We start from the raw sequence: 144,179 nt of genomic DNA, 5'->3' as shown, positions 1-144,179 counted from the left end.
TGCTGTATACAGTATGTAAGAACAGTTTCATACACCTGATAGAGAATTTCAGACTTACATTGCTTCAAATATGGTGGATTTGTGAAAGATCTGAAAGGGAAAAAGAATTGTGCGCTGAGAAGCATAATGTGATAAATCTCATTATAATATGTGTGCCATGTAACTCCTCCCCAACTGCTTCTCCTCACACTCTAGAAAGTTAAAAGATCGGGCAGATGGGGAAATTTAGAACAAAATATTTTGATACATAGGTGTAGGATGAAATACAGTAGCTGCAGTTCTATGCCAAAATTGCCATAGGAATCAACAAATAAAACAAGGCTAGAGAGAAGGTACAGTACAGTAATAGCTTTAAAGCTATGTCCAGAAAACAAACATGTTTGAGCTACACTTTTAATACACTATCACCTTCCTGTCAAAAAAACAAATATAACTTTGGGCTCATTTTTTAGTGTGAAGATACTGTCGCGGCCCCTTTTAACCTTTTAAGTGCCCGCAGGCGCCCAAAACTGCCGAAAACGGCCCGCATCTGCCCTCGATTTGCCCGCATCTGCCCGCGATTTAAAAAATCGCGGGGAAAAGGCCGCAGGAGGCTAAAGGCGGCCGCCACTGTACAGTTTAGGTGGTTACTGTCCTTATTGTTTCTTACATTTATGGATAGTTATTTTTTAACTTGTTCATTTTATACACCCATTTTCCCACAAACTTTATTAAATCGAGGTGTGTGGAATATTTACAACAAGTTTTTTTTTTTCATGTGAATCTTTTTTCTATGGTACTCACATTTTTTCTATACTACTGCTGATACCTATTAATATTTCTAATGATTTTCTATTGCATTTAAAATTCCCTATATTAAAGCACTGGTCTCATTGTTTCACATCTACTTCTATTTGTTTTTATAGTCCTCCACTGAATGTGTATGTGTGTGTATAAATGTACACACATATGTACACACATTATATATATATATAAATATATATATAATGTTATTCTAATTTTGAAAACACATCCTTCTAAAAATGGTATCAATTACTAATACTATACATACAGTATCTTTGGAACCACATTATAATGTCCTACAGACTATTTACTAATACTGTACAGCATGAACGACAGGGAAAAAAAAGAGAGCAGTAACATGTGTTGTTTAAATTAGCCTCATGTTAAAGAGCCTATCTGCCAATGTCTAACTCGGTGGAAGAAAGTGTTATACAGTAGGTCATTATTTTATGTGTTCTAAATAGTTTCTATATAAATGATTATTGATTCAAATAACAAACTAAGTAATAAAACAACCTAGAAAGGAAAAGGAAAGTCTAAATGAAAAAATTATTCCAGTGTATATATTTTAGGTAGAGCATGAAAGACATAATTCATCATATACTCAGCTCTGGCTCACACATATTAGGTAATATGAATAAAAGTTACAGTTCTGGTCCATTTCCCTAAGCCGGTCTGTTCTTGAAATAGATGAAAACATGACATTTTGTAATAAATACAGTTTATTGTTTAATAATGTTTGGGGGGTAAAACTCAGTAGTGTTCAAGTAGAGTAGTTTCAGTGTGCTCGCTTGTCATGATGAAATTGTTTTAATCCTTGTTTTGCAGATTCGGAAGGTTTTTCCAACATTAACACCTTAATTCGTGTAGAAAACACATCAAGCAACACATAATATCACTACTGGCTAATTAAGGTAACAACTGAAATGTTGGCATAATTCAATCAAACACACACAGTATGCGTTCCATCCAGAAGGTGTAGAGTGACCATGCAAAGTAATTGACTGGAACACATACTGTATGCAATCCATTCAATTGGCATGTACCTATACAGTACCAAGTATGTAAATAAATTAAATGGGATGCATATGCGTTCCATACAGTATACATAGAGCGCGCCTGCACAGCGGGTTCTGACAAAGCAGCATAGTGTTTCATTAATGCATCTATCTTACAGGTGATACTGTAAAAAAGACAGCCAGGCCATGTTGGTGGAAGAAGATTATATTCTTTTTTACAAGTCTTTGTTATTTATGTTATTGTATAAAACAATACATATTTTCATAAAACATACACTGATGTATGTTGTACATGTTTGTCTAATTTACTTTAAAAAAATGTCAAAATTGTATAAAGACTGACTGTGTCGGTTATCTGAAGTTTCCTAGCATTGACAGAGTGTATGGGAATAAGGGGTGGGTTACATTACACAGAACAGTGCATTCTGTAGCAATAGCCTCAGAATACTGTGCATAGAATTTAACCTAAAGAAGACACACTAGCACCACCTATCATTACTGCAAAGTATTACGGCAGCCGCAAAACACAATTTGGCAGACGGAGCTGCGACATACAAACAAATACGGGGGAATTGCACTTGTTTTTGCGCCGTCCCGGAAACAGTTTGCTACATACTGTATGTAGTTCCCAGCTAGAGAGACAATACTGACTTTTTGAGTGTAACAAAAGGTCCAATGTAAAAAAAACAGTTTCCAAACAGGGTCCCAAAAAAATGTGCAATGTGTCAAAACACCCTTTTCTGGGCCAAAACGGCCTTAGAATATAGCACCATACAGGTCTATGTATCAATGCAAGTGTAGCAATTCTAGGGCACACAATCTGCACAAGATGTGTCAAAGAAATAAATCATATTGATTTCTATGATCTTTTTGCTTTGATACATAAAGTATGCCGCAGATATTTTGCCTTTAAAACCTTAGCATTGAAGTGCTTCTTTAGGTTCTATTTTCACAGCCCAAAGGGGATGCAGTAATCCCCATTGGCAAAGCACAAATGAAAATTGTAATAATTACATAGTTACATAGTAGCTGTGGTTGAAAAAAGACCTACGTCCATCAAGTTCAACCTAATAATGTTCTGGCTTTTACTATCTACTGCAGTATACTACATACTGTGTAGAAATTGAAAAATAGAATAGAAACCATTGTGTATTTACTGTGGATAGTTTAGTGCATATCATGATGATCCTTTTGCTGCATAGAAGAATAGTGTTTGCATTCACTGATATGTAACTAGGACATCTCATTTGCCTCCAGATATTTGCATGGCACTTGCCAGATGCCAAAAGTACAGTTGTCATATTTTGGGAGAGTGCTTTTGAACAGATGGCACTTTAACCCTTTTGGTGCCCCCAAGACATAGTCACTACATCAAGAAGTCTAGCATTACAGGATGCCATGATGTAGTGGCTACATCATGCCCAACGAGTGCTTTTATCCCCATGGTGCGCAGGAGGCAATCTGAAGTGAAGGGAAGTGGAGGAATCCTTCTCTTCCTTTGTGGGTTAAGGGTTGCCGCGGTCATGTAACTACACTGCACCGGAGGGGCCATGGCATTCTGGTGATGCACGCTTACCGGCACAAAGGTTAAAGATAATATATTTATTCACCATAGTATGTTCATTTTAAGGTGTAATCCCTGTTAATTTGAAAAAAATAAAAAAAAACTTAATGTGATGTCTCTTAAACAATTGTAGCCAGGTCACCTGATAGCTACTATTCTGCCCTTGGGCTGGCAGTAAACCCTGGTATAATCAGGTTGCCAGTAGTTGACATGTGGTTTTCCCCCTCCGAGGAGCTGCACTTGAGTGACAGCGTTATGGCGGTGACATCAGGCCTAGGCATGACCAATCATGGGCCAGACCTGGTGCCTCCTCCTGGCAGTACTTAAAGGCAGTACCGCCCTAAATTCGAGTAGTGTCCTTTCCCCTCTGAGGCAGGCAGGTCGCACAGGGGATAGGCTAAGATTGGGCCTTCTCCAGTCCTCTTCCCTCCGGGGGAGAGTGTGTGGACCATACCTCTGCCTCTGCTAGGGAGGTGGGGAAGAGCTGGGACGATGGCTGCGAGTGCACTTGGCCTGTAGTGACGGTCCAGGGACCATCACCCAGTGAATAACTGAGATTACTGCATCGGGCAGAACCTGCCTTTATCTTGTAACTGTACCGAAGAGTAATAAACTCGTTCCTGTTTGCATATACCTACTGCCTGGTGCGTGACCTTACTGGGGGAGAGGCAATAAGTTCTACCGTGGGAGATCACCTTCAGTTTCTGGAGCCTACAGCAGATGGAGGCGCTGCACCTCTAAAGAGATATTTGGGGTATGAACCCAGAAGCCTAGTCCTATGTCCCCAGTACCACCGACGGACGATGCAGCCCTCCTGTTACCAGCAGGTATCATGCACCACACGACCAGTAATGGTAGAATCTCCCAGGGGGTGGGGGAAACACTGTTACATTTGGAGGCGCTGCTGAGATCTGTAACAGGACAGGCTTTCAGCAAAACAAAGCTGGAAGTAACGAGGTCCAGGGCAGCCCTACATCTGATCCCATTAAAGTTTGGGGGGGTGGATGTTGGCGGGTGTTAAATAGGGTAGAGTTTGGTCTAGCTGCACAGCTGATATGGTTGGCATGTGAGGGGTTGGGTGGGTTGTGTTCTGTTGAAAATAATGACTCAGCTGTCCAGACCTTATTACCTCCTTCAAGGGTGACATTTTAAAATAATGTTGATCACGTTATAGGTATAACTATATGCAAAAGCACAAAAATACAAAAAAGAAGGGGGAGCACAGGTTGTGGCAATAATTTGAGTTGCAGGGCTCACGATTACACTACGGGCGCTGATTTGGGAGTTTTTTTTATATGTGAATGTTTTGTTTATCTACACTATTAAATGTGTTGATCTGATTTTAAATACTTTCTTCATCATCTTTGCACTACACCACACGGGAGTCAATGAGAAGCATGGCGCAGTGAAGATTCCATTTGAGAGTAGATTTTCTGCCAGCAACCACCACATCTTGCTGCTCAGATTGCTACTGGAGGGCTGGATTACTACAGATACCTCTTGTTCTGTATGTACTTGCACTTGGCCGTGTGAGTATAGTGGATTGTATTATACACTTCCATTTCCTCCCCCCCCCCCCCCTGCTGTTCCCAGCCTCCTTTACTTAGGAGGGTTGGATGTGCTAGAATTTTAATTTATACCTTTAGACTGTTTTATTAACCCCTCGCTCCCCCTTGTTCTCATTTTATTTCCATGCAGACTACAAAGGATCTTATCAGAAAAAAATGTTTTATCTTAATCTTCTCAGATAAGGTTATTTGATGTCTACAAATATCACTAACTGAGACGAGCTAAGCAGACATATTAATGTACTTTTTGGGCTTATTTTTTAGGAATAAAATACACAGTTTAATAAGTCAGTGAGAAACAATAATAAATCAGGGGAAAAACAAATACCTTAACGCATAGTCAATAAATCTTTAAAAAAATAAACCGGCAAAGGGATCTGCCCCTTTAATAGACACTTTGAGTTTGTATATTGCACTGTACCCGAGTGTACAAGTACTATTGGAGAAGGCAGGTGGCGGTAGTGGCAGCATTATACGTATAAGGAAATGCAGACTAACATCTAACACCAGACAGGCAAAAACACATCATAAAGTCATAAAGTATGTCAGATAAATGATGTATAGATTCCAAGATCAAAGGTGACTGTCTTTTGGTTCTATTTTCTGCTGACTTGTAAAAGTGTGTATGCCCCCTAGGGTACTGCTGACAATGTCCTTGGGGTGGCCGTACTGTATTTATAGGTTTGGCGCCTGGTACTCTGAGCAGTAATTTTCAGGCTCATCTTAAACTCATGGCCAACTTTCCTTTAGAGACTCCTTACATCCCAGCCCTAATTTCTCGCTATACACCATCCCAGCTCATGTGTTCTGCTCAAGGCTGCATTTTCTCTACCCCTTCTCACTCATTGGCCCACACTTAAGGAATGCTCTTCTCCTCAACATCTGACTAGCAGCCTCTCTATCCACCTTTAAGACCTACAGTATCTTAAAACCCACCTCCGGTGTAGGTAGCTCCGTGGCTGATAAGTTATACAACGACCTACTGTCTCTGTATGTTCTTCCTACTTACCAATTAGATTGTAAGCTCTTTGGGGCAAGAACTCCTTTTCCTATTGTTACCTTTTTTTTCTGAAGTGCTTATTCCCATTATGTGTTTTTTTATTATTATTTGTTATGTATATTATTATGTCACGTGTATTACTGTTGTGAAGCGCTACTGTATGTACATTAATGGCGCTATATAAATAAAGATATACAGACTGTAAATGTCACAATCCAGGTTAGAGATAACACTGTACCTTTCTTTTTTTGCCGCTAATTTATTTAGTCTTTCCACCTATGCCTCTGTCTGTAACTTTCAACATATGTGTAGAAGAGCTCACACTATATTGAACACAGGCTGCTGATCAAATTTCTGCCATACACAATATTATTATTTTCTGATTGACGATTCTTGTAATAGGGACTTGTGTCCTGTGGAGCTCTGAACTGTTTTTTCTCTAGCTCTTCTGCTTTGTGACTTTTTTCTTCATCTGATAGGAACTCTCTTGGTGATTCTTACGGCTTGTTTTCATAAGACTGACTTTTTTTTGTAGCCATTTTATGTGGAATTTTCTGATGTACAGTACAGTACACACAATCCCAGCTAGCTCAAAACCCCAAACCCACCGCCTCATATATATTAGTGTCAAAAAAAGCGCTCCTGAGCATGGCCAAATGTATACAAGATCAGACGATCTGATCTAAACACATGATGTAAATACACTTTTCCTTGTTTCACAATTTTTCATTCGTTTGCATGTTTGGGAGTGCTGGGAATCCTCTCTTTTGACTGCTATTCCAGGACTTCTAGGGAAAGTCCATTGTTCTTGTGCACCTAACCACTTCATGTATCATCTATTCTACATACCAGTGTACTGTTGTCTGCCCCTTTGTTCCTTTATATTGACCAAGGTGCTATAGACCGGGGAGATGAGGCGATGAAACCAATGTTCCACATCTGGAACAGTGGCATAAGATCAGAGAGCAGAAGTGCTATTCTATTGTGATACTGTATGGGACTGTGAAATTAGAGCACTACAAGATGCAATACTACGGCATGTAGACAGCTAAAAAACTACTTTAATAATCTTATTATCTTCCTTAAACTAATATAACCATACCAAATATTTGGCATATTTGGTTTCTCTGGAAATTAATTACAATTGGCATTTGATTAGAGGCCTAAATAGGGGAATGTTGGTCAATCACATGTTGACCTTTATCCCTAGTCCACCCTGTCCTAATCAGAGGGCCAATAAAGATAATGGGAAGGAGAGAGGGGGCTCTGTCTGTGCAAATTCTTGTTTATTTACATGGTGACATCAGGCAAAAGGCAGCAGACAGAGCTAATCAAACCCCTCTAAAGCCTAACCAAGTTTTCTAAACAAACTTTAATAATGATTTCAAATGGTGTGCATGCGCGACCTTGATGAGTGATGAGTGATTAAGTACCTCAGTTCCAGAATGCAGCAGCAGAGGAGATATGAGCCCTCCACCAAGAGTTGGAAGAACTCAAGTCACATCATGAGCATGCCGATAACCAAGAGTGTCGAAATAACCTCAGGGTGCACAACTTCCCAGAGAGCTTGAAACGTAGATTGAGGCCTACCTGAAGAGACTGTTCATTCATCTATTTATTAATTACTGTATCCATTTCTTCTAAATCAAAGAACAGATCACAGTAGCGGCCAGCGATGGTTATTTGAGAAAGTAGAGCTGCAGATCTATTATGATCTGGACCACTTGACAATAGCTAAGCGAAGGGAACTGAAGCAGATTATCAAGATGCTGAGCGACAATGATATAACCTATAAATGAGGATACCCAATTAAACACCTGAAAAACTGGAGGGCCATGCCAATAAAATCCAAGGAGCAAGAATCACAGTTCCTAACCAGACTGGGATTAGCGGAATTTTCTGAGGAATCGAAGAGATCGAACACTCCAGCCAAAAATCTGGAGGCTCCACAGAGGATGTGAAACACGTCGAGAAAGAGCTCGGCAAAATCATGAGGACTATAGACCAACACACCAACGTCCGTGCTCACAGGCATAATTCCGGTCAGTAATCGGTCTGGGCCTATAGGTATGCTGACAGGATGTGGTCCTATGTAGGCAGGATCAGTTCCCATGACATACCTGCAGTCATATTATTTTTATAGTTCCTAGCAAAAGGTTTCCCTTGTTGTGTTGTGAATATCATAATGTTGGGTATAATTAGTATAACCTCCATGTATCCAATATACAAAGACAATATGTGCACAGGGGTGTCTGGGGATGTTAATAACTGCACCCAGGCCCAGTTCTACTGCTGCAAATAGCAGGAGAGTGGGGGGGGGGGGGGGAATTGGGCCGCACAGGTAAAATCATCATCATCATCATCATCATCATCTCTCTTCCAGCACCTCTCATCATCATCCTGCACCTCTCATCCCTCTCCCACCTGCACCTCCCATTCCTCTCCCCCTTTGCACTTCCCATCACTCTCCCCCCTGCACCTCACATACTTCTCCCCCCTGCACCTCACATCCTTCTCCCCCCCTGCACCTCACATCACTCACCCCCCCCACGCCTGCACCTCACATCAGTCTGCAGCTCCCATCACTCCCCCCCCTTCACCTCACATCCTTCTCCCCCCCTGCACCTCACATCCTTCTTCCCCCCTGCACCTCACATCACTCACCCCCCCCACGCCTGCACCTCACATCAGTCTGCACCTCCCATCCCTCTCCCCCCCTGCACCTCACATCCCTCTCCCCCCTGCACTTCCCATCCCTCTCCCCCCTGCACTTCCCATCACTCTCCCCCCTTGCACTTCCCATCACTCTTCCCCCCCCTGCACCTCCCATCCTTCTCCCCCTTTGCACTTCCCATCCCTCTCCCCCCCTGCACCTCCCATCACTCACCCCCCCCCACGCCTGCACCTCACATCAGTCTGCACCTCCCATCACTCTCTCCCCTTGCACTTCCCATCCCTCTCCCCCCCTGCACCTCCCATCACTCACCCCCCCCCCACGCTTGCACCTCCCATCACTCTCCCCCACTGCACCTCCCATCACTCTCCCCCCCCCACGCCTGCACCTCCCATCACTCTCCCCCATGCACCTCACATCAGTCTCCCCCTCTGCACCTCCCATCACTCTCCCCCTTAGCACTTCCCATCCCTCTCCCCCTTGCACTTCCCATCCCTCTCCCCCTTGCACTTCCCATCACTCTCCCCCCCGCCTGCACCTCACATCAGTCTGCACCTCACATCACTCACCCCCCCACCTGCACCTCCCATCCCTCTCCCCCCCTGCACCTCACCTCCCTCTCCCCCCTTGCACTTCCCATCCCTCTCCCCCTTGCACTTCCCATCCCTCTCCCCCCACCTGCACCTCCCATCCCACTCCCCCTTTGCACTTCCCATCACTCTCCCCCCTGCACCTCACATACTTCTCCCCCCTGCACCTCACATCCTTCTCCCCCCCTGCACCTCACATCACTCACCCCCCCCACGCCGGCACCTCACATCAGCCTGCACCTCACATCACTCACCCCCCCACCTGCACCTCCCATCCCTCTCCCCCCCTGCACCTCACCTCCCTCTCCCCCCTTGCACTTCCCATCCCTCTCCCCCTTGCACTTCCCATCCCTCTCCCCCCACCTGCACCTCCCATCCCACTCCCCCTTTGCACTTCCCATCACTCTCCCCCCTGCACCTCACATACTTCTCCCCCCTGCACCTCACATCCTTCTCCCCCCCTGCACCTCACATCACTCACCCCCCCCACGCCGGCACCTCACATCAGCCTGCACCTCACATCACTCACCCCCCCACCTGCACCTCCCATCCCTCTCCCCCCCTGCACCTCACCTCCCTCTCCCCCCTTGCACTTCCCATCCCTCTCCCCCTTGCACTTCCCATCCCTCTCCCCCCACCTGCACCTCCCATCCCACTCCCCCTTTGCACTTCCCATCACTCTCCCCCCCTGCACCTCACATCCTTCTTCCCCCCTGCACCTCACATCACTCACCCCCCCCACGCCTGCACCTCACATCAGTCTGCACCTCCCATCACTCCCCCCCCTGCACTTCCCATCCCTCTCCCCCCTGCACCTCATATCCCTCTCCCCCCTGCACTTCCCATCCCTCTCCCCCCCTGCACTTCCCATCACTCTCCCCCCCTTGCACTTCCCATCCCTCTCCCCCCCTGCACCTTCTATCACTCACCCCCCCCACGCCTGCACCTCCCATCACTCTCCCCCACTGCACCTACCATCACTCTCCCCCCCCACGCCTGCACCTCCCATCACTCTCCCCCCTGCACCTTACATCAGTCTCCCCCTCTGCACTTCCCATCCCTCTCCCCCCTTGCACTTCCCATTCCTCTCCCCCCTTGCACTTCCCATCACTCTCCCCCCATGCACCTCACTCCTTCTCCCCCCTGCACCCCACATCACTCTCCCCCTCTGCACCTCACATCACTCACCCCCCCAGCTTGCACCTCACATCAGTCTGCACCTCCCATCACTCTCCCCCGTATACCTCACAAGGAAAACAGAGTCGGCCGCACTGGTAAAACAGCATTTATTATTCAAAATAACACATTTATTTGCGATGTTTACTTGAAACAAAATTACATTTTAAATACTTTCATTCAATTTAAATTAATTTGCCCATATCAGCAACCCCCCACAGCTCATATCAGCAGCCCCCCACAGCCCATATCAGCAGCCCCCCACAGCCCATATCAGCAGCCCCCCACAGCCCATGTCAGCATCCCTCCACAGCCCATATCAGCATCCCCCCTCACCCTCCCATGTCAGCATCCTCCCTCCCCCTCCCATGTCAGCATGCCCCCCACCCCCTCCCAAGTCAGCATCCCCCCACCCAAGTCAGCAGCCCCCCTCCCATGTCAGCAGCCCCCCTCCCATGTCAGCAGCCCACCTTCCATGTCAGCAGCCCCGCTCCCATGTCAGCATCCCCCTCACCCTCCCATTTCAGCATCCTCCCTCCCCCTCCCAAGTCAGCATCCCCCACCCAAGTCAGCAGCCCCCTCCCATGTCAGCAGCCCCCCTCCCATGTCAGCAGCCCCTCTCCCCCTTCCCATGTCAGCAGCCCCCTTCCATGTCAGCAGCCCCCCTCCCATGTCAATAGCCCCCCTCCCATGTCAGTATCCCCCCTTGCATGTCAGCATCCCCCCTCACCCTCCCATTTCAGCATCCTCCCTCCCCCTCCCAAGTCAGCATCCCCCCCACCCAAGTCAGCAGCCCCCCTCCCATGTCAGCAGCCCCCCTCCCATGTCAGCCCCCCTCCCCCCTCCCATGTCAGCAGCCCCCCTCCCATGTCAGCAGCCCCCCTCCCATGTCAGCAGCCCCCCTCCCATGTCAGAAGCCCCCCTCCCCCCTCCCATGTCAGCAGCCCCCCTTCCATGTCAGCAGCCCCCCTTCCATGTCAGCAGCCCCCCTTCCATGTCAGCAGCCCCCCTCCCATGTCAGCATCCCCCCTCCCATGTCAGCATCCCCCCTCACCGTCCCATGTCAGCATCCTCCCCTCACCCTCCCATGTCAGCATCCTCCCTCCCCCTCTCATGTCAGCAGCCCCCCTCCCATGTCTGCAGCCCCCCTCCCATGTCTGCAGCCCCCCTCCCATGTCTGCAGCCCCCCTCCAATGTCAGCAGCCCCCCTCCCCCTCGCATGTCAGTAGCCCCCCTCCCCCCTCGCATGTCTGCAGCCCCCCTTCCATGTCTGCAGCCCCCCTCCCATGTCTGCAGCCCCCCTCCCATGTCTGCAGCCCCCCACCCCCATGCTTACCTAGTGATGGTGATGGCGACGGCAGGGAAGCGCGAGGGATGCGCGCTCTAGCAGGCACAGCCACTGCTGTAGCAGGAGCGCGTCCTTTTTTCCCAACCAGGGAAGATGGGTGATGAAGAGGGGGGTGAAGAAGGGGGGGTTGAAGGGGGTCCGTCGCATGCGGCCCGCGGGCCGTATGTTGTGCAGCCCTGTTATATATTATATAAAATGCGAGCGCGGCGAGTGCAGACAAACGAATTTTAGTGTTCTGGCTATTAAAAACATGAAATTGACATAGTAGCACAGTAGCACAGTACTGTACACATTACAATTCATCCATTTTATTGCAAACGAAGAAACAGAATCCATGAAATTCAAACAAAACATCTGCGATAAGCGCGGGTTCCTGGGGCGATTGGCCGCATTCATGCTGCGTGGGGAACAGCAGAGAACTCAAAATCGGCACCGAGATGTGTTCGAATAACGGCCGCTACATCAGTATAAGTCCCCCTGACCCTCTCCCCCACAAAACAAATTGCAGTCCCACTTTCCAACCAGATACATGAATCTGATGTTGCACGTTGGTCCACTTTGTGTATTGTGCGTGATTGTTTTAATAGGTTGGCCATTGACTGCTATAGTGACTTATGATGCCCATATTATATGGAAATAAAAAAAAACTGCGCAAAAATTATAAAATTAACTTAGGTGAATGTAACAGTGCTTATATATAATACCTTACTGTATATAAACCTCATATAGACATATAGACACAACATATATATAAGCATATGTGTCACAGAGGAGTGCTACTGAGCATGGCAATATACATTTGAGCTCTGTCTGTGTTTCATGTTCGTCTCTGGTTTTAAATGTATATTGCGATGCTCAGTAGCACTCCTCTGTGACACTTATACGCTTATATATATGTTGTGGCTATTTTGGGGGTTCAATATGAGCTTATGGGGTCAGCTCCCCTGACGAAGTGACAACGGGTCACGAAACGCGTAGGGAGGAGGAGCTTAGTGATTTGGAACGTCTGAGCACCCGTAGTTCCTGACGCGAGGAGAGTTCCGGTTTCCAGTTTCCGGTTTGCGGCATTGCTGACGTCACTCGAGGTTCCGGTATCGAGTGTAGCGTGCGGCGATTCTCTCCTCGGCAGTCTATAGGAGCAGTGCAGGTTGCGGACGGCAGTTTGTGCGGTATTTGATACCCTGTATTTATGTAAGTGTGATTTTAACGTTTTTTCTTGAGCTATTAAATCCTGTACGATATCACACTAGTATTGTTTAATTTCCACCCCCTCCCCCCCCCCTCCCACTCCTGAACCTGTGGGAGTGTTGGAGTGAAAAATCGACACTGAGTGAGGGAGATTCCAGCAGACCAGACCACGTGGGATCCGTGAGATGATCTGAAGGAAAGGGACGGATGTCACAGATTCTCTCAACTGAATGTTGCTAGCCCATATCCTGTAAGTAGGATTCTAGGATTTTAGATAGGGAGACAATTGAAGAAACACACTACGCAATTGGTGTGCCCTGTTGTCTTTTCTGTTATTTCAGAAACAGCTGAACATCATTCATAAGGACTACAACTCCCCTGTCTGAAATATCACTATCAAGACCATCAACCTGCCTAAGGAAGCCTATACTAGAGACTGCCTTGTTGGTTCACGGTATTTTTGGACTTTATTCACAGCGCCAGGAACGATTAATTTGTGTATTAGTATGAGCTTATGGGTGTTCTATATGTCTTACAATTCTTGTTCAGCTGGTCTTAGCTGATTGGAGGGTGGCAACCTCCTACCTAATTTAAGCTCCCACTTTTAAATGGTTAAAAGCTCACTCCATAGCATCTCCCACTCTCAGGGGAACTTGCTTGCTTGCAGTGTGATTGTGACAAATCTAATACAGAGTGCTTTTCCTGGTAATGTACAGGTTAATAAAAGCTTCAATCAGACTTAGAACTTTGCAACTAATTTTGACAGATTTATTATAAATCATTCTTCCTGGCAATGCACAGGTTATTAAGAATTTATATTAGTGTAGGGACCCTTGAGATTTGATCTGCCGTGCAGTGGCTCAGGGGTTTACAACAATTTGGCCAAAATGTTAAACTAAAAGACCATTTTATTTTATAGATATCAATACATGTATATTTAGGCACTGTACCGTGTATAAAGTTTCGCTGGATGTGCATTGAGCTCTGTCTGTGTTTCATGTTCGTCTCTGGTTTTAAATGTATATAAACCTCAGTGGTTAAATCATATATGTGCACCAACGGAGGAGCTGGAGTATTCTAATTAGGACGCCCTTCATGATGGCAGGGGTAAGTAGAAAGTTTTATTTACTATATTTTAGCTGGCTGACTAGTGTTTGATTTTGAATGGGCAAATTACCATATCTGGATAATAGTAATGTTGCCCATTACTGTACTGTATGTGTTGTTGGGGGTGGAGGAGGTGGGTAGTAGGGTTGTTGTGTTTTTGAATGTTTATTGTGGGTAGCGAGGATGGGTGAAGTTGGCATTTGGCCCTTGGTGGGTGTTTATACCTCCGGGTGGGTAGCGGGAGGGGTTAACCCTTCATTACCTTAGCGGTATTAACCGCTAAGGCAATGAAGGGGTTAACTCCACCCGCAACCCCCCTGCAAGGCCTAAACACCCAACAATAGCCAAAGACCGCCTTCACTCACCCCCACTACCAACAATAAACATTGCATCGGTAGTTAACCCCGTCATTGCCTTAGCGGGTACAGAAAATTGACATTCTATGTTCATCCAAGCAATATACCTATATGCCAACAGTTGCACTATATTTACCTGCTACTGTATGCGTATTAATATGACCTCTCCCTTCCTTATGCCCCTCCCCCAACCCGGCCTTTTCTTTCTGTACAACCCACACTTCCTCTCTTAAATTTTGTTATGTAAATGTAACTGTAAAAAAAAAACATTATTTCAAATATGTATAGATATTAGATTTTTGTCAAAACAAAAAAAATCACCCAGATCTAATCCCTTAAACATATAACTGCCATTAAAACACGTTGGTCATAGGAGGGCTTTTCCTTTCTATTTTTTTAATAAGGGAGCACAGTAGGGCTGAGATTCTTTTTGTATACTTTTAATAACTGAAAGGTGTAATAGTGTGATCGATACAATAAACTAACAATAATACTACAGTTGTTTTTTTAATTTAAATGCATTATCAAAGGTACAAAACGAAAGAACACCGTCCCTTGAGTGAAAGTGGGTAAGGATGGTTTGTTGTTCACTTACTATTTGGCTTCTGTTTCCTGTGTTTTACTGCCAACACCCACAGAATATTTACTTTACCTCAGGGGATCTTTTTATTTCCCACTATTACATGTTCCAGTCGGCTTGTTTAATAAGAACTTCCCTGTGCTGATTGGTGAATTCTTGATACATGCAGATGTAGGAAGACTTACTGTTCTTGTGATTGGGTAAAAAAGTGAAATGCCTCTGCACTTAATTGCATACCGCAACCCCGTTACTGCGGCTATGCTGTGGCTGCACAGTGGTGTCTTGCAGCTTCCGATTGTTCCAGGGCAACAGCTATCACTTGCAAAAGCACCACTTAGGCGTGAAACGCGTGGGAGTATTTCTATGGAGATTACCGTCTTCTGTATGTCCCATTAAAGCCATTTTTCATTTGCAAGGATCTGGGTGCTGTTCAATTTAAAAACTGCCGCTTTCCATTGCTGCTCTGGATTTTTTCTTCCTTTGTTGCTTCGTTCCACATTGAGGTGCAGAAGGCACACAATAGAGGGGGAACAGGAGTCCTCACCGCCGACAGAAGCGAGATGCCGCACATACTGCACCGACACACTTTATTCGAGCAAATACCCGGTATGTACCTGGCAGATACCTGGAATGCGCCGCTCCTAACCTCTGACAAGCCCCGTTGCATTTGCCTTCCCAGCCTGGGTTCATGCCTGGCTGATGGGCGGCTGATCTGTTAAATGATAATGATTAGGATTTAATAGGCTGCAATGCTTCGCGTGTCTACCAGATGGCATAAATTCATGAATTGTAATGCAGTTTATATATATATATACTGTGCAGTATTGCAGCCAGCGGGAATAAAATGCTTCAATCCCTGCTTGGAAAATAACTCAATGCACTCGGGCAGAAAACAGTCACAAACCTCAATACACCCGGGTATACCCGAATTCGTGGGACTAGCCAAGCTCGAATAAAGTGTGTCGCCAGTGTACTGCTGCTACGGCCATCAACTGCACTGCTGATCTGGAGGTTCTCATGAGGAGGTAAGATGAATATACCTTACCTCCAGGACCCTACCTAAGTGCTAGGCCAAGGACTCCTGACTACATATCCCCTCACGTAAAGTTAACATAGAAGATAAGACTCTGTGCAAGTATACCCCAGAGTGCACAACAGTATACATTTGCACAACAGCTATCACATCCTTAAACTGTTCTCAAGTCTCAATCCATGCACGTGCTTGTTCTACTTGTAACTTTGTTAACATCTCTTATAACATTTTAAAGGGAAAGGATAGGATTTCAAGGATATTACTGTTGAATCCAGTCACATTAACAATCATATACACAGCAAGTATATACTGTACTGTAGAGTTGTATTATTAGCACCCAATATTCAAAAATATGTCTCACCTTATTCTCTTATTCTCTAAATCCACGAGAAAGTGAAATTCAAAAGAAGGAGTGGCCTTTCAGGCAAATCTGTAGCCTATCTTGTTACCTAAGATTACAAACATACAGGAGTGTATTTTATTGATTAGATGTTGATTAAAACTGCAGAACGTTAACCACAGAGGACTTCACTAACTAATGCCCATGAAAAGAAACAAACCTAAGTAAAAAACTCAATGATCCACCTGTTTTCCGAGCAACGATATCCACAATGATTCCTAAAAATTCTGGTATGATAACCATGGTATATTTGTTCCATTTCAATTTCCATCAACTCAGGTTGGGGAATTTCCACCAGAGCTTTCTGGTAATAACCATCTGGATTATACTCTAGAAATAAAATTGACAGGGCCATCTTCACCCAGTGTGAAAAACACAACACAAAAGGATACTCAAAGAAAGCCTTTAAAGCTACTATATGACCAAACTCAATAAGTGATTGCCTTTAAAGCATGAATAAACCTACACCGCTTCGATTTTTAGTTAAAACTTGGTTTTGGTCTTTTTTTTTTAGAAATGGAAAAAAAGATGCAGAAGAGACTCGAAGTACAGTACGCAGTGTACACACAACACACAGATTATAATTTACCATGAAGAGTTCTGCATCTCATACAGTATTCTCCCCGGTCTCATCTTTTTACATAGCATGGTTAGATAGAAAAGGATAGACATGATGCCTACAGTATACTGTATCTTGACTAAAATTCTCTGCATGATGACTGGATTTCCATTCAGATTTACTCACCTTTCATGCATCAAAATACACCTTCCTGATATCTTGACTCCATCTCTGCAATGTTTATTGATGTGCACATCTTATATAGTCTTTTATGGAAGGTTCCAGAGTGCAAAGGGACTGGGGCCATATAATGTGACTTTTACAATGTTGCAATAAGAATGTAACTATGTGATAAGATCCCCTATTCTGATTGGCTAGTAGACTTAGGATCCGTTCTCTGATTGGTTGCTAGTCTTCTTTCCATGTAAAACATAGAACAGCGAGGTCTATGTAAGGAGACTGGTCGATCAGGGAACCAGACGATCTTGAGGCTTGGGTCGATGAAACGCTGGTGGGCTTTTCAAAGTTGCTCTGTTGCGAATAGCAAAGCAACCGGGTTCACTTTTAGCCGCAGAAGCCAGCGTAGCCGAGACCAAGTTTTAAAGAAGCAGCCAAGTTCTGAGCAGAGAACGAAGCTCTCTGTGGTAATGGAGGAATACGGGGGACACCTAGCCAGGTCCGTTGCTAGGGTAGGTGCTGCCCTTAGGCATGCACTATTAAAGCCCCCCCAAAAGAAATTCCCTAGGTAAGAAGCTGGGGGTCTTCATATCTGAACCACCTTTATTTCGGCTCAGGGGACCCCTTGATTGCTGATATTGCATACCTCCATAGGGGGTGCAGGTATGTCATGCTCAGGTACCAATCACGTGGGCCTATAGGAAGCTGCAATGCAAGGAATGATGTACTGCCTTCCTATTGGCCCATTTAAACCTCTTAAATATGCATAAAATATATTATTTGATAACATTCTCTCTCTCACCCCCTCCTCATCCTCTCACCCCCCTCCTCATCCTCTCACCCCCCTCCTCATCCTCTCACCCCCCTCCTCATCCTCTCACGCCCTCCTCATCCTCTCATGCTCGCTCCCACTCTCCTCGTCCACTCACTCTCACCCCCACCCTATTCATCCTCTCTCAATCACCTTCACCCTCCTTATCCTCTCTCACCATCACCCTCCTCGTCCTCTCTCACCATCACCCTCCTCATTCTCTCTTTCTCCCCCACCCTCTTCCTCCTCTCACCTCCACTTCCCTCATCTTCTCTCTCACCCCCTCCTCATCCTCTCCCACCCACCCTCCTCATGCTCTCTCCCACTCTTCTCGTCCACTCACTCTCATCCCCACCCTCCTCATCCTCTCTCAATCACCCCCACCCTCCTCGTCCTCTCACCATCACCCTCCTCATTCTCTCTTTCTCCCCCACCCTCTTCATCCTCTCACCTCCACTCCCCTCATCCTCTCTTTCTCCCCCACCCTCTTCATCCTCTCACCTCCACTTCCCTCATCCTCTCTCTCACCCCCTCCTCATCCTCTATCTGACCCCCCTCCTCATACTCTCTTTCTCGCCCTCCCTCATCCTCTCTCTCCCTCCTCCCCTCTCTCACTCCTCATCATCTCTCACCCCTCTCCTCCCCTCAGCCCTTAACAATGTGGCTGCGCCGCTGTCTACCCAGCTTTGGTGGAGAAGGACTGTGCCCAGGAGTGGAAGAGGAGGGCAGCAGGAGAAGAGGATGGAGGACTGCCAGTTCGGTTAGCAGAGCAGGGTGGCAGAGGAATTGGACGGCGCAAGAGATGCAGTGGGTGGGATCATGCTCCTTGTCCCAATACGGGAACAGAAAGTCTGGCTACATCTGTACATATTGTATTAGACTACATCTTTTTAACAAAGGGGGAAAAAATCCCTGACGGTACTCTATATCAGTTTTTATACATTACACATGAGAAATAATTTTGATAGAGATCAAAACTCCTTTGTATTTTACTATAGATGAAGCGAGCAGATTTATTTTACACTACAACATTGTAAAACAGCAATGCTACTTACTTTACTGGCTTTGAAGTGGGTGAAAAAAACTACAATCCCAGAAGCGCAGACCGCATATATAAAAAAAGAGAAATATTTTCGGTGTGAATCTAACAGTGATGCACTACCATTCATTTGAGTGGAGGACTTAGATCATAAATCACTAACACTTATTATTGGTGCCATATCATTTAGATTATCTCCAATCTGTAGAGCAGTGATTTTCAACCAGGGTTCAACCAGCACCCTTCATAAGATCCACTCCCGCCAGTGGGGGAGAGCTGGGACAACTTAGAACGCCACGTAGAGGTGACCTGGTGGTTTCCGAGCTCAGCAACATCAGTTGCCTGGTGTGCGTGAGTGTGTGTAAGGGAGAGCGTGTGAGGGGGAGAGGGAGTGTGAAAGGAGAGAAATGGGGACGAGAAACAGGGTATCGAGTGATTTTTGTATGCATTTGAGGGTGGGAAGTTTTTTGTATTGGGTGGGTTTTTTTGGTATATATTTTGTGGGAGGAGGGAATGAGAGTGAGGAGGGGATTGAATGAGAGTGGGGTAATTGACGGAGGGGGGAGAGTGAGAGGAGAGGGGGTGAGTGAGGAAAAGAAGAAGTAAGAGTGAGATGCAGGGTAGAGAAATACATGTGAGCAGGGATTGAGTGAGAGTGAGGTAATTGATGAAGGGGGAGAGTAAGGGGTGAGACGGAGGGGAGAGAAATACATGGGAAGAGGGAGGAAAGTAGAGGGGGCTCACGTGGTAGGAAATAGGGGGCTCACAAGGTATGAAATGAGGGGCTTGCAACACTGCTGACGGAGGGCGGAGGGGAGTGGTCAGAACTCTAGCCCTGGGAAATCTGTCTGCGGCCCTGCTTGGGATGAATAGTTCTTTTGAAAGTTCCTCATTCTTGACCCCGAATATTTTTGTTAAATAGTCATCATGTGCCCTCTAGATGCTTATTTTCTAAAGTAAACAAATCGATTTGATTGCAGCTTTATTAATTGGGTGTTTGTTCTCTGTACTTTGTCTAGTTTCATAATGTACCTAAAGCTGCAATCCATATTTAAGGTGTGGTCATAAGGATTTATACAGTGGCAAATGTATTCTTTTTTGCCTTCCATCCACACCCTGTTTTATGCAAGATGATATCTTATAGGCCTTTGCAACTGCTGCCTGTCTTTGAGCACTATTGCTAAGCCTGCTGCTTATAAGTACTTTTAAATCCTTTTCCATCAATGATTGATCTACTTTTGTCCAATTTTATTAGTAAGTAGACTGTTTATTTTTGCTTTCCAAATGCATAACCTTACATATATCTGTATTAAACCTCATTTACCATTCACCTCTCTTCATATACAGCTCTCTGTGAATCTATCCTGCAGTGGCCGGGGCGACAGGGTCCAGAATGCTCACTATGTATATTGAGCAGACAAGTACTGATACAGATAGAGGTGTTGGATAACGAGCTGGTAAGGGAGCAGGTTGGATCCCTTGGGAGTGCTCTATGAAGTAATCAAACACAATGATTTGGAGTATTTGCATCTACAAGATGTTCTCTTTATAGAAGGGTTCAGCAGCCACCATAACCATATCTCTAATATATACACACAATATAGAGCAGGAGTGCGCAAGTTAAATGCCGGGTGATGGCGTGAGGCCTCTGTAACTCACTTACCGGGATTCAGATGCGGGGTGTGATGCATCACCATGGCAACGGGGTGTCATTTGACACCACGGGACCATGTGACATCATATGACCCATCACAATGGCAACGCAGCGTCAAATGATGCTGCGGGGTCACGGCGTGACATCACATGACCCCACGGCATCATTTGACGCTGGAAAACGAAGTAAGGGTGATGCGAGAACAGGGGGAGCAAGAAGTAGTTCGCGCACCATTGATATAGAGCATCAGCCCTATGTTATCAGCCCAAATGCATATTGGTTATCACCTGTAGCAATCAAAGGTATTCCTGGACCAGGGATACAGGCCAGACAGTGTATGAAAATTATCAACATGCCATAAAACAGTGACAATTAGCATTTAACCCTTTAGGCCACATGCTCAAGAGCATAAAAATCCAGAAACACACCCTGCATAATAATGTTATGAGAGATCACCCCTCGGACAGGCCTGTTAACCTTTTCCATACGCATGCATCTGAAATCAGAAACAGGGTGTCCAGTGGATAAGAATTGTTTGGTCATTGATTACCCAGATACTCGGTCCCAGTGAGCTGTGCAGGTACTGGAACTGTGACTCACTATACAGGCATACCCCGCTTTAAGGACACTCACTTTAAGTACACTCGCGAGTAAGTACATGTCGCCCAATAGGCAAACGGCAGCTCACGCATGCGCCTGTCAGCACGTCCTGAACAGCAATACCGGCTCCCTACCTGTACCGAAGCTGTGCGCAAGCGGGGAGACTATAGAACATGTTACAAATGTTTTATTTACATCAGTTATGCACTTATATGATGATTGCAGTACAGTACAAGTGGAAAAAAAGGTACTGCTTCACTTTAAGTACATTTTCGCTTTGCATACATGCTCCGGTCCCATTGCGTATGTTAATGCGGGGTATGCCTGTATATTATTTTAAGGGATCTATCATTTTCTCATAGGTCGAAGCACATGCACACCGCTGGTATGTGCTGGAGGGGGGTACTTATCTGCCGGTGCGCTGTATCCAGGGATGTCCAGACATCCCAGAGGTACTCGAGCAAAGGAATGGAAGCAGGCACACGGTCTTTCTAAAGGTGCAGTTTATTGTGCCACAATAAACTGCAAATTTAGAAAGACCGTGTGCCTGCTTCCATTCCTTTGATCTATCATTTTCTCCACATAATATGTATAATGCAAATGCAGATGGCACTGGTAAGCCCCTGTTTAATCTGATGTCTTTCCAGAGTGAGGATGTATAAAAGTCCTGGCAGTGGTGAGGCTGTTATAGGTGACACACCCATGACACCTGTTGCTCTAAGGTTTTGGCCAATGTGGAAATGTATAGGAACAGAGTACAGTATTTATCAACATTTAAATAAGGAAGTCCTTCAAAGGACTCTTTTATATCCTAAAAGTGGTTTTGGCACTGAAGAGATGTTTAAGCTGCTTGCCAAAGAGAAGGCAGTGTAGGAAGGAAGAGCTACAACACTTTAACAGTCAGGATCTCAAAATACACATTAAACCACAGTGATAAAACAATAAAACCACAATAATAAAAGAACCTAAAAGATAAATAAAAATGTCAAATGTGCAGTCCTGCTGCCAACACACAAAGCTTTTGATACGCAAGAGAGAGAGAAAAATTCCCAAAATTAAAAACAGTATGAGTAGGCGTATATTCACCACAGAATCATGTATGTAGCTCCTGGATAACGTAGTACTTGAGATGGATAAGCAAATGGCCCCGCGAATCCAAAGTCTGGACCTGTAGGTTGGCCTTTATTCAACGTGATGTTACTTTGCAATATCAAGACAGCAACTCATGGACATTATGCTTTCCACATAACTGGACTTTTTTTTTAGGTGGTTTCTGCTCTTTTCATTAATTAGGTTTAGTTTAGTTCTGTTCCACCCAGTACTTCTCCAAATGTCATCTTATTAGATATGTTTTTTTGACTGGCCAGTCAAGACTCTCAGTGGGAACTATTCACAGTAGATCCCCACTGGCTGTCTAGGTAATATGGGGGGGGGGGGGTTCTTTACTGTTTGTATGTTATTTATCATTCTATTTCAGTTAGACTTTTTGTACCCTTAGTTGTTTATTCCAGTACCAGTAGGCGTTTACTTTGATTATTTGTTAGGCTTTTTTCTTTGTCCCAGTTTTATTTTAATCTATCTTTTTATCTATTTCTGTGTTTAAATTGGTTTAATAAATATTTTTTGATAGTCTTTAAATTGATAAGAGTGCTTGTTGTGGGTTTTTCTTTCTTTTTGTGTTTTGAGGCATGCGATCTTTTTTGTGACAGTGTGTGTACTGTGCAGGCGTGTTTGTATTTCCTGGTACGTAAGTTTATTCATTTTTTTTTTGTTATAATATAGTACTATATTCTACAAAGTAATTATAGATATATAGTAAAAACAAATAAAAGATTTTGTCAAGTTTAAAGTGGCAAAAACTCTCCACCGTACAGTGTACAGTAAATAAACATATAATTTATGAGCATCTCACATCTCATTCATTCACATCTCAGACAGTTCTGCAACCCTGCGTTTCCCCATTATTTCTTAGCATACAGTGCTTCCTCTGCAGCTAGGGATTCTGGGGAATTACATGCACATGAGCACACAGTATCACCTTTTTCTGCAAATCCATTTTAACATGGACACCTATGAGCTTCTATCTGCCATATTACACAGCTTTTCAGCACAGCCTGGGATAAAGAAGTGCATAGCCAGTAAACCTACTCACAGACAGCTTTTTAAACCTTTTGTGCCTCATCAGCGTGACTGATTTTGCAATTTGAAGCTGTGACAGGTTTCAACCACATATTAAATACGTTATGGTGGGTAAGAAAAGTGAAAAAAATCCTCCACTGTACAGTGTACAGTGAATAAACATATCACTTGTAAGCACATTCACATGTCTCAGACAGGTCTGCAATCCTGCTTTTCACCATTATCTATTAGTATAGGGGTGCACAAACTGTGGGGCACGAGATTTTCCAGAGGGGGCTCGGCGGTTACAGATGCCCCGCGCTCTTCCCCAAGGCATTTAAATTAAATGCAGAGGGACTGCGCAAGGCCTCTGTAACTTACTTACCTTGGCTTCCAGCGACCCGTCGTCATAGCAACGCAGCGTCAAATGACGACGTGGGAGTCACGTTAAGTCACATAACCATGGCAGCCAAAGTAAGGGGTGGGGGACGCGAGCAGGGGGAAGCAGCATGCAGGGGGGCACAGGAGGGAATGTTTCACTGCAGCCAGGGAAATCTTGGAAATACTTAATATAATAATTAGCAATGCTTTAATGTCATTAGAACAAAGATTTTACATTTATAAAAAAAACACTCAAAAAAATGGCTTTTTATATGACATTAAAAAAATGAAAAAGTCTCAATCAATTTAATTAAAACAAAGATTTCAAATGTATAAAAAAAACACTAAAATAAATAGGCTTTTTATATGTGTCTCTAGTGGCATCTTCTATAAGCTCCGAAAGTGCCGATCCGCTCCGTCTGCACGAAAAATCCCAATTGAATTGAATGGTGATTTCTGTGCAGGTTGCACGGATCGGCGTTTTTTGAGCTTATAGAATAAGCCCCATCCCCGATGTGTGTTATTAGTACGGCATATACATATATACAAGAAAGAATGAACCGTTGGATTGGACTTGAACTGGTATCAAGAGACCCAAGAAGAAAAACACGATGTTAGGAAATCAAGCGAAATGTATTAAGAGCAACACAGAGAACATAGGCTGATAACTGAAGCAATTGAACAATCAGTGGGGAGTTGGGACGTATAAAACATTTGCAGATTTCAGACATTCGTTCCTGTGAAAAAAGCTGTAAAAGTAAACGTTGCTAAAAAAAAAGCACCCAAAGCAAATATCTTGGAGGGCAACTTAAAACTAAACAATTTTTACAAATGTGCCTATAAAAAAAATAAACCAAGTACCACCGAAAAATAGAATTCCAGCTATTTCATCGCAGTTTTGAAAATGCTTTAAGAATTCAAAGGAACAATGTATTGTATATCACTCTTGTAGCAAAGGGTTATTTATGCTTTTTCGGTGATAACTGCATTTTAATATTGCCTATTAACTAGTAGTGTAAGTAAAAATGTTGGGTCCCCTGCAAATCTTCTTAATGGCCGCCTTCTGTTACTCTTTTCCCCTGTTTCTAACTTTCTCCTCTTCTCTCTACTCTCCCCCCTTCTCTCTAACTCTCCCCTCTTCTCTCTAACTCTCCAGCTCATTCTCCCACTACTTTAACTCTCAATCTACCCCCTCCTCTTTAACTCTAACACTTAATTGCCCCTTCCTCTCACACTAAACCCCCCTCTCTTGCACTCAATCTCCTCCTTACCTTGCCTTCTGAGCAATGTGGGAAAGGGGAGAGGCCTCGGGTCCTGTGTCAGTGGGAAGCTGGGGCCATGCGAGCGTATGCAGAAGTTGGGCCCAATTTCTTGGCAGGCCCAACTTCTGGGGCCAACTGGGGACATGGGTATACTGGCAGGTGGGGGGTGGGGGGGCTAGGCGTGAGGGACTCGTAGCAGACAAAGAACCAAGGAACCCAAACAGAGGTTGACCCAACCTATGGCCATTCACAACTCCAGTTCCGGACAGCCAGGGGCCCTGCTCTCGGGCCCTCTTGCAGTGCAGAGTTTTGCAGTAGTGTAGTTACACCCCTGCTGTTAACAGGAATGTCAGTCAGTTAGATTTGGACCATAACATTTGGACCATAACATCTGTGGAAAGTACAGATTTAATTTTTTAACAGTGGGACTCCATAAAGTCTATGGGACACATTTATCAAGTGCTGGCATGGGTTATCGCACCCATTCCATTGTTAACTTATACAGTATAATAGGCTGTTGATATCTGAATGTTTTGTAACCCATTCACAAAGTCCAGGTACTGTACCTATAATAAACTGTTTAAATGCTATCACTTCAACTTGGTTTGTGAAATCATGTGCTATCTGTTAGCACCAAGGACGGGTCGGTATATGTGTGTGTCTGTGTGTGTGTGTGTGTGTGTGTGTGTGTGTGTGTGTGTGTGTGTGTGTGTGTGTGTGTGTGTGTGTGTGTGTGTGTGTGTGTGTGTGTGACCTAGGTGCAAAAAAAACAGGGAGAGAAATAAAAAAAGAGAAAAAGAACCATCATAGGGTAATACGTCAGATTATCAGAGTAACAAATTGGTGAGATATGCACTTACAGCAATTTAGATTTATATCAGCTGTTTATCCACTCTGGGATCAGAAACTCAGCTTGGTGATCTTTTAGGTCTCTGCTGGGAACTCTCCGTTTTTCAAAGTCACTGCTTTCACAGTTCTTCACACCAGTCGCGGTGCACCTGTGTACAGGGATTACGTTTTACAGACGGATCTCGTACAAGGATTAGGTAGGGAAAAGAAAAGGAAAAACAATATAGTGTAAAACCTTTTATTTTAAAACTAGTAAAGAAACTAAATAAGTATCCAACTCACACTTTGTGAGTCATAAAAAAGCATTTGAGAGTTTCACACGAGTCTCTCACACTCAGTGGTGGATCGGCGCCGGCTCCCAGTCCAGCTAACTCATGCAGTCACTTCCGTGTCACGTGACCTCTGCCCTCGTGAGATCTCCTCTCTGTTGCTGAAAATTCACTGCTCCGGCTCCGTGGTGGAAAATCAGCTTGTCAGCTCATCTCTCTCTGCTCATAGAACGCTCGCCCTACACGTTTCTCCAATGTGGTTTCGTCAGGAGCTGCTATCTCTTACCTATCCCTACCTGGGGTTTATATACATACCTCTCGCAATTGATTGGCTAGTAAATTATGTATGTATGTATGTATGTATGTACAGTTAGGTCCGTAAATAACTGGACACTGACACAATTTTCATAATTTTGGCTCTGTATGCCACCACAATGGATTTTAAATTAAACAACTGAGATCCAATAGAAGTGCAGACTTTCAGCTTTATTTCAAGGGGTTGAACAAAAATATCGTATGAAACGTTTAGGAATTGCAACCATTTTCATACACAGTCCCCTTATTTCAGGGGCTCAAATGTAATTGGACAAATTAACACAATCATAAATAAAATGTTCATTTTTAATACTTTGTCGAGAATCCTTTGCAGGCAATGACTGCGTGAAGTCTGGAAATCATGGACATCACCAAACGCTGGGTTTCCTCCTTTGTGATGCTTTGCCAGGCCTTTACAGCAGCTGTCTTCAGTTGTTGTTTGTTCGTGGGTCTTTCTGCCTTAAGTTTTGTCTTCAGCAAGTGAAATGCATGCTCGATCGGGTTGAGATCAGGTGATTGACTCGGCCATTGCAGAATATTCCACTTCTTTGCCTTAAAAAACTCCTGGATTGCTTTCGCAGTATGTTTTGGGTCATTGTCCACCTGTAAAGTGAAGCGCCGTCCAATCAACTTAGCTGATTTTGGCTGAATCTGAGCAGACAATATATCCCTATACACTTCAGAATTCAACCGGCTGCTTCTGTCTTCTGTCACATCATCAATAAACACTAGTGAACAAGTGGCATTGTAAGCCATGCAGGCCCATGCCATCACACTGCGTCCCCTGTTTTACAGATGATGTGGTATGCTTCAGATCATGAGCCATTCCAAGCCTTCTCAATACTTTTTTCTTCCCATCATTCTCGTACAGGTTGATCTTAGTTTCATCTGTCCAAAGAATGCTGATCCAGAATTGGGCTGGCTTTTTTAGATATTGTTTGGCAAAGTCTAATCTGGCCTTTCTATTCTTGAGGCTTATGAATGGTTTGCACCTTGTGGTGAACCCTTTGTATTTTCTCTCGTGAAGTCTTCTCTTTATGGTAGACTTGGATAATGATATGCCTACCTCCTGGAGAGTATTCTTCACTTGGCTGGATGTTGTGAAGGGGTTTTTCTTTACCATGGAAATGATCCTACAATCATCCACCACTGTTGTCTTCCGTGGACGTCCAGGCTTTTTTGTGTTGCAGATCTCACCAGTGTGTTCTTTTTTTTCTCAGAATGTACCAAACCTTTGATTTGGCCACTGCTATTGTTCCTGCTATCTCTCTAATGGATTTTCTATATTTTTGTATCCTAAGGATACCCTGTTTCACTTGCATTGAGAGCTCCTATGACCGCATGTTGTGGGTTCACAGCAACAGCTTCCAAATGCGAAAGCCACACCTGGAATAAACTCCAAACCTTTTACCTGCTTAATTGATGATGACATAACAAAGGAATAGCCCACACCTGTCCATGAAACAGCTTTTGAGTCAATTGTTCAATTACTTTTGGTCCATTGAAAAAGAGGGGTCTACAGGTTAAAGAGATGTAATTCCTAAACCCTTCCTCCAATTTGGAAGTGAATACCCTCAAATTAAAGCTGATAGACTACACTTTAAGCCCATATTCATTATTTAACTGTAACTTGAATTTATTTTGGAACACAGCCGAAATAACAAAACTAGTAATAGTGTCCAATTATTTCCGGACCTAACTGTATGTATGTCTGGCATGCGTGCATGTATCTGATTTGTGCAGTTCTATATATGGTGTGCGCAACTGTGTATATATATATATATATATATATATATATATATATATATATATAGCCTGGTTTCCCCTCTGGGTATTCCTCCGGCTTCCCCCTTACCTCCGCTTCAGCTAGGGAGAGTGTAGCTGTGCAGGGAGGTTGCACCAGACAAGCGGGTAGCTGCAGGGGCGCGCGCATGCCAGAGGTGGAGCGTGTGCTTCCGGAGGATGCCGGGTAGTTGGGGTGGAGCTAGAGCGGCGATTCGGTTGCCAGAGACTCCCCTTGCAGGGCACCACAATAGTTAGAGTTTGCGCGCATGCACAGTGTGATCGCGCATGCGCTGTGAGTTCCAATAGCCGGTGGCCATGTTGGTGCAGCTTGCGCAGTAGCAGTAGCAGGCGCAGGCGGCGACAAGTACTCCTAGATGCCTTGAGGGGACTACAAGCCCCACAATGCTCAGAGGCAGCTAGTCAGGTGCCGGGACACAGCCAATAGGGCTCCAGCATTCACTACAATTTATACATTTGGCGCGTCTAGGACCACGCCAGTTGGAGCTGGGACAAGGAAGGGGTAGGTTATGTGTGCAGGTGTCTGTGGCACCTGCACTAGGCCAGATACCCCCCTATTAGGCCCCAGCTAGGCCCCGACTCCCCTCAGCTTGTGGTTGCTGCAGGGACAGGCCCATAGATAGGGACAGTAGTACAAGTGTGAGGGACACATACAGGACATGGCTGTATCCTGTCCTCAGGTGGTCTGGGACCAGACAACTGCTACCACAGAAACTCTTAAAGATGGTACAATCCATGCTGGATCCACCCAACGTAGAGGCGGAGGCTTCGCGGTTATCTCCTCTAGATCCGTGGATCCCATGTGGCAACATCAGTGTTCCCGGGTGTGGGACCACCCGGGAGGTACCATCCTCAACAAAGTGCACCAACTCACCTCTTCAATTTAGTGGGGCAGCGCGGTCTCAAACACTTTGGCGGGTGACTTATTGTGGACGACAGGGTGGATGGGTGCCCAGGGGCACCTGAGTACATTGGGGTAAACCCTACAGGGGTTTGGACACAGTGTTGGGAAGGCACGGTGAGGGGTTGTGGCCCTGCGAGGCCTAGTGTTGCGGTAGGGGTATTATTGTTTATGATTGTTTCTATGCATACAGTAAATTGCTATTGTTTTACTATATCAGTGTGTATTGTTCATGTATGGTCCTGCACGGGGCTATCCCACATAGCGCCTCCACCTGCGTGGGATCCTAACTATCAACCATCGGATCAGGTACACCCCAGGCTTCCAGCAGCAGAGGTTCAGGCCTCCTGTGAGTCACAGGTAACGCACCACACACACCGTAGCTGCCATATCTCCCTGGGGGTGGGGGAAAGTGCGCTTCATATATATGTGTGTGGACCACCTAATTTCTGGGTTAGTTGGCTGGGCTTACACCCCGGACAAACATTTGCCAGCCACAGATTAGCTCTAAAATTATATGGTGCGAGGCTGAGGAGTAATGTAAGAATGTATTTCTTCCCTGAAATGGCAGTGGATGCATAAAGCAGCTGTAAAATAAAACAATGTAAATGTTTGATTTCGTTTACACAGGAGTACCCAAAATTGTGAAAAACACCCAGGAATCACATAGGGTATAAAAAGTTAAAGCAGTTTGGGAAAATATGAAGAATAGATTTCCTTTTTTTATTAGCAGCCAATTTCTATGTTTATTTGTATTTTTCCAACAGATTAATAATTTGCATAATGCAACATTTATTGTGCAACGAAGTCAATTTTTGAACTATTGAAATTCTTTTTTTTGCCAAATGTTCATACAGGTACAGTAGTTTGGTTATATTACAGTCTAAGGTATCCCTCTTGTGGTATAGCTGTTAATTACACCCACTATATTTTGCTCATCAGACAAAATAGAAATCTCAGTGCTTTAATGAGAATTTTATTTTTTATATTTTATTTAAAAAAATCATAGAGATGCATCAGTATCTCTTTTCTTTTGTAATTTCAATATTTTGTAACTTATGTAACTAATGTCCACAATTAGGTTATTCATGGAATTGTTATGGTTTAATTTAAGGATGTCATAAATTATGTTAATAATTAGTTCTAATTACACATTTCTAGATTGATGATTATCAAAGTCTTATAAGGTGTTTATTTTTCAATGTATTAATAAGATGAGAAATAATTTTCTTTTTCTGTATTTTTTCTAATCAACATATCTTTCTTATGTACTTATATTAGTATTTATTTACATTGTCATGTTATGTTCTGAATCTAGTGGTTCTAGTTTAGATTTATTTTTCATGTTGGTTGATCAATTTATTTACATATATATATATATATCTTTGTTTCATATATATATATATATATTTTGATTTTGATGTATATATATATATATACACACAGAATAGATGCCGCAGTCAAATCAGCTCAAACAAGTCAAATAATTCACAAAGCCAGGCATCAGGGTGAATAATACTCTCTGGCGGTGCTGCCGACCCACTCCGGGAAGAAGGCCCCCTTGGCTGAAATGCGTCGAGTGTCCACTCTAGGCAGCTATTCATTATTTTGCTGGCGTGACACTTGGTGCTTATCCTGTGGACTGTATGACTTATTTCCACACATCCTGGAGTTTAACTCTGTGGGACTGACTCCATCATCACTATATGCAGCTGAGTATCATTTTCTCTGCTACCTGGAGTCATTATCTCCTATGGAACCCTTACTCTAGGTCAGCGTTTCCCAAATGGTGGGTCGCGACCCGGCACCGGGTCACGGAACCAAAATTGCCGGGTCGCAGCGAGGCTGGCCACGCGGCGTCCCCTCCTCCCTCCTTGCGGCGTCCCTCCCTCCCTCCTTGCGGCGTCCCCCCCTCCCTCCTTGCGGTGTCCCCCCCTCCCTCCTTGCAGCGTCCACCCTTTCCCCCTTGCGGCGTCCACCCCTCCCTCCTTGCGGCGGCCCGAGGTGAGGTGCGGGACAGTGCTGAAGTGGTGCAGGCTGCTATCGCTGGGGTGTCAACGGTGATTCGCTGACTCAGGCTGCTACTGCAGCCCCACATCATGATGTTGCCGCCCATGACATGCTCCGCCCCCCCACAGGACACGATGCCCGGCATGAAAGGAGGTAGGAAGTGGTGCGGGGGCGCACCTGTGCCTCAGTCCCCTTGGTGCGGGAGATAGGGGCAGGGGGTGGGCAGTGGTGGCTGCGCGGTTGCTGGCGGGCAGAGGGAGGCGTGGAGCCACCTGCTCGGATCGCGGGCCTTTCCTCTCTCCCCCGCCCCCCCCCCCCCTCCAGTCACTCACATCCGTCGCTGCCTCTGTAATAAATTGTGTGTGTGTATGTAGGGGAGTGTGTGTGTGTGTGTGTATCAGTGGCTGTGTGTGTGTGTATCAGTGGCTGGGTGTGTGTGTGTGTGTGTGTGTGTGTGTGTGTGTGTGTGTGTGTGTGTGTGTGTGTGTGTGTGTGTGTGTGTGTGTGTGTGTGTGTGTATCAGTGGGTTCGTGCATCAGTGGGTGCGTGCATGTGTATATATAGGGGAGAGAGAGAGAGTGTGTGTGTGTGTATAGGTGAGTGTATCAGTGGGTGTGTGTGTGTGTGTGTGTGTGTGTGTGTGTGTGTGTGTGTCTGTGTGTCTGTGTGTGTGTGTGTGTGTGTGTGTCTATCTGTGTGTGTGTCTATCTGTGTCTGTGTGTGTATCTGTGTCTGTGTGTGTATCTGTGTGTGTATGGGGGAGAGAGTGTGTGTGTATCAGTGGCTGTGTATGTGTGTATCTGTGTGTGTGTGTGTGTGTATGGGGGAGTGTGTGTGTGTGTGTGTGTGTGTGTGTGTGTGTGTGTGTGTGTGTGTGTGTGTGTGTGTGTGTGTGTGTGTGTGTGTGTGTGTAGGCCAGCAGTGGCTGTGTGTGTTTGGTCTGTCTGTGAGTGTCTGTAGGTCAGTGACTGTGTGCGTCTGTGCAGGTCAGAGATAGGGTGGGGGGGGGGGGAGGGAGAGAGAATAGAGGGGATTGGGAGAATATATGAAAACTGTATGGACATTCATAACGGTTTTATTTTACCTACTGTATAGGCGATAAAAATTTTAGTGGATCACGAAGGAGAAGTTCAAAGATAACCGGGTCACGGAAAAAAAAGTTTGGGAAACGCTGCTCTAGGTTGTTTCATTTGTGCAAACAGCACTGGCTTTTTGTGATTCTACAGCCATGTGTCTTACTTGCTTTTGTGCAGCCACCACAGGCATTGTATGCATCTTATTTTGATTTTGATATTATGTATTGCTGTTCAGGGTTTGAGTCTTTGTTTCATTTTGTCTCCCTTGTGCCTCCCCCTTGGTTTAAGTTATTATTTGTCTTATGTACATCATTTTTGTATATAGGTTTATTTATGCCACACCTTTCTTTATGCCCTTAGCTTAGTTATCTACCTTTTTTAGCTGAGGTCTTTACCAGGGGTATTTTGAAATATTCAGCTTTCTTTGTGTCGCTTTATATAGTTATCAGGCTCATTGTGCCGACACATTTTTTGCTTTTGATTTATTTTTCAGCATTATTGATTTTTGTAAATTTTAGTCAGTCACAGTCTTTTTGTATTTTTTGCTGCCCTTAGTGTGTATATGTTTTTAAATGTTAGTGTTCTTTTTGCTCGCTATTAAAATCTATTCATTTTCTATTCTGACTTTATTTAGTTTCCTGGTCTTTTGGTATTATGTTATCAGTTATTTTGTGGTACATTTAGAGTGCTGCTTTCGGGGATTGTCTTAGTCTTTTGTGTGTTCAATGTGTGTGTATATATATATATATATATATATATATATATATATATATATATTTATATATATATTTATATATATTTATATATATATTTATATATATATTTTTATATATATATTTATATATATGTATATATATATAATATATATATATATATGTATATATATATATATATATATATATATATATATATATATATATATAATACTGTGAAAGGCGGGGTTGCAGACCTGCCTAAGACATGCAGATGAGCATATAGTTGTGGTAGTGTGAAGATGGTCAGCGCAAACCTCATGGACCTCACGATATTGATGGAACCGGATGAATTTAAATAAAAAAGGAATAAAAGAGGAATAAAAACACAGTATTAGTGCATCATATCCACATGTGTGGGGGATAGGGGGGGGAGGGGGGGATGGGTGTGGAAGGAGGATACGCTGGAGGGGTTGATGGTGATTTTCCACTATCTAATCAAAGAATACATAAATATATGGATTCCGTGACTCACACGGGCTTGTGTGGTGTCTCTCCCTCAACGCAGACTGTAGTGGGTTAATGTAGCAAAAGAGGGGAGAAAACGGAGCACTAGATCCACAAGGCTATGCCAAAAAATGCAAGGATGCGTTCCCACAGTGCAGGCTTATTTAATGGGTCAGATACAAAAAAGATACACACCAACGCGTTTCGGACTATAACAAGTCCTTTCTTGAGAAAGGACTTGTTATAGTCCGAAACGCGTTGGTGTGTATCTTTTTTGTATCTGACCCATTAAATAAGCCTGCACTGTGGGAACGCATCCTTGCATTTTTTGGCATAGCCTTGTGGATCTAGTGCTCCGTTTTCTCCCCTCCTTTGCTACATTTGCTCTTCAACAGGCGGAGGCACAGTTAACCCGTGGACACCTGGACACCTGAGGACCCACTTTTCATCGTGGACACCTTCCCATGTGAGTCTCTCCAGGATAGTTCTGGACTTTATTTATCATGATTGTTCCTTTCATATAGATGCTTACTACTCAAATATCCTTACTACCGTGCATTGTGGGATTGTAGTGTTTACATGCATCTTCTGGACATTTCATATGTATATCCTTTATTGGGTTAATCCACTTTTCTACAATCAAGACACGTGCAGTGTTTGCTGTATTCTTTAGAGCACCATACAACGTTTTCATCATTGTAGTGGGTTAATGCAGACTCATATACTGGAGTCTCAATACACATAAAACTCACACGGCCTAATGTGAGTTCTTGCCCTCAGAGGGTGGTGTCCTGTGTGGATGGTGTCTGGTCGTCTCAGCAAAATATCCCCCAATAGGTGTGGTGTGTGAGTGTCTCCTCTCCCCGTTTCCCAGAAGACCAAAAAGAATGTGTGCAAACCAGGGTTAACAATATGACAGGTCTTTATTCGGTAAACAGTGAAGACATGAGCATAAAACATGCATACATGTTGTGAAACATAAAGATATAAAACAATGAACTAGACAAATTGAAATGGATAAAAACAAAACAAAAAGCACACTCACACTCTATTGCAACTTCTGTTGCCCAGCATCAGCCGCTTGGTACACTCCTATATGATCTCCTCCTCCGTTGTTGCTCACACTGGCGCGTCCGGCAGTGGTACCGGAAGAGGGGATCTGCACCGGATGTCCTGCGGTGTGCTGGGTCCCTCTCTCAATGAGCTCCACCAGGACGCGCCAGTGAGAGCAACAACGGAGGAGTGTACCAAGCGGCTGATGCTGGGCAACAGAAGTTGCAATAGAGTGTGAGTGTGCTTTTTGTTTTGTCTTCACTATTTACCGAATAAAGACCTGTCATATTGTTAACCCTGGTTTGCACACATTCTTTTTGGTCTTCTGGGAAACGGGGAGAGGAGACACTCACACACCACACCTATTGGGGGATATTTTGCTGAGACGACCAGACACCATCCACACAGGACACCACCCTCTGAGGGCAAGAACTCACATTAGGCCGTGTGAGTTTTATGTGTATTGAGACTCCAGTATATGAGTCTGCATTAACCCACTACAGTCTGCGTTGAGGGAGAGACACCACACAAGCCCGTGTGAGTCACTGAATCCATATATTTATGTATTCTTTGATTAGATAGTGGAAAATCACCATCAACCCCTCCAGCGTGTCCTCCTTCCACACCCATCCCCCCCTCCCCCCCTATCCCCCACACATGTGGATATGATGCACTAATACTGTGTTTTTATTCCTCTTTTATTCCTTTTTTATTTAAATTCATCCGGTTCCATCAATATCGTGAGGTCCATGAGGTTTGCGCTGACCATCTTCACACTACCACTGCCACGCTAAGATGTACACGGGGTTCCCTTCTTCAAGGTCAAGCGGCAACCACAAAATCATCAAAAGGGCCAGTATATATTTTTATATACTCTTTTACACCACGAACACAACCTCACATTCGTATTTTTATTATTCTTAATAGAGTTAAGGCGTTGTAGCATTTTTTAGCCACACAATCTAGGGAGCGCCCCAGTTCAAACATCCTCTGAGCATATAGTTGTAGTTGTATTTACACACACACATATATATATATATATATATATATATATATATATATATATATATATATATATGTGTATATATATATATATATATATGTGTGTATATATATAAACAACACACAGAATAGATGCCGCAGTCAAATCAGCTCAAACAAGTCAAATAATTCACAAAGCCAGGCATCAGGGTGAATAATACCCTCTGGCGGTAATGCCGATCCAAAAGCAATGAATACACATAAAGGAAAAAACGAAGGGTCAAAAAGGAAGCACTCAAAAATATAAAGTGAGAGTAAAAAAATGGATTTTATTAGTAACACATGAAATAAAACAACTAAGACATACCAAACCACAAATCACATGTAAATAACTGCTGTAACAGGAAATGACAAATAAAATAAACTAAACAAAAAAAAACCAAACAAAAAGGAAAAACCAAATAATAAGTCCATTACAAGTCCAGGGGAAAAATAATTCCCCTAGAAATGTAATAACGATCGGCCGATCATACAAAACCTAGAGACTTAAAAAATAAATGGAAGAACCAAATCAGACAAAACCAAATATAAGGTAACATAAGTCAAAAAAGAACACTGTGAGCCAAAAACCTAACATGCAAGGCAGCTGAAAGAAACTAATAAATGCTGCAGAATATAACACATGAGATGTAAGGCAAAACAGGTACTAACATGGTGAAATAATGAAAGAAAACAGCAGTAAACTAAGTAGCCTCAAAGGTAATCATAAGCTGTGAAGGCAAGGCAAACAAAGGTAGATGGTAAGACCCTGAAGAAAACTCAATGTACAGCGGAATCCTGTTGCTAGTAAAGCACTGCGGGCTGCAGAAAGCATGTAGCATATGAAGTAGGGGGAGGTCCAAAATGAAGCACAATGTGCGGTAGATACAGACCCCCAACGTCCCAGTTCCAAGACAGAATAAATGCCAGCAGCAGGCATAGGGCACCCCAGCATAGATCAGCACACGACTGGAGCAGGAACGGACATCACGCGGTGCAGAGCAAACACGGGTCAGGGGGATGTGGCGGTATGACAGCTCCGACGGCCGTTTCGCCGTGAGGCTTCTTCCGCTCCTGGACAGGAATAAGTGACGGGTTACACTGCATTTAGATTTTGAAGACACACTAGCGCCTACTTTCATTTCTGCGAGGTATTACAACCAATGTTAAAACTCAATTTTCCCGGCCACATTTTCGGGTCAGTTGCGAGCACCCGAAAATGATCGAGCGTATATGCAATTTGCAAGACAAATGCGCCAGTAAATTACGCTATATCAGTATGCTTGGCTACGCCACAGCTAAAAGTCTCCCGTTTATATATACTTATACCACATGCATTTACTTGTAATCATATTATATCTGTTTGTCTCCCAATGGGACTCTGGGGGCCTTTTCATTTGAATGGAGTTTACTGCATCATTAACTGTACAATACCCTCACTTCTTATATTGAATATTGCCTTATGTATGAGTAATCCAGTTTATTATGGTGTTAACGTATCAAGGTATCTTGCTGTCTTTCACCTTTCAAGTTTGAGTAGTTTTGGAGTAGGAGACAGGGAGCAGTTAGCCAATTCACACAAAGTTGCTGGCCACTCATACAAAGCAAATGCTACATAGAAAAATAGAATTTGACAGCAGATAAGAACCACTTGGCCCACCTAGTCTGCCCATTTTCCTATCTGGTGTACAGTAAATAAAAATGCCACTTCTGGTGCATATACAATACATGTCTGAAACAGGACTGCAACCCTGTCTTTGCCCATTATCGCTTATCACACAGTGCTTCCACTGCAGCAAGGGATTCTGGGTAATGACATGCAAATGAGCACAGTGTGTCACTCTTTACGTCTTTGGGACCCTGCAAGCTTATGCCTGCCGTATTACACAGCTTTTCAACTCAGCACGATTAGAGAAGTACAAAGCCAGTAAACCTATTCGACCATTTGAGTCTCATCAGTGTGAGGTTGGTTGCTGGCTATGCAACGTGAAGCTGGTAAGTGGGAATATCTGTTGTAAAATCTCAGACCCGTGGCTTTCTTTCATATGTAGGACAGCCTGAAGCTATGGTTTAGCTAAGCTAAAAGTTGCTCTTGAGACAGAGCACCACAGCACACCACCAACACTACATAAACATAAATTGGATCCATGCACTAATCCCAGAAATATGTTTGACATGCATTAACCCCTTCACTTCCAGAGGGAATTACAACATACATATGTAGCAGACGTTAGTACTCGCAGTCAAGTGATGCAATTTGTCAACGCTTCTGCAAGTGCCATTGAAAGCAATGGTAACTTGTGTGGTATCTCCTAAAAGCATGCCATATTTACCACGCTTTTTGTTGCATTATTCTACGTTAACAAGGGTAAAAAAAAAGTTTGCTACATCTGTATACCTCTCTAATTGCCCTGAGAAGACTCCCCAGGTTCATAATAAGTAATGACAAATGAAAAAGTGGTCTAGATTGCTGATTTTCATACATTTACAGTAACACCACATTTACTTAGCGGCACTACTCCACAAGGAACCTTCTAGTGCAGGAAGACACTTTAGGTCCCATTCAAGTGAACGGCCTGGCAGAGGTCTTCCTCCACCAGATAGTATCTTATGGCACAGCACAGCTTAGTAACATGGCCTTAAAAGTGAATACGATTTAATGTGCCTCACTGCAATCTTGATGAAGGAAAGTATAATCAGGTTTGTTAAATAAGGATTGGAGGGTCTTCACAACTTCTGTGAAACATTGTGGATTTATTAGATTAAGTAGAAATAGCCGTGTTAGTCCAGTTGCGATAGTGCAGAGTAAATGAGTACTTCAGTATTAGGTGATACCTTTCTTTATTTGGATTTATTGGGGCGTCTTTAAAGACCACGTTTCTTCTTTGATTGTAGAATGATTCGCTGAAACGTGGTAACTTTTAACCTAATTGTTCTTATTTGCTAATTGACATACTGTGGCAGATTGCTTCTTCTCATAACTGCGTTGTAATTCAACCCATTAACATAGAGGAGAGCCTTTTAATGCAATGTGGGAAAACACAAAACAACAAAATGTAATTTAAAACAATTGCACTCAATGCTCAAAAGCCAATTGCTAAGAATTTTGCCAACTAGTTTCTTCTTATGTTAAATATGAGGTAATCTCATCATTGTCTATTACACAAACCCAGGAACTACAAGAGTACAATGCAGCCCTCTAGATCAGATACATGTTAATTTACATGCAGAAAGTTAAGTGCCCTTTAAACCGATTAAACACTATACTGTTTAATAAGTAAGAATGTGAATACAGTAGCAAGAAAATTATACAAGGGCCGTCCCCCATGGATGTCTACCTAAGGAACAAAAGGGGGTGGATGCCCATCTAATCTGTGATTAAACAAATGTTGCTTCTTGTTTCCTGTAATATCTTAAATATAACTAGGATCCCATACTTATACTGCTATAGCAGTTTTAAAAAAAGGCACCTCTTTAACTCATTGGTTGCCAGAAGCCCTGTGCTGCAGGTTGTCATAGGGCTTCCCATGCTCATTACACACCCCGGACATGGCTTGATGACGAGACTGGAAGAGAAGCGGCCAATGAACTAAATTGGAAAGAGCACAGAAGTCATGATGTACTCAGAATTTCAATAAGGTCACAATCATTCAAACTCGTGACATTATCAGAAAGTCATCAATTCACATACTGTTTTAACCTTTAGGTTATGATGTGCAGTGGATGGTTTTAAAAATGATCGGAGAAGATGTTCCCCCATTCCTTTTGTCAGGGGACAGGTTATGATAATGAGATCACAAAATATATGTTGTTTTTGAACCCTCCAAGGCCAGTGACATTGGTGTTCTCCTGAATTGAATTAAATGCACTAGACATCTTTTCTGTACCGACTCCAAGGAATATAGGGGCATTAATGCTTATGTAACCATACCATGTAACATATTGAAGAGGGTAAAAAGATGATCTTAACCTGCTGCTGATGTAAGATTTAACTGAGACAATCAGACACTGATATTAAAAGCAAACAACATCTCCCAACTCTGGTTTTTTTTTTTCATATACCAGAATGTCTTCTATATCTTTATCTATCATATTTAGCTCTGTTAGAATAGCTTCTAGGGCCTGGAACAAGTAATCATTTCACTCTGTGGTTCCCAACGGTATTTATTTCTGTATTGTTATAACAGGCAAACAACATTTTCTGTACCACCCTCAACTTTTTCCGATGTGTTAGTACTGCAAAAATATATATCCTATTATTACTGTAGACCATAAAATACTTTTTGTCCGGTGGGAAAAAAGCCCTTTTTGGCGCTGGTAGTCCGGATTAGTACTGGGGTGAATCTCGTGTAAATATGAAAAAAACAATGAAACAGCAACTTAAATACTTTACTGTAACTTGGTTGATTCTGTGATCACCCCAAAGTGCTCTTAATGATATAGGTTTATATCTACCTTACTGAAATAGCCATGTGTATATATACATGCAATACTAATGCTGTCAATATATATATACATACACACATTTTATGTAATGGCACACGTAATGACAGAGTCTCAAAGCTCGTGTGCCCTGTGGGACAATAGGAGGCCGTAACGTGATCAGGTTCGCAGGACACAGGAGCTTTAAACTTTGCCAAAATACCGGCACCCCATTTGGAGGATTCAGGGGCCCCCAGGAGCTGAAATGAATGAGTACAGCTCCAGAGACCCCCTTCAATCTGTGTGTAGTAAAAAAAAATAATAAAAAAAGAGCATGAATTGCTCCTTGTATTTCAGAGAGAGAGATTTATATTCAAAAAGAATTAAATATACAAAAACATTTGCATTCATTTTTGTGAAATAATTACTCTGTGTATTTTATTTATTTATTTATAAAATATTTTACCAGGAAGTAATACATTGAGAGTTACCTCTCATTTTCAAGTATGTCCTGGGCACAGAGTAAAACAAATAATACATGGTTACAAGTACAGTTACATAAATGAACAGGGTATACATTATATACAAGACATTGCATGCACAGTTAAAGAAAATATATATTATGAGCGTATGAAACAGTTACAGACCAGGTTAAAATGTGAGACAGCCTTAGATTTGAAAGAACTTAAACTGGTATGAGATATGACACAATTTGGTAGCCCCTAGAAGTTGAAGAGGTTAATAATTGTTGGTGTTAAACAGTTGTAGGGTCCATTACTCAAAGCACGATCATGTTAACCGACATTAGAATTAATGCAAGTTTTTAAACAAGATTTACTGTGGCTCTATGTGTTAATGGAGATAAAACTAGCATTAAAATTAACACTATATTGCGCTTTTTCCAGGCCTATAATGCACTTGTTCTTTGAATAACTGGCACTGCATCTACATAAGAAGAGAGTCCGTCTCTCTGATGTATATGGAGAAGGGGAGATTAAAGTACATGTAATAGGATCTCCCTATCCTTGTGCAACTTCTTATTATAACACATTTGTAAATACTGTCCTGTAAGGGTAAAGTCATTATTAGAACTCCAGTTTGTGCATTTTCTCTTTATTGACTGACTAGCTTTTATACCCGGCTTCGCCTGGGGAATGTAATATTGAATACATGTCCCCGCCCCCCCTCCCGCTGCCGCCAAATCTCCCTGCCCCCCCCCCCCCTCCCCGCTGCTGGATGTAGTGTGGGGTGAGATTTGTCTCTGTCTGTGTGTGTATATGTGTGTGTGTCTCCTCCCGCTGCCGGAACATGTCTCCCCCCCTTTCTCCCCCCCCCCCCTGCTGGCAGCACATCTCCCCGCGCTGCTGTGGCATGTCCCCCACCCTGTACGTCAAAACCCTGTCTTGAATCCCCGTCACACCAGCCTTGGCTTCTCACCACTGAGCTGCTGCAGCGGCGCTCCTCCTCCTCCTGCACCGACAGCGCGTCACACGAGCGCCAACCCCGTCATCCCTGTTGGTACATCTCCCCCTGCTGCCGGCACATCTCGCACCCCTCCCCCCCCCCCCCCCCCGCTGGCACATCTTCCCCGCACATAATCCAGGCAAGGACACGCCCCCTCCTCTAGTAGCCACACACCCCGCCCCCTGCTCCTGCTCCTGCTCTAACAGATTTGCAGGACACCTGAAGGAAATTTAGAATGTCCATAATTTGGGAGGTGAGAGACATTGGAAGGTCAAAATAGTTGCGTTTATCTACAAATCTGCTGCAGAATGTCCAGTGAAAGTTTCGTTGTGCTACATGGTCCGTTTGTGAGATTTCGATGCTTCCGACATACAAACAAACAAACAGACAACTTAGAATTATAGTACTGGGAGAGAGAAAGAACCCCAATGGAGAGCACTCAAACAGGTGCACAATACACAATATAAATGGAAGGGGAATAAACGCAATGATATGAGGAGTGAATGTGTTAAAAAATAGTTTATTTGGAGTAATGACTCAACTAAAATAAATGGGACGCTGGGTTACCAGAGTGAGTTAGACTCATAGTGAGCCAAAAAGCGCAGCGAAAATAAAATATGCCAGATCTCATGTGTAGAGTGTACGCTAATACCCTTGATGATATGTGCAGGGTAAAGCCAGATGACTAATTCAACCACTGGGCTCTGTGTCCGCTATTTGCAAGCTGCAGATATAACACCCTGTCACAAGTATATTGTCACAAGGACAGGTAGCGATGAGTGGTGTATGCTCATACAGGATAACAGGATGAATAATCCAGGTAAGTATCCGCAGTGATACAGTATACTAACACAAGAACATAAATCAATGTTAGTAATAGCCAGTAGTAAGGCAAAACAGATACATTGATCACTGCTAATTTCCCTAAAAGGAAGGGGACTGCTGCTATGGAGAAATACCGTTACAGCAGCGAACTGGTTACACACACTCAATCAGCTGGGCAGCGAAGTAGATACCCTGGAGGGGTGTATCCACTCTGCATACACACACCGGATGTTTGCTATGCCCGTGAATTGCAAAAATAGGACAGTAGTACACAAGTAGTGTCTACTTACACTTGAAAAATGATAAAAACAGCATGAGAACCTGGTAGAATAAAATATGGCAGGAACCGTGGTGGTGCTTAATAGCCCTACACCTACTTGCTAATGCCTGGTGTAACAGATTTAGCCACAGTTGCTGCTCAAGATACTTTTGGTAATCTTAATGCTTGTGTCTGGCTCCATGTAAGGTAGCTATTGTGGGCTTGGACGCGCTCCGATCATGAGCGTTGGTCCCGCCCCCTTGACGTAATGACGTCACTGCACCGACAGCGCGTCACAGGGGCCCCAACCCCGTCATCCCTGTTGGTACATCTCCCCCTGCTGCCGCCACATCTCGCACCCCTCCCCCCCCCCGCTGGCACATCTCCCCTGCACATAATCTAGGCAAGGCCACGCCCCCTCCCCTAGTAGCCACACACCCCGCCCCCTGCTCCTGCTCTAACGGATTTGCAGGACACCTGAAGGAAATTTAGAATGTCCATAATTTGGGAGGTGAGAGACATTGGAAGGTCAAAATAGTTGCGTTTATCTGCAAATCTGCTAAAGAATGTCCAGTGAAAGTTTCATTGTGCTACATGGTCCGTTTGTGAGATTTCGATGCTTCCGACATACAAACAAACAAACAGACAACTTAGAATTATAGTATAGATTTACATTTACATTGACATCGTTTTCTTTCTTTTTGACACTTAAGTTTTTATTAATCATTTTTCAGAATTTAGGGAAGGGGATTCATTAAAAAAAAAGGGGGGGTAAATTGTTACATAAACTCTGGTAAAATCACAATTGGGGAGGAATTAAAGGGAAAGGGAAGGGTACAGCATTTATACATATACAATATAATGAACATCAGATTCGATACAGTGTACTGTAGATCAAAACATTCAGAAAATTTTAATCTAAATATGGGGATATACCAGCATGTTAGAATTCCCTCCTATGAATTTTTTTTAGATTTCTCCAGATCAGATACTATATTCAATCTATCTACAAATCAAATAGATCTCACAATCTTACATTGTACGAGGATTGATGTTTACAACAGTCCCTTACAAAGGGTATTATCTCCACGCTATGCCATAATCTGACTCCCATTAAAAGCAACCAAACTCTTAAAAAATATATGATCTCCTGGGAGAAAGATTTAAACATCAATTTAGGTCTGGATATATGGAAAGATAACAGACGCACAAAGACACATCGCTCACCATAAATGAAAATAATAAAGTAACTGGTGCAAAGGGAAAACAATAATGCAAAACACTAGCAAATGACCAGAAGGGGTCACTCAAGTCCCTATACTGTAAGCTGCACTCTTGATACATGAGGGAAGAAGTATACGAAAAGTAACAGGTTAATAACTGTTACCACAAAAATCCCAATGGAAACAGACCACATATAGGTCCCACCAGATAACACAGGACGAAAAATAATAAACTTTAATAAATAATATTGATAATAAAAAACGACGATACATATAACAAAATATATACAGTGTATTAAAAGTCCCCAAAGGCGGGACAGAGAGTTGGTGGAGAGGAACACTGGTAATAATAAACACAATATGTCATCATGGGTACAGTGACCCTATGGACCAGGACCTCTTACAATATGTTGAATACACACACACACATAGGAGGTAAGGATTGGAGAAAACCCTTCCACCACAAGAAGCCCTCAAAAACTGCACTCATGTGTAGTACTAAAATGGAGGATAACATTGATCCAGGATACATATTATCCTATACTGCCAGTCATAGTGAGTGGAAAAAGCAAAAATAATAAATCTTTAATAGTTATCTACAAAAACCACAGGGTGTGATATACAAAGAAAGTTTAAAATTACGGCAGTGGAATATGACTAAAAAATGGGTAGTACTCATATATGTGGGAAGATATTTTTAATTCCCACACAGGGTTAATACTCACTGATACACCTTGATAAAGGGCGCACAGCCCGAAACGCGTAGGTGTGCGTTCTCTGGGTGCTCCAGGGGTCATGTTTGATCCTTTTATTTAATAAACAAGTTCTTTTTTGCTACCATTAGCCTCCTCCATTTTTGCTGGCAGTGCACTGCCTTTGTTCATCTATTCTACCTTTCCTGTTCGGTGGATTGCATGCTGTTCAAGATACCTGATGGGACTGCTCCTCTGGAATTCAATGTGAGTTTTTTACATACTATGCCTAGTTATTATGGTTGGGACAATCTCTGTACTATTCATTGTGCTGGTTAGCACTAGCTACTAGTCCCTTGCCCTATTAGGGTATGTTTTCATTGCTCACCATCATATTGGAGTGTTCCCTACGGAAGAATGATCACAAAATTACTGGGACTCACATGCTTTGACGCACCGGTTACCCACGTTGTTACTTTTTGTATACTTCTTCCCTCATGTATCAAGAGTGCAGCTTATAGGGACTTGAGTGACCCCTTCTGGTCATTTGCATTTGCTAGTGTTTTGCAATATATGGAAGATATATGGGAGGCCTCCTCCAAAAACTCATCGTGTGTTGTGATCAAGGAGAATATCTACTAATATTCAGATAGTACATGACTCTTGTCACAGGAGACCAGCTCTTTTAACACGAAAACCTTCAGGGATCATGATCACCAAGCACAGGACAAAGTAATTGAATAAACTGTGTTTATTCTGGCAGAACCAGCAACTACACAAAATACACAGTATGACATACACTCACCAACTGGGGACCTTGCGAAAGTCTCTAGCCTCACTAGGTACAGGGACCTGCTTCTAATAGGTTTACCCTGTCCACTTCTCCAGGTATTCAAAGTGCTATTTACCGAATTGCCACTTTGCCTCTGCGGACAGTTGTAGCTCCGTCAGGCATGTGGGACCTCTCTCAGGATCCCACTAACACAAGATCTGCTGATGAATCTGAACTTGCTCCGCTGGCTGGACTTCTCCGGCGCTGCTCTGCCGGAATCAGGGCTTGTGTAGCTCTGTTACACAGAAGCACTTTTAAAAAGCCCACCGGTGCAATCGCTCCCAGAGATTCTCTCTCACATTGACTGCCTCCCTGCACCGGCCGGTCTCCTTACATAGCGCTTGTTGCTTATCTTTAACATTGAAAGGACTGGCACAGGTGAAGGCTCACCTGGCTGAACTAATGGGAGGAGGGGAACTGGCTTTAGTAATCAGGACTGCCCCTGCATGACGGAGTGGTTGGGAGGCAGCAGATTTGAAAGCTGCCTTTGGGGATTGCGCTGCAGGACTTAGACTCTGCAACGGCTCCCTCCAGCCAGCCCCAAATCACCCGCTGGGAGGGCGCCTTTTGGTCTGCAGGGAACAAAGGCTCTTACCCCACTGTGAGCCCGCCCCAGATCTGATTTTCAGCTCTTCCCTAGCCACCATTTGCTACAAACAGGCATTTCCTTCCAGGTAATTGAATTACTGTGTCTGCTGTAAAGAAATCATTACACATAGCTTCTAACTGCATGAGGGAACACCTTTAAACATGGGGAATACATTTTAATGTACAGAGAATAAAGTGCTTTGAAATACATCCTTACATTCATTGATTATATTTATACATTCCCTGTTCTCCCCACCAGATATGAAATATTTTGGCTGAATTAAACATTACTGAGACAGCCAGTTTACACAGTTTTAGGGGTAGCTAGCTGGGCTTCACCTTTATTTTGTGATGCCAGCTGCCCCTACCATCACAACTCCTACAGGTTACACTCTTTTTTCCCAGGTGTCTCCCCATTATGTTGGTGTAATTGTGGTGAAATGGGGAATATACTGCACATATTCTGGTCATGCCCTAAAATCCAACCACTATGTAGGGAAGTGTTTGCCCTAATATATAGGATCCTGGGGATCACTATTCCCCATGATCCACTATATATATTGCTAGGGAAGCCAATGGACCACCAAAACAAAAAAGAAGCCAACATTATTTCCCAAATTTTAAATGCCACCAGGTGCACCATCGCCAAGAATTTGAAACAATCTGCCCCTCCATCTCTACACCAAATAAACAGCAAAATCTGTATATGAAAAAAATATCTGCCTATCTAAATGGCTCTAACACCATTTTCTTAAAGTTGTAGTTGAAGTGCTACACCTTCTCTCCGTGTTATAAAACTGGATAGTACAGTACCACTTCACTAAGTGCTTTTTGATGGAAGACTCATGGGATCATTTTCAGAGGTGGCTTGCTGCTTTTCATCAATACTGAGATGCTGCGTTAAAAGAATATCCAACACAAAACCTGCAAGGAAAAGTATCGATTAAACAGCTACCATAACCATACAGATAAAAAAAAAAAAAAGAACAGTATAGTTGGGGTCTCTTTTTATGAATTAGAAGGTAAATATTTTAAAGTATGTCAGAGGTGGGTGAGTAGCAGATCTTGCCATCTACTTAACCTCTGATATTCATCTACCTCCGACACCTCCTGCTAATTTTTGCAGCCCTTCATTGTGCAGCACAACTTTCATGATGTGCTGCCTTGTGCGCACAGTTAGGTCGCTGGTGCCATTGGTGTGGAGAGCAGAACAGGAGGAATTTAAACCTTCAGAGCTTCAGTTGATGAAACCTAATGAGACCAGTCCTCGCTGGAAACACTTCAGTGTGCAGTGCCTGTATACACGTTTGTTTGTGTTTGTGGGGGAGGGCAAAGTGGGGGGAGGAGCTGGCTGCATGATCGTTATCCCCACCTCTCCCACACCCCCATCTCTCCCCCTCCCTCTCTTACACCGCCACCTCTCCCCCTCCCTCCTCCAGCCTATCCCCTCCTTACCTTACACCCCCACCACTCGCCCTCACACCCCCACCACTCTCCCTCCCTTACACACCCCACCTCTATCCCTCCCTTCCCTCCCCATCTCTCTCCCTCCCTTACACCCCCCACCTCTCCTTCTCCCTCCCCAGACTATCCCTTCTACCCTACATCCCCAATTCTCCCCATCCCTCCCTCCCTTATACCCCTCACCTCTCCCCCTTCCTCCCTTACACCCCCCACCTCTCCCCTCCCTCATTTACACCACCCATTTCTCCCCCTCCCTCCCTTACACCCCCCACATCACAACCTCCCTCCCTTACACCCCCACCTCTCTCCCTCCCTCTCCCCCTCTTACACTCTCACCTCTCCCACTCCCCACCTCTCCCCTTCCCTCTTACACCCAAACCTCTCCCCTCACTCTTTTACACTCCCACCTCTTCCCTTCCTCTATTACACATTCACCTCTTTCCCCCCTCTCTTCCCCTAAGGAATGTCTGGAAGACTGACAGCTCAGTCAAGCAACCAATCACATACATCCCTGCAAGGCAAAGGCCAATCAACTACCTTGTGGTGAGGAACTGGCCAAAGGATAGTCCACCATACAGGAAGTCAGGATCAACAAAATGGGGTTTTTTGTTTGCCTTCCTCTGGATCAATAAGTAAGTATATGATATATATAGGATAAAGTATCTGTTGTCTAAATTTAGCATAGGTTGAACTTGATGGACCTACGTCTTTTTTCAACCTCATCTACTATGCAACAGTGATAGGCTGCTGCTCTGGCCTTGTATAAAAGTTCCTAGAGCCATTCTGCCTGAGATTTCCTTCTTATGCTGCCCTGTCCTGAATCCGTTGGGTAAAAGTAGACGTTCTGTGACCGCACGCCAGCGCTCCTACCCGCCTTAACCATACCCAACAGCCCCTGTGGCTAGTAAACACAGTCCCAGTGATCCTGTCCATCTACAGTGAAACTGGAGATTGCCACGGGTACTATCAGCTTCTATTGGCTGCACCCCAGTGCTCTTGCTGATCTACAGATGTAGCAGGCATTATTGCAACCGCTGGCACACTGCAGTGGGACATACACAAGTGGAAGCAGCCATTGCTTTATATCAGCTGCATGTGAGAAGAGAGCGGGGCTTCCACGTATTTTCGCGTTAGCGGGTGCAATAACGTTGGCTACATCTGTAAATGGTTCTGGCGGAACACCCCGGTGATTACAATGCTTCCCTTGCAGTTTAACCACTGTATGACGTGACAATGATTAGTTTTTATTCTAAAAGTGCGACGACTAAGGAGATTCCTTCGCTTCCTGGTCCCTCTCTCCCGTCTCCTGTTGCCCTTCCTACTCCTTCCCAATCCTCTCCTTTACCCTCCACCTCTCTCCCTTTGCCGCGGAGCCTGCCCTGCAGGTCTCGCATACCCACATGGTCCCTGAGCCCCTGCTATGATCCTCCCCATTCCCTTTCTCCCGCAGTGCCCGCATCACCTTCCCCTGTGGTGGCATCCGTCCCGTTGCCCCACCCTGCATGGTACCCGCGGCGCGGCGTTCCGCGCACCTGGTGACGCGGCCGACTCGTGCGCTCCCGCAACCCACGGCGGGCGCGCCCACATGCCCCTCCGCTGACTCACCTGATCCCTCCACTCTGCCTTTGCTCGCCATCGCACAGCGCAGGCCGCGCGCGCGCGTTCCCCTCCTCATGGCTTCCTGTCCCTCCTGCGGTATTCCCTTGCTCCGTGCGGGCCGCTCCTGTGTTGCAGCCGGTGCGCGCCCATCCCCAGCTTACAGGGGGCGCGCGCACAGACTCCTCTTATCAGGCTTCCCTTGTCTCCGCCTCCCAAGCCTTAAAGGCTATTCCTCTGACTGCCCCTTCTGTCTCCTCCTCTTCTCTCCTTGACCTATCTCTATCTTCTCCCACTTCTCTCTCTGCTCCTCCCCTCTCTGTCATTGGTGCACCTTCCTTTATAATCCCTGTCTGTCCACTTCTTCCTCGCTCTGCATAGTTCCTGTTTCCCTGTGTGTAACTGACCTATGCTGTGCTCTCTCTCCGTTCCTGTGTTTCCTGCTCCTGTGCTATCTTGGATTTCCCTGGCTTTGACCCCTGCTTGTCCTGGTCTACTCTGCTCTCTGGTATCCCTGTTAACCCTGCTACGCACACTACCTTGCTTACCTCTGGCTTCCTAGGACCTGGCTTACCCACTGACGACTCTACCCTCTGGACTCCCGAACATTGGCAAACGGATACGACTACTCTTATGGACATTCCCAAGCGTTGCAAGTATACTCTAACAACTCTTCCTACAGGCCCAGCAACGCTATTCCACACTCCGGGCTTGCTCCCACTGGTGTGGATGTGTGGTATCATACCGTTCCCACCTCAGTACTGGGGTCTAGCTTGGTCTGCGGGCATACAGGCATGACATTATGCAGAGCCCAACAAACGCAGACCCCCCTGAGGTGGGTACAGGTATTACCCTAGAAGCCTTACACTTTGTTAGCGATCAGCTGTCCACTGTCTCCCAGCAATTGGCCACCTTGTCCCGTCAGGAGGGTTCCATGGCTTCTGCACCAGCAATGGCGACTACCTACGCCAGCCCTACTCCACGGATTCCCTCTCCGAATCGTTATGATGGAAACCCCCTCAACTGCCGCGGTTTCTTAAACCAATGTGAAGTGCAGTTTGAAATGTCTCCCTCCCTGTTTCCTACTGGTCGTGCTAAAATTGCTTACATATATGCTCTGCTGACCGGAGACGCTCTTGCCTGGGCATCTCCCCTATGGAAGCGTAAATGCGAAATAACGCAAGATTACCCTTTATTCAGACGTGAATTTCAACTTTTGTTTGTTACCCCCGCACGGCGCGAGACAGCCGTCTTCTCCCTCTTTCACATTTCTCAGGACCGAAGATCTGCTGCCAAATACGCCATCATGTTCCGTACGCTGGCGGCCGAAGTTCAATGGAATGATGAGGCCCTCACCGCCGCGTACTGGCACGGACTCTCTGATACACCAAAGGACGATCTGGCTACTCATGCCCGGCCTACGTTCCTGGAGGAACTAATCACCCTGAGCGTACGCATAGATCAACGTACGCAGGAGCGAAGAGACGAGAGACACTGCTCCCATTCTTCTCTCTCTGTTCCTTCTCACAGGTCGCCCACTACCCCTCTCCTGGCCCTGGAGGCACCAGAACCTATGCAGGTTGGCAGTCAACAACTCCAGGCAACCGAGAGAGCGTGGCGACGCCAGAACGGTTGTGTTTCTACTGTGCTTCCTCGGAACATCGTCTCCAGAATTGTCCCTTGAAGCCGGGAAATGGGCACACCCAGTAAAGGTAGAGGGGCTTCTACTGGGTACTGTCTCTCCTAACCCCTCTCCTCCTTAAACTCTCCCAAAGAAGTTTATGCTACCAGCCACACTGGAGGGTCCCAACCTTCTCGTAAAGGTTGAAGCGTTCATCGATTCCGGATCGGGCGGTAATTTCCTGGACCAGCAGTTCGCAGTGGAGAATCAGATCCCCATGGTCAGAAGGAAGAGCCCTGTTGGCCTTGAGGCCATCGACGGACGACCGCTCCAGCCGGCCTTCATCATTTGGGAGTCGGTTCCTCTTACCTTGACCCTGGCTTATGGTCATAAGGAGGTAATTGTCTTTGACGTTTTCCAATCCCCTTCCGTACAAATTATTTTAGGATTGCCTTGGCTTCAACTCCACAATCTGCGAATTGACTGGTCTGGTACCTTGCCCATACAGTGGCCCTCGTCCGCAGATGCTGTTCCTACGGAGCCCCCCGTGGTTGTGCTTGCTGGTCTGGACTCTGTACCTGCCGATCGGTCGCCCCTGCCTGCTGTGTACCATGAGTACTTGGACGTGTTCAACAAGGTACAAGCAGAGGTCCTCCCCCTCACCGTCCGTACGATTGCTCTGTCGACCTCATCCCGGGGACTGTCCTGCCGAAGTCTAAGTCTTATCCACTCTCCATCCCAGAGACCGAGGCCATGACTACTTATATTCAGGAAAATCTGGAAAAGGGATTCATCCGCAACTCTACCTCTCCTGCCGGGGCTGGCTTCTTCTTTGTGAAGAAGAAGGATGGATCACTGAGACCATGCATTGACTTCCGCGGACTCAATAAGATCACGGTGAAAAAACGGGACCCCCTTCCGCTCATTTCTGAACTGTTCGACCGTCTCCAAGGGGCCTCCATTTTCTCAAAACTTGACTTAAGGGGTACCTATAATCTCATTCGTATAAGAGAAGGAGACGAGTGGAAAACAGCGTTTAACACACGTTCTGGACATTATGAATATCTTGTTATGCCTTTTGGGCTGTGTAACGCCCTGGCCTTGTTTCAGGAATTTATGAACGACATCTTCCGTGATGTATTGGGAACTTTTGTCATTGTCTATCTAGACGACATTCTTATTTTTTCTAAAAATCTGGAGGAACACATTCAACATACCAAACTTGTGCTCTCCAGGCTTCGTTCTAATCGTCTGTACGCCAAGATGGAGAAGTATCTGTTTCACCAGGCGTCCACAGCTTTCCTAGGCTATATAATCTTCAGTCAAGGTTTTTCCATGGACCCAGAGAAGCTGAAGGCGGTCCTCGACTGGCCACTCCCTAATTCGCTCAAGGTTGTGCAACGTTTTCTATGCTTTGCCAATTACTACCGGAAGTTTATAAAAAACAAATATTCTATTGCTCTTGTCCAAAAAGGGCGCCGACGTCTCATCCTGGTCACCTGAGGCCATTTCAGCCTTTGAGATTCTCAAGAAGGCGTTCGTCTCTGCCCCCATCGTTCATCATCCAGATACCTCCCTCCCCTTTACTTTGGAGGTTGACGCCTCAGACGTAGGAGCAGGCACAGTTCTTTCCCAGAGGACTTCCCCCCAAGAGAAACTCCATCCTTGTGGTTTTTTTTCACGGAAATTCTCAGCAGCAGAAAGGAATTATGATGTCGGTAATCGTGAACTTTTGGCCATTAAGTTGGCTCTCCAGGAATGGAGACATCTTTTGGAGGGTTCCAAAGAACCAATCGCTATTCTCACTGACTACAAAAATTTGTTATATATTGAGGGGGCTCGTCGCCTAGGCTCCCGCCAAGCTCGCTGATCACTCTTTTTCTCCTGCTTCAACTACACCATCTCATATTCCCGGGACTAAAAATGTTAAAGCGGATGCCCTTTCTCGTCAGTTTGCCTCTGAGACTGAAGCTAAAGAAATTCCGGAACCTATTCTTCCGGCCAAACACATAATTTCTGCTAACAAGTTCGATGTGTTGGATGAGATCAACAAGGCACAAGCGCATATTCCCAGCAGGTTCAGGGTACCAGAAGGACGCCTCTACGCAGCTCCACGTTTTTGCCATAAAGTGTTACTTTGGGGTCATTCCTCTAAAGCAGTTGGTCATCCAGGCTTCAAAAGGACGGCAGATCTCATTAAACAGACTTTTTGGTGGCCTAAGATGAATCAGGATATTCTCGAATTTACTTCCGCCTGTCCTGTATGTGCTCAGAGTAAAACTCTCCATCATAAACCTTCTGGACTTCTTTTACCACTTCCCATCCATGAACAACCCTGGAAACACATTTCGATGGGCTTTATTGTTGACCTGCCTATTTCCAAGGGGATGAACACTATTTTGGTCGTAGTGGACAGGTTTTCAAAGCAGGAACACTTTATTCCTCTCAAGGGACTTCCCAACTCTGCCACCTTGGCAGACGTGTTCTCCAAAGAGATCTTCAGGTTGCATGGCGTTCCCATTTCTATCGTCTCGGATCGTGGATCCCAGTTAATCTCAAAATTCTGGCGGGCCTTCTCCCAAAGATTGGGTATCTCTCTCTTGTTTTCCTCCGGATACCATCCGCAAAGCAACGGTCAAACTGAAAGGCTGAACCAAACTCTTGAACAGTATCTAAGGTGCTTCATTTCAGACTCACAAGATAACTGGGTGGATCTTCTACCATGGGCCAAATTCGCCATAAATTCTTTGAAGAACGAGTCTACTCAGTAGTCTCCCTTCTTTTTCAATTGTGGTTTTCATCCCAGTAGTCTCCCTCTCCCACCGTCTCCTTCTGGTGTTCCGGCAGCCGACTCTCATATCACCAATTTACAGGAATCCTGGAAAAAAATCCTCAAGTCCCTACAGTCTGCGGTGTCCAAACAAAAAACCAAGGCAGATCGCCACCGTCAAAGGGGGCCTTCCTTCAATTCTGGTGACCTGGTATGGCTGTCTTCCAAAAATATTAGGCTCAAAACCCCTTCACCCAAGCTGTCCCTTAGATTCTTTGGACCATTCAAAATTTTGGAGAGGGTTAATCCGGTAGCATAGCGTCTCGATCTCCCCCCCCCCACTATGAAGGTTCCGTCCGTGTTTCATGTTTCCCTCCTTAAAAAGTTTTTTCCCAGTTCTCATTTCCCAGATCCCTTGCGGAGACCCAAGCCAGTGTCCACCCTGGGCCAACAGGAGTACGAGATACAGTCTCTCATCGACTCTCGTTTTTCTAAAAATAATCTACAGTTTTTGGTACACTGGAAGGGCTACAGGCCTGAGGAACGTTCCTGGGTACCTGCACATCACATCCACGCCCCAAGACTTCTTTCCCTTTTTCATCAGAAGTTTCGCCTCAAGCCGTGGTTGGATAACTCGGAGATTGATCCTCAAGGGGGGGATACTGTGACGACTCAGGAGATTCCTTCCCTTCCTGGTCCATCTCTCCCATCTCCTGTTGCCCTTCCTACTCCTTCCCAATCCTCTCCTTTACCCTCCACCTCTCTCCCTTTGCCGCAGCGCGTGCCCCGCAGGTCTCGCATACCCACGCGGCCCCTGAGCCCCTGCTATGATCCTCCCTGTTCCCTCTCTCCTGCAGTGCATGCATCATCTTCCCCTGTGGTGGCATCCGTCCCGTTGCCCCCTCCCTGCATGGTACCCGCGGCGCGGCGTTCTGCGCGCCTGGTGACGCGGCCGACTCGTGCGCTCCCGCAACCCACGGGGGGCGCGCCCACATGCCCCTCCGCTGACTCACCTGATCCCTCCACTCTGCCTTTGCTCACCATCGCACGGCGCAGGCCGCGCGCGCGTGCGCGTTCCCCTCTTCAAGGCTTCCTGTCCCTCCTGCGGTATTCCCTTGCTCCGTGCGGGCCGCTCCTGTGTTGCAGCCGGTGCGCGCGCATCCCCAGCTTACAGGGGGCGCGCGCATAGACTCCTCTTATCAGGCTTCCCTTGTCTCCGCCTCCCAAGCCTTAAAGGCTATTCCTCTGACTGCCCCTTCTGTCTCCTCCTCTTCTCTCCTTGACCTATCTCTATCTTCCACTTCTCTCTCTGCTCCTCCCCTCTCTGTCATTGGTGCACCTTTCTTTATAATCCCTGTCTGTCCACTTCTTCCTCGCTCTGCATAGTTCCTGTTTCCCTGTGTGTACCTGACCTATGCTGTGCTCTCTCTCCATTCCTGTGTTTCTTGCTCCTGTGCTATCTTGGATTTCCCTGGCTTTGACCCCTGCTTGTCCTGGTCTACTCTGTTCTCTGGTATCCCTGATAACCCTGCTACGCACACTGCCTTGCTTACCTCTGGCTTCCTAGGACCTGGCTTACCCACTGACGACTCTACCCTCTGGACTCCCGAACATTGGCAAACGGACACGACTACTCTTACGGACATTCCCAAGCATTGCAAGTATACTCTACTAACTCTTCCTACAAGCCCAGCAACGCTATACCACACTCCGGGCTTGCTCCCACTGCTGTGGGTGTGTGGTATCATACCGTTCCCACCTCAGTACTGGGGTCTAGCTTGGTCTGCGGGCATACAGGCATGACAAAAAGCAACTAAGACAAGGGGTTTTGGAAAAATGGGTGTGGTGATAAGGCCCACCCAGACTATACCAGCTATTCCAGTATCACCCTGCAATGGGGTGCGTGAAGCAGTTTTGGGGAACCAATGAAAGTCATGTAGAAGCATTTTAAAATTTATTTTCTTTGCTGTACTTACTGTCTAACAGTCTCAGTGAGTGATCATTTCCAAACATAACTGGTTTATTTTCTCCAATCATTTCAATTAGGTGCTCCAGAAGGAACGTGTCAATAAGATTATTTTTTGCACTCAGAATAACCTGGAATCAAAGAATATATTGGTTTTGGGATCTCACTGCTCTGCCAGCAAACATATACAGTATATCAGTTCCTGTTGTAGTACTAAGAACTATCCTGAAAAACAACATTCTGTATAGTGGAATCCTGGTGAGAATAACTGCCCATACTAGGTCAAACCGAATACTCCATCAAGTCCAGTATCCTCTTTCTCAGTGGGAAGTAATGGGTGAGTGCAGCATAGGGCATCACTTACTCCATTCTGCTAGAAAAGAGGGATTCACATCCCAGAAAATGTGCTGCATTGTGGTGATCACATCAATTAGCTTGGTTTTCATACTTCTATACGGACAACACCTTTAACTTGGAGGTGGTGGACATTTTATACCCCTGTCAAAGAGCTGGTAAAGTAAATATTGTTCCGTGATATCCATTTAGCTTGCTCATATTTACAGCATAATGGGAATGTGTTAAGATGCAAACGATTTGCATTTATATCTATACATGTGTATTATTGTGTAGGTAAGAACATTAGTGAGAAGGTTCTTTGAACCCTCTCTGGGTTTTCAAACTTGATGTAACCTCTATTTGTACCGTTGTACCGTACTTTAGGTTTATAGCTCTATATTATGACCTGTAGATTTTTGTTAGTTTCCGATTCCTTGACTGTGGACCACTCAGCCCTACTTTATAGCTGGGTTTGTTAATACCTGTCATAATTAAGGTGTTTTGAGCCAGTTGGAGCAACCACTTTTTCAGGGGCTTAGTTTTTATCTGTGTATGGACTTTCTCTCCATAAATAGATCTAGTCCCCTTTAAAGCTATTAATGTTATTTGCTGTCACAACTTCAACTGGTAGCGTGTTCCAGGGGATGGTGCGCTGCCTGAAAAAGTGCACATATATATTTCACATAAAAAGCTATTTTTGCCATGGGATTTTTCTATGCAGAATTATATGCAGACTCATCGCCCAAATGTTGAGTTCAGATTCCGCTCAAGTTAATGGTCTGTAAGGTGTCTACCAGCATGTAACGTATCTTATGGACTAGGTTCGCTTAGTGAATATGGCCCTTTTATGGCCCATTCTGTATAATAGGCCATGAAATGTCTTTCAGCATGGAAGGTGTCTTATGGAATAGCACTTGGTAAATATGACCCAAAGTCATTAGTGGCTGAGAACTTAATGTGGATGTGTGCATCTCTGCAAAAGACTACACAACAGAGCATATGAGCTCCACATAATGCTCATTTTTCTCATCTTAACAGTACTTCTTTCATTGCCATAAGCAATGGCTTGGCTTGTATGATAGTTGTTTTCCATGAAACCCTATATTTTTGAGGACATTAACAGGTTCCCTAAAAAGAAACATTGGTAGTGGGGGATGTTTTAATCTTTAAGACCCATCATTTTTGTAGTTTTATACTGTATTGTAAGAAATTATATATAAAATGCAGTACGTTTATTTAAAACTAAAACCTGCAACACAGCAATAGCATTTTAATGTAGACAGTCACAACATATTTTTAACAGTTCCACTGAAACACGACACGTTCGCAAAGGGTTCTGCAGTTCTAACAAGTTTGAAAAGCACTGTTCTATGGGAATGTGAGTCAACTAACGTGCATCAGTATGTGTCACACCATGTATCTGTAAGAGCAGGTATGAATGTGTTAGTATATGTGACACTTGTCCCGGCTCTCCCCCACTGTTGGCGGTCCTGTGTGTGTATCATCGGATATATCAGTTTGTCTCTGAAGATTGTGTGTGTGTATCTGTGTGTTCCAATATGTGTGTATCAAGATATTAATGTTTTTCAGCATGTATCACTGTGCCAGTGTATACAGTCATGTGAAAAATAAAGTACATCCTCTTTGAATTCCATGTTTTTACATATCAGGACATAATAACAATCATCTGTTCCTTAGGTCTTAAAATTAGGTAAATACAACCTCAGATGAACAACAACACATGACATATTACACCGTGTCATGATTTATTTAACAAAAATAAAGCCAAAATGGAGAAGCCATGTGTGAAAAACTAACTACACCTTAAGATTCAATAGCTTGTAGAACCACTTTTAGCAGCAATAACTTGAAGTAATCGTTTTCTGTATGACTTTATCAGTCTCTCACATCGTTGTGGAGGAATTTTGGCCCACTCTTCTTTACAACGTTGCTTCAGTTCATTAAAGTTTGTGGGCATTTGTTTATGCACAGCTCTCTTAAGGTCCAGCCACAGCATTTCAATCGGGTTGAGGTCTGGACTTTGACTGGGCCATTGCAACACCTTGATTCTTTTCTTTTTCAGCCATTCTGTTGTAGATTTGCTGGTGTGCTTGGGATCATTGTCCTGTTGCATGACCCAATTTCGGCCAAGCTTTAGCTGTCTGACAGATGGCCTCACATTTGACTCTAGAATACTTTGGTATACAGAGGAGTTCATGGTCGACTCATTGACTGCAAGGTTCCCAGGTCCTGTGGCTGCAAAAACAAGCCAAAATCATCACCCTTCCACCACCGTGCTTGACAGTTGGTATGAGGTGTTTGTGCTGATATGCTGTGTTTGGTTTTCGCCAAACGCGACGCTGTGAATTATGGCCAAATATCTCCACTTTGGTCTCGTCTGTCCAAAAGACATTGTTCCAGAAGCCTTGTGGTTTGTTCAGATGCAACTTTTCAAACCTAAGCCGTGCTGCCATGTTCTTTTTAGAGAGAAGAGGCTTTCTCCTGGCAACCCTTTCAAACAAACCATACTTGTTCAGTCTTTTTCTAATTGTACTGTCATGAACTTTAACATTTAACATGCTAACTGAGGCCTGTAGAGTATGAGATCTAACTCTTGGGTATTTTGCAATTTCTGTGAGCATTGCACAGTCTGACCTTGGGGTGAATTTGCTGGGATGTCCAATCCTGGGAAGATTGGCAACTGTCTTGAATGTTTTCCACTTTTGAATAATCTTTATCACTGTAGAATGATGGACTTTAAATTGTTTGGAAATTGCCTTATAACCCTTCCCAGATTGATGGACAGCAACAATTGCTTCTCTAAGATCATTGCTGATGTCTTTCCTCCTTGGCATTGTGTTAACACACACCTGAATGCTCCAGACCAGCAAACTGCTAAAACTTCAGCTTTTATATAGGTGGTAACACTTGCTGATGATCAATTAATCAAGGGCATTTGATTAGCAGCACCTGTCTGCTACTTAGCATCTTAATTCCTATGGAAGCAGTAAGGGTGTACTTCGTTTTTCACATATGTCTTCTCCATTATGGCTTTATTTTTGTTAAATAAATCATGACACAGTGTAATATGTCATGTGTTGTTGTTCATCTGAGGTTGTATTTACCTAATTTTTAGACCTGCTAAGGAACAGATGATTGTTATTATGTCCTGATATGTAAAATCATAGAATGCAAAGAGGGTGTACTTTCTTTTTCACATGACTGTATATAAAATAAGACAAAACAAAGAGAAGAAAGAAGGGACAGAATACTGTGTGTTGACACTTTACAAATACTGTAGATAGTAATTAATTGCCTGATTCTGCTGCAATTCAAACATGCAATCATCATATTCACTAAGAACAGTAATAATTGTGTTTCTCACTTCTTTTTTAGTAACATCTCGGATAACATATTCAAGTTGCATTTCCTCCCTTACTTCTTCAATCTAAAAGAAACAATAAGTTACTTTTATTACATACTGTATAGATACAGTACATCCAAGCCTAGTAAGGGCAGTTTACTTTTATTACATACAGATACACCCAAGCCTAGTAAGGGCAGTGATTGAGATTTTATATATATATATATACATATATATATATATATATATATATATAATTATATCAAATATATATATTTTGTATAAGTGTGTAACCTGCATTATCGCTAGGGAAAGAACTACAGTATGGTAAAAAAAAAAAACAGCCAGTTGCAGTCATTGAAAACATGTTTTTTTTGCTATAATGGTATATTTACATCTCACTGTACTCATTAAGCATTTATACTGTACTATATTTCTAAACATCCGAAAACTGTTTTTTGTTGTTTTTTTACACAATTTGGTTACAGTTCTCCAACTTTGTGTGATATGCAAAGAGAGGAGAGACCAATTTAGGAGTGACCCCATTCACTTATACTGTATATCTCTAAATAGATTAACCTATTTTGCCTCCAAAAGCCCATATTTCCCCACCTACAGTATAGGAGGTGAGATTTTCAACTGTTAGTTTTTGAAACAGTGAAAAGTGTATGCAAATAAGATGTCAAATTGTGCGATTATTATGTATTATTATTACATGAAGAATTCTTAATGAGTATGGCGGATATGGCCTATTTTGATCTCATCAAATTGCATGCTGTTTTCAGGTGATTTTGCATAGAAAATGTGGAAGTTTAATGTATATGTTCTCAGAGTCAGATTTTCAAAACAGTGTTAAGCTTTAAGGCAGCTTATGGACCTTTTAAATGAATTAGTTGTACGGCTCCTTAACTCTTGCACTTTTTAGTTAATATGCCCATGAATATCTATATATCAAACATTCTGTAGTCCAGCGGTTCCTAACCTTTATTACACTGTGCACCCCCTCCTAAAATATTTGTTCTGCAAACCCCTAATTAATAAATCTTATTGCCTACTCATCAGACTACTGCTAGCAAAACTGTGTGATCAATCCAAGGCAGTATAGTGTCCTGAGCTCGTAGGGGAACCCACACTTAATAAGGCCCCAAACTGCACCCCAGTGTGTGCAGTCAGCATGGGGAGTATAGCTGTCAATTAATGCGGGAGCCTCCAAAGTCACACCCCAAAATGTATTATGGATGCAATTGACAGTTATACTACCCCTGATAAGGTGCAGTTTGGGGATCTACTAACTACGCACTATACTGTGCTGAACAAGTTTGTACAAGATAAAGTCCTCCTGCCGCCTCTCCATTACTTATATTTGCTTCCTGGTAAGGACAGTGTAAGATAAGGGTAGAAGAAATACTTGATGGACAAACATTCAAAACCACAAATCAAAAATAAATCATGTTTAATTTCCAAAGGAAAAAAAAATCAACCAAATGTTTGGTTTTTGAATAGTTACATTTGTTTAAGGATTGTGAAAATCTTTCAAAATGTTGTTTCAAGGACAGCATCATGGATTGCACCTAAAGTAAACATTAATATATTTTTGTGGGTTCTCTGAAACAAATGCTTATCACTTACATATTGTCCTTCATGTATATCTGCGTAGATAATGAATGTCCTTATACTTTTAAAAACAAAGAACAATAAATATATTTAAAAAAAAGAAATTATCTTCTGATCGATTATAACTAAGAACTGTTAGAAATAAATGTAAACACCCATCAAAGCATTTTCTTGCCATGGGAAAATGTAACATTTAAAACACAATTTACAATACTAGTTCTTGGAAAGGGAGTCATTATTTCAGCTGACTTTAAAAAGAATCTACTACAACTAAGCAATGGGGAAAGCAGCAGAAAGAGAATGTTGGTGATGTCACATTGGTACGATCTTACTCAGTTGTGGAGACCATAACGCTGGAAAAATCTAGATAAGAAGAGCTACTAATAAAATGGTGCATGATGTACAGCAGGGGTGCACAAACTTCTGATGATGCACCCCCCTGCCTGGTCTCCCCCAGTGCTCGCACCCCCCCCTTACCTGTGTGCCGTTGCCATGGCGATGGGGGCCAATGATGCAGCATTGCCATGGCGACGCGTCCCCCAAAGCCGGCTGAATAACAGTAAGTGAGTTACAGAGGCCTTGCGTGGTACCCCAACATTTAATTTAAATGCCTTGGGGAAGAGCACTGGGCCTCTGTAACCACCGCCCAAAAAAATCTTGCATCCCCCCTATGGAGCACGCCGCCCAGTTTGCGCACCCCTGATCTATAGCATAAATCTTTTGAAGAAAGATTCAAGGACCTTAATATGTACCGCTGAGAGGATAGAAGTGGGATATGATTGAAACTTTCAAACACATAAAGGGTTTCAACCAAGTACAAGAGGGAAGCATATGTCAGAGAAAAAGAAGTCTTAGAACAAGAGGTCGTGCTCTGAAGCTTGAGGGTGACAGGCTGAGGGGAAATGTTAGGAAGTACTTCTTAACGAAAAGGGTGATGTATTTGGGAAATAACCTCCCAACAGAGGTCATAGAGGCTAAAACAGTCAAGGAAATTCAAACATGCTTGGGATAACATAAGGGCCGTTCTATACTGTGCGGTCGTGCGCATGTGCGAACGCGCGTGCCGCATGCTTTTCGTACGTATGCTGTGAGTGAAGGTAATGTGTGTATATGTGTGTGTTTGACACATACACCCACACAAATTGCAGCGCCGGCAGCGGCGCAAAATCATTCATTTCCTCATCTTCTCCCTCGTCGGTCCGCTCCAAGCTCCCTGCCATGCGCACGTGTGGCCCTATTATAGACTGGCTGGCTATCCTCAGCCAAGTAAAACTGCTGCGCGCCCGCACTATAGAACCAGCCTAAGGCTATCCTGAATGCAAAATAAGCCAATGATCAAATAGGGGCTGTGGTTTTACAGCAGATAGGAAAATGGACAGACTAGGTATCCTCTCACACTCAGCATATACCAATGACCTTCTCTCTCCACCTTCAATAGCATGAACTCAAGACCACTGCCACCCACTCTGGTTCTAACTAACTTTCGTGTTTATGCACAGCCATTCACTGCACTTACTCCATCCCGTACTCTCTGTGGAAGTCTCCCAAAATACAATTTAAATTGTACGGTCCGTGAGAAAATTATGCCCTTAACCTATTGTCTACATTTATATTTGTATGTATTGTATTATATTTCACTTGTTTTTTTTAAAGTGCTGTGTAAAATATTTGCGCTATATAAATAAATATATCCAAAAATATACATTTACCCACCACCAATGGTAGCTCTGTTTGGATCGTGCTGGTGAGCATTTCATCCATAATATTGTAAACTGTAGCTGTCAGCAGGTGATCATCCACAAAATCCTTCACTGTGCTTCTGATTACAAGAACGGACAGATCTTGCAAGACTTCAACTAGGAGTTCATCCATAAGTGATCTTGAAAATGTCTGCAGTGTTTCTCTGTTTGCCATTAAGAGAGTTCTGCATAAAGAGGAGGTTGAAAAACTATCAGTGAACTAGCATGTTCAATCATAGGTTCTATACACTGCACAGACTTATACTGAAATATTTGAATATATATTGAATTAAATTTGTCAATGGACGAACTGTGGAAGAATTAGTGTGCAACTAACTTTTTTCTAAATATTTATGCACATATTTTATGACTACTGTAGTCGATCTACACCCAAAATTAGTATTTATGAAAAAGATCATCCGAGTTGATTCACTTTTGTATCTTTAATCTTTATAGTGCTAGCCAGTGCACAAAACAATTTACAGAGATATCACAGAAGACATAATGCAAGGAAGAATATAAAGAAGTGCATCAGGCATATAGTATAAGTAAACCTCGGAGAAATACAAGCTATATAAACAAAAAGGAAAAGCACAGTTTCAAAGTATATATATACTTTGCCCAGAACCAAGGAACGGAGAAGAAGACACGGCACATCAGGTAAGTGATAAACTGTATTGAAGCAAACCAAAAATTCAAAGTTTTGGAACTGCTCAGAGCTCCTTCATCAGAGTGTGCAAGGGTGGTCATGTTGACCGTGGTCAATGAGCTCTGAGCAGTTCCGAAACATTGCATTTTCTGTATGCTTCAATACTGTTTACCACTTACATGATGTACTATGTCCTCTTCTCTGTTCCTTGGTTGTGGGTGAATAATTTTTCTTTTTTTAATGACAAATGCACTCGTTTGCACATGCTTTTTGCCTAAGGTGTGCTACCTTCCTTTATTTTATATGCATATGTATATACATTTTAAGTTATGGTGGTTGAAAAAGACAACAAAAAACCTCCACCGTTAGCAAATAGCCAATAAAGAATATCACTTGGGAGCACATTCACATGTCTTAGACAGGTCGGCAACCCTGCCTTTCAACCATTATCACCTAGCATACTGTGCTTCCACTGCAGCAAGGGATTCTGGGAAATGACATGCAAATGAGCACACAATGTGTCACCTATTGCCTAGAATATCCATTCACATGGAGCCCATATAAGCAAATGCATCGCTGTTCACACAGCTTTTAAGCACAGCATGGGACTAGATGCCGAGCAAGTCAAACCACTCACAGACATGTTTCAGCATTAATGGGTATCATCAGTGTAAGGTTGGTTTATACTTGCTTTGCAATTTTTCTAGGCTGGGTAATGTCCCAGTCTCGCAAGTCCATGGACATGCCGGAGATAACTTCTCACAAGGGAACGTAGTTATGCAAACGCAGCAGCATCAGTGGCAGAGATACTGGGGCTAGGGATCAAGGTTATGGGCCCTGGAAGATCCAGTTTGTGTCACTCAGGATTGGCCTTCCCTTTACCTCTAGCAGATGGTGAGGGGCTAGGGACAGGGGCTGGTGACTTGGCAGGGACAACTGGGTCTGGTGAGTTGGGCATAGTAATGTCCATGACCTGTCCATGATTTGTACCGGTAGGTCGGCCACGACCTCTAGGGGACGTTACTGGGATCTTCTGAAATGATCGACGCCGGCTTCTTCCCCGGGCTGGGGTCTGTAGTGGAGCAGATGTAGAAGAGCACCGTCTGGTACTCGTTCCGGTAGGCAACAAAGGAGGTTCAGCATCTGACAAGGTGGCCATCTTGACGATGTCATCGGGAAGAGCCAAGCTCGCGAGACTTCCAGGCAAGCCCTTGCTCTGCACCGGCAGTGACGTTGCTTCCGATTGTACCCCGCGGCATGGAAAACAAGGCTCCGCAGGATTCCTCCTTCGGGGCCTAGCTGGAGGCTAAGAGGTCTCTGTTCTAGTGCAGGGGTCATGGACATCCTGCACATGCACACCTTACCCCTTCCTCATCCCAGCTCCGACTGAAATGCTCCTATGCGCGCACAACGTATCATTCTCCAGACATAAGAATCCGGACGCGCTATTGGCTGCTGCAACCCATGAGGTCTGTCGCCCTAGTGCATCCTGGGAGCTGTAGTCCCCTGCGGATCTATTCTGCCTAATGGCCGCCTCGCGCACCTATTCTGCACATGCGCAGCATCTTGCGCATGCGCAATCACGACCAAGATTGTGTGCGCCCTGCAAGGGGACCCGCCGGTAACCTCCGGCGATCGAGTCGCCTGCAGCAAACTCCCCACACTCTCCCCCTGCCTCCGCTGCCAGACGCAGCTGCAGTAAAACAGTGTTACAATGTCAAGGGTAATAGTCCATATAAAGGGAAAGGAACATGAAGTAAAATTCGTGGCTGAAGTAACTATGAATGATATAATAAGTAGACCCCACAATAACACATAATAAGACAGACATAGCCAGCGAGGTCAGGTGCATGTACAGATTAAGTCTTTCCTTATGTTCCAGCGTCCACGGGTATGGGAAGGAGCACATTCTGGAAATAAGGTGCGCTCTGCAGGACAGTCCATAGCTGGCTGTAATGGCCCATCAGATTAACACAGTTTCGGGCCCTGCGTTTGAATAGAACTCGCGCTGTGTTAATCCTACTGGGCTGCACCTGTCTGTAAGAGACATGCAATGAGGTGAGACTGAATCAGTCACTCTACCCGCGCGCCTCCAATAGGCGATCGCACGGCTTTTATTTTAAATGGCATTAATTTAAGGTCCAGGGTTAGGTCTCCTGTGTGCGTAGCGGGAGGGGTGGTTAACCCATAATTACCATAGTGGTTAATAACCGCTAAGGTGATTAAGGGGTTGCAGGTCAGTAGTTAGTTTTTATTTTATTTTACGGTCAGTGCCCACTGAAGAAGAGGAAGATGAGGAGGAAAACTAGGAGGATGATGATGGCCTTCATCCTGGCAGTGGTAAGTACAAATTTAACTGACTTTATGCTGGCTGAATAATGTGCTAATGTGCTATTATCACGGTCCGGATAATAGGGATTTTGACCATTACTGTACTGTATGTGTTGGGGGGAGGGGGGGGGGAGAGTTGTTCAATGTATTGTATAGATGTTTGTATGGTAATGTTTATTGGGGGTAGAGGGGATTGGTGAAGGGAGAAGTTGCCTTGGGGTGGGTGGTTAGGACTCTCGGGTGGGTTGTGGGGGAGGTTAACCCTTTCATTACCATAGTGGCTACTCTCGCAACCTTCCCGGTAGGCCTAACCACCCACTCTGGAGCAACTAGCCCCATCACCCACCCCCTCTATCCACAATAAACCAGGTACTCTGGCTAAACCCCTTCATTGCCTTAGCGGCAAGGTAATAAAGCTGCTTTTATTTTATTTTGATAACACAGTATTGAGGCAGTGGGTCTCCGGAGCTGAACCGCATTTCAGCATTTCAGCCCAAGTGACCCCCTGCTTCCCGAATTACAGGACCTGTTATGGGTGCCGGTATCCCCCTGCATTGTTTAAATTTATACATGGCTGGGAAACCGGCACCCCATAACAGGGCCTGTAACTCGGGAAGCATGGGGTCCCCGGACCTGAAACTAGTGTGATTCAGATCCGGAGAACCCCTGCTTCAATACTCTGTTATTAAAATAAAAGCAGTGCGCCTGTTAGGGACGCGCATGGAGAGTGACTGATTCTGTCTCACTCTTAGTGTGTGTCTCTTACAGACAGGTGCAGCCTGGTAGGATTCCCACAGCACGAGTCCCATTCGGATGCAGGGACCCCCGCTGTGTTAATCCAGATGGGTCATTAAGTCTCCGTACTTGTACGGCAAGAGTGCGAGCGGCGTGCGGGCGGTTCCCACGTGGGAGCCGCGAGGAGGACAGGCCAGAACTGGAAGTTCCATCTGTACGTTATATAACCTTAGTTGGATCCCAGCAACAACTAGCGTGTTAACAAATATCCATTATTGCAGTTATCGGCTGGGTGAAAGAGGTATTGGGACTTCACATATTTCAAAATCAAATGTAAATATAAAAACAAACAACAAGAAAATGCTGCATTGTCCAAAGACCAAAGGCCAAAGACCAACCTCCTTTTGATGATGATTCAATAAATATATTTTTTTATTACAACTTTGACACTGGCTCCCTTGGCTGTGTGCTGCTCTTTTTGCATTTGAATCTGGATTTCCTTACCTGTGGCTGGTCACGCCTCAACAGAGAATCAAGGAGTGGGAAAGGATTGAAATAATCAAAAACCTAAGAAGATATGTGAGTACTATGTCTTGCTGAAGATTGCCATATCTTGATAAATGCTCTGAGGCTGCAGAGGTGTGGGATACCATTATCGGCTATTACCTTCAGGGGGTTTTATTATTGAAATATTTTCAAGACACCTCACTAGTTTGACTATATTACCCACTCCAATCAATAGTTCTCTTTTCATGTATATCTTTGGATACTATTACTGAAGTTTGTGTCCTGAACTATTTTAGCAACCCATATCTCCCCTTTGACTTTAATTGTCTAAAGAGGGAATGCAAGTCAAGATATTCCGTTCGCACTATAATAAGTAAGAACGAGCAAAAAGGGAGCAAAGGAGCACAGCATGAAAAAAGGAGAACTGGAGGCCAAGTACTAAAAATCTAAATTTAATGCAGCTTCATGCCAAACGAAGACAAAAATAGGATAGCTCTCATGTGTTTCCCGTCGTAGCTGGCGCTTTATCAAAGAGTATGATAAGAGATTTAGAATAAGTATGTGGAGAAGAGGATGAGCCGCATCTGGTTCACAGTAATCCAATATAGATGCAAAGTAGCAGCTGGAAGGTATCCAGTAGTAGTCACAACAGCTGGTATGTGCACACACAGTTCGGGGCAAAGGGCACCACAGGGGACACCGTGTACTCACATATTTCCAGTGTAATAGTAGCAGTTATGAGCAGTTCCTAGGAAAAAATGAATAATCCAGCGAAGATTATTCTATAAATACCCCCTCTCATCAGTATCCCGATGTTCCATCAATTAAAACAAAAAGAAAAACTAACACTGTTAAACCCCAAATTATTCTTAGTTATAAAAATTCTGCAAATACAAAGACAGTTAGGCCCCTAGGGGACAGATTCCCCGGATAATGGATCCATTTAGCTTCATGTCTCAATAACATCTTATCCAGATGCCTTATCCTGATTCCTGTAGTTATTTGATCAATTCCCACAAATGTAATGCACTCACTTCTCCCCTAATTCAATCAGTTGACATGCCTAGCCACCACATTATTAATGTCCTTTGTAACATCTTTCACAGGTTCCAATATCCTAGCTCTTACTGTACTAAAACACTCTGGGCTAGTTTTGGCAACATATAGTATTCCATTCCACACATGAAGGACAGAAGGTAAATCACTCCACTTGTCCTGCAATTAATTCAATGAAACGTCATAGTCTTAGTGTTCGAAGAGTTATTACATGTTGTTGACCTGCACATATTTTGACAGGCTTTATGATGTCCACATTTGCACAAGCCAATCACCACACAGTTAGACAAAAGCTTACTTGATAAAGAATAGTGACTATAAACCAAATATCGCAGAGCTTATCCGATCTTTTGCATGTCTTTATTGGTCGCTCACCTACATACTGTTTTAAATCCTGCTCATTATTCAAAATGAACCAGTACTCAAAAATAGTTTTAAGCTGGTGCCATTGTGCATTCTTAGTACCTATAAAGTGTACAACTAAATTAGAATCATCGATCTTTCTATTTATCAAGCAAAAAAATTATTTTAGTTGCCTTAGCGCGATTTACTGATCTCTGACAATATCCTCGTCATAAAGCCTGTTGTCAATTCAGTATCAAATAGCTCATCCATTGAGCAATTATGTCTTATCCTTAAAAATTGGCCTATTGGGACTCCTCTAATTTGATAGGGAGGGTGGTGACTCATTGCATTCAATAAACTGTTTGTTGCCATGTCTTTACAATGGATGATTGTAGACAATCTGCCTTCAATGTCATGTGTAATTTGTATGTCTAAAAAATGTATTGAGTCAATACCTACTTCTGATGTCAATCTTAGATGAAACTCATTTGTATTTAGATCCTGTACAGTACAAACTCCGGAAGTAGAAATACATCTCCATCTCATAATAATAGAATATTGTCGCTGTACCTGACCTACCACAATATGTTGTCAGTGTACATCGACAATTCCTCACAAAAGATGAGTGCGCTGCCACCAGCACAAATACAAATTGGCATATGTGGGAGCACACTCTGACCTTATAGCTCTACCTATGAGGAAAATAAAAGTTTTCATCAAAAAGAAAATAATTATGGGTGTACAAAGGTGAAGTTGACATGGAGGTGTGTTCACAAAGTAGAAATCGTTTATTATGAGCACAGCATCAATACGAGTAAAATAGCCAGATTTATCCAGTGTGGACAGAACAAAACAATAAAGAGTACTCTTCCTTGGTCAAGACACTTGTTGTGTATTTTGATATCTACATTTGACCGTGAAATATGTGAAATCCCAAAACCTCTTTAACCTAGCCAGCCACTGATTTTATGGATATTTGTTAACACGCAAGTTGTTGCTTGTGTCCACGTAAGGTTATATCACGTACATGCACCGGACCTCGCTGGCTATGACTCTCTTACTATGTATTAATATACAGTGTACATATTATATAATTTATGGTTACTACGGACACCTATTTTACTTCATATTCCTTTACGTCTACAGTATATTGACTATTAGCCTAGTCATTGTTATATTTATTTATAAAATGTTTTACCAGGAAGTAATACATTGAGAGTTATCTCTCGTTTTCAAGTATGTCCTGGGCATAGAGTTAAGATGACAAATAATACATGGTTATAATACATAGTTACATAAGTGAACAGGGTATACAGTATATACAAGGCATTGCATGCACAGTAAAAGATAATATATATTATAGGCGTTTGTAACAGTTACATACCAGATTAAAATGTGAGATAGCTTTAGTTTTGAAAGAACTAAGACTGGTGGTGGCTGTGAGAGTCTCCGGTAGATTGTTCCAGTTTTGGGGTGCACGGTAAGAGAAGGAGGAGCAGCCGGATACATTGTTGAACCTTCGGACCATGAACAGTCTTTGGAGTCAGATCTCAGATGATAAGTGCTACATGTGGTAGGGGTGAGGAGCTTGTTCAGATATATGGGTAGCTTGCCCAGAAAGTATTTGAAGGCAAGACAGGTAAGATGAACTTTGCGCCTAGACGTAAGTGATGACCAATCTAGTTCTTTGAGTATTTCACAGTGATGTGTGTTGTAGTTGCACTGGAGAACAAATCGGCATATTGAATTGTAGAGGGTGTCAAGATTGCTATGGTGAGTTAGGGGTGCCAAGCCGTATAATATGTCCCATAGTCGATAATTGACATTAGCATCTACTGTGCGATACGCTTTCTGACCAGCAGACTAAGGCCACGTCCATGGATAGTGCTTGCGGGCGGAGGCGCGCTTCCGCTCGGCACTGAGCCCCTACAGCCGCAATGAGAGCGGCTTTAGTAGGGGCTCGCCTATGCTTCCGCAAGCGCGCGGAAGCGTAGGTCTTAGGGAAATTTTAAATCTTCGCGCTTGCCGGAGCGCAGGGCCGGTCACGTGAGCGGTTCGCCCAATGAGGGCGAACCAGCTCCGTGACGTCACTGGCCCGCCCACACGCCCCCGGACGGCGCGCTGTCTAAGGCCAGGGAAAGCATTCGCTTTCCCTCAGCCTCAACGCGCCTCCGCCCGCCAGGATTAACCATGGCCGAGGAATTAGGGAGGATTTGTTTCTATAAAGTACACCTAGTTTGGTATAGGTTTTGGATGTCAGGGTATCAATGTGCATCCCGAATGTTAAATGGGGGTCAAACCATATGCCCAAAGTATTTAAAACTAGTAACAGGACTCAGGCCTCGGTCCCGCTGCGCTCGTTGGCGCGGGCGGCAATGTAGCGAGTTCCCCACCAGCAGGGGAATCCTCGCGAGCCGGTCCCGGTCCCCACTGGCGGCACAGCTGACTACACGCTGTCGCGCGTCAGCCGCTGGAGACACCAGAGAATGGTGTTTTCTAGCTTTGACGCGTGACGTGTGTGGCTGTGAGCCAATGGGGAGGGGAGGCTTCGGGAGGAGGAGAGGCTTCGGGGAGCGGGGAGGAGTGTGGAGTGAAAGCAGGTGAGTGCCTTTCTCTGTGTGTGTGCCTGTCTGTGTGTGTATGTGTGTGCCCGAGTGCGTGAGTGCCTGCCTGTGTATGAGTGCGTGAGTGTCTGCCTGTGTGTGCGCGCGTGTGTGTGTATGAGTGCGTGAGTGCCTGCCTGTGTGTGTGTGTGTGTGTATATGAATGAGTGCCTGCGTGTGTGTGTTTAAACTTACTTTCCAGCTCCAGCCCGAGTCCGTGGAGGAAGGGGGGGTTGAGTAGCGGGTCCCTCCGCTCAAGCCACGCCCCCCCTCCCTGTCAAACCGCCCACCACCCGCCCACCTCCCGCTCCGGCTCCCGCTCCCTACAGACCGCATATCGCGGTCTGTGTATCTCAGCGCACCGCCTGTCAGCAGTGCGGGTGCGCTGACTCTGGGAGCGGGGCCTTAGCCTCAGGGTGGTTTTATCGTTGGTTTTGATCTGGAGCTCAGTCATTGGAAGCTTTAGAAATGTAGCCTTGGTCCCAAATACATTGTCACAGTCTTGTCAGTATTTAAAAACAGTTTGTTTTTGGAAATCCAATTTTCAAGTCTCAAAAAGTCAGATTGAAGTATGTGTTCACGGTCGGAGAGGCTATGGCTGTGTGCATATAAGATTGTGTCATCTGCATACATGTGTATTGAGGCTCCCTTACAAGTTATACTGGTCGTCTATGAGTCAGGACCTCTTCCTAAACCATTTAGTTGTTTACTATGATATTCATTAGATTCATTGTATATAATTACATGTATCCTGAGTTTGCCACTTTAGATATCATACCTTCCTATTGTCCCCTAGTGCGTAGGGATATGAATCCAGGGTCCGTTATTTAACTGTCTGCTTCCCATCCCTTACCCTTTTGAAAACATCTGCATGTTGGTCTTTTCAGAGCTACAATAACTGTATAGCCATTTGTGCTATCTACATTGAGCTGGATATTTTATGGTTCTCTAGCTCTGTTTTATTTTTGTCCCCCATTTTTATCTCTATGAACAATTAACTGTTTTTAATATAATTAATCTATACATCTATTCTGTCGGGGCATTGTTTGATTCAACTGCCTGTTGGCCACTATGGGTCAGTCATGGGTACTATCAGGCTAACTATGTTATACATATTCATGTTATCTTCCCACGATTAGACTCCAAGCAAGCATTGAGTGCATGCTACTGGGACCATCCTGTTATCTCCCCATTTCTTGTGGGGTACCCACTGGTTTCAGGATTTCTTTTTCTCTGTCAATAATTCTTCTAATAAGAAGACCCTCAAAGCCCATTTTAAACTGCTTATTACTCACTCAGAGTTTTTGTCTCTTTTCCATCCTTTGTGATAAGATTTCTGTGGTTGTAGTAGATTCTGTAAAAGGCATTAAGCACAACTTATTGATATGCACTACAAAAAATAACATTTGTTTAATAAAGTGCTGCCAATAATATAGAGCTGTACATACTATAAATTACAATGCTGTTCAAGATATAATGTACAGTTGCAAGAAGTTACGTTGTCCTGAAGGTGTGGCATCGTGGTAAGTATACTGCTTTGAAGCAAGTGGACCTGGTTCAAATTCTAGTGTTAAGTCTCTCTTGTGACCTTGGGAAACTCACTTTAGCTCTCTCAGGTACCAAAATTAGATTATAAGCTCTTTGGGGCAGGGACTCATTGTGCCTGCATAATTCTATGTACAGCACTATACAGTATAAGAAAACAATATTATTGTTTAAAGCGATGGTTCTCATACGTTTGTGATTAAGGGGCACCTCTGAGTGTTTTTTTTAAAACCCTGTAGTACCCCTGCTCATAAGACCTCACTCATCCCTTCTTTGCTCACACACCCATGCCATGCAAATATATACTTACCTTACCACTGCCAGCACACTGTAGAGGAGCCGGCCTGGGAAAGGAGGAGCTGCAAATTGAGCTCTGCAATGCCACTTAATGGCTAGTGTCAGTTAGCTGCTGCACAGATATCCTTCTTTCCTCCTCTCCACCACCGGCCTGAAATGTTCAATTCTGACCGGCCCTGGTGGCAATTTCCCACTTGCTCCCCTGGCCAATCCGGCAGAAGGCTACCGACAACGCCTCGTTATTCCATCCGGTCTCAGCAGCGATAGTGCGGTACTCATGGGCATATCTAGCGACAGGTCGATAGCCCTGGGAAATGTGGAAAAGAGAAGAAGCCGCAGTTACCTTTGCGACCAGGTGTGTCGAAGACTCTGCGAAATTCCCGGGCGAACTGTCCGATATCCTGTGTGAGGTCTGGTCTTTGTTCCCAGATGGAGAAGCCCAGGCCAGGGCATCATTGGTGAGTAGCGAAATGATGTATGCCACCTTGGATATTTGAGAAGGCATAATTTAAAACTGAAAGAAGCATTGGTTCAAAAATCCTCGGCATCCGTGGGGATCTCCACCATAACGATTGGGTGTCGGAAGTCAGGTTTCAGATGTCAAAGTCATAGGCATAAGGGTTGACGTGGCAGCAGAAGGACCTGAAGGGACAGGACTAAGAAGAGGGGCTTGCACCCTGTCAGTGAGAGACAGGAGATTCTGTTGTAGTAGGTCCATGCCTCATCGTTCTGCTCTAAATATTTCTCAATTTTTGAGAACATGCTGGCGTGCGTGCTCAAGACTCGTCCCACCTCAGCGGAGTCCATGTTTGTGGGGATGAGCATACTATAACGAAGTGCTCACCACAAAAAAAGCGTGACCGCGGGGTCAAGGTGGGGATAGATATATAACGCCATCCAAGCTGTGCGGGCGCGTCTGGAGTGTAGATTGGTCGAAGTAGCCGGGTCGGGGTTGGAGAGGTAAGGTTAGTCAAGAAACTCCACTGAAGGGCCTTCCCAACGCTTCAAAACTGTCAGAGGTGTTCATTAAAGAAATTTTTCACCTCCACGGGGTACCACAGGCCATTGTTTCGGATCGGGGGTCGCAATTTATATCAAAGTTTTGGTGGTCATTCTGTCATCAATTGGGGCTATCACTGCATTTTTCTTCAAGTTATCATCCCGAGACCAACGGTCAGATGGAACGAACCAATTAAACTTTGGAACAGTTCATTCGATGCTTTGTCTCTGATGCCCAGGATGACTGAACTGATCGTTTGCCCTGGGCCAAGTTCGCACATAATAATCTATGCAGTGAATCTACAATGGAATCACCCTTCTTTGTCAACTACGGCTTTCATCCGTCCACCCTTCCCATTTCAGCACCCAGATCTGGCGTACTGGGTACTACAGAATTCTTGGGAGAGGATTCAAGGAAATCTCAGGAAGGCAACTTCCAGGCAAAAGACTCAAGCGGACCGGCATCGTCGGAAAACCCCGGTGTACAATCTTGGAGACAAGGTGTGGCTATCCACCAAAAATATTCGTCTTAAGGTTCCAACACCAAAATTGGCACCGAGGTTCATCGGTCCAGTTACCATCGTGGAAAGAGTCAACCCGGTAGCTTACCATTTACGCCTACCTCCTTCCATGAGAATCCCTTCGGTGTTCCACACTTCATTACTAAAGCTCCACATTCAGGCTCCTCACTCTTCTGTCCCGGTCCCACCTCCTGCACCACTCCTTGTACAGGGGCAACAAGAATTCAAGGTACAGTCGGTGCTGGAGTCCAGGATGGCTAGGGGAGGCCTTCAATATCTTGTTCACTGGAGGGGCTATGGCCCTGAAGAACGATCCTGGATATCTCGGCATCAATTGTATGCTCCCAGGCTCGTCCGGGCATTCCACTCCAAACACCCTCTTAAACCATTCCCGAGACACCCGGAGGTAGCTCCTGAAGAAGGGGTACTGTAAGGATCCGTGATAGGTCTGGCTGCGCACCCCGCAGCACAGGACCACCTTGCCCTATGACCAAGCACCTCCCTGACAAAGGGGGGACACCACAGGCACCCTTACAGAGCTGTGCTCCCCTGGCACGACCCGCGGCACCACGGATGTTCCCCGTCCTGCTCGTCCCGCGTGTGTGTGCTCGTCTCCATTCCCGTCGGCACATTGATGACACGCAACATGCTTGGACTGCGTGCGGGTGGCGCACGCACGCAGCAAAGCAGAGACTGGCTTCTCTGCATCAGACTCCAGCTGATGCTGATTCCTCCTCAGCCTATCAAAGGACCACCTATTGCTGAGTCCTCCTCCCTACAGACATCCCATTGGTTTCTGCTAGTATATATGGTCAGTCATCCCCTTGTCAAGATGGCTGAGCATAAAACTTAATTCAGTGCAAAGTGCTTACTGCGTCCCTGCCTCTCTGTCTTGTACCTTGCATCTTAGTTACTGTGTTTCTCAGTGTCTGACCTTGGCTAGTATCTTGACTCCGAACCTCTCAGCTCCTTTCCCCGGCTTTACCAACTACGATCCGCACCTCTCCAACCTCGACCACAGCAAGTACTTATGACGATCCGCACCTCTCCAACCCCAATCATGGCAAGTACCTATGACAATCCCGACTTCTCCAACCCCGACCCGGCTACCCACTACCAATCTACACTAGATTGTGGAGGTTGGAGGTTGGTTATTCTCAAATCCCCACCTCGGCCTCGTGGTCGCGTTCTGTTTGTGGTGAGCACTCCGTTACAGCTCCATCTGCAGATCAAAGTGAGTGAATGGGAGTGTAGGGAACTAGAAGCTTTCAGATAGCTGGGACCCTGGTCATGTAGTGCTTTGAATGTCAACAAGCATATCTTTAAATAAATTTGCCATTTTACAGGTAGCCAGTACAGAGAATGGAGAGTAGGTGTCATGTTGCAAGAAAGGGTCTGATTAGTTAACAACCTGGCCGCCGCATTTTGCACCAGCTGCAGACGGTGAAACTCTTTTCTGGAAGACCCAGGTAGAGTGCGTTACAGTAGTCTAGGTATGAGAACACAAAGGCATGGACAAGGGTAGTAAGTTCTTTGGGAGGATCAAGTGCTTAATCCTGGCTATGTTCTTTGGGTGGAAGAATGAAAATTTCCTCACGGCTGATACCTGTTGTTTAAAGGGCACGTCAGAATCAAAGACAACGCCATGATTCCAAACACAGACAGAGAGTTTAGTAGCTGGAAGCCCCCAAGCTTAAGGCCAGTGTGTTGACCTATCTGGAATCTTGTTTTCCAAAGGTGAGCATCCACCAAGAGCACTTCTGTCTTATCAGGATTCAACCTCAACCAACTGGCACTCATCCACTCTAGGAGCTCAGAAAAACATCTATTTAATACTGATAATGGGTCCTTAGTGCACAGTGCAAAGGACAAGTAGAGATGAGTGTCATCTGCATAGCAGTTATAACCCAGGCCATGTCATCTGAGTATGTCACCTAGTGGCAAACAACATAGGAGATAGGATAGAACCATGTGACACTCCACATGACAGGGGCATTGGTACACTCCTGAAGTTACTCTCTGTGACCTGCCAGTGAGAAAAAATCTGAACCAACTGAGAACTGTGCCACCCAGTCCACAGAAATCCTTCAGGTGCTCCATTAAGATACCATGGTCCACAGTATCATATGCTGCAAACAGGTCAAGAAGTATTAAGATCAAACAGTCACCTCTGTCTCTCTAATATTCCGTCTTCTGAATCCTGACTGGAATAGTCATAAATGTAATGCATTCATAGATTACATTCCAGTTGGGTTGCCACTACTTTCTTAATAACCTTCCCTAGGAAGTGATGGTTTTATAAAGCGCTGTAATTAGCCATGCACTCTGGGTCTAATGAAGGATCAGAGTTCTGATGACTGCTTCCTTCAGCAGTTTGGGAAAGATTCCCATCTGTGAAGAGCACATGATTATTTTGGCAAACACTGGGCCAATTACATCAACACAGCCTAAGAAAAGGTGTGTTGGGACTAGGTCCAAATCACAGGTAGTGGGAAACGACCCCTGGATTGTTTGATCAAGGTCTTTTACATCCAGATGGTCAAAGCTAGTCCATGAAGCCAGAGAACCTTTATTTTTAATGCCTGGAACCCTGACTCTTATTAGATAGCAAAGTCGAGATCCCAGCCCGGGTGGAAGTTACTTTATCAGGGAAAAAGAGAGCAAAATCAACACAATGGGACTGTGAAAAATCTTCACCAATCTGCAGACATGCTGGTTTGCATTAACTGTTCATGGTGCAGAAAAGCTGATCTGGGCTATTGTCCTCTGCCATGATCTCACATGACAGAATCTGTGACTTCTTACTAGTAATTGTGGACTGGTATTTTGTGATGTTGTCAGTTTAAGCTTGTCCGCAACCATGTAAGACTTCTTCCAGAGCAGTTCAAGCCTGTGATTCTTCTTCTTCAATTCCCTAATAGAATTGTCAAACCATATGTGTGGTGGTGTGAGGGCTCATATGCGAACAGGAGCAATATCCATTGCGGATCCCAAATCTCTATTGTAGTAATGGACAAGAGCACTAGGATCCACGCAGGCACTCAATATGTCTGAAAAATCCAGGTTTGCAATCAGACATTGGGGGATCATGGTCGATACCTGGTCACCTCCAAGGGAGAGGGTCTATTTTGACCGGGGGGCTGTGATTGAGAACAACATTGAGTGGTGACAATTGGGTCTATTGTTAGGTCGAATATTTCTAAACCGGTCTAGAAACCAAGATCAGGTGTGTCCCCACTTGCATGGGTAACAGAGCAAACTAGTTGTGTGAAGCCCAGAGCATTCATTGTGTGAATAGGTTTATTGAGGTACAGATAATTATTTTGGAGTTGATTGCAGATGGAAAATTATATAAATATAAATATTTTAAATCATTTTTTAAACATTTAAACCTTCCACCACAAACAACAGTAATGAACAAGTACTGTATACTCTACCATGTATGTATTATTAAACTGTCAATTTTATGAGCAGAGACATACTGTATGAATGAATCTTTTAAATCTTGCTTCTTACATTTGCCACAAATTTCTATGAAACACAAACTACAAACTAGGGGATACACAATACCACTCGTTTTTTTTTTGTTTTGTTTTTTTTAAGTCTAGGGGTTCACTTTTGTTTAATAAAGAAAATATATATGGTATATATATTTAAATCTTGCCCTGTTTCTATCATATTTCTAAAATATGGTCCACAGAGCTGTACACCATTGTTTTATACGATAAGAATGTCTTAATTAAGCACAATAAAAATAACTTTTAAGGGCACTTTGGCCTGTGGTTGTGCCGAATGACTGAAGTGCCATTAATAAAGTACTGATACTGAATCTGAGTGCATTCGAGTACAAACCTGTTGAACAACTGGGAGAAACAATTTAAAAGAATGTTTACAGTATATTTACGTTATAACATCGAAAAGAAAGCATACATTTTGGAATCATGAATAAAAGTAAGTAGTATTTCTGTGTTTATCCTACAGAGGTAGCAGGCGTTATTACCCGTTAGCGCGGTGTAACGTGGTAAATATCGTGGTGTAAGGAGATAATGTACATGTTACTAGTGTTTTTAATAGCACTTGTGGTAATAATGTTAATGGGAGTAATAACATCTGCTACATTTGAATGGCGCCATCACACCATGTGAGAAACCATGTAGTGCAATGGCACTGCGGAAAAAATTATTGTTGCGGGGATAAATAATGCGAGTCATACAGCATCTCTACATTTTCTTTCCCATCCAGTATATGTGCCGTACCTGTGTAGAACTATGAGTTAGGGCCTCTATTAACACGTCTGGGACGATTTCATCCAGTAAAATCTCAGAGATTAAGGAGTCCACAAAATTCCAAGCAAACGTTTGGTTCTCTAAGAAGTACTTAAATGATCCATGTTCCTAAGGGAATAGAGAAATCCATGTGATTGGTGACCTACAGTATAATCCTGAGTTGAGTATAGAGCATAAAGATAAGATACTAAACTAAAGTACATTCATTTGTTCATTTGAATGGGCCGTAAACTGCCTAAAGTTTTAGCACCATTGAGTAAATCTGGCCCTGTAAGTTCTATGTATCAATACATAGAATGTTATTTGGGGTCAAGTAATCAATATTTTATTTCTGCTTGTGGTTGAGCTCGTTAATTAATTTTCTAATAATTCATTCAAATTGGTATCTAGTGACTCATACCAACCAGTGTTTTTTTGCTGTTAAGCAATGGGTTGTATAATGACTGAGATACAGAATTTGATATATCCTATTATACCCATGTTGCTGAATTCTAACTTCTCTCTTCATATTGATACTTCCCAAAATGCAAGCTGAGAAACATCCTGATACATTGGGGGTTATTCATTAATTGAGGTCATTGGGCGTTTCCAATGGGCACTATTGCAATTTAATGAATAAACCCCACTGACGCTTAACAACACAGGATGAAAATGCCTTTCCTAGGTCCAAATAAACTCCTCTTAGCACTCCTTATGTTCCATTAATTTCAGTGCTAAAACGAAGTAATATTTAATGAATCTGTGCGTTAGTGTCATTTTAACAGCAACATTGCCTTGATACTGAATATAGATGCCAGACCATCAACTAACTTTAAGCCAACACTGTATTGAAGATCTAGACTAGACTTTCTTCATACTTTTCTTTATTATCATTATTATTGTTTATTTGGAAAGTGCCAGCATATTTCGCCGTGCTGCTCAATTGGGGTACAGATATTTGATAATTACATAAACAGTTACATACAAATAAGGACAAACATGCGCAGACAGATACAAAAAGGAATGAGCCCTGGTTGTGACAAATTACACTCTAGAGGGAATGAGGGAAAATGTTGAAACAGAAAGGTAAAGTGGCTGCTCATTGTGTGATGGGGTATACATTAGGATGGAGTATGCTCCAGCCTGACAGCTGATCCCATTAAGGTTTGATGATGGGGATGTTAGGGGGTGTTACATAAGCATGGAGATTGGTATAATAGCACAGCTGATCCAAATTGGGTTCAGGGGGGGAGGAGGGAGTTGAATGTTAGGGTTATGCAAGATAGGTGAATTTTCAGGGAGTTTTAAAATGTCTGAAAGCTGTGGGAGAGCGATGGTGCATGGTAGGGAATTCCAGAAAGAGGGAGCAGCATGGGAGAAGTCTGGTAGGCGGGAGTGAGAGGAAATAATAAGGCAGGAGGAAAGGCAGATGTTGTGGGCAGAACATAGGGGGCATTTGGGCATACATTTCGGGATGAGGGCTGAGATGGAAGGGGGGGGTAGCGTAATTGAGAGCTTTGTACTGTAAATCAGAGGGAGGAGAGGTAAATGTGTGTGTCATCGGCATAGAGATGGAAATTAAAGCCAAAAGATTGCATTCGTTCACTGAGGAGGTGTAGAGTGAAGAGCAGAGGGCCAAGTGCAGAGCCTGGTGTAACCCCAAAAGAGAGAGGAAGTAAAGAGAAGGAGACACCAGAGATGGAAACACTGAAGGAACAGTTGTATAGGTAGGATGTGAGCCAGGCAAAGGAGTAGAGTACAGTATTGAGGAGAAGAGAGTAATCAACAGTGTCGAAGGCAGCAGAGAGACCCAGGAGAATTAGTAAGGGGAAGTGACCCTTAGACTTTGATGAGAGTAGTCAGTGGTCACTTTTGTTAGTGCTGTCTCACTGGAGTTTAGGGGATGGAAACCAGATTGGGGGGGGTCTAAAGTATGAAGGTTTCTGTACTTGCATGCGGAAATAGGTGTTGTCGAGGGTGCAGATGGTAGAGTGAGGCTAAAGGTTAGGAGGTGATGATCAGGGAGAGGGAAGGGTGTGTTAGAGGAGTTAGATACTGAGCATAAGATGGAGAAAACTAGGTGAAGGGAGTGTCCATTGCAGTGAGTAAGAGATGTAGTCCACTGGGAGAGACCACACAGTATGAGGATGTTAAAGGGATAAGATATGTTAAAGTCTCCAAGGATGACAGTAGCTGTGTCAGAAGGGAGGAAGCTGGCAAAGTTAAGAAATTTAGATGTAGGTCCAGGGGGGCAATATAAGAATGCCACAGAGGGAAAGAGGAGGAAAGAGATAGCTGTTGAATGATGAGGAGAGGGAGGGAAAGGGGGTATAACATGAAATGTGCAGCGTGGGGAAAGTAGTGTGCCAATTCCTCCGCCCTGTCTCTTCCCTGGTCTGGGGGTGTAGCTATGGATATAGGAGAGTACAGCAGGAGAGGCTGTGTCTGAGGGGGTTATCCAGATTTCTGTAATGGCAAGAAGGTTGAGAGTTGGAAATGAATTTACATGATCACATGTCCTTGTGGATTACAGTACATAGGGAAAACCTCGAGAGATGTACGAATTAGAATTTTAGAACACTTAGGAAACATCAGGCGGGGGGTTAATACACATCTCCTGTCAGAACATTTCATTAAGTACCATCAAGGAAATCCCACAGGGTTGACATTTACGGTCCTAGAAAAAGTCTCACCCCATTGGAGGGGAGGGGATCGCAATGTCCAGTTAACAAAAAGAGAAACCTATTGGATTTTCACATTGAAAACCCTAACTCCAGGGGGGCTCAATGTGGATATTGAATTGGGAGTGTTTCTTTAAGGATTGATATATAAAGATTTCTTATGATGTTATAAATATACATTATGTGTGATATTATATTAATTATTAATTATGTTTTCTTTTATGTCTCCTTTTTTTGAGAAATACCACTATCGTCGTTAATGAAGTTAAAAATAAAGTTAGATTTAGGTTTGAGTTTTTATCATTTTAACAATTTTTTATAAATTTTATATAATTTATTATGCTGTTTTTATATGCCACATTAGGCTATTATTTGTATAAATTGTACCTCTTTTTGGAATCATAAAAAGAGGTTGTTTTTATTATATGTGCCGATTTAGGCAAAAATGTATGTAAATAATGCCCCTTTTTAATGAATGGAGGTGTATGCACCTAATCAACGCCCACTATCTCTGTTTGCCTGTGAGTCATAATTGTTTGGCCAATAGAATGTTACAGAGAGGGAGGGCCTTAGAGTATTTAATACCCAGTTTAGCAGCCAACAGACACTCCTGATGAAGCCGTAACAACGGCGAAACATGTAGAGTGTTTCAGCCCATACCAAAGAGGAAGAACAACTGAGGTCCACCCCTGTCATCAGATCCGGAAGTTCGCTTAACAACCAGAAGTGACGCAACGGGAGTGCCTGGCGTGGACGCGAGAGTATTGCGGTGGAGCAGAGGATAGTGAGGAACTCAAAAGGATTGCGACCAGATGAGCACCCACTACCTATAATATCATACTGCCTACCTCGATCATATGAAGTGTAAGCCTGCATTTTTTTAATCCCTTTTAATACTAAATACCATCTGCACTATATGGTCTCTGTTATGGAACAAGAGCCACATTTCTGACTCACCCCCCTCTCTCCTTTGCAGTTTCTGCCTGTCAGATTTTATTCCCAGCTGCATGGAGTCTGCAGACACATACTGTGCCTGCTTGGCTTGCAACAATGTTGCACTCCTTGCCTGCGAGCATGACATCAGTGAGCTGCTACAGCAGTCTCTGAGATCCTCACCAGAATGGGCTAGTCTGCCCCTCCTCCTGTTTGTTCAGACATGGTCTGCCCCTAGACTTTTCCTTTGCCCACACCGCACCTCACTTCCTTTTCAACCCTGGAGACAGTGAGTAAAGAACCTTTCTCTGTTTATAACCCTTGGTGAGGCCATCTCTTTTTACCGGTTCCTAACTAATAATCACCACTACACACCATCCACAAGTATCTGTACCCTGCTACCTTTTCCCAATAAAGTGGAGGAAATATTACAGGACTTGGAGTGATTTAAAAGGGAACTGTGTTAATGCTATCGGGAGCCATTCATACCAACGTGCCCTGGCTTCAGAATAGTAAAAAGAGGACCGTGTGCCTTGGGAAATACACACAGAGGAGCTGCTACCCACAGCCTTTATGCTAAAGATACAAGCGAGCAGCTTACGTAGCAAATAAATAAACAGCAGTCTCTCACCACATTGCACAAGCACGTTGCTACACAGAGCCACAAGCCTCTACACAGCAAACTACCACAGCTTTATGCAAAGACAGTGAGCAGCCTTACTTTGCTAATACTACACAAAGGAATCACACAGCAGCTACTACTCAAAGACTTTATGCTATACAGAATAGTCTCTGCACCCCAGGACAAGCAGCAGCTTCACTCCGCCAGACAGGGCAGCAAGCTTTATACAGCAAACTGCACACAGCCTTGCAACTAACAGTGCTTCTCTCACAATACCTAATTGCCTTTTTCTCTGTCTGAGTCCACCCGCTGCTCAGCCCCACAGTGAGGAGCCAACGGACATCTGTAAGTACAGCAACCCCAACGCTGCACGCTGCAGGACACCGCTCGGCATCATCTGAGACAGACGCCCATCGCTGACAAGGTAAAAGACCGCACGCCACACGCACTGGCAAAGGCCTACACACACCTACAGCATGGCAGAACTCAGAGCCTCACCAGACATCACGCAGGAAAGCGATCTCTCAGACACAGAGACCGCTGCGCATCTGCAACAGGCGCAGGCAGGCGCAAGGCCTAAACGGACAGTCACACTGACACAAAAGGCCCGCGAAAAATATGAGAGCGACATTGAAGCACACCGCGAAAGGTTAGAGAAGGCCTGGGAGGACACTGGTCGTGAAATATGTAACGTTGCAAGCACTAGTGATCAGGAGAAACAAATTAGGCAAGCTATAGCCCAATTGAGGTCAAGTCACAAACGTTACCAAATGCTGTCACAAACATATCTCGCCTACCTAAAAAGAATTAACACAGAGGAAAGCCTCAGCGAACGCGACCAGCAGGAGGCAACTGACCTGGAGCGTGACGGCTTCGTGCAGACCACTATTACTGAGGCCGAAGACCAGAGAAAAGACCTTTTGCTGGAAACTGCATCGCAGCGCTCAAGCATATCCAGACACTCATCAAGGTCAGCAAGATCAGTGCAATCTAACGCGTCCAGCGCAAGCACAAACGCTACCAAGGCGCGAGCCGCCGCAGAGGCCGCACGTGCCAGGGCCGAATATAGTCGCAGAGAGGCAGCAGTAAGGGCAGAAAAAGCGCGCATAGAAGAGGAGGAGCAGAATGCCACTGCTACCGCTGCCGCTGCAAATGCCGCCGCTGCTGCTACCGCCAATGCCGCCACTGCGCGTAGGAAAGCCGAATTTGATGCGGAACTAGAGGCGCTTAATCAAGAGAAGGAAGCCGCCGCCGCCATAGCCCAAGCCGAAGTCCTAGAAGCAGCTGCGAGACAGGACGGCGGGGAGCTACCGTACAGACGGATAGCTTCAGAGGATCCAGCCCAACGCACCGAAGACTACGTAAGGAGCCTCTTCAGTGTAAACACCAGCGCACCATCTCAACACGGAGGGAGCGACACCACAGACAACGAAGACTCGCTAGGACCACGAGGAGAAGACGCTGCTCCGTCAATGGCACACGCTGCCTGGGATAGCCACAGCCGCAACAGTGATCCACACGCCAGAGCGCACACGGATGCACCACAACAGGCTCGTAATCCAGGTACACCCACGCGGGAGAAAACAGCCCCTCACACTGGCCAGCAGCCATCACGCGTCCACGCCAAGGAAGAGGCGACCGCACAGACCGTCCCAGCAACTACCTCAGAACGGGGCAAACGCGCCGACGTCTCAGGTCTGACAGACATAGCCAAGTACATGATCCGGCGCGACTTGGTGCACGCAGGACTCATCAGCTTCGACGACCGCCCTGAGAACTACCGGACGTGGAAGTTCACGTTCAAAGACGCAATCGACAGCTTGGACTTCTCAGCAAGGGAAGAGCTCAACCTGTTAGTTAAGTTCTTGGGGAACGTATCCAGGGAGCAAGCGCAGAGACTTCGGACGGCAAACGCACATCAACCCCAAGTAGGTCTGGACCTAGTGTGGGAAAGGCTAGAAGAGACCTATGGCAGCCCTGAAGCAGTCGAGGATTCACTCTTCAAAAGAATCGAGAGCTTCCCCAAGATCACGAGTAAAGACTACTCGAAGTTACGAGATCTTGGAGACCTGCTGCAAGAACTGGAGTTCGCAAGGAAAGACCATTCCTTAATAGGTCTCAACGCCCTAGATTCAGCTCGTGGAGTGAGATCCATCCTGGAGAAGCTACCCTTCAACCTCCAAGAAAGGTGGCTTTCACAAGGTTCCAAATACAAAAGGGAGAAGCAGGTTGTCTTCCCCCCATTCTCATTCTTCGTGAGCTTCATCTGCGAAGCGGCAAAGACAAGAAACGACCCCAGCTTCGTCTTAGGGGCGCAAACCACATCCAGCGCCAGCCACCCGAGGAATGAAAGGTCAACAGCAAGGTGCAAGGACTCCAGAACACCCATCTCGGTCCACAGGACGGACGTGCCCCCTACGACCCACGCGAGTCCCAGCCAGACGGCCGACAGGGACAAAAAACCAAGGGACCTTAACAAAGAATGCCCTATCCACAAAAAGCCGCATCCACTTAACAAGTGCTTCGGATTCAGGATGAAACCCATAGAGGAGCGAAAGAACCTACTCAGGGAATGGGGAGCCTGTTTCAAATGTTGTGCTTCCACAACTCATTTATTCAAGGACTGCAAAGAAGCTATGAAATGCACAGAGTGCGATAGCGACAGGCACATAGCCGCTCTACACCCGGAAGCTATGAAGCCCAAAGCAAGCAAAGCCCCTAACCCTCCGACAAAGCAGGGCGGGGAGGAAGAAGTGGGAGACACACCCCCCCCGACGTCAGTAGCATCCAAATGCACAGAAGTATGCGGAGAAGGAGACGACGGTAGATCTTGCTCTAAAATATGTCTGGTAGCAGTGCACCCAGAGGGACAACCCCAAAGAGCCAAACGGATGTATGCAATCATCGACGACCAGAGCAACCGATCGCTGGTCAGGTCAGAATTCTTCGATATGTTCGGCATACAAGACAGTACCTCTCCTTACACTCTCAGAACGTGCGCAGGGCGAATGGAGACTACAGGGAGAAGAGTGAATGGCTACACCATATGCTCAATAGACGGCAAAGTGAGCATGCCCCTTCCCACACTCATCGAGTGCAATCACATGGCGGAAGATAGGACTGAGATCCCCACGCCAGACGTGGCGCGACATCATCCCCATCTGAAAACCATTGCCGATCATATCCCACCACTAGACGAAGATGCCCAGATCCTGCTGCTACTTGGCAGAGACATCATGAGAGCACACAAGATCCGCGAACAGCGAAATGGGGACCACAACGGCCCAAGCGCCCAAAGGCTCGATCTAGGATGGATGGTAGTTGGAGAAGTATGCATAGACAGGATACGAGGACCCGACAACGTAGGCGCCCTACAGACGAACTTGTTGGAAAACGGTCGTATATCCCACTTCAAACCTTGTCCGAACCACTTTCAGGTCCACGAGAAGCTCGAGACCAAAAGGAACTACGGAGACGCGCCTGTGGCAAGAAAATACCCCAATGACCTTGGGAGTACAGTGTTCCAGACAACAAAGGACGACGACAAACAGGCGCCATCAATGGAAGACAAAGAATTCTTGAGGTTAATGGATAAGGAGCTCTTCAAGGACGAATTGGGCAGTTGGGTGGCTCCACTACCTTTCCGCTCGCCAAGAAGACGCCTCCCAAACAACAGAGACCATGCTATGTCTAGGCTCGCTTCGCTCCGCCGTAACCTACAAAGGAAACCGGAGACCAAGGAACACTTTGTGGCCGTCATGCAAAAAATCTTCCACAGTGGCCATGAGTCGGCGCCCCCAATGAAAGAAGGCGAAGAATGCTGGTACCTCCCGTCGTTTGGCGTCTACCACCCCCAGAAACCTGGCCAAATCCGAGTGGTATTCGACTCCAGCGCTCAGCATCAGGGAGTCTCCCTAAACGATGTTCTCCTCACCGGGCCGGATCCGACGAACAGTCTTCTGGGAGTGCTGATCCGCTTCCGCAAGGAACCTATCGCCGTAACCGCAGACATTCAACAGATGTTCCACTGCTTCCTTGTGCGAGAAGACAACCGTAACTACCTAAGATTCCTGTGGTACCAAGATGACGACGTAGAAAAAGAAATCACGGAGTACCGCATGAAAGTACATGTCTTCGGGAACAGCCCATCACCTGCAGTGGCAGCCTACGGCCTCAGAAGAACGGCCCAAGACGGAGAAGCAGAGTTCGGGAAAGACGCCAGGAGCTTCGTCGAAAGAGACTTCTATGTGGACGACGGATTAAAATCAGTTCCCACCGAAGAAGAAGCCGTAGATCTACTCAAGAGGACACAAAAGATGTTAGCGAAGGCCAACCTAAGGTTGCACAAAATAGCTTCCAACAGTGCCACGCCACAGTGATGAAGGCGTTTCACGCAGATGATCAAGCACCAGATCTCAAGAATTTGGATCTGGGGATCGATACGCCTCCCATACAGCGGAGCCTGGGGATAAGCTGGAATCTTAAAACAGACACCTTTACGTTCCAGGTAGCCATCGAAGAAAAACCCTTCACACGTCGCGGAGTCCTGTCCACCGTTAACAGTCTCTACGACCCGCTAGGATTCGTGGCTCCTGTCACTATACAAGGGAAGTCTCTCCTCAGAGAAATGTCCTTCGAAAAACAGGAATGGGACACCCCACTACCTCCAGAAAAACGGAAAGAGTGGGAAACGTGGAAACACTCCCTGAAGGCCCTCGAGCAACTTCAAATCCCACGCCCCTATTCACCTATATCTCTCACCGCCGCACACAGCAAAGAGCTTTGCGTGTTCTCAGATGCCTCCACCAAAGCTATAGCAGCGGTGGCCTACCTAAAAACCACGGACGTGGATGGAAGTTGCCACATCAGGTTCATCCTTGGCAAAGCTAAGCTGGCGCCACAACCTGACCATACTATACCCAGACTCGAGCTGTGTGGTGCAGTGCTAGCAGTAGAACTGGCGGAGCTTATCGAGAATGAGATGGACAGCAAACCAGATGCCGTAAAACTCTACACAGATAGCAAGGTGGTACTGGGATACATCTACAATAAGAAAAGGAGATTCTACGTATACGTAGCTAACCGCGTAGAAAGAATCAGGAAGTCAACCCAACCAGAACAATGGCACCACGTGCCCACAGAGCAAAATCCCGCAGATCACGCCACCAGATCAGTACCCGCATCTCAACTGCAGAATACGTCGTGGCTCACAGGACCAATGTTTCTTGCGCAGCCTGCGGAAACGCTACCAACCCCAGTTGACGATTTTGAACTCGTGGATCCCGAAAAGGATACGGAGATAAGGCCCCCACAAGTATCCGTGGTACTCACCAATGTATCGCACAAAAACGCTTTCGGATCACATCGATTCCAACGCTTCTCAAAGTGGACGGCCCTTCTGCGAACAGTAGCCCATCTCGGGCATATAGCCTCCTCCTTCCGCCAGACACCAGACGGTAAAACTACCGGTTGCCACGGCTGGCACATCTGCAAAGAGCTGCGCACCGTAGAGGAAATTACAAAGGCTAAGGAAACTGTTCTCAGTCATGTTCAAAGGGAAACATATGCGGAAGAGATCAATTGCATTCGCGGAAAGAAGAGTGTTAACAAAAACAGTCCACAGTTGAATCCCTTCATCGACAACGACGGCCTCATGAGAGTAGGAGGCCGCCTCAATAAGTCCCAACAGAGCAGGGAGGAAAGCAACCCTCTTATCATCCCTGGCCGGCATCACATCGCCACTTTGTTGGTGCGCCACTACCACGAACAAGTCATGCATCAGGGACGACACTTCACCGAAGGCGCCATTAGGGCGGCGGGCATTTGGGTCGTTGGCATGAAAAGGTGCGTGGCCAGTAATCTCCACAAATGTGTTAGGTGCCGAATGCTGAGAGGCAAAAGCCAAGACCAAAGGATGGCGGATCTACCTGTCGACAGACTTAACACAGAACCCCCCTTTACCTATGTAGGACTCGATGTATTTGGGCCCTGGATGGTCATCTCACGTAGAACTAGAGGCGGGCTAGCAAACAGCAAACGATGGGCGGTACTCTTCACCTGCATGAGTACACGAGCTATACACATCGAGGTTATAGAATCTATGGATGCTTCAAGCTTCATAAATGCCCTCAGAAGGTTCTTTGCAGTCAGAGGACCAGTTAAACAAATACGCTCCGATTGTGGTACCAATTTCGTTGGAGCATGCAAGGAATTACAAATAAACACTAAGGACAATAGAGACAATAGTATCCAAAGATACCTGCGCGACCAAGAGTGCCGTGGACTTTTAAGAGACATTGTGGTGCGTCAAGCTAACCAAGAGCTGCGCACCCACCTGGCTTCCCTTACTGGAAGGCCTGGCCAAAGGACTTTGATGCCAGTGGTACCAGCCGGTATCACATTGCTATGGAAATATGGACCTTTGCAGTATATTGTTATGTTGTATGTATTGCACATATGTTCCACATAGCTAGCCATATAGTGGTATCTACAGATACCAGACGGGGAGTGTTATGGAACAAGAGCCACATTTCTGACTCACCCCCCTCTCTCCTTTGCAGTTTCTGCCTGTCAGATTTTATTCCCAGCTGCATGGAGTCTGCAGACACATACTGTGCCTGCGTGGCTTGCAACAATGTTGCACTCCTTGCCTGCGAGCATGACATCAGTGAGCTGCTACAGCAGTCTCTGAGATCCTCACCAGAATGGGCTAGTCTGCCCCTCCTCCTGTTTGTTCAGACATGGTCTGCCCCTAGACTTTTCCTTTGCCCACACCGCACCTCACTTCCTTTTCAACCCTGGAGACAGTGAGTAAAGAACCTTTCTCTGTTTATAACCCTTGGTGAGGCCATCTCTTTTTACCGGTTCCTAACTAATAATCACCACTACACACCATCCACAAGTATCTGTACCCTGCTACCTTTTCCCAATAAAGTGGAGGAAATATTACAGGACTTGGAGTGATTTAAAAGGGAACTGTGTTAATGCTATCGGGAGCCATTCATACCAACGTGCCCTGGCTTCAGAATAGTCTCTTTTCTTCTTTTTTTCTCCTTGGAGGTTGGGGGCTGGTGGCTGCTGTATACACAGGGAACATCCACCCCTTAAGTTGGATGACTGCCTGAATTTGACTGCTTTATTGTGAGTAGTCATTTTTGAGCTTTGTTTGCACAAATTTATTCACAACAGTATTACACAATGTAGTGTTTCTTTATTTCATAACTACGAGACGAGCTCCCCTAATTTGTTGGAGGATCACCTGGTGCAAGACGAGTGGAACAGTCTTTATCAAGGGTTGCAGTTTATTTCTAAGTTTCTTAATTTTTTCTTTAGATCACTTGATTGTTATCACACTGCTTTATTATTTACATATATGTGGTTGAATTGTATATTGTCACATTTATGGTGTGTTTAGAGCGCTATTGTTAGTTTTTTTCACTTAGTTGGAAATGAATGTCATGTATTGTATAGGTCACAAGAAAAGGGAAGGGTGAGGTGAAATGGGCATGAGGTTGGAGTAATTGGCAGTGCCTGGTGAGAAGGAGATTTTGGACTAAGGTGTGAGACGTAAAAGGATTAGTGTGTGGATAAGGCCAGGATAAGGGAACATGTTGCCACAAGTAGGAGTAATAGTAAGGAGAGGAAGAGAGAGCAGGACAGGGAGTTGCTGTTTTTTTCTTGGATGACAGGGGTGTGATGTGAGAAGCAGATGGAATTGATAGCTACAGAATGGGGGAGATGGCAGTATGGAATGGGAAATTAGGAAGAGGGTTTAGTGGTGAAACTGTGGGAGCAAGGAATCGAGGCAAAAATACAAGTGTGAAAGTGGAGGTAACTAGGGGAGAGCAGAGTAATGGTAGTCCAAAGCTATACAATATTATAGTAATAATAATAATAATATTATTATATCTTAATATATCAAATCGAAAGGTTGGTACTAGCTGCGATGAATCTGATTGGTCCTCAGCCTCTGGCCAATCTGATTGGTGGCTCTATGACGTCACCCGGCTCTATGACGTCACCCAACTCTCTCTCTCTCTCCCTCTCCCCCACCGGCTCCCGGACGAAGGGGAAGCACGGCCTGCCTGCCCCAGCCACCAACGCTCACTTCCCTCCCTCCCCGGCGGGGGGACAGGCAGTGGGCAGGCAGCCTCCGGAAGGACCCCCTTCCTCCTGCAGATGCCCCCGGTAAGATGGCGGCGCACAGCGGACAGGCGGGGGGTGGTATTCAGTCAGGAGAGAGGGGGGGGGAAAGTTAGTCAGGAGAGAGGGGGGGAGTTAGTCAGGAGAGAGGGGGGGAGGGAGTCAGGAGAGAGGGGGAGAGTTAGTCAGGAGAGAGGGGGGGAGTTAGTCAGGAGAGAGGGGGGGAAGTTAGTCAGCAGAGAGGGGGGAGGGAGTCAGGAGAGAGGGGGGGAGAGAGGGAGTCAGGAGAGGGGGGAGAGGGAGTCAGGAGAGAGGGGGGGAGAGAGGGAGTCAGGAGAGAGGGGGGAGAGAGGGAGTCAGGATAGAGAGGGGGGAGGGAGTCAGGAGAGAAGGGGGGAAGCCTGAACAGCTGTGAAGAGGGGGGGAAGGGAGTTGAGAGGGAGGATGGGGGAGGCAGAACATTACATCACAGGCAACGCCGGGTATATCAGCTAGTTTGTAATATATACAATATTTGCTACCAGACAATCAAGTGGTAATACTATTGAAACCAGGACTTGTTCATTAGCACACTTTGATCTGGAGTTAGCTATAAGACCACAATGGTTATATTCTTGTAAGGATTTTGCACGATCCGTGCCGGGTTTTGCTGCTGTTCGGGTTTTCCAGGTTGTCTGCCCTTTTTGCTCAGTTCGGCCATTTTGTTTACTGGCAGCCTGCTATATAAGGCTGCAGTTCCTAGTGTGAGTCGCCAAGCAAGGTCCTAGTTTTTGCAGCTCCTGTTGTCACGCCATTCCCTTTTGCCTATTTGGATTCTTCTGTTGCTGACCCCAGACCGTGACCCCGACCTCGCTGCTTTCTGCCTGCCCTGACCTTTTGCCTATTGCCTGGACTCTGCACCACTGCCACCAGCCCTAACCTCTGCATGCCTCCCTGACTCTGCACCACTGCCGCCAGCACTGATCTCCTGCCTGCTTACCGACTTCGGATAGTCTAACAGGACTCTGTCCCTGGGCCCTGATCGGCTATTCTGCATCCCTACCTCACCCTTGCTGGTCCGCTTCCTGATTCGAGATCGTCACAATTCTTACACTCTTTTATAAAATTTTATTTTATATTCCAGTTCACTTTTTAGTCAGTTATATTATAAGTTTGAAATAATCCTTACCGATTTCGACCTTGTTTTCTCACGGTGGCCCTTTTTCTTCATGACGAAGTTTTCATGGAAAACAGAATCATTTCGTTTATAGTTTTCTTTCCTGCTAAACATAGAAAGAAATTAACCCTACAATATCAACATATTATAACACAAATTTAAAAGCTGATATCACCTTATGAATCCACCTTCAGTATATTCCTGGTTAAGGAAATCATTTAACATGTATAAAAATTGTACAGATGTAGCCTACTGCAACTGCTGCGTCATGTGTGTCCCGCTTACTTCTCACTCACGGCTACTTCAAAACAATGGCCGCTTCTCCTAGTAGCGCGTTGTTGTTTGCAGAGCTGCAAGGCGCCAGTGGAGGTAAAAACATCTGCTACATCTGTATAGTCCAGAAGTACTTCCCTGGGAGAATGTTTGCAATGTAGCTCCAGCTCTCTGCTTATAAAAGATATTTCCTATCAATAGGGAGTGTTGCTATCAATCAATCTCCCTTTACTATTCATAAAGAACATAAGGGATCCCATTTTTTTTAGATACATTTTATATGGTACACTTGTTATGTAATTCTTAAAGCAATAGGATGAACCTAAAAGATATATTGCATGTCCACATAGAAGGACAGATACATTGAAAAAGTGACAAGATAATGCAGGGTAAACATTCTAGATCAAGGTCATGCAGGGAAGATTCTGGAAGTCAGATCACAGGAGGTGGTGAAGTAGTAGGATCTCACTGTGAATAGTATAAATACATTCATATGATAGTATAGGGTAAGGATCCCATTATTGTTTTGTAGAAAGAGAGTTAGGTTAGGTAGCATCCCATAGAGATGGCTCCCTTCACTGTTGGGGATTCATGGAGAAGCAGCTATGCCCAAGCCGGACTCAACAGACCATAGTCCTGATGCATTGTCAAACCAGCCCCATCTGAGGATTCATAGCTGGCCTCACTCCAAGTTGTCACAAGGTGGAATGCAGTGCCCGAGAGAGGAACCCTCATCTTTGGCAGAGTGAGATTAGAACTAGGCCCGACAGGGGCCCATAGGAAATAGAGTTCTACCGAAGCACCCTAAAGAGGGCATCCATAGGTAGCCAATGGAATCAAGCTTCAGTACCTCCCTAGCGGGCAGAGATAAGGGCAGCTAGGGAAGTGGGTTCAGACAGCATCAAAAAGAATAGTCATGTCTATACCAAGTTCTCAGTGTATATGGATGTAACTAATAAAGCTGATGTTGAAGGAATGAAGTTCCTGGGGCCCATTATTGCTATATCATCGCCCAGCTGAATGAATCCAGCACCCTCACATGGTAACCACATATGAGAAATCCAAGATAAGAGACACTGATGTAAACTCCATTGGAGCCAGGCAAGGAGGGTTACAATAACATTCTCTGAGCAGAGATTAATTGAATGAGCATTCGGAGTCTGATCTCCATTATTGAACGTCCTACAGTTCAATAACTGTTCTAGCCATGTCAAGAATATAAAACTTCCTGTTCTATAGCTTCTCTTAATTTTTACATACTCGGACACTGTCATTTTAAAATGAAATTAAAGTTAGTAAGCAAGAACATACACATGAAACTGTCAGATCTGGCCCTCCTGCTTTGCGGGTCCCGTACGACATCCTCTCTGTAGCTGCGGCATCCCAGAGGCCAAACTTAATGGCACATCGGATTAAAACAGCAGGGGTCCCTTCGTTTAAATGGGACTTGTGCTGTGTGAATCCTATCGCTAAAGCAATGAAGGAGTTAAGCCAAACTACAAGGTTTATTAGGGGTAGATGAAGGGGGCAGTTGCCCCAGAGTGGGTGGTAAGGAATACGAGGAAGGTTGTGGGAGGTGTTAACCGCTTCATTAACTTAGCGGAAGTAACCGCTATGGCAATGAAAGGGTTAACCCCTCCCACTACCCACCCAAGAGGCCAAACCACTCACCCTGGGGAATTACCCCCTTCATCCACCTCCTCTACCTCCAATAAAAATTACAATACAAACATCAATCCTTATATGGATAATAGCTCATTTGCATATTAAAAAAATAAAACATAACCAAAACATTTAATAAATTAAAGTTGTACTTACTACCGCAAAGGAAATGAAGGGGTTACCCACTCCCACAACCTTTCCGGTAGGCCTAACCACCCACTCTGGGGCAACTACCACCTTCAGACACCCCCTGTATCACCAAACCAGGTAGTCTGCCTTAACCCCTTCATTGCCTTAGTGGCTAGCCACTAAGGTAATGAAGCTGCTTTTATTTCATTTTTAAACACACAGTATTGTAGCAGGGGGTCTCTGGAGCTGAATCTCATTAATTTAATTTAATTAAGTTACAGGGTACCGGTATCCCCCTTTTTTAAAATCTCCCGGTCACATTAGCCGTGACGCGGTAGAATTTAAACATGGCTGCGATACCGGCAAACCATTCCAGTAACTCGGGAAATTCATGCGATTTCAGCTCCGGAGACCCCCTGCTACAATACTATGTAATTGAAATAAAATAAAATCTCTGCGGTCGCCTATTAGTGGTCCAAATATAGGACATTATTCTATGCATCCGGTATACTGTAGTTAACCCTTACTGAAGGGTAACTGACACAGTCCTATACTTTAGATCTGTTGATTTGTGTACCTCTCTTAACGAATCTATTAACATACACCCGATTCTACCGGAGGGGGGGAGGAGGTATATTTTTTGTAGGAGCATTTTGTCTCCTCTCAGTAGTCCCTGTGATTTAGTATCAATGAGGACACTCCTTTTTCTTAAGAGATACATTATCTTACTGGTGCATTTATAAGAGTGACTAAACCCAGGATTAACATTACATGAATTGAGTCTGTGCATCATTGCAACTAATTAATAAGTCTCATTGTTGATACAATACTAAGAATTCTCTGATATACAGAGTAGTCCATGCAGCATAGGTAGAACTACTCAGCATTTAGCGTCTTTTGGTTTTAAGTTTATTTGTTTCTTCTTGTCTTCATTACATCATTAAAGTATTACATTCTTGATATTAGTAGAGGAAGAGTGTTTTCTAGAGGGATACTTTTCTCTTTTGTATATATGCATTACTTATTTCCTTTAGCACCCCTCTAGTACGTATAATGTTTATTAGCTGAACGGGGTCCACCTTCTGTGTTCAACTTGCAGGGACAGTGACTGATTCAGTCTCTTACTGTGCGTCTTACAGACAGGTACAACCAGGTAGGATTCACACAGCGTGAGTCCCATTAAAACGCAGGGACCCTTGCTGTGTTAATCCAATGGGCCATTACAGCCTGTGGTGGAGTATCTAGCAGTGTTTTTGCGAGATGTTCAGGGATTTTCTCAAACACTGGGCCAGAACCGATAGTTTCATCTGTATCTATCTGTTCAATTTACATCAATACTCTGCAGTAAAACATATATACTGTATTTTTTAGGAAGTCTTACATAGACAAATCCAATGAGGCGATTTTGTAACAAAATTGGCTTTAAAATAGTTTACTCAATTTTCTCTTTGGGCATCAAGCTTGTGATTTTTAGAAGTGTTTCTTTTCAATCCTTTTCGATGTAAAAATATTCTGCAACGTCTGTAATGGTGTAAAACTCTGCCTAACATCCTGCATTAAGTGTAAGAAACTTTGTTGAATTAAAGCAGTCATTCATGTTAATCCCAATTTTTGTCATGTTTATCCTTATCTGAACCAGGGGATTTCTCAGATTTGCCAGACAATAACAGTTAACCTGGGCAAAATAATATGGCAATTCGTGTCATGGCCATTCAAGAGGTCAATAAAAAGCAGCAACTTCGTCATGGGAGATAAATTGGCTTACTATCAGTATATTATAACTTACTATCATATTTATATGCTAATTTCTTAGTAACCAAGGGATGCCTTGAGCTGTCAGTACCATGGATCAACTCCGGAGGACGTGTGCTGGGTTGAAATAAGGGTAAAGTCACAACTTATATTTCTAGTTATCGCTGTTGTAGCTAAAAACACAAGAAAGAGCCAAGGATCTAGTGGAATTTCGAGGCACAAAATCCTCTGTAACCAATCCTTAATCTTGGCTCTTTCCTCTGAATAGAGCACCACGAGGTCTAGCAAAAGCAACACTCAAGTTAATTGCTCATTTTGCAACAGCTACGAGGTGCGAGATCGCAGCATTATGGAAACAAAACGAAGTTCCGTCGATCCCCAAGATTCGGAACAGAATTTGGTATGTATGCCAGATGGAGAAGTTGACGAGTATGGTTAACGACTCTGACGAAAACCTTCTAAAAGTCTGGACAATTTGGCTGGCCCAGACAGACATCCCAGGGGTGGAGATAACCACAATTTTGCTTTAATAGTCATAGATGCGTTCTCCGGTGATGCAGACGAAGATTATGCTCCTATAAATCCTGGAAGGATAGACTAGTATCCTTACCTTCCCCGTACCTTTATGGTTAGCGTTTGGTATTGTATACAGTTGTGATACATATAAGATGTTAATACCTCATGAAACAAGTTTAGTTATTTGCTGCATCTTTATTGTAATTTGAAAACCAATACAATTTCAAGTTAAAAATAAACACAACATTGTTCAGGGCGTCAAAGCAAACCTTTCTTGCCTAAAAGGAGGCCCCCATATTTTTACATACCTGTAATTCACATTAACATATTGCTTTGCAGATGTTTCTGACGAATGTTATCAAAGTTAGTGGTAACTGATTTACCTGTTAACGCTAGTGTTGGATGTATCCTCAGTGAGGCTGGAGCATGCCAAGATAAAAAACAAAAGGAAGTACAATAAGTCAAAATATTAGGATAAGTTAAAGTTTTCATAGATGCTGCACAAAGATTTAGTAGCCGTATTAATTGTAGGATACATGTTAATGGACCAACACAATTTTTCATAGTTGTCATAGCGGCGGCTTCAATAACCTAATAAACTAATAAACTCACACGCACAGATACACATTTCCGCCCAACTTACGCTTCCTTAGACCTTGTTGGTCATTTATGCTGACCCAAAATGTTTTCTTGACCATACTGAATAAGGGTTATTCTTTCTAATGGAAACCTTTGACCACAGCTATTTGTTGATGACTAAGGAACAGCTGGTCATTAGTTCTCTCAGCCTTTATATATTAACCCCATTGTCACTAGTAACACGCAGACTGCATGGCATGTTTACAAGTTTGCATAAGTGGTCTATAGCAGCGGTGCGCAAACTGGGGGGCGCGAGGGTTTACCGCGCGAGCTTCCCCAAGGAACTTAAATTAAGTGCCGGGGGAGCTGCAGGGCCTCTGTAAACCTTTACTTACCTTGGCTCCACACGCGTCGCCATGGCAACGCGGCATCGAGGTCATGTGACGTCACGTTGCTATGGCAATGTGATGTCATGACGCCAGAGCCGATGCCGGAGCCAAGGTAAGTGGGGATGAGGGGGGCGCGGGGGTGAGGTGACCGCCGGCAGGAGGGCGCAGGGAAAAATGTTTGCGCCCCCTGGTCTATAGTATAGATACAGTATAGCAGCCTGTGTCTACATATATACAAAGATAATATATATTAATTTAGACCTGATATCAATTGGTTTGCAATATCACAGTAAAAAACCCTCCTTATGATGTCACAATATATTCAATTGTGAAGATATAACGTCCACCACCTTAGCCAATATTCAAGTAATCTGCAATATGCAATGTTACAGCAGTGTAGTTCTTAAAATGGAAAATATTTCAAAATGCAAAATCAAAGATGCACATAAAGTACTGTGCCTCGAGGCACGGATCTACTGCCCGTGTGATATTGTGAGATTGCAAACCAATTGATAGGTCTAAATTAATATATATTATCTTTGTATACATGTAGACACTAGACTGTGGACACGCTATATGCAGTTTTTAAGCAGTTTGTTTAATCATTTCTGTAAATAGTTGTCCCTTTGGATGGTCCCAACTAAGGCCGCGCTTATAGTGCCGGTGATGGCGACATCAGGCTGCGGTCGCTAGAAAAATCAAATTGAGATGACTTCCAGCGATCGCGAGCAAACCGTCGCTCCGTCACCTCGCGCTTACTATAAGCGCACGCGACAACGGCAATGCATTTGTTTTCACGTGACGTCTCGTCGCTGTCACTATAAGCGCAGCCAAAGGACTTAGTGCTCCGAGTTTATTATTAGAACAAGAGTTTTTTTTTCTAAAAGTTAGAACTATATCCATCAATAATGGCCAATAGCTATATGACTAGGAACTATACATATTACTTATAAGGCATTTTTTGGCTGAATTATCTACAAAGAGATTGATAGATAATTAAATTCTTGATAGGTAATCTAGATAGATAGATAATCCCTTAGATTCCTGAAGGGACGATCAACTATTACAGTTGAATACTGCTTTGTTGGTTTGTTATATGTTTAGTGTGTTGTTTGTTTATTAAAATTGGCCATGGATTTCTTTTTACCAATTTCTTTTCAACTATTTTTATTATTATAAATAAAAGGCTTTTATAAATAACATAACCATTACATTATACAGATAACGTTGAGTGCATTTTTGAGTGATTTCTTTTCTTTTGTGTTTATTCTACATCTATTACACACCAGGAGGGTATGCAAGCAACATTTAGATCCATTATTAGAGACCTGAAGATCAATGCACATGAACAAGCGTTCCTCTAAGATCTACTTTCCATTATTCTTTATCATCATTTCTTTGTTTGAAGATACATTCTATATAAGATGCCAAGGAAATGCCACGGGCTCGCATGTAGCCCCTACATATCTTATCTACATGAACGATTTTGAAGAGATCAATATTTACACATGTAACCTATTCAAATTGTACAATGCCACCTGGCTTGGAAATATAGATGACATAATTAAGCTTTAAACAGGAGACTTAATTTAATTGCAAACATTTTACACTAAGATCAATATGGTTTCATCCACCATCAAATTTGCTATGACATAGGAAGGTTCAATATGTTTTTGTTGATCCTTGCAAGGAGTAAACCATGAGTCTGTGATTGAGAGGTGTCTCCTCTTTTTTCCTTCTGTGGTTATCTTTCAGTTTTTTGACTAGAGTGTTTTGAGACAAGCACCAAGTTAACTTTTTGTATATATTTTGTATCACTTTTTTTATTTTTATATCTATGACTGGAGACTGTTGAACACTCTCTGGATACACGCGTATATAAAAGGATGACAAAGGGCGCTTAGTTTGAAAGATTGCCCCCCCTCCCCTCCACTGTCAGTGTGCTCTCAGTTTTTATGTATTTGCACAAATAAAAGTTAACTTTCATTGTAAGAAGTGCGGTGGGACTTCCATTTTCTGTTACTGTTGATGCTGCTAAGTCTCGTATGGACCAGACTTCTCGCCCGCACCCTGCAATTTGTCTTCATGTTCCTCCTACTACATACAGAATAGGGTGCTGTCCACGACCAACTACTTCTAGCTGTATTTTACACACCGGCAGCATTCCCTGCCACTATTTGTACAATATTTTTCTCCATATAAATTCAGGCCATTGGGAAAGGTAAGGAGGCTACATTTGGAGTTACCTGCATCAGATACTTATGTAAAATGTATCAGAATAACTTACAAAAAAAGTCAATGGGATGGGACTACTTGAGTTGCACTGATAATTGATGCACCGCACTCCCAAGATTCCACGTAATATTATCGGTATACACATTTTCTAAGAGATGTGAAGATATCATCCTTACCTTGGCAGAAACGGATTGGACAAATATTTATTCCTCTGTTTTGCTGGGACAGCATTCTCATAAGAGGTCCTTGCAATCAGACTACCCCACTCCACTCGAGGAATAAGGCCATACTGTTGCCGCACACGGGTAAAACTGAGAAGACACAATAATGCCTTGTTAATTTTTTTCCTTCATACGTTTCCAAGGTCCTGATAGTTGAATATGCAAAAACATGATGGCCACAATAAAATCTACTATATTATTTGTCACAAACAACAGTGACATCATTTATTCAAGGTGCTTTGCTTACATGTTTAATTCCGGAAGAGAAAGAAGATGAAAAAAAAAAATAATATTAGGCACTTAACTAAAATAAATGTCATACATATATATGTAGCCAGGTCCCCCCTCTGCCTTGTGAACCCCCCCCCCCCTCTGGGTACTCACCGCGGCGGTAGAGCGGCCGCTCGCGGGGAGGTGCGGGGGCGTGTGCGCGCACACCGCGCCTCTTTTCTGTGTGGGGGTTGCCGGGGACGCGTGCGGCCGGTTGCTAGGGCCGTGGTCGCGTTGCGAGGTCTCCCGGCGGTTCCAGGTGCAGGGCGCCGCCATGTCTGTTGCCTTGCGCATGCGCAGTAGCAAGAAGCGACGGGAGGCACAGAGACAGATCGCGCAAAGGAAGTGCGCGCGAGGCGGCCAATGGGATAATAGCTCCCAAGAAGAATACAGCCCCCAGGGTGCACAGGGGCAGAGTCAGGTGACGCCAGGTAGCCAATAGGGCTGTAGGATCTCCCTGCAGAGGAGATTGGATACATTTCGCGCGCTGAGCCCACGCTAGTCGGCGCCAGGAGAGGCTAGGGAAATGAGGTGAGGGTGCAGAAGTCAGTGACTCCCTGCACTAGGCCAGCAGCCCCCTAGGCCCCAGTTAGCCCTGAGCCATCTAGTAGCTTGTGTTGCTTCAGGGACAGGCCCCAGGTTAGGGACCCTGCCCCTTACTATTAAGTGCTAGTTAGGGACACAGCAGATGCTGCGCTTCCCATCCAGAGGCTAGGGATCAAGCCTGCTCTGCAGATAGAGCGGAACTGTACCAAGGGTGGACCGCCCTAACAGATCATCTCACCGGAGGAACCGGACATCGCCAGAAAGGTCGTTTGATCCTTTGCGAAGAATCTTTAACGCCCAGGTGCCGTCGCACTGGGCAGGTAACGTTACACACGTGCACACACGAGTACTCTTACATAGTGGCAGCGCTGACCACGGGACAAGGGGGGTTATACTGTGGACACGGTGTGGGGGTACACGGTGGTGGGTGTGGGGATTGCGTGATATCCTTATGCAGTGCTAACATTGGATGTGATTGGTATACGTTATGCGCATATATGTAGTAAAGCCTGTCCTGTTTTACAACCGTGTGCTTACCGTGATTGTTTCCTGTGAGGGCCTCCTCCCACTCCGTGGGGATCCCTCCCAGGTGGAGGCGTTTCACCACGAGATTGTTATATGTACGTACCCCAGGCTCCCCGAGCGGAGGCTTAGGCTCCTGAGAGCCATACAGGTATACACAGCAGTAGTAGCGTCTGTATTCACGGGAATACCCGTTACATTTGGAGGCGCTGCTGAGATCAGACCTGGGGTGCCCTATTTTATTTTTGTGTCAAATTGTTCCCCATGTTCATACCCTCAATCCATGAGGTCCATACTTTGGCCTGCTGGTGTAAAGTACTGCCTAGTCACGTGGTGGTAGTAGGGAACGTTCCCAGTCATGTGGATGGGATTGAAATTTGGGAGGCCCTAAAGAAGCTCCTGGGCCTAGACCAAGGGTGGAAACAGATGGAGCAAAGGTTTGACATCACTTCCCAGTGGAGTAGCTTATGGATAGCAGTGGGTCAGGAATTATGCAGGGAAAATGGTCCTTGGACTTTATCAGCCCCAGGTGCCCCACCAGAAGGCTATCCCCTTGTATATGCAGAAAGCCATAGCGTAGTTAAAGGGACTGTGCACAAAATGGAGGTTTTCTCATCAGGGAATGCCAAGTGAGTCACACCTAAAATGGTGTCTCGCGCCAAGTCAGGAGAGCGCACGTGCTGCTGACTGCCAGCCTGCACAGAAAAGTGTTTCAACAACCTGTCCGGGTTTGGCGCGAAAATCAGAGCCCCTCCCCTGCGATGTGAGTGACTCAGCACAGAGCCAGAAACACCCCTTGAAAGAGTGTACTGCCCCTCCTTTAAAATCCACCAGGGGAAGTGAGCACAGTGAACTGCTAGTAGCAACGGCTGTTCCCCATAAGAAAGATACAGGATGCAGCAAACCACAACCTCAGCTACCAGGGGCATGGCGAGCGAGAAAAGTCAGTCACCCATTTCTTTTGTGCCCGTGTCTGCATAAAGTGAGGACAGGCGATATGGACTTTGCCTATTACTCCTTGCCTAAAGGGTTCCTGGAAGTATCCACTGACGGGGTCACCAGCATGAGGTGTTTGGGCCCTGATTATGTATTCCTGGGAAAATAACTTGTTTGGGGAGCTATTTTCTTTGTGAATGGAGCAAACCATCTTGTGTCTAGCCCTTTTCTGCCTACGCTTGAGGAGTACCAAGCCCCGATGACAGAGACGGCTCCGGATCCGGTTGCAGACTCGGTTCCAAAACCGGAACCCCAGATGACGGTACCCCAGATGACAGAATCAGCGAAGGGTAAAGTGACTGCCCAGGGAGAATGGGGATCGCTACCACTGGTACCGCCGGAGCAGGACCGCTTCATGGCGATTGCCGCCAGTGAATGTGAGGCGCCCCGACGCTGTTCCCCTGCGGAGGTTCCCTACCCCCATCCTTGTCTACTGATGACAGCAGCCAACCATCAGTGGTGATGCGCCTACCGGTGGGCCACTACAGCGGTGCGGCAGAGGCAGAGCGGCTTACCTGTGACTTGGGCCCGCTGCACATCGACCTCCCTCGGCAGCAAGCGCTGGTGCGGCCGGAGCCGCAGAAGAGTCCCACAGCCGTGGCGACTCCCAGTGTGTCGGAGGGACATCCAGAGACGGGACCGGAGGAAGAGGAACCCATCGCAAGCCAGCGGAGTGGTGAGGAAGCTCCTTACTCCCCACAGGCTCCGATGGAGGCGGCCGTGGAAAAGGCCCCAACTAAGGCTCATGACCTGACGGTGGGCCCGTGTGTCACCATAACCACTACCATAACTGAACTGAGTGTGATTCCGTGCGCTCCAACCCAAATGGTCTCAGGACTGGGATTCAACGCTCCCGAGTTTCCAGAAAGTGAGTGGACTGCCCTAGAAGCCCCAGACCACCGAGGTGGGAACTGGCAGCGTTTCCGATGACCTGCTGGCCACCGTGAATCAATGCAGTGGTAAGGTATCAATCCTTTACCCCCTGTAGGATGTGGTAAAGACATTGAGTACAGAGACTTTGCTAATCGCTCGCTTCCCAGTGGAAGCCTCTCAAGTGCTTGGGGACAAGGACTGTGTTGTGAATGCCCCGTTGAAATTTGCCTCCTCTAAGCGCGACATGGAGCGTTTCATTCGCCATGTGGTGGACCGCGGAAAAGGTCAAGATCTCCTCGCCTACCGCATCCATGCCGCGGATGGCCTGGTAAAGGTCTGGCCAGGAGACACTGTGCTATTCCTTCCACCAGGGGGAGGAAGTAGTATGGAACCAGTGACTGTTACACATGACCATAATCTCAAAGAGTCTATGGAGACTCCAGTGTCGGTAACGGAGACTACCCAGGCGGAGGCTCACAAAAGTCAAAGTGAGGTACCCCCACATTATCAGTTAGGGGCACCCCACAATTGGTCTCAGCAAACATCTAACACTCAGCTGGCCTCGAGTATTACTGTGTGTGATATGCCATGTACCAATGACGTTAAAGCACCTGTGATAAGTTATATAATGAAAATGCAGTGCATAGTATATACAACTTGATTGTGCTGTGTGACGCTGTCCTCCAAGCGGGGACGTTGGTATTTCCACCAGGGGGAGATTATAGCCAGGGTCCCTCAGGTCCCCCTGTCTGCCGGTTTCTTTCCCCCTTGCGTGTGTGCTGCTGCGGGGGCGATCGCGTTCCCGGGGGCGAGCGCGTTCCTGGGGGCTCCCGGTGGCAGCTGCGGCAGGATGCTGCCATGTTTAATGTGTTCGCGCGTGTGCAGAGGTTTGCGCATAAGCAGAGCGGTCACGGCGGCCATGTTGAGGTTGGCGCGGGAGTTCGCGCCTGTGCAGTGCAATGCACAGAGGTTGGCAAGCATAGAGGTGGCCATTACATGTGTGCAGGAGATTTTGGAAGTTGCGCATGCTCAGTTAAGAGTAGCGGCGGCCATTACAGCCTCAGACATGCGCAGTAAAGATCGCGCACGCGGTCCCCATAGGAAAGAGCTGTACCAAGGACTACAATTCCCAGCAGCCTCTGGGGACTGCACTTTCACCCTCGTCACAGGCAGCCAGACAGCCAATAGAGCTGGCAGCTTCTCCTGTTGGAGAAGATAAAATGTTGTGTGCAGACAGGGATTGACAGTTAGGAGCTGGGACACAGAGAGGGGAGGGTGTGTTTGTGCAGGGAGGAAAGTAGCCTCCTGCACTAGGCCAGAAGTCTCCCCTTAGGCCCCAGCTAGACCCCACTCCCCTTCAGCTTGTGACTGCTTTAGGGAAGGCCCCTTAGGTAGGGACTTTGCCCTGTAAGCAGTCAGAGTTAGTCAGTTCAGTCAGTGACACAGCTGCAGTGCAGTGTGCTCTGACAAGAAGGGTCAATCTATAAGGAATCATCTCTGCGGCTGCAGAGATAAGAGACTTTCCAAAGGTGGATCACTCCATGCGGGAGCCACCCACCGCCAGGCAGAGTTGCAGGACGTCCCAGAGGAGATCGCAGAGCGGCGGATCCTTTGTGAAGAATCTGCAGCCTCAGGTGCTGGAGCACTGGGCAGGTACAGTCAGTCATCAAGTGCACCGACTTTACCAACAGTCACTCACTTGGGGTATTGTGGGACAGTTGGGACTATTGATATAACGTGTGGGGTACAAAGCCCTGCGTGGTGACCGGGTAGTTGTGCCTATTAGTGTTATAGAGGGACACTGTCAATGTCATATTGTTGAAGTATGTTGTGTTATTTGCCATATAGTAAACCCTTTTAGCCATAACCTTTGGTGTGGGCTGGTTACTTTATGGATGTTCCTATGTGAGGGCCACTCTACACTCCTAGAATCTCACATAGGTGGAGGCGCTAACAAGAAACGTTCCAGAGAAGCACCCCAGGTTCCCATCAGCGGAGGCTCAGGCCTCCTGTGAACCTGCAGGTATAAGCACCACACCTGGTAACATATAGGTTCCCCCTCACATACACTCTATATGTGATTGGGTGGGGGAATACCCGTTACATATATATTTTATAAATGTTTTAATGTTGAAATAAAAGTGCTAAGATGATAAATGATGTCTCTTCCCCTGACAATCAGTAGAAGATAAGGGGATTTATTTTGTGCTCTTGCAGAAAATTAAGGGCACAATCCATGGTAGAAATGTTGTAACAAATATAACAATCTGTGGGGCTTATTCGACATTCGCTGATTGGGCCGTTTTCAGCCGAAATTCCCCGTTGTTGACTTCAATGTGGAATTTCGGCCAAAAATGGCCCGATCAGCTGCTGTCCAAGCTCTTATTGAACTCACACTAACATCAGACAAAACATCAGCCAAAGGATATCAAGTCCCATATTATAAGTTTTACAAACTAACGGGGAAAAAAAATTATTTCAACATACTTAGAGATGTCAGGTTTTGGTAAAAAAAAATAAATATATATATATATATATATATATATATATATATATATATATATATATACACAGTGGTCGACAAATCACCAAAAAATCTACTCGCCAAACAAAAAAAATCTACTCGCCAATAGGAGCTCGCCACGATGTTAAATCCACTCGCCCGGGGCGTGCAAATGTATAGGTTTGTCGAACACTGTATATATTTATATATATATAATCAATCACCCAAATTTAACTTCTTCAAAATGTCACTACAATTAGCAAAAGATATGAGGCTATCTTGTAGCATATATATATAGAATCCAATGCACAGCCGGCACACAATATGCAAGTAAATAAGTTTTGGTGCTTATCCCATAAAGCAATAACAGACCATACAATGCCGGTTGCAACACGACATCAAGGGACAGCACGCAGCACCTTGAGAAAGGTCCCACTGGGGGACCGAAACGTCGTTTTTTATGTCTTCTATCAAATATAGAAAATTTATGATTTACTTACCTGCGTGCTTCCCTTGATGTCGTGTTGCAACCGGTATCATATGGTATATATATATATATATATATATATATATATATATATATGTGTGTCAAAAAGGAGAGCTATTGAGCATGGCAAATGAATACAACAAGCAAGAGAGAAGCCCAATGCTACATCCAATATGACAAAAATACACAGTAAAATACTTATATATTCTCTTGAAAAAGGATAATTTAGTTTAACTGGGTCTGCCTTGTCGTGGCTCACAGGCTTACAATGCTTTGGCCAAAGGGTTAAACTAAATGACCCTTTTTCAAGATAAGTATATAAGTATTTTACTGTGTATTTTTGTCATATTGGATGTAGCATTGGGCTTCTCTGTTGCTTGTTGTATACATTTGCCACGCTCAATTGCTCTCCTTTTTGACACTTGTATACATATATATTTTGTGGGAGCTCAGGGGTTCCCAAAAAGAGCTTGCTGGGGTTCTGTGTGTTGTTTGTTAACTGTCGTAACACACAAGGTTTACTGCCGAGACCCCTTGCTAAACACCACGTCTTTTCAAAGCTCATACGTCATTTCACCGTCATATCTGGTCCTTTTAATAATCTCAGGTTACTATCTTCTTTGTCTCTAGTATGTAAAATGGTAATTCCAACCAATTGAAAATTATCAAATAGAATATTGCATTACCTTTCCTGAAGATCTGCCCATGTTCTTTCAGTTTTGCTTGATGCCATCAGCTAGTACTGTACGTTTGTAGTTACTAGAAGAAGGAAAAAAATGGTCTATTAGTTGCAATTGTTGAGTGCTGCTGGTCTTCAAGATCGCAAGTACCCCCAGTGACCCTAATGGAAGAGGAGCCCCCACCATTTCTGATCACATTTAAATCTAAGTCTAAGAAAAATGCAAATGATACTCCCAGAATGTCTTAAAGACCCCTAAAGTGGTTAATGTAATGGTTCGTTTATCTTTTTACACTGAAGATACAAAAGCAAATGATGCACATTCAGATGATAGTCAGAACCAAGATGATAAAAAATAATATCACACTTCAGTACAATAGCTGTGTGCAAATACCATGAAGTTCATCAGTAACTAGTGAATACAAGATAGTGACCTCTTCCATAATTCCGTTATTAATGGTTACACACTGACATTTCAAACGGGACAGGCTTTTTAACAAAACCCTGTATATTTTACCCTTTTTTACTACCGGAATGCCCTTGGCAAAAGTTTCACAGACATTCTCTTGCCAAGATCACATGATTATTTCTATGGTAATCGCGTGGTTAGAAACTACGCCTGACAATGGGAATGAAAAACAAACTCATCATCTTCCATTACAATTGCCTCTACGTCTCTGAGAGCCAGGTACGTGATTGTTATGGTCACGTACGTCAATATGTACTGTCCAGGAGACAGACCCACGAGGCAGAGGTAGAGAGTAGAGACCGACCGGTAACTGGGATCTGAATCCTGAAGAGTAGAGTAGTGAGCTCCTGGTCTGAGGTCAGGACAGAAGAAGGCAGGATAATCGTGGTCACTGTTCCAGGGTCAAGGCTGGAGAAGGCAGAATAGTAGGGTCACAGGTCTGAGGTCGTCAGCAATAGGCAAAGTGCAATGCAGACAGGACACGGCTTCCAGCATGGAACAAGGTATACAGAACCTTGAACAGGCAAGAAAGAGAGGGGAATGAAGCCTGATAAAGGGAGCTGGCAGGTGCACGCAATAAGTCCAGAATGAGGCTTACTTCCTGCCTCGGCGGCAATGTTGGTGGAGGCAGGTGTCCTGCCCCGGTGGCCATGTTGGGGGATGTGGTAGGCATGAAAAAGCCAGTCTAGGACATTTGGTCATGGCCAAATATGACTGACGGTGCTTCCCGCGACTCACCCCGCTGCTGGGACCTGTAGCCGCTGGCCGCTTTGTCACTAAGGTAAGTGCCTAACCTTAAACCCTACCATAAAACCCTGTTCCCTAAACAAGTAAGAAAAATAATATGGTGCTTGAACTCAAACAGCTAAACCCCACATTAGACAAAGATACAAATGTAAACACAAAGAAAAAGGGATAAGCACACCCAAGGATAGTTAATGTCCACTCCAAAACAGCATGATGGATGGAAAAAAGGATAGTTTAATTCATCTGGCAGACTGTGCAGAGAAAAAGCTATGTTTCATGTCACACGACCCTTACTCTAGCAAGTGGTACAGAAAAAAGCATTCCCATTCACATAGTTACAGTCCATATAACGCTTCCTGCTTTGTGAATGAGCACTGTCCCGTGTGTTCCGGCAGGCGCACCAAGATGGCGTTATATGCAGTAGCACTGGCTGTGCTAAGCGAGGGAACAGGTGAATGCCTGAACGAGTGAGCCAATAAAGGGTGCAAACAACATACAGCCCCTCTACGAGGCTGGCCATAATGTGCGCAAGGAAGCGCGACGGCGTGGCAGAATTTTGAAGAGACAAAATTATTTTTTTTCACGCAACGGCTGCGTCATGACGTCTCGTGAGCGGTTCCGCCAATGAGGCGAACCAGCCTGGTGACATCACGGCGACGCCTCCCCATCAGAGTACACGGATCGTTCGGGTAACAGGCGCGCACAACTCCTTGCAAACGCGCAGGCGTGCACTATAAACGCAGGCTATGCTTTTCCCTTTTGCTTTTAGTTACAATATACACAGCTCTAAATAGAAGTAAGATCAGACATAAAAGTGTGATAGTAATAGGGTGTACGGGGTTCCATGACGTACATTTCTAAGGTAAAAAAATATTTTTTAAACAAAGGCTCTTTCCCTGTCTTAAGACCATAAATATTGTAAAAATCTTTATAAAATCAGATCCGAAGGGCTTAACACAATATTCAACAGGTTTACGATTTCTTGAAATCTGGCACTATAACACTATTTTTCGATCACTAAGGAGTTTAATCTATATTTGATGAAGCGGAGAATCCTCATTGAAATCAGATCCTAAATGAAATACTAATTACGACCTCTATATATGATTAAAATATAGTGGGCTATTTAGAATTGCTGTTCTCTCATACACAACAATGCATTGTACACTAAATGCACAGCTAAATATAAAAGTAAATCATTACAAAATAATTCTAGAAATAAATGACATTTCCACTGTTAACATTCTCTGGGGCTTGCACCGGTCAAAGTCTATAACTTCACAAACATATATGAAGCATCATAGTAAAGCGCATATAAAGATGTATTAAATAAAGAAACCGAATATTAAATTGATTGGAGGGCTATATGTTTAAATAATTTGCATTGAATTGCCAACAGGGTAATAATTCCTTCAGTAGTGTAAGGGCAAGAGAAAAGGGTAGAGGGGTTGTGAGAAATCAGAGCGTAAACAAGCAAAAAGAGGAAAATGTATACATAAAATGCTCTACAAACCATATGTTAAGTACAGAACTTCAATATTTGCAGCATCTCTTCACATTCATTTGACAGAAATCATGGTATCAGCTCTTTAAATGTTTCTGTTTGCTTTGTATCCTCTAACAGCGTTGGTATTCAATTGAATAGAATGAAAAAATGCTGTTGGGATTATTTGTCTTACTGTGTTAAGACAGACTTTTTGCTGCTTAGAAACAAAACACCCACTAAACAAAGCAACCAATACGTACTGAACATAGGTTGCAAGCATAAGCAGTAAAAGGTGCACTTCCACATAGCACCAAAGTGAACTAATAGCAGTGTAGCAGTAATAGATAGGTTGACTTTAAAAAGAAGTTTGACCCTTTTAAAAAGGTTCCTATTTAGATATAGCAGACGTTATTGAAGTGGGACACACGCAGAACAGCAGTGGGAGCAGACGCCATTAAAAAGCATCAGCTATGTCGAAAAGAGGCGGTGCTCCCACGGTAATGTACCTGCTGGCGCGTGCCATGTATATATGTCAAGAAAGTTGTGTAAGTATATATATATATGTGTGTGTAAGGGGGCCACCCCCGGTTCCCCTGATCTTCCTTTGCCCCCTGCCTTACCCCTGTGGCAGTGGGGGAAGGGGACGGTGACTTCTCCCGGTTGGGGGCGGCGCCGTCGGGGTCCTGATGCGCGCGCATGCACAAAGGGTTGCGCATGCGCAGATAGCCGCGGCGGCCATGTTGTGATTGGTGCGAGGTTCGCGCAATGCGCTGAGGTTGGCAAGGGTAGCGGTGGCCATTACAAATACAAATTTATGCAACTGTTCGGGACACTTAGCAGTGGCCTAAACAGAGATCGAAATTTTATGAGTCATTACTGACACAAGTGAACTCTCTTCCCATGAGCGCTATAGGCCATGTCTGTACATACTGTGCTATATGTATGCACACACAGCTGTCTCTCACACATACTTATACTCCTTGTTTTCCCATCCCTATACACCAATAGGGACCACATAGTATCCACACACACTTTTAGTTGTGCTACTAACTCTCACATTTCCACACCCACCCACACCATTTATATCCACTCCCACTCCACACACACCTTTTGTATAGCACTGTACATACTGTGGGCTCTCCATTCATTTTTATTCACACTGATACACATACACACTCTTTCATCACTTGGTTTCAGGAACCTTTTGACACCTCCAGCCATAAAACACATCCACACCGGGGGAAGGACCAGCACAGATAACATTCCAATAGACACTATTTATAGTATAGCTTTTGCTTGCTTCATTCATTGTAACATCGCCGGAAGAAGAGATCAGTGTATCTCGAAAGCTCGCACAAATAAAAGCATTTCGTTAGCCACAGAACGGTATCATCTATTTACAAAAAGCAATAGGATAGCACTCACAGAACTTGTGCAGAAGCCAAGTTTATTCATTCAATGTTTCAGTCAAGTCCACGACCTTTCTCAAGACTATATATATAGTCTCTATAAATAAATAATAAATAAAAGTTGGTGCATGTCCCATAAGGAATAAACAAATGTACGATATCGTTCTCACGAAATCAGCAGAAAGCACGCAGGTGAGTGAAATAAATGGGTTTGTAATAAACAGGGCACAAAATTCCAACGTTTCAGTCCCTATGTGGATCCAAGTGGCATCACTTGCTTCAGCTGTGGCCAGAAGGATCACTTCTCGCGGGACTGCCCAGAAAAAAGAAGAGTATCTCTCCGGGGCATCCTGGGTGTGGAGGCAGGCGCTCTGGAAGGAGGGTCATCCTCAGCACTTTGTTTCCTTGGGCTTCAGGGCCGACACCCCCTTTGGCTCCTCGTTGTGGGACTGTTTAGCCTTCTTGGGGGTGTGTAAGTGTAGTTGAACTTCCTGTTTCCTTATGTGGCTCATCAATGCCATGTAGCTGGGGGGGGTGGCGGCCTGAGTGGCGCCTCGCATCAGGAGAGCTACAGGGTGTAAGGGTAGAGATCCCTTCAAGAGTTGTTTAAATCGGTACTGGTCCACCACTGCGGCAGGAATAATTCTCTTGGAGAGTAGTGTCCATAAGTGTAGTTGTAACAGTCGGACAATTGTGGACAGTTCTTCTGTTTCCATTTAACGGAGAGCCCAGAACTGCACCATGAGTTTATCATTCCCACACATCACTTCCCTTGTGTGTCCCTCCTAAGGCTACACTTAGAGTGCCGGCAACGTCGTGTCAAAACAAATGCATTGCCACTGCCGCTTGCGCTTATAGTAAACGCGACACAACGGCTTGGTCGCGATTGCTGGAAGTCATCTCAATTTGATTTTTCCACCGACCACAGCCTGACGTCACCGGCACTATAAGCGTACCTAAGCATTATCCAAGCTCAAAAGAGCAGCCACACTCAGTCTCTCTGGATCTCTTGTTCCCGTGTATGAACAACAGATCCAGAGATTGAGTGTGGCTGTTCTTTTGAACTTGGAGATTACTGAGGAGGGACACACAAGGGAAGTACTGAAACGTTGCCCCCCTTCTTATAAGTATTGCTCCTTTTTGCAATTACCATCTTTTTCAATGTAATTGTTTGTTACCTTTCATGACTGTGACAGTAGTTTTTTTTTTACCTTAAATGCGGTTTTCTACTGATATAAACATTGAATTATAGACAGTGCTTTGTCAGTAGTTTTCTTGTTTGTGTGCGGGTCACGTTTATTTAAATACTGTGACTATATTTAGGGTGTTCAGGGACCCTTGGTGTTACCCGCACCAAATTCAGTGGAGAGACACTGTGTACTGTAGTGAATAGTTGTGTGTGTTGCTCTGCATGGTGAGCTCTACACTCACGTGCTGTGGAAAGTTAATTTAACGCCAGTTTGCGTTCCACAGCAACTGGAACAATGAATGGGAAAAGAATCTCAAACCTCACACTTATAAAAAAAATTTTTTTTAAATTAATTAATCCTTATGATAAACTGAATGAACCCAACGCGCAGACGTCACCTTCATCCTCAGACACCCCGCCCATGACTGGCTCAAGCTCCGCCCATTCTTCCTCCACCAACCAGTCTACGAGCTGACTGTAGAGGGCTGGGCGAGCGCCGACTGGAGACAGCAGCCCTGCCAACCGCTGTGATCGCGCGGCGTCACGGGACCGGCCTTTTCGGCATCGCGCTATTCACATGACTCCACCTGGACACGCCCATCTTCTCGCCCTGTCTGTCACCACCCGCCCCCCTCCCTGTCACTGTCGCAGATAGTGAAGCACCTGAGCGAACGGCGCATGAGAAGGTACAGTCCTAGTGTCTGGGGTTTGATGGGGGCGCACAGTGGTTGCTTGTCAACTTTAATCCGATAAATGCTGGGGGGCACCTGCGGCGCATTGTAGGTCCGTTAATCTTATGTATATTGGTATAGTTAACCACTGCAGTCAATGAGTTGCAAGAGCCGGGTACTGAATGGGTTAAAAAAATGCAAGGGCTCTAGTGAGCACCCCATGTTTCCCCATAATTGCATGTGTGTCCCCTCGGCTCTTGTGTCTTTGTGCCCTAATGTCTTGTGTGTGTCCCCTCAGGTCGTGTGTGTGTGTTTCCTCAGGTCTTGTGTCCGTCCTGTGTGTGTGTGTCCTCAGGTCTTGTGTCCGTCCTGTGTGGTGTGTGTGTGTCCTCAGGTCTTGTGTCCGTCCTGTGTGGTGTGTGTGTGTCCTCAGGTCTTGTGTCCGTCCTGTGTGGTGTGTGTGTGTCCTCAGGTCTTGTGTCCGTCCTGTGTGGTGTGTGTGTGTCCTCAGGTCTTGTGTCCGTCCTGTGTGGTGTGTGTGTGTCCTCAGGTCTTGTGTCCGTCCTGTGTGGTGTGTGTGTGTCCTCAGGTCTTGTGTCCGTCCTGTGTGGTGTGTGTGTGTCCTCAGGTCTTGTGTCCGTCCTGTGTGGTGTGTGTGTGTCCTCAGGTCTTGTGTCCGTCCTGTGTGGTGTGTGTGTGTCCTCAGGTCTTGTGTCCGTCCTGTGTGGTGTGTGTGTGTCCTCAGGTCTTGTGTCCGTCCTGTGTGGTGTGTGTGTGTCCTCAGGTCTTGTGTCCGTCCTGTGTGGTGTGTGTGTGTAATCAGGTCTTGTGTCCGTCCTGTGTGGTGTGTGTGTGTAATCAGGTCTGGTGTCCGTCCTGTGTGGTGTGTGTGTGTGTGTCCGTCCTGTGTGTGTGTGTCCTCAGGTCTTGTGTCCGTCCTGTGTGTGTGTGTCCTCAGGTCTTGTGTCCGTCCTGTGGGGTGTGTGTGTGTCCTCAGGTCTTGTGTCCGTCCTGTGTGGGGTGTGTGTGTCCTCAGGTCTTGTGTCCGTCCTGTGTGGTGTGTGTGTGTCCTCAGGTCTTGTGTCCGTCCTGTGTGGTGTGTGTGTGTCCTCAGGTCTTGTGTCCGTCCTGTGTGGTGTGTGTGTGTCCTCAGGTCTTGTGTCCGTCCTGTGTGGTGTGTGTGTGTGTCCTCAGGTCTTGTGTCCGTCCTGTGTGGTGTGTGTGTGTGTCCTCAGGTCTTGTGTCCGTCCTGTGTGGTGTGTGTCCTCAGGTCTTGTGTCCGTCCTGTGTGGTGTGTGTGTGTGTCCTCAGGTCTTGTGTCCGTCCTGTGTGGTGTGTGTGTGTGTCCTCAGGTCTTGTGTCCGTCCTGTGTGGTGTGTGTGTGTCCTCAGGTCTTGTGTCCGTCCTGTGTGGTGTGTGTGTCCTCAGGTCTTGTGTCCGTCCTGTGTGGTGTGTGTGTGTCCTCAGGTCTTGTGTCCGTCCTGTGTGGTGTGTGTGTGTCCTCAGGTCTTGTGTCCGTCCTGTGTGGTGTGTGTGTGTCCTCAGGTCTTGTGTCCGTCCTGTGTGGTGTGTGTGTGTCCTCAGGTCTTGTGTCCGTCCTGTGTGGTGTGTGTGTGTCCTCAGGTCTTGTGTCCGTCCTGTGTGGTGTGTGTGTGTCCTCAGGTCTTGTGTCCGTCCTGTGTGGTGTGTGTGTGTCCTCAGGTCTTGTGTCCGTCCTGTGTGGTGTGTGTGTGTCCTCAGGTCTTGTGTCCGTCCTGTGTGGTGTGTGTGTGTCCTCAGGTCTTGTGTCCGTCCTGTGTGGTGTGTGTGTGTCCTCAGGTCTTGTGTCCGTCCTGTGTGGTGTGTGTGTGTGTCCTCAGGTCTTGTGTCCGTCCTGTGTGGTGTGTGTGTGTCCTCAGGTCTTGTGTCCGTCCTGTGTGGTGTGTGTGTGTCCTCAGGTCTTGTGTCCGTCCTGTGTGGTGTGTGTGTGTCCTCAGGTCTTGTGTCCGTCCTGTGTGGTGTGTGTGTGTCCTCAGGTCTTGTGTCCGTCCTGTGTGGTGTGTGTGTGTCCTCAGGTCTTGTGTCCGTCCTGTGTGGTGTGTGTGTGTCCTCAGGTCTTGTGTCCGTCCTGTGTGGTGTGTGTGTGTCCTCAGGTCTTGTGTCCGTCCTGTGTGGTGTGTGTGTGTCCTCAGGTCTTGTGTCCGTCCTGTGTGGTGTGTGTGTGTCCTCAGGTCTTGTGTCCGTCCTGTGTGGTGTGTGTGTGTCCTCAGGTCTTGTGTCCGTCCTGTGTGGTGTGTGTGTGTCCTCAGGTCTTGTGTCCGTCCTGTGTGGTGTGTGTGTGTCCTCAGGTCTTGTGTCCGTCCTGTGTGGTGTGTGTGTGTCCTCAGGTCTTGTGTCCGTCCTGTGTGGTGTGTGTGTGTCCTCAGGTCTTGTGTCCGTCCTGTGTGGTGTGTGTGTGTCCTCAGGTCTTGTGTCCGTCCTGTGTGGTGTGTGTGTGTCCTCAGGTCTTGTGTCCGTCCTGTGTGGTGTGTGTGTGTCCTCAGGTCTTGTGTCCGTCCTGTGTGGTGTGTGTGTGTCCTCAGGTCTTGTGTCCGTCCTGTGTGGTCTGTGTGTGTAATCAGGTCTGGTGTCCGTCCTGTGTGGTGTGTGTGTGTGTGTGTCCGTCCTGTGTGTGTGTGTCCTCAGGTCTTGTGTCCGTCCTGTGGGGTGTGTGTGTGTCCTCAGGTCTTGTGTCCGTCCTGTGTGGGGTGTGTGTGTCCTCAGGTCTTGTGTCCGTCCTGTGTGGGGTGTGTGTGTCCTCAGGTCTTGTGTCCGTCCTGTGTGGTGTGTGTGTGTGTCCTCAGGTCTTGTGTCCGTCCTGTGGTGTGTGTGTGTGTCCTCAGGTCTTGTGTCCGTCCTGTGTGGTGTGTGTGTGTCCTCAGGTCTTGTGTCCGTCCTGTGTGGTGTGTGTGTCCTCAGGTCTTGTGTCCGTCCGGTGTGGTGGGTGTGTCCTCAGGTCTTGTGTCCGTCCTGTGAGGTGGGTGTGTGTGTGTTCTCAGGTCTTGTGCCAGTCCTGTGTGGTGTGTGTGTCCTCAGGTCTTGTGTCCGTCCTGTTTGTGTGTCCTCAGGTCTTGTGTCCGTCCTGTGTGGTGTGTGTGTCCTCAGGTCTTGTGTCCATCCTGTGTGGTGTGTGTGTGTGTCCTCAGGTCTTGTGTCCGTGGTGTGTGTCCTCAGGTCTTGTGTCCGTCCTGTGTGGTGTGTGTGTGTGTCCTCAGGTCTTGTGTCCATCATGTGTGTGTGTATCCTCAGGTCTTGTGTCCGTCCTGTGTGTGTCCTCATTTCTTGTGTCCGTCCTGTGTGGTGTGTGTTTGTCCTCAGGTCTTGTGTACGTCCTGTGTGGTGTGTGTCCCCTCAGGTCTTGTGTCCGTCCTGTGTGGTGTGTGTGTGTGTCCTCAGGTCTTGTGTCCGTCCTGTGTGGTGTGTGTGTCCTCAGGTCTTGTGTCCGTCCTGTGTGGTGTGTGTGTGTGTGTCCTCAAGTCTTGTGTCTGTCCTGTGTGGTGTGTGTGTGTCCTCAGGTCTTGTGTTCGTCCTGTGTGGTGTGTGTGTGTGTCCTCAGGTCTTGTGTCCGTCATGTGTGGTGTGTGTGTCCTCAGGTCTTGTGTCCGTCCTGTGCGGAGTGTGTGTGTGTGTGTCCTCAGGTCTTGTGTCCGTCCTGTGTGGTGTGTGTGTGTCCCCTCAGGTCTTGTGTCCGTCCTGTGTGGTGTGTGTGTGTCCTCAGGTCTTGTGTCCGTCCTGTGTGGTGTGTGTGTCCTCAGGTCTTGTGTCCATCCTGTGTGGTGTGTGTGTGTGTCCTCAGGTCTTGTGTTTGGCCTGTGTGCTGTGTGTGTCTCTCCTCAGGTCTTGTGTCCGTCCTGTGTGGTGGGTGTGTGTGTGTCCTCAGGTCTTGTGTCCGTCCTGTGTGGTGGGTGTGTCCTCAGGTCCTTTGTCCGTCCTGTGTGGTGGGTGTGTGTGTGTCCTCCAGGTCTTGTGTCCGCAGGTCTTGTGTCCGTCCTGTGTGGTGGGTGTGTGTGTCCGCAGGTCTTGTGTCCGTCCTGTGTGGTGGGTGTGTGTCCCCGCAGGTCTTGTGTCCGTCCTGTGGTGTGTGTGTGTCCTCAGGTTTTGTGTCCGTCCTGTGTGTGTGTGTCCTCAGGTCTTGTGTCCGTCCTGTGTGGTGTGTGTGTGTGTGTGTCCTCAGGTCTTGTGTGTGTGTGTGTGTGTCCTCAGGTCTTGTGGCCATCCTGTGTGGTGTGTGTGTGTGTCCTCAGGTCTTGTGTCCGTCCTGTGTGGTGTGTTTGTGTGTCCTCAGGTCTTTTGTCCGTCCTATGTGGTGTGCGTGTGTGTGTCCTCAGGTCTTGTGTCCGTCCTGTGTGGTGTGTGTGTGTGTGTCCTCAGGTCTTGTGTCCGTCCTGTGTGGTGTGCGTGTGTGTGTCCTCAGGTCTTGTGTCCGTCCTTTGTGGTGTGTGTGTCCTCAGGTCCTGTGTCCGTCCTTTCTGTCCTCAGGTCCCTTGTCCGTCCTGTGTGGTTTGTTTGTGCCCTCAGGTCTTGTGTCCGTCCTGTGTGGTGTGTGTCTCCTCAGGTCTTGTGTCCGTCCTGTGGTGTGTGTGTGTGTGTGTGTTTGTGTCCTCAGGCCTTGTGTCCGTCCTGTGTGGTGTGTGTGCTCAGGTCTTGTGTCCGTGGTGTGTGGGTGTCCTCAGGTCTTGTGTCCGTCCTGGAAGAGAAGGTGTTGTCCTCTAGAGCAGGGTGAGCAAACTTTTTAGGCCGACCCCCCTTTTCATTCATGAAATTTCTCGCCCCCTGCCTGATGTAATCAAAATCACATGACGTCAGCGCACGTGAGCTGGCTCAGCCAATGAGGGCGAACCAGCTTGGCGACGCGTCCGCCACGCGTCTACAATCTCCTGCAGCCAATTTCACAAATCGCTTGGGGCGCAGGCAGTATACTAGTATTGGATCACTGTTTATTTTATTGTTTGCTGGCTTCTGGTAATATGTTTTTTTTCTGGTACACAAAGGCAATCCATTTGAGAGGGCATTCATCGACCTCTTTGCTACCTCCCTTTCCTCTCTCCCCCCTTCCCCTTCCTTTTTTCTTTCTCCCATTTGCTTTCCACAGTGTCATCCACTCCTACCTACCAGTATTATGTATTATTTATTTATTCCCGTTTTAAATGTTGCCCAGGGATCCCCTTCCTTTTTTCTTTCTCCCATTTGCTTTCCACAGTGTCATCCACTCCTACCTACCAGTATTATGTATTATTTATTTATTCCCGTTTTAAATGTTGCCCAGGGATCAGGTTCCCCATAACCAAACTCAAGGGGGTACTGATGGATCTCCCCTGCTGATCAATACTCCCAAGTGACCCCCCCCCTGACCCAAAGAATAACCCTCAGCCCCTAAAAACTCATCCTCCCAAGCCCCTCAATTCTGCCATCTCTGCCTGACCTTCATCCCTCCGTTTAGCTGTGGAGGGGGAAGCGCTTCGTTGATATCTTCCTGTTCCTGCTGGAGGTCCCTGGGGATAAGTTGATCAAGAGGCAGGAGCCTGCTCCGGCTCCTCCAGGTGCTGGAAGGTCCTGCTACCAGTGGGTGTGCAGCTCAATGGTCTGAAAGGGGAACCACCTCCTCCCCCGCCGGAATTTCCCTCGCAGCAGCAGACACAGCAAAACGTGCAGCTGCAACATCAATCACTCCACGGTGCCGGCCAGACCTGCAGCGCGTTTGTCACTGCGCTGGGGCGTGCTCCTCCCCTGGCCTCTTTGGAGCCATTTCTCTTCAGCCGCCGTACCTCCGCAGCCCCCGCACACACCATGATGTTTGCCGCCAGCTAAGGTGACAAGACTTTCAAAAGTAAAAACCGGGACACATCATAAAAAGTATTTATAACACAAATTACATCACTTAAAAATAAATATTATGATATTTGTCTAATAGTGTCCCCATTTATGCTGTGTTATTAATCTCCCCCGCCACATCAGGACCTCTCTCCCCTCTTCCACAGTCTCTCCCCCAGTCTCTCCCTCTCCCAGTGTTTCTCACTCCCTCTATCCCTCCCCTCAGTGTCTCTCCCTCCCCACAGTGTGTGTCTCTCTCTCTCTTTCTCCCTCCCCTAGTGTCTCTCTCTCCCTCCCCCAGTGTCTCTCACTCCAGCCATTGTGTGTCTCTTCCTCCCACCAGTGTCTCTCTCCCTACCCCAGTGTCTCTCTTTCCCTCCCCACAGTGTCTCTCTCCAGCCAGTGTGTGTGTGTGTGTGTGTGTGTCCCTTCCCTCCAGTGTTTCTCTCACCTTCCCCAGGGTGTCTCCCCTTCCCCCCCAGTATCTTTCTCTCCCCTTCCCCCAATATGTCTCTCACCCCCATGTTGCACTTTCACCCACCTCTCCATGTCTCTCTTTCACCCACCTCTCCATGTCTCTCTTTCACCCACCTCGCCATGTCTCTCTTTCACCCACCTCGCCATGTCTCTCTTTCACCCACCTCTCCATGTCTCCCTTTCACCCACCTCTCCATGTCTCTCTTTCACCCACCTTTCCATGTCTCTCTTTCACCCACCTCTCCATGTCTCTCTTTCACCCCCCCCCCCCCCCTCTCCATGACACACACATACTCGCCTTATCACGCTGTGTTCAGCAAGGCAAAGCCTGTGCTGCATGAGCTGTGCAACACAGCGCCACCTAATGGCTGAAGGAGAAATTGCAGCTACCGACTGCTTTTCTCTCTGCTTCTGGCAAAATTGTTTGCGCACCGCTGCTCTAGCGCATAGACTTAGCACATCTATCTATCATCAATAACATATACTGAGTGTCCAGGTGATAATGGAACATATTCAAGCTTCCTGCAAAACGCGTAGGGTGACCCTCACAGGCCACCGTTGTTTGCTGAGACACACCAGCTTTGAACTTGCTTCTCTGCCTCTGACACCTGGAAGGAACAGTGCAGAGACGGGAGTCTATTAGGGCAAAACGCAGCCGTTCTGAACACCCCGCCCCTCGTCTGTGCAGTAGCCGTGGTGAGAGAAACACGGCGACGGAACCCAGCTCTTGACACTAAAGGGACAAATATCATCATACCACGAAAAAAAAGGACAGAATTGCCACAGGCTGGAAAGCATTATTCAAAATGCGTATTTGAAGCAGATGTTTGATATAATATAATATCATTGGGGATATTATCAAGTGCCAAAAGAGCTGTGAATTCCCACCAGAATTAATCCAGAAAAAACACAGATTGCCATTGATGTTTGGGAAGTTAGGAGACCCTCCCCAGAAGTGAATGTGTCTATATGTGAATATCACATCTATAACTTGTAAGTGTTCCATTATCACCTGGACACTCCGTATATATGTTATTGTTTAGTATGTGTATATACATACATACACCGGACGTGCTGAGTCTATGCGCCAGAGGACAACACCTTCTCTTCCTATTGCTTCATCTCTGGAGGGTTGTGGAAACCCCTCCCTGGACTCTGGACTTGAGTATTTTTCTGTACTTCAACACTTTTTTTTTTTTTTTTTGCCGGGACTATCACAAGTATTATTAGAATTTTTAGTTAGTAGTTTGTAGAATTGTCACTATTCCATAGTTTAATCTGTTGTTTAGAGCTGCGCGGCACTTGCCAAGCAAGCAAATTTGAATCTGCCGCTCGCGCGTCACATGAGCAGTTCGCCAGGGTGAACCAGCTCCATGACGTCTTGGCTGTGACCCCCGACACGCGCCCCCCTCCCCCCGTGCACGCACCTAGCCGGACACAAATCACCCGGCCGAGCAGGGCGCAGCGCAAGAGCGCAGCCTTACCTAATTGTGTCTGGCTTGCAAACATTTTCTCACCCCCCTTCCTTATGTCCCATCCTGCATTTGTCCCCTCCGCGTCCACTTATATCTTGATGCCTTTTTGCTCACCCCCTCCTTATATGTTTGCTTATCTTCTATCGCCTCCTCCCTCATTTCCTGTGCCTGTTCCGCGCCATCTCACAGTATCTCCCACCCCCTACCCATGTCACACGCCCATCCTGGATTTTCCTCTTTCTTGCTACCTCCCCCATGTCGTCACCCACAGCTCTCATCATAATGCGAATTCAGAGACCAAGCTCAAACTGTATATAAATACAGCAGGGAAATGCTCTAGGGCAGAGATCGCCAACTCCAGTCCTCAAGGGCCACCAACAGGTCAGGTTTTAAGGATATTCCTGCTTCAGCACAGGTAGCTCAGTCTTTGACTGAGTCACTAATTCAGCCACCTGTGCTGAAGCAAGGATGGAGGCCCTTGAGGACTGGAGTTTGCCACTCCTCTAGAGAATACATGTTAATGGATAAGGCAACCAGTGTTCATTGGCATGACCCTACCCAGAATCCTTGTCTGTTACTTATCCACTGTATGACATGCGACAATGGGGTGAATGAATCTGGTTTGGAGACCAGTAGTAGATATACTCATGGGTACTCATTCTTGTTATATTCTGTACGTTGGAGGGTTATTGTCACATTTTTACATTTTTTCCAAACGCAACTTTATTGTTTGTGGAGCATTGTTGAAATTCTGTATTTTCATTGTGTATTTGGGTGATTTTACTGTTTTGAAAATGAAATAAGTTTATACCATTTTTGATTTTAATTTTTGTATTTAAGGTACAAAGATGGACTTGGTACTGAACGCCGCAGACTATTACTTCTTTACACCACATGTGTATTCTGCCTCGTGGAGTGAAGATGATCCCTTTCGGCAGCTCATTAGTCTCTTCGTAGTAACAAACCTTGGGGCTCTGGCCATTTACTTTCTCTTTGGAAGTGTTAGTTACTATTTTGTGTTTGACCATTCTTTGATGAAACATCCACAATTCTTAGAGGTAAGGAAAGCATAATTTTAGACTGTTTCCATATGCTCCTAGCCATGGGTATATATAAGAGCTAGAGTATTTGCAGGATAAAGTCTTTAGAAAAAATTGAAGTATTTTAAATCAAGTAAATAGAGACCTTTTGAGTGGGTGATTTGTACAATAACATTTTGATGGCTCTTGCGCTCTTCTAAATAGGTAATTTATTTATCCCAACGGGTAAGGTGGGCAGACTACTGTGTATTAAAATTTGCACCCCTAGATTGTCATTGGGAATACCCATACATGAAGATCTTCTGTTAGACATCAATAACATTTTGAAAGGAGAATTAATACAAAATCTCACATTTCATCTTCTCCATCCACTCATGAAGTCCAGATTCAACACGCAAAGTCAAAGTAGTGCACAGCCATTGGAGCCAGGGTCAAAATGAATATAAAACGATCTTTATTCTTTAAACATGAATAAAAAGGAAGCACTCCTACACGTTTCACACTGGGTGGTGCTTTATCATGATGTTAATGTCTGAAACTGCAAGCTGGAAATAGCGGTTACACTCAAAAGGACCCCCAATTCAGTAGGGGACATTACTAATTATAAGCATTTGAACCCCCAATTATGTTTTGGGGGAATTAAACAATTAAGCTGCAATCCATCCAAAAATAGCTTTTGAAAGCAAAAGAACAAAGGAAATAAAACAATATTTTTTGCATTTAATTTATAGATAACACAGACTACCTGTTCTTTATGCCTGCTGGCAGCTTCTCCAAGCCGCATCTTTTTATGTACGGTATAACTTGTTTTTTTGGTCACCACTGATGTGGGGCCACCTGGAAGATAGATCCGGCATTCTGACTGTGGCCCACGCTCCATCACTTTCCCCTCTGGCAGCATGCAGATTGCGCAAATTTATGGGGAATTAGTGGAGCGCCTGCCAAAGGGAGTGGAGTTGAAGTGAGGTTTGGTGGTATTATTCTGAATGCCAATGGTGAGCTTTCAGCTGCGCTCGTACACTTGGCTGACCTGCACAGCCAGGTGGATAAATGCACTCACAGCAAATAGTGGATGGACAATGTTACTGAACAGAAAATGTAAATTTCCATTTTCTAACACTTTAAAAAAAAAGTGGCTTTCTTACATTTTCTGGACAGTAAGGGGGATAACTGTTTTTCTTTTTAGATTACAAATGAGTTGTGGTATTGTTCTTATAGGAGTTGATGCTTTTCACATGTGTGTCAAGCATATTGAGAGCATTTCAGATTTATGTATTACACTTATGCAAATCACTAAAATATTGAAGATCTGAAATAATTGCACATTTTAATCAGGAGTATCATATTTTTATTTATTTATTTTCCCCCTGTGTCCTCTTTGTTTTTAGAATCAGGTGCGGCGTGAAATCGTATATTCCGTACAATCCATGCCATGGATCAGCATTCCAACAGTTGCCTTATTTTTTGCCGAAGTTCGAGGTTTTAGCAGACTTTATGACAACATTGACAGCTCTCCATTCGGTATGCATTGAACTAATAGTTGTGTACATATTTAACCACCTCCACTGCACAGCATCAATAGACAGCACATTATCAGCCATTGTGGCAGATGTTGGGCAAGACTGAATATGGTAGTGTTTGAAGAAGAGGGTCCATATCTCTTTCCCCTTTTCCCCATTTTCTACATCAATAGCGTCAAAGCTTTAGCTGATCTGCTCAGTTCTTCAAAGTCTGTGCAAGATAAATATAACATAGTAGATGAAATTGGGGGGAAATAAGTGTCCAAGTTACATATTTTGTTACGTTACTGGGCAGAGGTATGATGCAGGGGGTCTCCGGACCTGAACCACGCTAATTTCAGCTCTCAGACCCTTCGCTTCCTGAGATACTTACCTAAAAAAGTGATGGCAGTACTCCATCATTCTTCAATCTCCCATGGTACATGGGCCCAATAGGAAACCATGAAGAATGACGTTGTGGCTTCCTATTGGCTCTCCCCATATTCTTTACCCTGCATGGGATGCTTCCGGGGGCACCTTCGGAGGCAATTATCTCAGGAAGCATGGGGTTTCTAGAGCTAAAATTAATGCCGTTCAACTCCGGAGACCTCCTGCTTCCCAAGTCCAAAAACAAAACTTAAACGGAACCACACCTTTTTAATTATGTTTCATAAGAGAAGAAAATAGCTATTCCTGACTGCAGTAAGTAGAAGTCGGTTCTCTGCCTTGATTATTAATCTTGAGCCAAAAAAATCACCCAGTGCTCTAAATGTATAAAACACAAATGCCAAGTGGGACCATATCGTGAAATAAATCTTTGCAAATACTGTACGTGATATATCTTATGTACACCCGTGATTAGTGACAATAGTGTTCAATGTGATAATAGATGTGTATAAAAAAATATGACCAGTACACAGCTCTAAACCAAAAAAAAAGAACCATCCTCTGGAGTTCTGGAATTAGTGATCTTGAATACAAGGGGAGAGCGCTCCCTTGTATTTTTAAGATCATTAATTATTGGTTTACCTATCTTGTAGTCAGTACAGCACACTCCTATATGCCCTTCATTTCGAAGATCTCCAAAATGTAGTTTTAAAAGTACCTAGTATATCAACCATTATTTGTGTTTGTGTGTGTGTATTCTATTTCATAGTCAGATTTTTCTACATCCATATTTATACAAATACATGTATATGCATGGATTATGAGTGTAGATACAGTTGTCCTGAATATATAGATATCTATATCTATCTATATACAGGCGGGCCCCGGTAATGTGACCGGTTCCCTTCTATGGTCCCACTGCAAAGCAAAAATCGATGGAAAGCGGAACCGGCGATTTTCAGAATCTGCGCATGCGCAGACCGTCAATTTTCCCTTCTGTGCATGCGCAACCTCCATTCTGTTCAAGCACGATCACCGTTCTGCGCATGCGCGACCCTGCACCCCCCGTTCTGCGCATGGGCGACCTGGGCAGCCCCCGTTGTGCGCATGTGCACACATGGCGGGCCCCTTTCCGGTACCGCTGTATGAGCGGAACGCCGTAAAGAGGGCTGCCGAAAAGCGGGCACCTACTGTGGATAGAGATAGATAGATTATGATAGAGAGACGGACTCAATAGTCCCAGACTATAATACTCATAAAACAATCACCAGGGAGGGTTGGGGAGACTCCCAGAGAATCTCCAAAAATGAGAAAACAATGAAATGTTATTAACCCGCAATGAGCCAATGTGAACTAATATATACAGCGTGATATAAAATCCCTTAATGTTGAGTTAAGGTCATTCAGCGTTGAGCAAGTATATGTACTTAGCATATAGAGAGAGTCCTCCGGTGTGTGTGTGTGTGTGTGTGTGTGTGTGTGTGTGTGTGTGTGTGCGTGTGTGTGTGCGCGCGCTCAGAACTGCTTGGGTATACAGTAACACATGATTAGCTAACAATATAGAGGTAGCTGAACAGGTAAGTTAAGTACTGTCTGGATGCAATCAACAGTCATACAATGTAGCCCCCTCAATGCTATATGAGAATATGCAATCCAAGAACCGAGCCAGTCTACCTGGATATGTACATACATAAGTACCTATATCCACTTGCGTGCAGATAACTATATACAGAAAGTAGCAGTACCAGGCAATCAGATTGCTGGCGCCTCACGAGCAATCATTACTGGGTATGAATGAAGCCCAGTCATAGAGATATGTCTCTCTCCTGATTCCCACACGTTGCAACATAATCTGCCTCACATCGGGAGAAGCTGAAGGGGAGCGTGGGGTTGGAAAAATGCCGCTGTACGGGTGATCGGCGCGCATAGTGGCGTCTATAGAGATTCTAAATACCCCTTCAGGATGATAGCCCTTATGACAGGTTTATGTACAGGATATGGGGAATTGTTATAGTATAACCCATATGTAGTGCAACTGTCTAAAAAGGGAAATCAGGAATAGACGTGAAACCGCTACACGACCCGTTCTGATGTGGAGCTCGTAAATCCGTTGCCTCGCCAACAGATGTCGCCTAAAACCCAATGCAGGTTTCACATGACTAGGCACACTTCTTTAGGGGTGGATGAGTGTCAGGAGCTCACTCGTAGCTAGTTTAAATACCCATTGGACATTGGTTGTAACAATATCCCAATGATCAAGTTAAAATGTTACTAAATCTGGTATGATACCAAGTCTTAGTTTAGTGGTTGGAAATGAACAGGACGCCTCCGTTTATAGATACTTGACAGATTCAATGGTTATACATGGACACACGTTGAGGTTACGAATATGGAGAGCTGGTATAATCTTAATAATTGAATGGATATACAGATATCAGTGTGTTATACAGTATTTGTATAGCCACATGTTTCTACTTGTATACACATACTGTAGGTATACTAATTTGTAGCTCTGTATGAATAGATTTACAGGTGTATAGGTGCACACAATATGCATATCTATTTGCAACTGGTCGTGAATGGACATGTTCAAATGTCAAACGAGAACTCCGATCAATGGATACTGTCATGGTGAGGGTTGTGCAGAGAGTTGCCAGTTAATATTCATATATGGAATAGAACTAGGTATAGCAGGTATGTAGTGTAGCAATGAGCTAATGCTGGTTGGTCCGCTTCTCAAGTCAATACGGACCGCAGATTGGCTTAATATATACCTGGATCCCACTACTGTCAAAAAATTATTATTATATAAGGCAAATAGATGCAACAGAAACGGTGCCCCTGCCAGGGTGAATGGCTAGACATGCTGTGTGGAAGTTAGTAGGGCACTGCTATCAGGGTATACCAGTGGTGTATATATGAATCCTCTGTCTGTAGGGTATGATCAGTATGTATATAGAGGATTGCCTACTTGATCATGGTCTCATTATCGATGGTTTAATAGATAATGATAATTTCTGGGGTGGTATCTGTGGACTGGTGACAGTGAGCTAAAGGGGATGACAGAAGTGCAGAGTTCATGATATCTTCTTAGTGAACTGTCAATGATACTATCGTGAGCGCTTAGGAATTACAGGTGTCATCAGATATAGAGATTAGTGGCATATACCTGTGCTCTCATTGAGAGTGGAGATTCGTGTACAATCATTTTATGCATCTATAAATATAAAAGTGTACATAATAGTGTAGATCAGTGTATGCAGATAGTTCTTAAGTAGGAGTGATGAAATTCAAAAAGTGACAACACGTGATTAGTATGCTATAAATATAGGTTAAAGGTGTCCGTTTCCGTGAATGAATAAAGAGGGCCATAGCTTCTAGAGATTATCCCAGTCAATGGTCATACCTCTCACAGATATGTAAAGTGGTGAATATCCAGTTAAACAATGGCTTTATATATTCATCCTTTCTATAAGCCTAGCGGACCTTATGTTTGGAGTCTGAGGATCCATCTACACTCCTTGTGGAGTAGACATATGTCCCAGTTGCCTTTACGGTGTCCTAGGGGGGAGCCCTTCGATTCCTGTAAAATGTAACACACTACTGTCATTCTTGTGTGCTTGTGACGTGTCGGGCTACAGGGGTGTCCAGTGAGTTCCTGATAGTGCCAATGTGTTCTAAGATCCACACTTTAAACTGTGGGTCTTGCCCACATATTGTTTACCACAGTCGCATGGAATCGGGTAAATAACACCCTTGGTGAGACAGTTGACGAAGTCTCTAATTTGAAAGGTTTCAGTTTGTTTAGAATTGGTAAACCTCTTAGTAACTGATATAAGTGCACGCTCTACACCTGCCATAGGAGTAGGATCCTGTGGGTTTGGTTCCCAGCCAGGAAAATTATTGAATTCTGACTGATGCTTAAAATATTAGACCATTATGCCTGTGTAAACCTTGCAAACAGACGTTTATGGTGGCTTGTACAGCCAATACCGCTCCTAGATATTTTCATTATCCCATACCCTTACTATTGTAGAACTCGCAGTCAGCATTGATGAATAAATCTGATTTACCTGTTGGCGTAAACGAGATTAAAAGTGATCTCCGAATTTAAAATCCCCATAGTAAATAAAAACAGACATGTCCAAACTTTCAGAAATTACTTTAAATTAATACTATTCAATAACATTTTATTTGTTTTACTAGATTTATGGAAGGAGCAGAAAGATTCAGGAATAAAATAATTGGGTGGTTGTAGCACAAGTGTGTTTTTTTTTTTTTTTTTTATCTTTTGGATTATTTGTGCATTATATTATCTTGTATTGCAGTGTTTAAAGTATTTATATAACCCGTAACTTCAGACTGAAGCTATGTGAGAGAACGTTATTGCTCGAGTTTGGTTTAAGTCCAAAACTCAGTCTTTATGCTGTGAGGCTGTGATTATCACTAATTTAGTAAGGGCACCATGCCAAATTGTTTACATTCAAAAAGCAAATAAAGTGTTATTTTCACTTCAGATTAGTTATGGTATTATTAAATGGTTTGTCAGCATTGACTTTGCTTAACCAGTGTCTGTCATTGCTATTTACCAATTGTTCATTTTATTTTTCAGGCTGGTTTGGAGTAATTCTGAGCATGTTTTCTTTTCTCTTCTTCACTGACATGTGCATCTACTGGATACACCGATTCCTGCATCATAAACTTTTTTACAAGGTAATTGTAGGATTATTTTAATAAACCTTGATCAGCATTTTTTCACAATTGATTTTTCACAGACTATAAACCAAGGGACTCTCTGGAGGTGAACAATGCTTTTTTTTTTTTAAATAAAAATTTTATAGCTCCAGCTGCCCCTTAACTATCCAAATACTTACTGGTTTAGTTGCCGGAATTAAAGATCTGATCCAGGAATTAAAATTGGCTACCCAGCGGTAAAGTCATGGGGGAGGACATTGCAACTTTCTATTGGATTACCCCGGGCGACATTCAGGAAGGGTCACTGACCACTAAACCGGTAAGTGTGTCCCCAGGGCTTAGAAATATCATGGCTCTACCTTGGAGGACCCCCGGTTTTGAATTCTTAAAAAATAAATTAAAAAAAGAGTAAAATTGAAGGGATTGCTGCTTTAACTTTCATCATTCAGCAGTGATTTCAAAACAGCCCCTTGTACCACGTACTGTACATACATCAACAGGGCCTCTGGTACGTCAGCCTAGGCCCATGATGTTTCGGGTACTGTACGCCGTAAGGGTATTGTGAAGGTTAGAGCAATAGTTTATCCAAAATAATTTTGGGGAAAAGGAAAATGAACGCACTTTTAGACTTAATCGGTTTAATTTTTTTTACATCCAGGTTTTTTTAGCATATGAATTTAATCAGGTTGGCTTTATACCAATTTGTTATGGGAGGAAATGTCAGACAGTCTTCCTTCTAAAGAGGGAAACGAATATATTTGTTTGCAGCCAAACTGCTTCAAGATGCATATACACTTATTTTCCCTAAAATATTTTAATCAACAAAAGCATGCCGTGACCCGCGACCCCTCTGCGTCCAGAAAGACAGTAAGTCTTGCAGCCCGGAAGGATTAACGCTGTGGGTTTCCGTGCTTTTGAATGGGACCCCACTGCGTTAATACTTTGTTTGATGGGCCATCCATGCAGGGAGAGAATACCTATACACACGTTTCAGATGAGCTGCACAGCTGTCTGGTACCTGTCTGCAGCTGCCTCTACCGCCTGGATCCGTGTCCCCCGCTTGCTGAAGGAAAGATGCAGGGTTGTACTGTATTCCCCCCCCCCCCCCACTGGAAGATGTAGATGCCCTTATATGGGGCTCTACATCATGATGGGGGAGGTATATGACCATATTTGGGCATCTACATCAAGGGGATGGCTGTTACCTTTCCCGTCCAGCCCCTTGATGGTCATATAGCCTCCCCCTCATGGTGTAGAGACCCATATAAGGGCATCTCCATCATCAGGGGTAGAAATATATAGCCCTGTATCTCTTACCTTCAGCAAGCAGAGACATGGATCCAGGCGGTTTCCCAGCCCATCTGAAAGGGGAGTATCGGTAGTTTCACCCTGCAGATGGCCCAAAAGCATTACCGCTGCGGAGTGACATTCAGAAACATTGAACCCCACAGCGTTGATCCTTCTGGGCAGTTTACTGTCATCTGGACTGGAGATCTGTGGCAGAAATGCAGCCAAATCGGCACAGTAAAAATTGCGACACAGAGGACAGTAATCGGAGCTACATCTGAATAATGTAAATCACACTCATACCAACAGTAATGAAGAAAAACGGTCAGCCATACAGTTTTACGTTGGCATTACAAAAGCTCCATTAAAAAAGGTTGAGATCTCCCGATTTTGGAAAAACAGAAAGGAAAAGAGAAAATTCCTTAATTCTTCCCCATTGCACATTTTTAACCAGTAAATTTAAGCAATATTAGCTCTTAAAGCAGACATCTGTGAGACCCCGAGCTGCAACGTCATCTTTAGATGACATCACGGCTTCCTATTGGATGCTGAAGCGAGGGTAACTCAAATAGCCAGATTGTTTTCAAAGTTTGGATCAAATGCAGATAAACTACATTGTTAATTGTTAACGCACCTAGCCGGCCAGGAAAAGCACGGCCGAGCAGGGCGCAGCGCTGGAGCACCAGCGTGCCTGTTTACACCCTGGACGAGGCCTTAGAGGGTATCAATTAATGTATTCTAATGTTTCCAGTCAGGTTATGAATTAGGTTAGCTTATGCACTAATAAATAATAATAGATGTTGTTATTTATTCTTTATATCGAAGCTACCTATAAAGGGAATGAATTCCAAGTCTTATTTCCAGATTCATAAAATTTATACCATACAATTATTTTTAATTTGTTTTTAGTCACATATAGTCAATTTCATGTTGGTAATTTTGGTTTGATTTATTAATAAATTGTTTGTTTTCTTTTTCTCATTACTACAATATGAATTTTGTCTATAAAGTTGTTTGAGATTATGGTTTATTCCACATAAATGTACTGTAATGTATATTCATGGTTATAGTGTATATGTTTAAGTATTAGTTTCATGACTCTTTACCTTTACATAATCATTCAACAGTCGGGACCTACCAGTTTTTACCTTAAATTTATGGCTCTCTCAATTAGGTAACTTGTTTTTTCTGAGCACTGATTCAGGGACTGCTATTCCCTTTTTTGTATGCTTTATTTTTATACTTTTTATATATTTATGTGAATGTGATAAAAAAAAAATGACCTGGACACACTTGCCTGTACATATTTTGCCTTGCTGTACACTTATGTATAGTCGTTTGTGAACAAGCGAATGAAATTAATCCTTTTTTTTTCTCCTCCTACAGCGTTTTCACAAACCTCATCATATTTGGAAAGTTACGACTCCTTTTGCTAGTCACGCGTTTCACCCGATAGACGGCTTCATGCAGAGTTTGCCTTATCACATATATCCCTTTCTCTTCCCTTTACACAAAATAACTTACCTTGGCCTCTACATATTTGTCAATATTTGGACAGTATCAATTCACGATGGAGATTACCGTGTCCCAAAGCTTCTGAAGCATGTGATTAATGGTTCTGCACATCATACCGACCACCACCTGTTTTTTGACTACAACTACGGTCAATATTTTACGCTGTGGGATAAAATAGGAGGTTCCTATAAGAATCCTTCATCCTTCGAAGGGAATGGGCCACACGTCCTCTGCAAGAAGCTGGAAGATGCACAGAAAGTCCATGATAGCAAGTTATCTGAAAATGGAAGAATTGAAAATGGCAAAAATAAGTAATTTACTACTGTAAAATAGTGTTTATAAACCAGCTGTTTTTTTTACTCTTTAAGCAAATAAAGAGGGCATTCTCTTTAAGTAAAAAGTATGATTGAGGTGTAAAAGAAATGCAGGAGTTAAACATGAATTTGACCTGAAGCTAAATCTTAAATTTGATAAGGTACTGCACACAATAACTATTGCACTTTTAATATGCTCCAATGGAGGAAACTACAGGTGATTGCAATGTACTTGAGTATTAACCCCTTCAGAGTTGCAACATTAATTTGCTAGCAAAGGGGCTTAAATGCATATCAGAGCACTTATTCTGTAGCATAAATACCTTTCTTTTGTGAGATTTGTATTAGAAATCATGATTGACTCCCTGGATTTTAAGACGTTTAATATGTTGCTACATTATGAGTAGTAATTGGCATGAATCCAGGAGGGAAATTCAAAGGCCAGATATGCAGAATAATACATGTTTGAGCGAATTGCTCTTATGCTAATTACAACTAGGTTAATTATTTGTAGTTCATGAAAATAATGGCCTGAAGTTGTGCATCAATCGTAAGAGGTAATTGCATGAGTTAATTGTTAGCTCGTTACGGAATCGCCTGCAGGGCTTCAAGAATATAGAACTCAGGAATGCAGTCCATACAGTATTTTTTTTCATCTACTGAGGTTAAAATACTGTAGATGTATCCATACTTCCTGTGTACCAGGGTGGGCTATAGCCTGATTGCTGCTTTGCCATGCTTTACACTGCTGGGCTGAAGAAGTAGCTCAGTGAGTAACAACACTGACACTGAGTTTGAAACAGGGGAATTCCAGTTCAATTCCGGCTTTGGCTCCTTGGGCAAGTCACTTTATCTCCCTCAGGCACCAAAAACAGATTGTAAGCTCTACGGGGCAGGGACGGTGTCTGCAAAATGTCTCTGTAAAGCACTATATAAAACTAGCAGTGCTATACAAGAACAGACTAATATAATTATTATTACTTGGTTAAAGCATTCTTTACCCCCCCCCCCCTTTTTTTTTTTTGCGGCAAAAGTTAGTTTGTGTAACCGATGCGTGAATGTCCAGGGGCGTAACTTTCAGCCCAAATATAAAACTTAAAAGCTTTAGAAATCTGTGGCAAATTCTGGTTAAAATGGTAGCATGAAAAATGCTAAAAGCGGCACAGAACTGAGCCATGCCAGGTATAGTAAATCTAGCATCATCTGTGTCTTAAACATGATTCAAAAACAGCTGAGGACATTTTTCATTCCATACAGGACAGTGCAACGTGTTCTAGGGCAGGGTGGCGCAAACTTTTTTCCCTGCGCCCCCCTGCCGCATGTCCTCCTCTTCACGCCTTCCTCCCTCCTCCTTACCTTGATTCCGGAGTCTGGGCGTCATGTTGCCATAGCAATGTGACGTCACATGACCCCCGCATTGCCATGGCGACATCTCCAGATGGCGGCTGAATCAAGGTAAGTATTCTTTACAGAGGCACTGCAGCTCCCCCAGCACTTCATTTAAGTTCCTTCGGGAAGCGCGCGGGGCCTCTGTAAACCCGGCGCCCACCGCCGATAATCTCGCGCCCCCAGTTTTCGCACCGCTGTTCTAGGGCATGTTGCACTAATTGCAAGATGTTTTTTATTGTATCACTCTGCACATCTGAACATAGGCAACACAGTACAAATGAGTGTTTTCCTGGGTAGGTAGTTTTAAGCAAACTTTAAAACTACGCCAAAAAAATGTTGGTGTGGACAACCCAGCTATTAACACAAGGCATCTTGCTTCCCACTTTCCAGCGTACTAATAGGAATACAACTGCAGTTTGTTGGTCGTAATCCAGTGCTTTGACTTGTATGTTCGTTATTCTTGCTAGGACATTTCTTACAAGACTTGTGTTCTGCCATACTCTGTATGATGTTATGATTTATCTTTAATTTGTGTACATATTTGTCCTTTTGGATGTGTTTCAATAAAGGTATCTTTGTATTTATATTTGACATAAAATACAATGTTTTCAGAGCCTGTATGACAATTGGCTTTTAACACAACAGAATATAATTATGAATACATGAAATAAAAAATTCATTTTTAATAGTTGTTTTAAATGTAATGCTATTTTCCTTTTAAACCCACATGTAACTAAAGGATATTTGAAGTATCTGAATGTGCATTCAGACACACTGGTCAATCTGCAATTCTGTTAGAAAAGTGGAATGTGTTTGACTCCATTTAAGCACAAATAGTTGAAAAGACTTCCCTTTATATCACCTGATCAGTTGGGAAATAGGACAGTACTGTATAAGGAAGAGGTAAGGATATTTAATGCCACCCTTCATTTACACACACACACACACACACATACACCAGGCACTCTTGACCATCAATGTGTATAACGCTTCAAGTAAGAACCTTTGTTTGCTAGTCATATATTGTAGTCCCTAGTTCTAGGATAATTGTCACTTTTTCAGTGTCCTTAATGATACTTTGAAAATGTCACAGGAGTCAGCACACTGACAGCATTAATGGTGTTCCCTGAACATACTGTAAGCATTTTGTTTTTGTCTAAAACTGATCTCTGTGGTGGTCAGAATGGAAGAGAAGGGCTGTGTCATTGCTTCATCGGGAGGAGGAGTTACATTGGGGACATACTGTATGAATGCCAGCTTTAAAGCTTGTATGTTGCTTAATTTGGGCACAAAGGGTTTAACAACAATTACTACGTTTAAACTATTAAATATCACTGTTTAATTCAGCACCTTTTAAGCCATTTGTGAATCAAACTCTCGCAGCAAATAGGATAATCACTAGTGATATCACTGCTGCTGTGTTGAAGGGATCAGTGTTGCTGATCAGTTTTTACATTCATGTTGCAGCATTCATTAATAACTAATCTTTCTAATTTAGAAGTTATTAAATAGAGTTGAAAAAAAATAAAGGTACACGTGTAGTGCATCGCACACAGGGCAGGGTCAAATATGAACTGGAATAAATATTTTAATTATAATAGCATAGATTACACGCAAACAATAACATTAGATTTACACTCCCTTTAAAGTGTGCCACCTCATTCAAATTAAATCTTTACACATCCTTGCAATATAAGATATAGTGTGATGTGTGTGTGTGTATATATATATATATCACACTATTACACTAAAAATACTTTGCAGCTACGGCATTCAATAAAAATGCATGTTCACAATAGAAATTAATAGCTATCAAATAACTATATTGCTCTGTTCAATATGGTGTGAATGTTTTGTGTGTCAATTTCCTTTCTAGTGAGTGGAAGATGATGCATGAATTATGGGTTAACTTCTCGCTATATTTAATATGAGCACTCATACACTGTGTTGAGATGATGGTGTAAATTTAAAACTAAACTTTATTAGAAACTGGTAAAATCTATATCGGTAAAACTAAAAGACAATTTAAACAACGTGTACTTGAACACCTAGGCACAATCAGAAAAAAAACAGACACAGGCATGTCAACAGCTGCCATAATGGTGACACAAATTTTATGTCCTTCAGAGGCATAGATCAATTCTCATTGGGCCAAAGGAAAGGGGATATTGACGTGATCCTCTTACAAAAAGAGTCACGTTGGATCTATACCCTGCAAGCACTTTCACCAAAAGGGTTAAATGAAGGTTTCATGTTCAGTCCTTTCTTATAACTATAACCATCCTATAATTGTCATCATGATATGGTTTGGCATTTACTAGTGTCTCACCTACAGTACACTTGCCAGTTAATATAAATTGCAACTCAAGTTTAGGCTAACAACATCACAATAATGACACACAAACCTGACACAGTATTGTTATTATCCATTTATTCATTTGAAACTATCAGTGGTGACAGTTGAGATCCACAAGCAGCAATGTGTATGGTTAAAATGGTAACCACAGTACTTATTAGACACAACCCAGCACCTATTGTCAAAGCACACAGACAGGCTTTAGAGCAGGCCTGCACAACTCGTTAAGCGAGAAGGGCCATACTGCTCCAAGGAAAAAAAATTTGGGCCGCACGGGTAAAATCATCATCATCTCTCCTCCAGCACCTCTCATCATCATCATCCTCATATATCTCCCCCAGCACCCCTCATCATCATCCTCATATCTCCCCCAGAACCCCTAACTATCAACCTATGCGATACTCCCCATCTATCTCTCATACCCCCATCTCTCACCCACACACATAATACTCCCCCTCCACATCAAACACACAATACCCCTGTGCACACCACACACGTCCCACCCCCCCTGCACCTCACATCATTCTCCCCCATGCACCTATCACATCATTCTCCACCCCTGCACCTCACATCATTCTCCCCCCCTGCACCTCCAATCAACCCCTGCACCTCCAATCAACCCCCCTGCACCTCCAATCAACCCCCCTGCACCTTCAATCACCCCCTTGCACCTCACATCACCCCTCCTGCACATCACCTCCCCTGCACCTCACATCACATCACCACCTCACATCCCCCCCCCTTCACTTCAACCCCCCTTCACCTCACCCCCCCTTCACCTCACCCCCCCTTCACTTCAACCCCCCTTCACTTCAACCCCCCTTCACTTCAACCCCCCTTCACCTCACCCCCCCTTCACCTCACCCCCCCCCTTGCACATCACCCCCCCTCCCCTTGCACATCACCCCCCCTCCCCTTGCACATCACCACCCCTCCCCTTGCACATCACCCCCCCTCCCCTTGCATATCATCCCCCTCTCCCCTTGCACATCACCCCCCTCCCCTTACACATCACCCCCCCTCCCCTTGCACATCACCCCCCCTCCCCTTGCACATCACGCCCCCTTGCACATCACCCCCCCTCCTTGCACATCACCCCCATCCCCTTGCACATCACCCCCCCTTGCACATCACCCCCCTCCCCTTGCACATCACGCCCCCTTGCACATCACCCCCCCTCCTTGCACATCACCCTCCCTCCCCTTGCACATCACCCCCCCTCCCCTTGCACATCACCCCCCTCCCCTTGCACATCACCCCCCCCTCCCCTTGCACATCACCCCCCATCCCCTTGCACATCACCCCCTCTCCCCTTGCACATCACCCCCCCCCCTCCTTGCACATCACCCCCATCCCCTTGCACATCACCCCCATCCCCTTGCACATCACCCCCATCCCCTTGCACATCACCCCCCCTCCCCTTGCACATCACCCCCCCTCCCCTTGCACATCACCACCCCTCCCCTTGCACATCACCCCCCCTCCCCTTGCATATCATCCCCCTCTCCCCTTGCACATCACACCCCCTCCCCTCGCAAAACACCCCCCTCCCCTTGCACATCACCCCCCCTCCCCTTGCAAATCACGCCCCCTTGCACATCACCCCCCCTCCTTGCACATCACCCCCATCCCCTTGCACATCACCCCCCCTTGCACATCACGCCCCCTTGCACATCACCCCCCCTCCTTGCACATCACCCTCCCTCCCCTTGCACATCACCCCCCCTCCCCTTGCACATCACCCCCCCCTCCCCTTGCACATCACCCCCCCTCCCCTTGCACATCACTCCCTCTTCCCTTGCACATCACCCCCCCCCTCCTTGCACATCACCCCCATCCCCTTGCACATCACCCCCATCCCCTTGCACATCACCCCCATCCCCTTGCACATCACCCCCATCCCCTTGCACATCACCCCCCTCCCCTTGCACATCACCTTCCCTCCCCTTGCACATCACCTTCCCTCCCCTTGCACATCACCCTCCCTCCCCTTGCACATCACCCCCCCTCCCCTTGCACATCACCCCCCTCTCCTTGCACATCACCCCCCATCCCCTTGCACATCACCCCCACCTTGCACATCACCCCCCCCTCCCCTTGCACATCACCCCCCCTCCCCTTGCACATCACCCCCCCTCCCCTTGCACATCACCCTCCTCCCCTTGCACATCACCCTGCACATCACCCCCCCTCCTTGCACATCACCCCCATCCCCTTGCACATCACCCCCCCTCCCCTTGCACATCACCCCCCCTCCCCTTGCACATCAACCCCCCCTCCCCTTGCTCATCAACCCCCCCTCCCCTTGCACATCAACCCCCCTCCCCTTGCACATCAACCCCCCCTCCCCTTGCACATCAACCCCCCCTTCCCTTGCACATCAACCCCCCCTTCCCTTGTACATCAACCCCCCCTTCCCTTGCACATCAACCCCCCCTTCCCTTGCACATAAACCCCCCCTCCCCTTGCACATCACCCCCCTCCCCTTGCACATCACCCCCCCCCCTCCACTTGCACATCAACCCCCCTCCCTTTGTACATCAACCCCCCTTGCACATCAACCCTCCCTCCCCTTGCACATCACCCCCCCCCCTCCCCTTGCACATCACCCCACCCTCCCCTTGCACATCACCCCCCCTCCCCTTGCACATCAACCCCCCTCCCCTTGCACATCAACTCCCCTCCCCTTGCACATCACCCCCCTCCCCTTGCACATCAACCCCCCCATCCCTTGCACATCACCCCCCCTCCCCTTGCACATCACCCCCCCTCCCCTTGCACATCAACCCCCTCCCCTTGCACATCACCCCCCTCCCCTTGCACATCAACCCCCCCTCCCCTTGCACATCAACCCCCCTCCCCTTGCACATCACCCCCCCTCCCCTTGCACATCAACCCCCCCCTCCCCTTGCACATCAACCCCCCCTCCCCTTGCACATCAACCCCCCCCTCCCCTTGCACATCACCCCCCCTCCCCTTGCACATCACCCCCCTTCCCCATCACCCCCCCTCCCCTTGCACATCACCCCCCCTCCCCTTGTACATCACCCCCCCTTGCACATCAACCCCCCCTCCCCTTGCACATCAACCCCCCCTCCCCTTGCACATCACACCCCCCTCCCCTTGCGCATCACCCCCCCCTCCACTTGCACATCAACCCCCCTCCCCATGCACATCAACCCCCCTCCCCTTGTACATCACCCCCCCTTGCACATCAACCCTCCCTCCCCTTAAACCCCCCCTCCAATTGCACATCACACACCCCCTCCCCTTGCACATCACACCCCCTCTCCCCTTGCACATCACCCCCTCTCTCCCCTTGCACATCACCCCCCCCTCCCCATGCACATCACCCCCCCCCCCTCCCCTTGCACATCACCCCCCCCCTCCCCTTGCACATCACCCCCCCTCCCCTTGCACATCACCCCCCCTCCCCTTGCACATCAACCCCCCCTCCCCTTGCACATCAACCCCCCCTCCCCTTGCACATCACCCCCCTCCTCCCCTTGCACATCACCCCCCCTCCCCTTGCACATCACCCCCCCTTGCACATCACCCCCCCCTCCCCTCCCCTGGCACATCACCCCCCCTCCCCTGGCACATCACCACCCCCCTCCCCCCTTGTACATCACCCCCTCCCTCCCCTTGCACATCACCACCCCCCCTCCCCTTGCACATCACCACCCCCCCCCTCCCCTTGCACATCACCACCCCCCTCCCCTTGCACATCACCACCCCCCCTCCCCTTGCACATCAACCCCCCCTCCCCTTGCACATCAACCCCCCTCCCCTTGCACATCAACCCCCCTTGCACATCAACCCTCCCTCCCCTTGCACATCAACCCCCCCTCCCCTTGCACATCAACCCCCCTTGCACATCAACCCTCCCTCCCCTTGCACATCAACCCCCCCTCCCCTTGCACATCAACCCCCCCTCCCCTTGCACATCAACCCCCCCTCCCCTTGCACATCAACCCCCCTCCCCTTGCACATCACACCCCCCCTCCCCTTGCACATCACCCCCCCTCCCCTTGCACATCAACCCCCCCTCCCCTTGCACATCACCCCCCCTCCCCTTGCACATCACACCCCCCCCTCCCCTTGCACATCACACCCCCTTTCCCCTTGCACATCACCCCCCCTCTCCCCTTGCACATCACCCCCCCTCCCCTTGCACATCACCCCCCCCTCCCCTTGCACATCACCCCCCCTCCCCTTGCACATCACCCCCCCTCCTTGCACATCACCCCCATCCCCTTGCACATCACCCCCCCTTGCACATCACCCCCCTCCCCTTGCACATCACGCCCCCTTGCACATCACCCCCCCTCCTTGCACATCACCCTCCCTCCCCTTGCACATCACCCCCCCTCCCCTTGCACATCACCCCCCTCCCCTTGCACATCACCCCCCCTCCCCTTGCACATCACCCCCCCTCCCCTTGCACATCACCCCCCCCCTCCTTGCACATCACCCCCATCCCCTTGCACATCACCCCCATCCCCTTGCACATCACCCCCATCCCCTTGCACATCACCCCCATCCCCTTGCACATCACCCTCCCTCCCCTTGCACATCACCCCGCCCCTCCCCTTGCACATCACCCCGCCCCTCCCCTTGCACATCACCCCGCCCCTCCCCTTGTACATCACCCCCCCCTTGCACATCACCCCCCCTTCCCTTGCACATCACCCCCCCCTCCCCTTGCACATCACCCCCCCTCCCCTTGCACATCACCCCCCTCCCCTTGCACATCACCCCCCTCCCCTTGCACATCACCCCCCCTCCCCTTGCACATCACCCCCCCTCCCCTTGCACATCACCACCCCCCTCCCCTTGCACATCACCACCCCACCTCCCCTTGCACATCACCACCCCCCCTCCCCTTGCACATCAACCCCCCCCCCCCTCCCCTTGCATATCAACCCCCCCTCCCCTTGCACATCACCACCCCCCCTCCCCTTGCACATCAACCCCCCCTCCCCTTGCACATCAACCCCCCCTCCCCTTGCACATCACACCCCCCTCCCCTTGCACATCACACCCCCCTCCCCTTGCACATCAACCCCCCCTCCCCTTGCACATCACACACCCTCCCCTTGCACATCACACACCCCCTCCCCTTGCACATCACACCCCCCTCCCCTTGCGCATCACCCCCCCCTCCACTTGCACATCAACCCCCCTCCCCTTGCACATCAACCCCCCTCCCCTTGCACATCAACCCCCCTCCCCTTGTACATCACCCCCCCCTTGCACATCAACCCTCCCTCCCCTTGCACATCAACCCCCCCTCCCCTTGCACATCACCCCCCCCTCCCCTTGCACATCAACCCCCCCTCCCCTTGCACATCACCCCCCCTCCCCTTGCACATCACCCCCCCCCTCCCCTTGCACATCACCCCCCCCCTCCCCTTGCACATCACCCCCCCCCTCCCCTTGCACATCACCCCCCCCCTCCCCTTGCACATCACCCCCCCCCTCCCCTTGCACATCACCCCCCCCCTCCCCTTGCACATCACCCCCCCCCTCCCCTTGCACATCACCCCCCCCCCTCCCCTTGCACATCACCCCCCCCCTCCCCTTGCACATCACCCCCCCCCTCCCCTTGCACATCACCCCCCCCTCCCCTTGCACATCACCCCCCCCCTCCCCTTGCACATCACCCCCCCCCTCCCCTTGCACATCACCCCCCCTCCCCTTGCACATCACCCCCCCTCCCCTTGCACATCAACCCCCCCTCCCCTTGCACATCAACCCCCCCTCCCCTTGCACATCAACCCCCCCTCCCCTTGCACATCACCCTCCCTCCCCTTGCACATCACCCCGCCCCTCCCCTTGCACATCACCCCGCCCCTCCCCTTGCACATCACCCCGCCCCTCCCCTTGCACATCACCTCGCCCCTCCCCTTGCACATCACCTCGCCCCTCCCCTTGCACATCACCCCGCCCCTCCCCTTGCACATCACCCCCCCCTCCCCTTGCACATCACCCCCCCCCTCCCCTTGCACATCACCCCCCCCTCCCCTTGCACATCACCCCCCCCTCCCCTTGCACATCACCCCCCCTCCCCTTGCACATCACCCCCCCTCCCCTTGCACATCACCCCCCCTCCCCTTGCACATCACCCCCCTCCCCTTGCACATCACCCCCCCTCCCCTTGCACATCACCCCCCCTCCCCTTGCACATCACCCCCCCTCCCCTTGCACATCACCCCCCCTCCCCTTGCACATCACCCCCCCTTTCCCCTTGCACATCACCCCCCTCCCCTTGCACATCACCCCCCTCCCCTTGCACATCACCCCCCCTCCCCTTGCACATCACCCCCCGCTCCCCTTGCACATCACCCCCCGCTCCCCTTGCACATCGCCCCCCCTCCCCTTGCACATCGCCCCCCCTCCCCTTGCACATCGCCCCCCCTCCCCTTGCACATCACCCCCCCCTCCACTTGCACATCACCCCCCCCCTCCACTTGTACATCACCCCCCCTCCCCTTGCACATCACCCCCCCTCCCCTTGCACATCACCCCCCCCCTTGCACATCACCCCCCCTCCCCTTGCACATCACCCCCCCCTTGCACATCACCCCCCCCTCCCCTTGCACATCACCCCCCCCCTTGCACATCACCCCCCCCCTTGCACATCACCCCCCCCTCCCCTGGCACATCACCCCCCCCTCCCCTGGCACATCACCCCCCCCTCCCCTGGCACATCACCCCCCCCTCCCCTGGCACATCACCACCACCCCCTCCCCTTGCACATCACCACCCCCCTCCCCTTGCACATCACCACCCCCCCTCCCCTTGCACATCACCACCCCCCCTCCCCTTGCACATCACCACCCCCCCTCCCCTTGCACATCACCACCCCTCCCTCCCCTTGCACATCACCACCCCTCCCTCCCCTTGCACATCACCACCCCCCTCCCCTTGCACATCACCACCCCCCCCTCCCCTTGCACATCACCACGCCCCCCTCCCCTTGCACATCACCACGCCCCCCCCTCCCTTGCACATCACCACCCCCCCCTCCCCTTGCACATCACCACCCCCCCTCCCCTTGCACATCACCCACCCCTCCCCTTGCACATCACCACCTCCCTCCCCTTGCACATCACCACCCCCCTCCCCTTGCACATCACCACCCCCTCTCCTTGCACATCACCCCCCCCTCTCCTTGCACATCACCCCCCCTCGCACATATCCCCCTGCACATAACATCACCTCCTCGCCTCCGATCACGGCGGGACTGCACTGCGCTCGCTCGCAAGCAGAGGGCACCGGAAGTGCTGCACTTGAGAGCAGGCTCGGCTCCCCCGAGGAGAAAGGGGAGAGCGGGCTCGGCTCGCGGGGGGAGGGAGAGCGGGCTCGGCTCGCGGGGGCAGGGAGAGGGGGCTTGGGAGGAGAAGGAGGGGGAGGAGGAGGAAAGCAGCCGCCGCGGGCCGCACAGTGAGTGCCGGCGGGCCGCATGCAGCCCGCGGGCCACGTGTTGTGCAGGCCTGCTATAGAGCATTACAAGCTCCTGCACTGACAACCACTAGGGGCACATGTGCAGGCTGAAGGGTTACTCTAGGACATAACCACCAGCGCTATAAATACTCCCAAGCTCTCATGGCATCTCCCCTCCACACTGGCCATGATTAAGCACTACTAGCGAAACGTGCACGTCGGCAGAACTACTCAGTTAGGTGCAGGCACTGAGCCCTCTGACACAAACGCTGCTATCTATGCTTAATGACAGAGCAGGCAGCGCTGAGACTCAGCTCCTGCACAGTTTACACTCCTGTATTACCCAATGGTCTAAGGGAGCCTCCTTTTCTAGGGATTATATATATCTATACTGACAAGCTGTAGAGTATACTTACCTGTGCTGTTGCTCACTACCATTCACTGTTACAGCAGAGTAGCTCTAACCAGGGCTGTTAAGGTACTGTTCATGTTCTACACTTGCTGAGCTGAATTGTTTTTACACTTATACACCAACTACTCTGCACAGTAACACCCATACAGGGATTTCCAGGTATAGCAATCAGTATACACATGGTGCTCTATATCAGAGATTGTTTATTTCAATCTACTGATCAAGTCAGTTCACAATCTTATATGGTTAAATAGCACACCCTTCAGGTCTGGGGCAGATTATATAGCAACTGCCACCATTTGTCTATACGGTGCTCTATTTAATCTATCACCTACTGCAGTTACCAACAGGTTTTAGAAGTGCAGCACACTTTATTATAACTACACTGTGCAATATCAGCTAGAGCTAGAGGTCTTAACAATATGACCTAGAGCTATAGCTGCTGTGTATCCTTGGGGCAGTAATTTACACTGTTCATTTAACCCTAAGGCAACATAGGTGCATTATCTTATCAAGATTTAAATGACACTCTATTGCTAACTACAGGCTGTGCAATCAACCCACCATTAGTAGTGTCATTTCAATACTATTGCACCAATGCACTACAAGTATATAATTGGCATTCCATATAAGAATAGTATTTATAATCCCTCAATCTAGCTTTCCCGCAGGCTTCCCTAATTAAGGTGGTTGGGGGCTAGTGTACTCAAGCAACACTTCAATAACGACTACCTACCTGGGGACTATCATATCCCTTAGGTAACTAAGCGTAGTGATACAGAGTTTAATCCTATTTTAATCCCCATTGTTTTACTATGTTTCTAATAAAGTTTAGTTTTAAATTTACACCATCTCAACACAGTGTATGAGTGCTCTACTGGGGTTCTTTCCTCCATTGTTTATCATTCTTATATTGCCCCATCAGCACCTACAACCATCATTATTAATTCACTATTGCAAGCAGTAGCAGGGGTTTCTCTATAGTTTATTATATTTAATATGAACCATAGAGACGAAAAATGTGACATCATACAATAGGACCTGTATATATTAAGCAATGCTATTCTATAAGACCTCTTCCGGAAGACCTCATACGACCCATTCATGGGAATGGGCTTTAGGTGTTTTATGGAATAGCACTGCTTAGTCAATATTGCCCTGTATTGTGTGATTAAGTAGGTAACTATTCCAGAGATTTCAGCTAACTTATGAAATTTACTTTTCAAAGCTTATACTATTTTACTCTGTTTTCTTAGCCTAGCTATGGTATGCCAGCTTTCAATACTCCATAGTGATAACAAAGAAAAGCTCTCCTGAAATTACAAACCTAAACAGGTTTTTGCTCTGTTCCTTCCCTAGTTCTTTTCCTTATCGTCTGCTTTCCTGAATCATTATGTCTTACTTTTCTCATGCTTATATCTTCCAGCATGGTAAATCAAAGGACCACTGCTGATACACCAGGTCCTACAACAAAGGTACTCAATACTAATATGTCTACTATGGTTTGTGTGGGACAGAGGCAAAGCTAAACCAAGCTCAATATTCAGACATTGATGGTATTTTAGAGTTCGATTGCAAAAATTACATTTAACCCTTTGAATTCCTCATGATGTTGGGGCAACATCATATTAAGTAGTAGAATCCTAGTGGTCTTGTGATGGTGCCCCTTAGTCATGGACTTTTGCTAATTTCTCAGGGAGACCTCACTGAGCTGAGGTCATGATCAGAAAGTAAGAGGAGGACTTCGGATATTATGTTTGCTGTGCAGAAGCCACTGACTTTTCAGCACACAAGTGATTAAGGGGGAA

The 144,179-nt window shown here is 45.6% G+C and overlaps 2 protein-coding genes across 5 annotated transcripts; one reads left to right on the top strand and one right to left on the bottom strand.

The window, feature by feature from the left end:
- Nucleotides 1-43,128: 43,128 nt before the first annotated feature.
- On the bottom strand, nt 43,129-112,060 carry LOC142497068 (uncharacterized). 3 transcript variants are annotated; one of them, XM_075604366.1, is made up of 11 exons: nt 111,975-112,060; nt 106,284-106,356; nt 99,356-99,490; nt 96,360-96,395; nt 91,657-91,750; nt 78,102-78,239; nt 71,779-71,837; nt 62,232-62,442; nt 58,926-58,988; nt 55,215-55,335; nt 43,129-46,711 (listed from the first exon to the last, which is right to left on the bottom strand). In XM_075604366.1, the coding sequence occupies exons 2-11, from the start codon at nt 106,328-106,330 to the stop codon at nt 46,608-46,610; spliced, it is 1,008 nt and encodes a 335-aa protein (XP_075460481.1). In that variant the 5' UTR covers nt 106,331-106,356; nt 111,975-112,060; the 3' UTR covers nt 43,129-46,607. The 3 variants fall into 3 exon arrangements, with proteins under 3 accessions (XP_075460481.1, XP_075460480.1, XP_075460482.1); XM_075604365.1 differs by lacking the exon at nt 111,975-112,060 and adding an exon at nt 109,006-109,140; XM_075604367.1 differs by lacking the exon at nt 111,975-112,060 and adding an exon at nt 109,006-109,140 and having other exon boundaries at nt 91,657-91,747.
- Nucleotides 112,061-112,140: 80 nt separating this feature from the next.
- Nucleotides 112,141-132,738, top strand: SC5D (sterol-C5-desaturase). 2 transcript variants are annotated; one of them, XM_075604368.1, is made up of 5 exons: nt 112,141-112,262; nt 120,869-121,086; nt 122,457-122,589; nt 127,567-127,667; nt 130,323-132,738. In XM_075604368.1, exons 2-5 carry the CDS (start codon nt 120,877-120,879, stop codon nt 130,764-130,766), a joined length of 888 nt encoding a protein of 295 aa, XP_075460483.1. In that variant the 5' UTR covers nt 112,141-112,262; nt 120,869-120,876; the 3' UTR covers nt 130,767-132,738. The 2 variants fall into 2 exon arrangements, with proteins under 2 accessions (XP_075460483.1, XP_075460484.1); XM_075604369.1 differs by lacking the exon at nt 112,141-112,262 and adding an exon at nt 117,706-118,074.
- The last annotated feature ends 11,441 nt before the right edge of the window (nt 132,739-144,179 follow it).

Source organism: Ascaphus truei, chromosome 6 (assembly GCF_040206685.1).
Source record: "Ascaphus truei isolate aAscTru1 chromosome 6, aAscTru1.hap1, whole genome shotgun sequence".
NCBI classification, from domain to species: domain Eukaryota; kingdom Metazoa; phylum Chordata; class Amphibia; order Anura; family Ascaphidae; genus Ascaphus; species Ascaphus truei.
This window is presented reverse-complemented; position numbering and strand designations above follow the sequence as displayed.

Bases quoted from the DNA above. Each gene is read 5' to 3' on its own strand.
- LOC142497068 (XM_075604366.1), bottom strand. From the start codon at position 106,330: ATGGCATCAAGCAAAACTGAAAGAACATGGGCAGATCTTCAGGAAAG. The intron at 99,491-106,283 runs GTAATGCAATAT...GTGTCTTCTCAG, and splicing joins TGGGCAGATCTTCAGGAAAG to TTTTACCCGTGTGCGGCAAC. The intron at 46,712-55,214 runs GTAAGTACAGCA...TTTTCCTTGCAG, and splicing joins CTCACTGAGACTGTTAGACA to GTTTTGTGTTGGATATTCTT.
- SC5D (XM_075604368.1), top strand. From the start codon at position 120,877: ATGGACTTGGTACTGAACGCCGCAGACTATTACTTCTTTACACCACAT. The intron at 121,087-122,456 runs GTAAGGAAAGCA...CTTTGTTTTTAG, and splicing joins AACATCCACAATTCTTAGAG to AATCAGGTGCGGCGTGAAAT. The intron at 127,668-130,322 runs GTAATTGTAGGA...CTCCTCCTACAG, and splicing joins ATCATAAACTTTTTTACAAG to CGTTTTCACAAACCTCATCA.